A 144,179-nucleotide genomic window follows, 5' to 3' on the forward strand; every position below is an offset into this window, starting at 1 on the left:
TTAAAATGATTTATCACACAAAGGGTTACCTTTTAAAATATTTGTGTTACAACCCCCAAGAAGGGTTTTAATTCTATTTCTTATTAAAAGGTAAAGTAATTGACTGATATTGTATCCTGAAAGTTACAGCATACTATCTGGAACAGGTTTAAAGTTGTTGAGGGATTTCCATACTTTTGACTTGTGTACATATGGGCAATTCAAAATTGCACAGCAATCTCTCAGGAGATGATTCTTTAACCAAACATAAGAAAAAACATTCATATAAATGTAGATCAGAAAACAGCTTGTTAATGAGTTCGGCTTGCAAAACATTTAGCCTTTCTGCTTCCTGTGTGAAAGTAAACTTCCTGTAGTAAAGTAAAGCTTCCTGGGTTAAAATTCTTTGGGTACACATCAAGGGGTAAATTTGGTGCTTCCTTATGGTCTTTTATCTAAGAAATTTAAGTGTTCCCAGACCCCTCTACCTTGTTTAAGTTTTAAGAAAAACGAAATAAAACATGATACAATTTATTTTTGTCAGAATATACATATACTTTTTTAGGTTTGGAATAAAATAATTGTTAATTTACCATTAACCAAATAAAAATTTCTAGTTAACTTATAGAATTTAATACCAAGAAAATTGATATAAATAGCATCTATTAAAATTAAACACAAATTTGAGAAGTTCAACTTTAATTAGAAACAAAACACACAAACTGGATCAGAAAAGTGATACGATTTTGAACATATTGAAACATATACATAAATTATTTAGAAATATTCAATAATAAATTGCATTATATTAATTTAAAAATGAAATATTTTATGTTTATGAACTGATCTGAAAAATATTTATTTAAAGATAGCTAATACTTTTATGAAGTTAAAACTTGAATTAACAAATTTACAAGTCATATTTTTTGTAAACCGTATATGTGTATATACGAGGGTTATTTTTTTTTCAAGGTCCGATCGATCGGTCACGAAATTAAAACCACAGTGAAAATAAAAACTTTTTTATTTGTAACAGGTACTTACATAGTTACGCTATTTCTCTGCATAGTCGCCATTCCGATTTAGACATTTGGCATAGCGTGGTACAAACTTTCCAATACCCTAGTCATAGAACGGAGCCGCCTGTGTTTTCAGCCATGTTTATATGCTGATCTTCAGCTCGATGTCGGTGTCAAAATGTTGTCCTCCTAGCCAGCGTTTCATGTGAGCAAAGAGGTGAAAATCGGATGGAGCAAAGCCCGAGCTGTATGGTGGGTGATAAAACACTTCCCAACGAAAATGCCGCAGAAGCTTTTTGTTACAGCTGCAGTGTGCGGCCGAGCTTTGTCATGGAGAAAAACAATACCTGATGACAACATTCCTCTCCGCTTATTCCGAATTGCCCTGAAACGAATCACCCGATACAGAAATTGTGAACCGACGATTTTCTCGAATTGCCTCATCCACTCGTTCAACGAGATCATCGGTTGACACTCGCTTCCTTCCCTGACCGCCTGCATCATGAACATCTGCTTTAAAGTACATCTGCATGTACGTCCTGCTTTAAAGTTCCTGCACCATTATCGCACTTTGCTGTCATTTATTGAAGTTTCACCGTACACATTACTTATTCGTCGAAGAATTTCAGCTGCATTACACCCCTCAGCCTGAAAAATCGAATTCACTTCACACTTGGCGGGAGATGCTATTGTTGTAGACATGTTTACGTGCTAGCTGCGTGTTCAGAACTAAACGAAGTGACGTGGCGTGATTGAAGGCCATACTAGAGACGCTGCGCAAACCCACCGGGTTGGTCTAGTGATGAACGCGTCTTCCCAAATCAGCTGATTTGGAAGCCGAGTGTTCCAGCGTTCAAGTCCTAGTAAAGCCAGTTATTTTTACTCGGATTTGAATACTAGATCATGGATACCGGTGTTCTTTGGTGGTTGGGTTTCAATTAACCACACATCTCAGGAATGGTCGAACTGAGAATGTACAAGACTACACTCATACATATCATCCTCTGAAGTATTATCTATACGGTAGTTACCGGAGGCTTAACAGAAAAAAAGAGACGCTGCGCAAAGGTTCATACGATTTTTGCGCGGGTTTTTATTTCGCGACCGATCAGACCTTGAAAAAAAATAACCCTCCTGTATATATATATATATACACATTCAGCTGTATCACAAAGTTCTGCTGGGACTTTCATAACATAATCTACTTGTGAAAATAATGAAAAAGATTCATATAAACATATGTTCTTAAGTGCTTCGTTTGTAAGTTAAAGCTAGTGAAAGAATTCCCTTGAATTTGAGATGCCCCACTGAAATGAGGTCATACTGAAATTTTTTGGATGCTAATTAAGTGGCAGATTTAGTGACTATTCATGGGTTTTGGCCTGGAAAATTGAATAAAATACGTCCCAGAACTGTACCTGCACCCTTTTGCAAAATCTGGGGTAAAACCAATAAATAAAAAATCCTGCTTTTTATGTTTGATGTATAATAACTTTGTTAAATGAGTAATAAACTCATAAAACTTAAACAAAACTGTAGAGAATTTAATTCTGACAAAATGGTGTAAGATCAATTGAATAAAACTGAGAAAAGTTAGAATACTTAAAATTTTATTTGAATTTTTAATGCAAACAAAAACCAAATTATTTTTTGGTGATATGAAAAATTTGTAAAAATAATATTTTATGTTAAAATTAAAAAAATAAAAAATAAACTGGAAATTACTCAATAATTCTAAAATAAAAATTACTTAGATAATAATTCTTTTATTATTGATAGAAATACAGTAAATTATTTGTAATTTTGAAAAATTATTATTTTAAAGTGGGCAATAAAATAACAGCAGCTGATTGACAATGCGTAATACTGTTTAAATCATTCTGTAAGGTACATTAAGTATATTGGGTACTGTGAACTGTGCTTTCTTTAGTGAAGGTTTTCTGTGAATTTTAGTTTGAGTGTGATTGTTTGCCATTAAGGTAATTTTTTTCTTGTTTAACCTCCGAGACTACCGTTAGATATTGCTTCAGAGGATGAGATGAATGATTTTTAGCATGTGTGGCAAATGCCATGCCTGACCGGAATTTGAATCCGGGACCTCCGGATGAAAGGCAGAGACGCTACCACTTATGCCAAGGAGGCCGGCCATCCATTGAAGTAATTTCATATGTATTCACAACAGAGGAATACACTAATATGGTATTCATTTTGGGTGAGTGTAATGGCAATGCTGCTGCAGTAAAATATGAAATATGTTTTCTTCTGAATTGCAGGATTCCAGATTAAAAAATAAATTAGCATGACTTTTTGCAATCTGGGAAACAAGTTCACTCCTAGTATTTGTACCAGCTACAAATGATCTGTCCCAACAAGATGCTGTTATTGATGCAATTCAGTGCAGTCCAGGTGTCATTCATTACATGACATCCCTTTAATTTTAAGTAAATGTAAAAAAAAATTAGGATAAGACCCTAAACCATAATAGTTTTTGGTTTTGATCACACACATTGTGTGTGTGATCAAAAAATATTCAACCTAATTTTTTATTGCAGTAATCAGTTGTAACATGGGTGGGGATCGTCGTGGAATGTGACTTGTATTGATTGAGTAGGTTCTACTTTTTTTCCTACCTTTGCAGCCAGTCGATACTAAGCAGGTGTGAAAGTAAAATGTGTGATAAGTCCTTGTCATGTTTTCATAACCATTCAAAATGAAAACGGGTTGAGAAGAGAATTTGCATTAAATTTTGTCAGAAACTTGGTGACTCACAAGTATACTCAAGGATAAACTCTCAATAAAGAGTATTTTGTAAATGATCTTTGTCGGCTAAGAAATGCTCTGTTTGGCGCAAGAGATCACAGCTTTATCATGACAATGTTCCAGTCCATACATCATAACTTATCCAGAGATTCTCAGGAAAACACAAGATCAAACAAATTCAGCAAGCTTCTTACTTACTAGCATTTTTTTAGCTCTTTTCTAAGCTTAAAATTCTGCTTAAAGTGAAGAAATTTAAAAACAGAGAAGAGATCAAAAGAAATCCGACAAGGGGATTGATGGTGCTCACTAAAATGATTGAAAAATGCTTCCAACAATGGAAACATCGGTAGGATAAGTGTATTACATCAGAAGGGGGCCAACTTTGAAGGAAACAAGTCATTAAACTAAATAGGCTAAGAATTTTTGTTTTTATGAGCCAAGGTTGGATAAATTTTGATCACTTCTCATGTGTTTATATTAACGTAATATTTACGTTTTCTATACTTAGAAGTATACATTTATTATCCCCATTGTAGTCAGCATAATTAGATTTGAATTTATATTAATACATTCTTGAATGATTTTTATTTTTTTTAAATTTAAGCTTGTCATTCTTGTTCATTCTGTAGAATTTTTTACAATTTTGCTCTCCACAATTTATTTTATAAACTTCTACATTGTTATAAATATAATTGTATTTATTATTGTTTTAACTCATTTTTATTTTTAGTTTTAAAAGAAAGTTTATAATTAGTTAAACTTTGATTTACATATTTTTATTGTAGTTATAATTTAAAGGGATATAGAATTATTATTTTTTTACTGTTACATTTGTCATGACATTTGTCAATTAGTTTATTAATGTCTTTTATATTATAACAATTTTCATTGCTGATATTTCATTAAATTTAATAGTTTATTCAATTCAATATTATCTTTTATATAGTTTATTTCTTATTAATTGGTAATGTTGTTAATTTTGGTGGTATGAGTACATTTATTTATTATTATCTGTTATTACTGGTAATAATGGTTTTAAATACAAACCTAGCTGTGTCATTTCAATCTTTTTTTTCTAATGTTTAAAAAGAGGAAAGTTATTATTTATTTCTATTTCTAAAGTGTACAATATTTTAATATGAACTGTTTAGTTTTTTGAGTATTATATTATGTTTTAAATTAATTTGTTTATTGTATATGACCAAAATGCCATCAACATATTAAATTTATAGTTCTAATTTATAATATCGATAACTGTTATGTCTTTCATGTATTTAAGCCCTCCTCATGTAAAAAGTAGTTGCCTTCTATTTACTTTTGATTTGTACAGTAATTTTAATTTGTGCAGAATTTTAATAATAATATTCTTATGGGTACATTAATTTTAAAGACTATGCTCAAAGTATTTGTAATTGGATTTTTATGTATTTTTTTTTTTTTAATATCTTTAGAAATCAAAATACCACGTTCTCTTTTTCTTTCTAATTAATGAAATAATTTCTGAAATTTTGTTTTATCAAATTTTGTTCTTTTAGGGTAACACTATGTAAATTATCTGCAATGTCTAATTTTAGCCATTTTAAAACTCATGGATAGTTAATCATAAAATATACTGTTTTTATATGTCCTAAAATACTTTGTTTGCGAGTTATGGCTAGTGAAAAATTTTGCTTGGATTTCAGTTACTTCTGTGAAATTTGGTCATACTGAAATTTTTAGGATGTTAATTACAGGATAGAATTAGTGATTTATTATGGTTTTTGACCTGAAAATCGAATAAAGTAGGTTCCAAAACTGCATCTCAATAAATAACGGTGAAAACTAATAAATTGGGATAAAAAACCCATTTTTATGATTCACATACAATAACTTTGTTAAAGGGGTAATAAACACAAAACTTGTAGAGAATTTAATTCTGATCAAAACTGTGTAAGATAAGTTGAACGGTAACAATGTAAAGTTACATTGAACAATGTAACAATGAAAAGTTACAGAAATTTTTATTTTATTTAGGAATAGTATACCAGACCAAAGTGCATTATTATATTTTTACAATAAATTAATAAATAAACATATACATTTATAAATGTTCAAAAATGAACTGGCATTTTCAACACATTTTTTGTCATGCTTCTGTGCACTGTTTTTGTTGCTCTTTTTAGTTGTTCTTTGGGGCTGTTCTTAAGTTGCTCAGTCACATCTCTAATATGAACAATTATTTCAACATGAGAATGTATTTTGTATTTTTGTTTTGTATACAATATTTTTCATCTAACCCCAGATGCAAAAATCTAAAGGTATTATTTCAGGTGATGATGGTGGGTAGGAATGTGGACCTCCATGATTGATTGATTGCTCAGGGAAATGATGATTTAAGTGATTGTAAATGGAAGAAGAGAAGTGGGGAGGCACGCCATCGTGCTGGAATTATGCTTTGTGTCTCAGTGCTAGAGCAATATGTTCAAGCAGTTCCTGAAGAAAGTGCAAGTAGACCTCAGCATTTAAGCAGCCAGGTAATATAAATGGTTCAAATAGCTGATTGTGAAGTAGGCCGCATCATACATTAACAATAAATCAGTGTTGAAAATTGTTTTCCACTGTTTCATGTGGATTTACTTTTGCCCACATATGCTCATTGTGTAAGTTGTTGACACCATCTTGAGTAAAATTTGCCTAACAGTAAAACCACATTTGTAGAGTTGTCGATTTAGTCCATCAGTTGCAGAACTGCTACGGAAATGCATTGTCTCCTAGGTGTAGATGTTGTACTGATGTTTATGATAAGAATAAAACTTTTTTTATCCTCCAAACCACAACCTTACCCTTTTTATTTAAAATTTTTGAGTTGTCCTTCCTCTTCATCAGGACCTGGGATGTGGTGGTCCCAGTCAGAAAAATAGATACTTTTGAGGTAAGAACATTTACTAAATTTCATTTTTTTTGTCACACAAGTGTCTCAAATAACTTTTCATCTGTTAAACATAAAAAATCTGACAACAAAATTTTAATACCTTCCTGACATTGGTTATTTCTTATTATACAGTGGAAAAATGTTTATAAGATAAAAAGAGAAACGTTATCTAAGATTTCTTTTATGGGGTGTTCATCACAGGGTTCTTAACAAATCCACTCTTATCCTTATACCGAATATCTCAGCTAACTGGAGCTTGATGCCAAAATGCCTATCTTGGTGAAGTAGGCACTCAAGAGGACCTCTAGCTACCTGGGTTGCTATTCTATTTGTACATCCACAACAGCATCAGACCCCTTCAACCATCCTCCACAGTGCTAAGAATTTCAGGAAGTCAGCAACTATGTTCCATTACCTTGTGGTTTTCAAATTAACTTGCAGATCAAACCCAGAATTGATCCTCTCAAGCTCCAATTACTTTGATATGATAATGGCTCTACACTACGGACACAAACCTGAATTAATCAAACAAAATCTGGTCAATCTATCTCAAAAAGCACAATGTCTAGAAAAAACTGTGTTGTTTGCCAATTGGGAGAAATCCAGCTAACTACCTGCGTACTTCTCACATTGTAGCTGTCATCAAACGATTCAGTCCACCTGACCTGCCATAAGTGGAAACCTTGTTTGTCTATTTCTTTTATACGCCCAGAGGTAAGTTGGTCTTTTCTTTCTTTTTTTTTTCCTGTTTAGCCTCCGGTAACTACCGTTTAGATAATTCTTCAGAGGATGATATGTATGAATGTAAATGAAGTGCAGTCTTGTACATTCTCAGTTCAACCATTCCTGAGATGTGTGGTTAATTGAAACCCAACCACCAAAGAACACCGGTATCCACGATCTGGTATTCAAATCCGTGTAAAAATAACTGGCTTTACTAGGACTTGAACGCTGTAAATCTCGACTTCCAAATAAGCTGATTTGGGAAGACGCGTTAACCACTAGACCAACCCGGTGGGTTAGAGGTAAGTTGGTCTACCTTTCTGGTACCATAACTTAATTGGTGCTCAGTCACAAGGATATCAATTTGTTTAAAACAAGAAATATGTACTCTCATCACATCGTTTAAAAATAGTTAAAATCACAAATAGGATCGTCAGATGTAAAGGTGTACACAGCCCTTACATTTAAATAAAATACAAAGATAATAAAATAAAATGGGATCTGTGTGTAAATACTACTGGCCATATCTGGTAGTTTTGTAAGAATGAGCTTCACAATTAACGTATATAGAGCATCCAACGCCATGTTTTAGAACAATCAGTATTCATTTTCATATATCCTTCATACCTATTGAAGTTTGACGAGAAAATTCCTGTTGGATGATCATTGGTTTTTCTTTTATTTTCCATAAGAGATCTAATCTTGTACTTATAGTTGGCAAAATCCATGGTGTTATACTCATGATACTGTATTCCAGCTGATCTGGAATAGTTAGGATGGTGTCCATTCATATAAAATAAAGGTTATTATTGTTGAACTTTTTGTAATTTATGTGGATAAGAAACCCCAATATATTTATTGTATATCATATTAATAGAATCTCTCTTCTGTAATATATTGGCATTGCCAGCTTCAGACATTAGTCACTAGACTTGTACAGAAAGCGCTTGGGGGAACGTGTTTCTGTTGTAAATAACTTCTTAATTTTCTTAGAGACGACTTTCTAGCGGATGAATATGCAATACACCCGTAATCGAGCTTTGATTGAACCAGTGCTTTATATAATTGCAGTAATGTCTTTATGAGGCCCAATTGATATTTAATATTTTTGGTGACTTCCTTGTATCTAACACTGAAATCCTGTATATGTAATCTCTAAGTAAGGGATCTATCTAATAATATACCTAAAAAGCATATGTTATTTTTGTACTGAATTTGATGGTCAAAACAGGACTACAGTGAGTAATGTCATTGCTCATTGCAATTAATACGTCACATAATTATATTATTACTGGCATATACAATTGTCAGATCACTGACATAAATGCTTTTGCTAGTTTTTCCAGGAATGGCTAATATCAATTCATTAACGGCTAATGTGAACAAAGTACCACTTAGCTGCAAGCCTTGTGGTAAGCTGTTTTCTAATATTTTTTTCTGCCTACTACTCATTGTAAACCCGCACTTAAAGTCCATACAGTTGCCAAGTAATACTGATAAAATGCTGTGAATGCCTCATTCAAAGTATTATTCCATAACACCAAATCATCAAAACCCTTATTCAGATTGAAGACTGCAACCCAGTATTTCTTAATGAAACTATAATATTCTCTAATTTGAGTACTGTTGAAATCCTGCATAATGAGAGGATAAAGGACTTTCTCTATCTAAAATCAAATTAGTCTATTTATCGTTTATTCAAAGATTTTTCCAGTAGCACATTTAAAAGAATTATCACAGTAACTATTAGGATCGGTCAGATTTTTATCCTTTTGGAATTGGAAAAAGGTATGTTTTCTTGCATCGCAGGTACAATCCGCCCTGCCATATCTGATTATAAGTTTTGCAGTGGTGATTAGTTGTCTGAATATGATGTATTTCATCTGGGTCAGGTGCTTTAATGGCCATTTACTCCAGCGCTTTCACAATTTACATTTTGAAGGGTCAGTTTCAGAATTTAAGTGATCCTCAAGTAGTTCTGTTTTTTGATTCTTGAAACAATCATCATAATTGGCTGTTTACTGGCTCCTTCAAATTGATTGGATAATAATTCAGCAATTTTGTTTGGTGAATTTATTAGATCATTTTCAGATTGAAGACAAGCTATGGGAGTAAAGTTTGTATGCGCGAAATAGCCTTCACTTTCTTCCAAACGTCTGTCACAGTTGTATTTCTGCTCTTGGACCACACGTATTATTCCAGGATTGCCTTTTGAATCTGTTATCAGGTGTATACACCTGTAGTTTAATTAAAAGCAAATAGATTTTCTGATGTTCGATGGTTTTTTGAAATTGTTATTTGCAATCCATTGGTTAATATTTTATCGGCTTTTCTATTCAGATTATATTGTTACTCTAGTAACCTTCGAGAGCGTTAAATGATAACTGTAATCTGAGATACGGACGAGGACAAGTCTTGTTTATTGGTCTAATTTTTATCGGCTTTTTATTCAGACTATATTGTTACTGTAATAACCTTCAAGGACGTTAAATGATAATTGTAATCTGAGATAAGGAAGAGTACAAGTTTTGTTCAATGGTCTAATTTTTATCAGCTTTTAATTCAGATTATATTTTTACTGTAGTAACAGGCAAGGAACTTAAATCAGAAATTTAATCTGAGATAACTAAGACGACAACTCTTGTCAACTAGTCTAAATTTCATCGGGCTTTCTGTTCAGCTTATATTGTTACCATAGTAACTTGCGAGGGCGTTAAATCATAACTGTAATCTAAGATACGGAAAAGAACAAGTCTTCTTCATTGCTCTAATTTTTATCAGCTTCTTTATTCCGGTTATATTTTTAACATAATAACCGGTGAAGTCGTTAAATGATAAACATAATCTGAGATAGGGAAAAGAACAAGTCTTGTTCATTGGTCTAATTTTTATTGGCTTTTCTATTCAAAATATATTTTTACCGTAGCAACCGGCGAGGACGTTAAATGAGAACTGTAATCTAAGAAACGGAATAGGTCAAATCTTGTTTATTAGTATAATTTTTATAGTCTATTCTATTCAGATTATATTGCTACCGTAGTAACCAGTGAGAGCGTTAAATGATAACTGTAATTTAAGATACTGTTTTCCAGGATTGCTTTTTGAATATTTTATGAATTTTTGTATACACCTGTAGTTTTTTTAAAAGCAAATAGATTTTGTGAAATTGTTATATACAATCTTTTTCCTTTTCATCGCTTTACTAATTTCATCAGTCCACTACAGAACAGGTGGTTTCTTGAGTTTCCCGGGAATATATATTGAGTCAATTATACTATCGACAATAGTTACTTACAAGGTCTTGTAAAACTTTGAAACAGTATTACGATGCACTTATGATTAATGTTAAATCTATAGAGGATGTCTGTCCATCTTTGGCATTAAAATAGATTCCCAAGTCATTATTTAATATAACAAAATCAGAATTCAAAAGTAACTTTTCCAACTTTCTTTCTCAGGGAGTTATTTGATCCGACCTCAAAGCGCTGTGTGTTTTAAAGTCACTCATTAGTAGAATGGGTGGGAAGAAGCTGGGTAATTAATCATATATGTCGCCCTCCTTCCAATCGAAATTTGGCAAGTATATGCAGTACACAATAGCAGACACTTCATTCTTATTGTAACCGCTTGCAGATTTGTATTTATTTCAACCGCTTCGGTTGTAGCTAACATTTAGTAGTAAATGTTAGTATGGCTACACCACTTCTAACCTTTGTAGTTGAGGGTTGATCATTAAATATTAAACTCGTATCTTAAACTGAAATTTATATCTTGGTGGAAATGTGTTTCTTGCAGATATATACAATTAGCATCTACAACATGCATTGAGCATCCAGGCGTTGGAGCTCAAGGATGATTGTCAAATATCCATTGATGCTCCATTACAGAATCGATTCATTTATATATTAAGGAGATAATTTCTGCATTTGCCTTTAATCAAACGTTTTTCTTTTTCTCCATCCTATGAACTATCTCATGTTCTGAAGTTATGTCATTGCTCATTTAGCTTCTAACCTCTTGAGTCTGAGAGTAAAGAGGCAGATGAGGATGTGTATGGCTTGGCGCTTTGATAGATGCTAATTCAGAGGCGTGAATGGGCGGCGAGGGGTCTGCATAAGCCGCTGCCTCGGAAAGGGGGGAAACGGTCATCCCTTCCTTTTTTTTCATTGGAGGAGGGGAAATCTTTTACAGGCACGATGTGGTCTCGTACCTCATAGTAGTGGTGGGACTCTCTCTCCATAGGACTACCCACTAAAACCCCCTCCCCCTCTACAATATGGGGTGCCAGGCTCGCCTTAGGTATTATCATAGCAGTCTATATGTCTTGCTTCCATTCACACTTCCATTGCTAGCTCCACGTCTCAAACTCATTGGGATTCTGTGTTTTTTTTTTAACCTCAGGGATATTCACCTCTGGACATGTTTTCCCCCAACTTTGGTCTGATGATCTTAACCAACATCATGGACCACAATCGTTCGGTCTGTAGCATAGTCCCAATAATGTTCTCTGGGTAAGCACATCGAATTGTCTCCTGCATGTCTCTGTATGCATTAGGAACTGACCGCACACAAACATCATGTGTTCTGTGATATCCTCCTTCCTGCAGTAATTGCATTCTGGTTCTCAGCGTTTGCGCCCACAAGTTTTCTTTAAAACACTCAACTGATAATGAATGGCGTCAACTCATACCCCAATTCCCAGTGTTCTCCATCTCTGGAGATCAGAGATCAGTCTGTTGTAGGTTCAGCTGCCTTTCGAGACTGATCCCATCTCCTGCCACCTGCAGAAAAGTGATGGCTTTACCCACTTCCACAGCATACCCAAAAGGAGACAGTCCTGTGCCCTCGGCCAAGAATTTATTTCATGGATGCATTTCTCCCCCTCACCATCATGATGTATCAGATTGATGCTCCATACACCAGTAAATTTCTTTTAGGTCAAAATTTGTGATGTTACAAAAAGCATGTTTTATGTTTTGTTATAACTGGATGTGTAATTAAAATTTAATAGGCTCAAATTTATATAAATTGGATCAGTCCAGTTTCTTGATAATTATGTATGTTTAAGTGCTCCTTCAGTTTGATACACAAGCCTGAATCAAACCAAATCTGGCCAACCTATCTTGAAAAGAACCATGTCCAGAAAGAAACTGTGTAATATGCCAATTAGGGGAAATCCACCTAACTACCTGTATACTTCTCACATCAGGAAAAATACTATATGTGCAACGGTCATCGGATGATTCAGTCCACCTGTTCTACCATGCATGGAAACCTTGGTTGTCTATTTCTTTTAAAGTAAGTTGGGGCTTACCTTCTTACCATCATAACGTTATTCATGTTCAGTTGCCAGGATGTCAATGGCCTAAAATAACAAGAACCACCTCTAGAGAGACAGTCCTATTGGCACCAATTACTGACAACAATAGGAGACGCTGGGCTCTCTGCAAAATATTCCTATAACATTTGTACATCATTCAATGAGCCCAGACAGATGCAGCACATAGCATTACACCTTTGCATACATCCTTATATAAAACACACATGGTTCTGAAATGAAGCCCCCAATTGGGGTGAACTGCTCTCCATACACTAAAGAAAGTATTACAAGCCTTTTTGGCAACATATTGGAAGTGCTCCTTGAATTTCATCAAGGATAACACCTAGATACTTCTGCTGTTGGACATACCTAATTTGATGACCTGCCATTGATACACGGGATTGTGTAATTTATTTTATTTTTTTTCAGGACTGGTCCTGAAAGAAAAAAATAGTATTACTGTTGTCTAACAGTAATCGCATAGTACTAAAAAAAAAGATTTCTTGCATGTATGCCGAAGTAATTTGATCTAGTTTAACATATTCAACTCCTGCTGGCATGTATAACTAATAAAACTGAAAAATCATCACCAAAAACTTGAGTTAGCTGGACATTAGGGTGTTTGCTTGACTACGCCACCGGCTACTGTACCAAGACCATAACAGCAAACCTCAATTCACCATATGTTAATATTCTATTAACTAGGTTAGCAGATGACACCGGAAAGCATCCCTTGCCGTCACCAAGAAGTGCGCTAATCAACTGTTGCAACAGATCTAGAAGCCTGTGCTTAATTTTAAAGAGAGATTAAGAAACGAAAAGAACCAAATAGAGAAAATGAGTAGAAATTATATGTAAACAGAGGACTAAAACGGGGAAATAGTAAGGGTAGGTGAAGGATGCTAGACGACGGTCTAACAAAGAGAACGATGAAAGGGAGCATAACCTATAATCAGCTCTAGGCGAATTAATATTTTAAAACTGACAGTTAAGAAACTAGTGAAAAGTGTAAAATGGAAGCAAAATAAAAGGAAAGAATAAGTAAAAAAAAGAGATTAAATAGAAAAATAAAGAAGACAGAAAATTATGCCATGAGACCACCCACAGAAAACATAAAAACACTCATAAGACACGCTGAAAGTACAATTTTATAAACATTTTACATGTGAAAATGTCATGCCTGATCAGGATTCGAACCCGGGACTTCTGGATGAAAGGCTGAGAGACTACCATTCATGCCACGAGGACCAGCATGCATTTTTATTTAATCTATTTTTTTATAACTCCCTATTAATTTTTTTGTGTGCTGTCATATTTACAATATTTATGCTGATTTTTCTATCTACTTTGGTTACAAAAATTAAACAAAAAAGTTTATAAAAAAATGTTTACAATTTGTTTTGCATTATGGTATCCGCAAAAAACAACTGAAAGTTTTCCTTTTCAGAGGTAAATTTGTTACATCTAATATGCTTTACATTTTAAAACTATCCTGTGATTCCATCATTTTTTGATGAAAGTGACATCCTCCTCTAAGCACCAAATATAAAGTTATAAGGGTTAGAAAAGTATTCTTAATCGACCAATTCAGGCATATCTTGCATTATGTATTACTTTACAATAAAATAAAGGTATTAGATAACATGACATCAATTTAAACAGTCAATATGCATATATATTATAATATAACATTTTATTAGTATATGAATTTGTGATCACCTATCTCACTATTTTAATCCACTTGTAAAAACATTACATTTATTTCACAAAATCTATTTTATGATAAAATTCATAAGCGAGACAGATTTTAAGATAATTTAAATGCATGTTCTAGCTGATTTCATTCTAGAGATTGTCAGAGTATAACTGAAAAAACAAAAATATATTGGAGGTTGTAGACAAAATTGTGTGAATAAGAAACATTATTCCTTCAACTATTATTATTTCTACATATGTTAAAATGTACGCAACTACTAGTTGCGTACATTTTAACATATGTATCTTACAAACTTTTAACAACTACCATCTCAGAAACACAAGGCATAAATATATATATATAGTATATAATAGTATAAACCTTAACCAGGCAGTTGAAGATTCATCCTTTGGTAAGGACACATTAAAAACAGGTCTTCTATTCAAAAATATGGCATACCACAAGTGTCCTCATCAGTCTCTTGCTTTTCTTATTGTTTATTAATGATCTGTCAAAAAATCTTAATCATTTATGGTTAATCTTATCACAGATGACACACAACTGTATTCATATCTAAAGATGTACTTAAAAGGACTAGGAAATTCTGTATAAGGAGTTCAAAAACTTAATTTACTGAAAAGTTTGTAACCACTGTTTAAAAATTGATAAAACCATTGCATTGTACTTTATAAACAGATGTAATATTACTGATGATTGTATGGATGGAATTCCCAATTAATGGAAAAAATAGCATTTCTGTTGTCCATAAAGGGAGATTTCTGGATGTTTTATTAGATGAGAAGTTATCAAGAGATGAATGATAAATTGATTTCATTTGCAACCAGAATCCAGTTTTGCTTGAAATATTTTAATATAACACTAACCTTGTCATGAATGTTTATTATGGTTAAGTACTGGAATATTACTGTTTTATGTCTTGGGGTTCTTTAAAAAAATCACATTGAGTTTTCAAGAAGCAAAAAATTGATCATTGTTTGGCTCCCATAAATATGATTAATGTAGACTGATATTTAGAAAATTAGAAATTTTACCTTATCCTCGAGTTGAATATCCAATCTCTGCAAAAAAAAATTGTCACTTATACTTATACTACTAAAAAAGAAAAAATTCCACGTCAATTGAACAAGTCAACTGAACTGTTTTCATGTAACTCAACAAAATACTTCAGTTTATATGAAAGGGCTTTTATACTTTCATTGCTATTTTTAATAAATTATCAACATATTTAAAAGATCTTGCCATCAATTTATTTAAAACAGAAATGATTTTCTTTTACAGAAGCAATATTTACTCCATTGATAGATTTTTAAATAAGAATTAATAAAAAATCCTGACTTTTCTACATCTCCATCCCACATATACGTAAATGTGTGCTCAAATAATTTTAAATTAATGTCTGAAATATGAATTATTTTCTTATATTTAGTACTTCATTTATTTATGTTAATATTATTTCAAATTATTTAGATATTACACTACTAATATGGGTAAACATTTTATTTTATAATTGTTTTTCTACACTGATCTAATCAAGGTTTTAGCATAATTTCCTTTGATCCATCCAGGCAAACGCTGGGGAATTTCCTTTTTATTTAACCACGAATTAACTTATCTTCTCATTTCTTACACGATGTATTTTTATGGATAAATAAGAATAATAAATTTTATAATTTATTTTGTACAAAAACATTTAACACATTTTTGATATAATATAGATACTATTATATACAGAGTGTCCATTTCCATTATGACAAAAAACTATTACAGTTACAGCTGTGTGGTTGTGGAGACACCTTATATATTTAAGTATTTGTTATTTCTTTCTTAAATTCTACAAAAGTGTTTGTAAGTATATTTATGTATTATCTACTTTATATAATTCAAATTATTTGTAATCATATTATTTAGCTATAAGCAAGGACTTCCTATTATGAATATATAATAGACAGACTTGTGAATGCATTCAAGATAATGATTATAAAATTTAGTTTATTAATTTCAAAGCACATTTTATTATTTTAGGCATTTTTATGTAACAATTACCACTGAAATAATATACATAGATCGTTATTTATAAAATAATAAAAGGTTACAAAAGTTGTTTATAATAGATTTGAATTTCAGCCAAGTTCTTCCATTTTTTAAATCATTTCATCTTCATTAAAATGTCTCTAGCAAATCTGAAATTGTAATACTAAAATAACAAAATTTATTTCTAAAATCTATACTATTATATAAAGTGGAAGAAGGTTTTTCTTTGTTTGGGATAAACAAAAAAATACTCTATTAATTGCAACTAAATTTTTACCCATGTTTCTTGGAGTTAACTTAGAAGGTTTATAAAGATATATTTTATCTTGTAAAATGTCAAAAAAAAAAAAATGTATATGTAGTAATGTAGATTTGCCAGTTAAAGCACAAACTTTAATGAAATTTAATTAATAAACTGTGAACCGTCTCTATCACTGTGTGAACTTTGTTTGATTCAAATGACTAATATTATAAAAATAACAATTAAATTTACGTCAAATAAATTTCTATAATAATAATAATAGGCATCCCGTGGGGCCAGACCAATCATCAACTGGTAACAAATGGGGTGCCGGGGCACTGTTTGGTAGGTTGAAGGCTAACTTTGGCATGCATCAGGTACATTCTCCATCTAACAGAACATAATTATTCAGAAATGTTATCGAAAACAAAAAATGATGTATTAAAACTTGTAAATAGTAAATAATCTGTTGCAGTGTTGCACTTCTCATTTAGGCCACTAAAATTCTCATTTCTTTTCTTACAGAGAGCCGCTGCCAAGACATTTTTCATCAGATCTTATTGAAATTGAAGACAACATAGCATGAGTGATTCTTAAACATTGCCAAGCAATAACTACTGAAAATAAATTGATAAAAATTTATATACATGTTCTTACAGCATGACTAACTGCACACTAAGAAAGGATTTTTTGAAATTCTGAGTTTTAAGGGGGTAAAATGGAGTAACAATGAAATTTACTATTTTTTTAATTTCTTGGTAACAAATGAAGATATCAGCTTGCATTTTTGTGTGTGTAATCTTCAAACTAATTTCTAGATTTTTGAAATTACACGGGTTAAATGGATTTTTTAATTTCTCCGTAACAAATTAAGAAATCAACTTGATTTTTGGCGAGTGTAGTCTTCATGGGAATAAACCAATTTATAGATTTTTGAAATCTGACCTTGAACAGGAGTTAAGGTAAAAAAATTTTAAACAATGATTGTAAATTTTCCCAATCCTGACAATACTAAACGAGATATTCAGTAGATTTGGACTTGCAAATAGTCTTAAGATAAATATTTTAAAACAATTTTTTTTTTAATTCAGATTTTTTTAAAGGGTGTGAAGGTATACGGCACTGTGACTCAACCATCACAGCCACTTTTACTGTAGGTGTGACTACAACTGCGTTTGATTACTTGACCAAAAAATATAAAATAAAAAGACAAGATTACTACAGGAAATGCAAGTAACCATATAGCATGGGCGAATCTGCAGTGAGAGCTAGTATTAATATATAACAAATAGAAAAAGCTGATAAAATAAATAAAAAACAAACATGTATCTTAAAAAATATTACTTCATTTCTAAAATTGTTATTCAAATAATTTGAATAATATTATTTTGTAATTAAATGCGTAGTTTTCATTTTCAATTGCTTACTATTCAAGAATTAAAAAATGCGGGTTTTTCTAAACACATGAAGGTGTTAAGTCCAAGTCCAATTTTAATCATAATGGTGAATTTTCTAAGAAAAATTAATTTCTGTAGCAATCACAAAATACATTTAACAATTGGCAACTATTTTTTATCATGGCTTGCTCATGTGCAGTGAATATTTAATAATGTAGAAGGAATCTTTTTCACCAGCCAGTGCATGTATGCCAGAAATGTTTTTGCCCACTTTAATGCTATACATTTCTCTGTACCATTTTTTTTATTTCACTATAAAATGTACATGATAATATTACTTTTCATGAAAAGTGATGTACAACCAATCAGAAAATCTAATAAAAAATTTTTCAGTAATTTAAGTGAAAAATTAAATAATTGTAGCTACTATTTATGAAATTGAGACCTTTCTACTTTGACATTTGAATCTATAAAAACTTAGAGAACACAATTTTTTACCACAAAATGAGTTATGATGAAATTAATTCAACCAGTAAATTTTATGAAAAACTGTCTCTTTTTCCATCGTAATATTTGTAATAATAAACAAGGTATTCTGGCGATCACAATGATGTGATCTGGTTTACTCGCGTGTAAATTTCAAAACTATTTTATTGCAGACTTATAAAATTCAACAAATTATACATTTTTTAACATACTTTTAAATTGTCAATTGACACAATTTATGAAATCACATCTGTCTAATTTCTGAGCAATAAAAATGTTAAAACTTGCAAATTTGAGAAAATGATAAGCATAGCAAATTTTTTTTTCATCATAATTTTCCATTGCGGATGTTTCCACCATTACAACATCTTTACATTAAAGAAAAAAACTAATAATCACCTCATACAACAAAATTAAATATGTAAATTTTTTCCTGTGTAACCGACATAGTGATTTGTGCTGATTGCTTTAAATAGCAATTCGTTTTGATGAGCATTCTGGATGATCACTGTGTTTACGTACAGTATGTCTTACCAAATGAATCCATATCATTTTAATCCACAAAACATTATTTTACAAATTGTTGAATAGTATGTAATTTTTTTATGTACAATGATTCACCACTTTAATGATACTAACATGCTTGTCTGATTGTTAAAGAGTATCTGATGTATTCAATACTTATCCAATAATTCCAGATATTTATGCATCAGTTTCTGTTCTTTGCAACTTCAGTCATATATCACTGTACTTGGTTGCTAGCAACGTAGGAATCTTATACAATTAAAATCTTGCAATCAGCTGATTTTCATGAAGCATGTTATAATTTTTGTGAAAAAATTAAAATTGCACAATGAAGTTTTGTTACAATTTTGTAATGCATTTATTTTTGAACACATCACCTGAATAAACTTAAATAAAATTGCCATAATAATTGTTACTGTCATAGTGAAATAAAATAATCAAATTATGCTGTTCCTTCACCACATGTTGATTTTGCCTGCTTTGAAGTGTTTAGGAACCCCTTTAGTATAACTTAAAACCAAGAAAAAAATAAAATAGGTATGTTTTATAAAAAGAAAAACTTCAGATAACTATTTAAAAAAAAACCTTGTACAGCAAATCATTTCATTAAGCGTATATAAATATCAACAAAAACCACCATACACACACTAAATTAACAGCAAGCTTAAATTAAATTTAGCAACTTATGCAAGTACTTTTAAATAAATAATCATCAATTATTTAAATACTATCTCAAACAATGCATTCTTTTTTTACTACAGATTAAACAATGATAGGTCCGATCAGTCACAAAATAAAAACCTGTGTAAAAATCGGTTGAATCTTTGCGCATATGTATTGCGCAGCGTCTCTAGTATGGCGTTCAATCACGCTGTGTCACTTCGTTTAGTTCTGAACATGCAGCTAGCACGTAAACATGTCTACAACAATAGCATCTCCCGCCAAGTGTGAAGTGAGGGGTGTAATGCAGCTGAAATTCATCGACGAATGAGTAATGTGTATGATGAAACTTCAGTGAGTGACAGCAAATTTCGACAATGGTGCAGGAACTTTAAAGCAGGATGTACAGATGTAGGCAGTCAGGGAAGGAAGTGAGTGTCAACCGATGATCTCATTGGGCGAGAGGATGAGGCAATTCAAGAAATTCGTCAGTCCATTTCGAAACTGAAGTAACAAAAGAACAATCCAAACAGTGGATGCATTCTCATTCTCCCAATAAACCAAAGACGTTCAAGCGAATCTGCAACATCGAGCTGCAGACCAGCGTAGAAACATGGCTGAAAACACAGGCGGCTCCATTCTATGATGAGGGTATTGGAAAGTTGGTACCACGCTACGACAAATGTCTAAATCGGATTGGCGACTACGTAGAGAAATAGCATAACTATGTAAGTAGTTATAACAAATAAAAAATTTTTTATTTTGACGGTGGTTTTAATTTCGTGACCAATCGGACCTTGAAAAAAAAATAACCCTCGTATTTACCATTTTCCAAATTTACCTATTCATTTATGTGTCTATAAAAATGTAATTTCTGTCTAAATATCTCGGTCTAATATTATTATTTATTTCCCATATTTCTAAATATTTTCTATATTTGAGATATTGTTTACATATATATAATGAATTGATAAGGAAAATTTCTTCTATTATGTATATTCCCATGCTATATATATTATTTACAAATATGTAATTTTTTTAAAAATCTGTATTCCCTTATTACATCAGGCCTAAGGAAAGAAAAGGTGAGACTTGTATTAGAGGTGCATTCCTGCAGTAAAAAATGTCTTTGTCCACTATATAAGTTGCTTTTTCTCATTTGTTTTAATAGGTAAGAGCCTATTTTTTATAATGATAAATACCAAATACAACTAAAAATGTACTTGAAATTATTATACAGTTGAATAAAATAAGAGATTAGATATTAATTTGTTTATAAAACAGTATGTATTAACTGGAAAAATCAAAAATAAAAACAAATTAAACGATGTGAAAAGAAATTTATATATAATTAAATTACAGAAATTCAAGGTGGTACAGGTTCTTGAAATCTAAAACAATCGCTAACAATTTTCCATTTATCATCTTCTGCAGTAATCATAAAATTTTGTTGAAAGTGTCTTGGTGTCTTACCATTATATTTTACTGTTCCACCAGTTTGTATCAGATATGCAAGTTTATTTGATACAGCTGAATCTGAAAAACCAAAAGATACATAGATTTTATTTTATTACTCAAAACATGATTTCTGTCATGTAGGTTATTATCAGTTATGATTTTTGAATATTCTATCCATGTTAGTTCTAAAAACGTTTATAGTAATCATTCAACATTTGACATCATGAAAGAAATTTTGTTTATTAAGTCGAATATAATAACTGTGTATATAAGATTTCTTTAATTAAAGGCCTGTTAAGTATCTTTGAGAAGATAGATAGAACAAAACAAGAAAACCAACTCGCTATCTTCTCATTGTAAATCAAGGGATGCTAAAAACTACAGTTTCAATTGAATAGGCAATTATTTCAATGAATGGTAAAAATAAAATCATGTGTTTTCAATAAAAACACATGGCTTGAATGTAAACCAGTTGTGTATGTTGCCTTACTATAAAATACTATGACTAAACATAGTGTATTTTATGTCAAATTTAAGGACAAGGTTGTCCTTACAAGGTTGTTTATTGGTCATAAATTATAGAACACAGTTTTTAAATTAACATTATCAGTATTTTTACAAGCCAATAGAGCAGTATTTTTTATTACAAGTAGACTACATAGCTCTTAAGCTGAATATAATTTAATTGAATATGTAGTTTTTTTTTTTTGTAGCCTACCTAATACTTTCTGCGAATCTAACGTAATAATTATATGATCACATGTAGGTAAAGAAGATAAAAATTTTTGAATTTCTTCTTTACCACTAGTCCCATTTCCATTCCATACTAATATAGCAGAATCCATATACAAGCGAGACATCAACTGAAAAAAAAAAAAACGATTAAATAATTTAATATACAGTGTGGCAGAACCAATTAAGCAGTTTTGAGGAGTTATAAAAAAGTAGTGGGGGTATATGGAGAAAAAAGTTTTATTTTTTAAATTAGCACTATATACCACTTAATAATCAAAGTTTTGAAAATAATGTCCTTAACATGGTGGCTGTTAGCAGCAATACACTGTTTCAGGCTATCTCTGATGCTTTGTATAGCTTGATCACCATATTGCAAAGTATGGTATTATCCTCTTCAATAATCTGCTCCCTTAGCTCTGGAAGAGTGTGAGGATGACATTTAAGTACCATTTCCTTCAGATACCCCCAAAGAAAGAAATCGCAAATGGTTAAATCAAGTGACGCAGGCCACTCCGCATCACCCCTCATAGAGATCACACATACAGGAAAAATTTCTCTCAAAACTCTGAGTGAATTTTGGGCTATGTAAGTGAAATTCATCATTTCAGAATAGGCCGTCTTCCAACAGGATGACATAAGTCCCAACCAGCTGGAACCACAACTTCCCCAACTCCTCTTCAACAATCTTATCCATTCTGGGCTGCAGAAAATTTCACAACACTGAGGCATAACTTTCAGAATTCATGGTCATGCCACTCTCAAAGAAGTGTGGGACTATAACACCAAAATGTGATAAGGCACACCACACCGTTAGTTTAGGGGGGATATTTAGTGATCTTTCAAGAATAATTCAGAGGTTGTTTTATGTCCAGTAGTGAAAATTTTGCTTATTCACAGCCCACTGAGGTGAAAATGTGCCTTGTTGCTACTAAAGAAAGCTGTCTTGGTAATGATCTGTGCAAGCATTAGTTTACATAGATTTTGGCAGTTGAAGTAGTCTGCTGGGTTCAATTCTTGAAACATCATTATTTTGAAGGGTTGAAAATTCAAATTGAGATGCGGAATCCTCTTCAAACTGTGGTCTACATCCCAAAGGCAACAGCATGCCTCTTTGGTGACGGTGCTCTTAAAATCAGGAAAGGTTCTGAGTGAGGTCAGCAGTTATCGGCTCATCAGCCTCTTGTCAGTAATCAGTAAGTTGCTTGAAAGGCTGTTAGTGGAACGGCATTTTAAATGCTCTTGTCGAGGTGGAAAGCGCCGACTGTAAATATGTTTTGGGAATTTTTATTGACATTGAGGCAACATTTCCTTCCTTGTGTTGGAGTTCTATCCTCTATGAGTTGGAATGTCACAATGTTCCCATAGCCCTGCAGGCCATAGTACGTGAGTACTTGTCGGATCGCACGGCTGTTTAAGGATGCGCACCTAGTTGTGGAAAAATCTGTCACCAGGGGAAGCCCACAGAGCTCTGTTCTCGGTCCCTTGCTGTGGAACCTGGTATTAGACGGATTTTTTGGACTGACATTCCTGGAAGGGGTCACGACCCAGACTTTCATTGATGACTGTCTCCTGTTAGTTTGTGGTAATTCACCACCGCAGCTAGAAGACTGAGCACAGGCGGCTAAGTTAACCACAGAGGGCTGGATGGACATTCAAAATTTAAGGATTTCTGTACCCAAGACGAAGTTTATACTTCTCAAGGGTGCAGACAAATTATCATAGTTGTAACCTTGTATTAAGTATAACCTTGTAATCAGTCGAGTTTGAGTTCATAAGTACCTAGGTGTTTTGTTTGATGAAAAGTTGCTGTTTAGCACAACCACATTAGGCAAGTAGCAGCAGATGCCGTCTCTGTGATGCACAAGCTTAGGAGGATTACGTACTGTCAGGCCATCATTTATACATGGTGTACTGTACTGAAGTGTCTTCGACAGTATGACCTCTTACATGGCGTCCATTTGGGCGCATAGGTTGGAAAGAAATCGAGCACTTATTCAAAATTTAAGGAGTGCCCAGTGCAGAGCCTTAATTGTATGCATTGATGTTGTTAAAACAACCTCCTACGAGGCTACCACTGCATTGGGAAAGGCTCTCCCAATCGATTTAGTGGTGAAAGTTCGGGCAGCCATGTAGAAATTGCAAAGAGGCCAAGGTAGTTGGGATGCGGTTTCAAGCCAGGCCTGTACCGGAGCGGAACGGTGATCTCAATGCACCGGTTCTAAATTTCAAACAGGTGCCCATCTCCCGCTTGCAAAGGAGGCTTTACAATCTCGCGATGGATGCATGTCAGCAAGAATGGCACACCATGACTAAAGGGAAGATCCTTGTATAAATTTATACAGGATCTGGGGGGATGTTATGCCTCTCCTTCATTTTTAAGGGCAACAGGAGCCCAAGTGCCCTACAACCATGTAAATTTAAACCAATATTTGTTTCAGTTCCACCTGAAACAAATATGGACGTACAGCTGCGGGGAGGTCCCGCAGCTGTACGTCTGCGGGGAGGTCCAGTTGAACGAACACATGATGTTCAATTGCCCAGCTCTTAGGGGGCCAGAACTCAGGCCACCCTAGAACTTAGAGGTCAAGGGGAAAATTGACCACTCACAAGTGGCAAGAGCCGCATTGTCAGACCGTGTGAGAGTTCCTTGATGTGGTTCTTTGTTCAACCGACATCAGTAGTTTACCTAAGGGAAAAGACTCCTACCACGCTGCTGTAGGAAGCTAACTGAGAAATATGGCTGGCTACCAGCCATATTAAGGCTCCAAGCACTTTAATAGTGGACAGGAACTTGCTGGCATATTCAGTGGCCTAGACATGGCAGCAAATTGTTAGTTTTTGGGAAGATAAATTAATTATTGATAGTCATATATGTTTTGGTAGTTGATGGGATGCGCCTACCGATTTTAGTGATATATGACAAGTGGGCGGTGGGACACGCAAGCAAGTGGTGTATGGTACCACACTTATTCCGCTAACGCATTTAGGTTAGCTGTAGGAGCTTGTTAGGACACTGGTCGCTAAACTGTTTCATGGCTCAGTAGCTGTTTGTGGCACAGACATTTGGTCTTGTGCTTTAGGGCGACTGAATGGGATGGTGGCGGGAGAATTGCCAAGCAAACCAATCCCCAAGGCAACAGCATGCCTCTGAGCGGAACGTCTTTGAGATATTTCTGGTGTTTTTTGTAGACCTTCATTGACCATGTATATCTCTCTTCTTAGTGAGCTACTAAGCCCTACAACTGCCTAACCCAAGACAAATTGTCTTCGCATTAGAACAGCACTGTATCGCATTATGTTGCCATCGCCGAAAAGCTCTTTGATTGCAATCACAGATCAGTTGTTTTCAAAATATGTGCACACAGCAAAGCCACAATGTTCTTTGTCCAAACCATGTTGGCTAATAAAATAGGGTCACCAACAGAACAGGGGGAGACCATGTATATCTGCTTACTCCCCCCCTCTACTGAGCATTGACTCCTAACCACTTAGATAGTAACTCCTATGACCTAAATTTAGCTTTAAAATTAACTGATTAATGAAACATTAGTAATATAGATCAAATGTGAAAACTTCCTTTTCTCCGTTTTCGTTTTTATGTTTTTAAAATTTAAACTGTAAATGTTAAAAAAAAATAAAATGTGCCTATTAAAACAAAATTTGCAGCTTTTTTGGGCTGTCAATTAGAATTAATCCTAAAATGAGTAAACTTTGTTTTTAAATTAAGTTCAACCTTATTTAAAAATGTAATTTTTAAAAATTAACACGAAACATACACACGCACGTGCGCACAAACACACACATATTAAGTATACAACAATGAAAAGTGACTAATTACTTTAGTTCTATATATACGTAATTGAAATTTTAAATAAATTTCTATAACTCAAATAACAAATAATATTAATTGCTATTTAATGTTTAAGTCAAGCACATTTAAACAGTAATTAGTAATATGAATCAACTCATAAAAGTCACATCATATTTAATATGTATGTGCATGCTTAAACTCGTTTGTGTGTTGAATATTATCATGTTGTATTGGGTAATTACTGTACACAACTGTACAGGTGTTTGTCTGTTACTGCAAAAGCATAATGAATAAAGTGTTAATGAATCTTTGTTTGTTCTTTTTGTGTGTGTAAAAACGAAAATGTGTAGTATGTTCAATACAGAAGAAAATTCAAGTGTTTGAACAACTTGGAAAGGGAGAGTCTGTGCAAAAACTTTCTCTAAAATTGGGAATTGCCATTACCACAATTAAAGATTGAAGGGAAAACGGAAAGACCCTCGAAGTACATACTGAGCTTGAAAGAGACACGTTAAAAACCAAAAAAATGCTGAGAAAGCCTAAATTGGTTTTCATGGATAGTGGATTATGGCTATGGTTCTGCCAAGAATGCTGGAAAGGAACTCCTTTATCTGGACCTACTATTAAAGCAACAGCTCTGTATATGAAACTGGAGTGGGAAGATAAAAATTCAAGGCAAGTGACGAATGGCTTCACTGGTGGAAAACATATGATACCATAGAATTCACCAAGATGCCTTTGTTGGGGAAAAATTGTCAGCTAATGATGCTAGCTTATATAACACCCCTAATTTACTATCGTAACGAGGATTCTGCCTGAATGGACAGCAATCTTTTTAAGAACTGGTTTTATAATGAATTTGTACAGTTAGTTGAATATAATTTAAGATAAAAAGTCTTACACTAAAAGCTATTCTTCTTTTGGATATCAAATGAAAATGACTTACAAAAATGAGAAATTAAAACAATATTTTTACCAGCTCATCTACACCTTTCATCCAACCTATGGATCAGGGCTGAAAAAAAGACAGTTGAAAATATATTGGATTTCATTCTTGAAAGAACAGGGCTATAATCTTTTTAAGAAATGAACATTAAAGATGTGATTTGCATGGTTGCAGAAGACTGAAACATTAAAAAAATCATTGGGAAGTGTAGTCAAGTATGTAGTCAGAAAACAGTACTTCCACAAGAATTGAAGCCACAAATGACATATATAGTGATAATGACATAAAATTAGTAGTCTAATATCTACATACTATATAGTCTGATATTGAACATGGCAACGTAATAGAACACAGCTAGTGGAAGATGATGTTAATGAGGATAACTTTAATGAATAATTGAACAACAATCAAATAATTACTTAAATTGTGCAACAGAATTCGAACGTGAAGATGCCCTAATTACCAAGGTTTCTCACAATGACACCAAGCACGGGTTTGATATTGCTGTACAGTATTTAGAACAGCACCTGAATTCAACGCCTATGGATATTTTATGGGCAAAGAAATGGAAACATGTAGCAGCCGAGTCCAGGATGTTGACTTTAAACAAGAAAAAAAATTTAGACTATTTCTGTTGACAATAAATCTCTTTGATGTTCTTTTATTATGCTAACTGGCCATAATTGAGAAAAAAGTTTAATATGTACTGTTTTTTAAAACCCCTGTAGAGTAATACAGTACTACACAGTATAAATACTGTTAAGTTTCACTTTAAAATTAAATATTTCTTCCTTTATTTACAGTTATTTAGAATGTCATATTACATCCTGCTTTTACTTATATATGTTTTAAGATGATTACTTACTCTTTGCAATAACCAATCTTTTTTCATTGTGACCAGATAAACAGGATTCTACTGTATATGAATTATATTACACAGTAAAAAATCACTATACTATATATGGTATTATTATAATGTGATTATATTAGAGGCATTTTTCAAAATTAAACAAAAAATCTCATTGGAAGGTCTAAATCAAACAAAATCAAGTTGAAAAAATTGACATTAAGTACTAAAAATTGTAAGAGCATGAAAACTAGTACATTACAAATACAGAAAATCATCACAGGCCACTTAAACAACAGCAAATCAAAAATTATGATGTCACATGAGTTTTTTTTGTTGCCTTGAGCAGATTCTGTATGCATTTGGATGGGTAACAGTGAAGCAGTCATTGTGAGAAATGACTAATGTAGTCATTATAACATATTTGGTGTAACACTGCCATAAAATAAACAATTTAAAAAAAATTATAAAAGTTAAAATTTACAATAACATTTAAAATTTTGCAACAGATTTATTTATTTTTAACATTTTTTATAACATTAAATTTATTTTATTAAAATGATAAATCAGTAATCTATTGTTTACATTTAGCCTTATCCAATAAATTAAAAAAAATATAATAATATTATTACACATTAATAAGATATAAGAGAAACATAATGAACCTTACATGTCTTCTTCTATCTAAACTTTCATAATACCGTTTAGTAAAATCAGTAGCTGTCTGACACGCTAAATCTATCTGTGATTTTGTGTCCTGAAATTAAAAGAAAATGTGCAGATTTTTATTTCAGCATTATACATACACAAGAATACATTTAAACCTAAAATAATAGTTTACAAAGTGCGTGACTGTATAAGTAGCTCATCATCCACATGTAGTTGGCAATACAAAACACAATTTTCTTATTCTATATTAAGTTTTAAAAGTTGTTTTTACATCCATCAGATGTGGTGTACAATTAATCAAATAATAGGATACTGGTATCCAAATATTATGAGCAAGAACATGCACCTTTGTATAGTTTCATTCACAATCATTGTAACATTTATGGTCAAACAAAAGTAATCTATATATAATATTAAATACAGTTATGAATTTTATCTCACAAAAATATTTAAATATTAACAGGATTCTATTTTACGAATTAAAAAAAAAAAGTTAATACGCGGCTTAATATTATATAAAAGACGTGCGTTGTTACACGCGTTAACAGCAATTAAAGAATACAATATCATAATACTGAAAAAATATTTTAAACTTTACAAAGAAAGCACTCTACTAAATTAGTTTCAAAAACAAAATTTAAAAATTACAACGGGTCGAATTTACAGACTGAAGTAAAATAAAAGCACAAAATGGTTACGGGCTGTAACAAGTTAATCTAACCTATCAAATAAAACTACAATATTAATAAATTACTTTCACAAAATAATGAAAATTAAACATAGGTTACCTGAATCAAAACTGGATCCATTTCAAAATATTAGATGACTATTTCAGTTTCGTCATGTATAACGTATCACGTACGAACTAGTGTCTGCAATCAATCAAGACCACTTAATTTCATAGGTTTAATACAGGCACAAAAACAAGCACCTACAACATAATCACTCTTTTTAATATTCATTAAAAGACTGTACATATATAACAGCAAGCGTTTCCAGAAGAAGCGTTTTAGAATGACTGTACTACGGTGGCTGATTGATCAAATGGTACCAATAGTAAAGATAATGTCTTCCAGCGCCTAAGAAAAAACTAACTCGTTAAGATATATATTTTAACCATAACACAATCAACAACGTAATAATGGATCAACAAGCAATGTAAACTTTAAAGGTAGATGAATGTCAGTCATTACTACCAACGAATTATGAATGGAACAGCATAAAAAAACTCAAAACCAAACAAACGTTTAACGTGTGGGTGCATAGAGTTGGCAGCTCTGTTGGAATCTGGATCTCAAAAATGTCTCGCCGAAGACGAGATCTCGCGTTTTGGTCACGTGACATGAACTTCTACAGTTATTTTTTCAGGCATGATGGCGCCAAATGACAGTATCCCGTTTTATTTTAATATTTTATCGTGTTTGTGTATTAAAGAAACATGTGAATTATGTGATTAGATTCTAAAACATTTGAGCCATTGTGTACATCTACAGTTCTATTGATGTGGTAAGCGTACATGTTAAAATCAAAAGTGGAATTTGGAATGAGGACATGTTGGTTAGGCTGATGACAGGGATATGGCCTCCTCATCATATTTTTACGCGTTTGTTTTCCTCTTATATTCGTGTGAAATACAGTTTAATCCTTCAGTTTCATTAGATAAAAGAAGTAAATATGTGCTGGAATGTGTTTTTTTGTGATTTGTGTAATGTTTAAAAATATATAGTGTGAATAAGATAGCTGTGTTAAAGAAATATCTTATCGATAGTGCTGCCATCTGTGTTGTCAATGTTAATGGGCCTAAAATCTAGCCGTGGGATAGTCTTTAATTACCATCGTAATCAATGTTAAAAATACGAATTAACTTAATTTTACTCTAAAATGTGTTGTCTATGTTTAAGTTTTTCGAATACCACCCTGATAAATAGTTTTATGCAGTCGTAATTGATAGTAAAGGTTAGTCACAGCGTACAATGTTTACATCATTAATGGGCTAGCCTATTTCAGTGGCATCTTTTATTAGAAATTTAAAACACACACGTGAAATTCCATGCTTCATCTGTGCTAATATTATTTATGCCTGCGTTAGATTTTGTATTTATATTACACTTTTCACAAAATGATAGGTGATTATTTGCCAACATAATTGTCATATGAGATTAGTATCCTAACCTTTTCAGTAATGCTACATTTCATACTTTACATTTAAAGAGTATAAGGATGAATTAAGTATCCATATTAACATTTCTATAAGGTAGAATTATTACTAGTTATTGTGTTGTTATATAATCGACCCAGTTATTCTTTAAAGATTTACTTTTAAAACCATTTACTTATAAACAAGATGGTAGTAATGTAGAATTATCCCCAGTTATATTCATTATTATAATTATTTTATGTCATAATTTAAATGTTATACTTCGGTCTTTATCAATAGAAGAGTTTATTGTTTATCTTTATTAAAACCAATAATTAATTATTCTGTGATCTTAAAATGAACATTGAATTTTGTGTTTGTTTTTCATTAAAAATATTCTTATGCAGTTACAACATTTACTTGCTTTGCATATTTCATTTTGTTTCTGTTAAATTTGAAAATTATATAATCTTTTGTGTAAATTTATATCAGCACTGTGAAAAGAGTGAAAGAAATGTTAGTTAATGGGGGAAGTTTTATTTATGTGAAGAACCCTTTTCTCTTTAAATGAGAATTCAAATTTGTGAATTTTTATTTTGTTTGGTTTTTATTGTTTCTTAGGGTATTCGTAACTTAAATTTTTTGTGAAGTACAAACTTAACCTTCCTTTATTCTTAAGTACTGTTAGGTTGCTATGGTGTGAGAGGTAGCGTCTTGACATTTCATCGAGAGGTCCTGTGTTTGAATCCCAGTCAGGCATGGCATTTTCAAATGCTATAAAATTGTCATTTCATCTCATCTTTGTGAAGCGATATCTAATGGTGGTCCTAGAGGCCAAAAAAGTATTGTTAGGTTGATTCTGTTAGAATATATGACTGAATAGTTTTATTGTCATTATTTTATTCATATTAATATTAGATGATTACCAGTGTACAAAATAATTCTGTATCTTTTCTTAATTATGGACAAAACTGGAGGGTTGGGAAAATGCTTTACTTTTGTATGTTATGGCTAGATAAGTAATCATGTTGTTAATTGTTGATTCTGTATAATTAGTATAAATATTTGAGGGGTTTTGCTTTGTAACTTGTTAAATAGAGTTTCTAATGTAGGTCTATGTTGTTTTAGAATTACTATTACTGTTTTGGCAAGATGGACCAATTTGTTTTTAGTGATTATTAAAATTTTGTTGGCAGACAAGCTTAATTGAAATTTTCAGTTTGAAATCAGCTGACTGATGAATTCCTTCCAAGAGTGATTGTAAGGTTATGTCGTTTACATTCCAATACTTATATAATGAAAGTTTATGGAATTAGTGAAAACTAAAAAGTATCTTACCAATTTTTTCTATTATTTCTGTTTTGATTATTTATTGTTCTTTTAACTGTTTAAGTTAACTTTATTTTCATGTGTGGATTAGTTTCTGACAAATTTAACAACAGTTCTTTAAGATTGTCTTCATAGCAATTTTTCAGTTTTCATTACAGATTATCTGTAACAATTTTATTTCATTCACTATTTTTTTTTTTAACTAAATTTCTATTAAATCCTTTCAATGGTTTTGCCAAATTAACCAAACTAAAATATTAAATAGATTCCCATATTATTATTATATTTTGTAGTATTTAGTATATTTGTATGAGTTGCTTGTAGGTTAAGCATTGCAAGATATCAAGTGTATTCTAATGTATGTTTGACAAACTTTAACAGTAGTTTCCAATATTACTTCTTAATTCATTTGTGATTTGATGAAACTTATAGTCTATTGGAGGATATGTGTACTTAGTAATGTAAGTAGGTGTGTGTTATAAATATTTATTCCCAAATTCATTTAAAGTTTAATAAAAATTAGTTAACTGTTCTGGTATTTGATTGTAGGATTTTCTATATTGAAGGAATATAGAGAATTGTACATTGGAGAAAAAATCATTAACAAACTGACATTTTTATATTATTTTTTTCATGTTTTATCTCAATTTATATCATTAAAACAACAAAGTAATGAAGTTTCATTAAATAAACATTATAGTTGTTTAGGGACTTTAATATTCATGGAAAGGATTGTATTTTTTGGAATCAGAACTAGAATTTAGAGATGTTAGGCTGTATAAAATGATTTAAATGTTGTTAGCTTTCAAATTATTAATAATATAAATTATTCGTGTGTTATAATTAATTTTCAAATTCATTTAAATGTAATCAAAATCAGTTAACTGTTATGGTATTTGATTGTAGAATAACAATTATATGCAGTAATTGTAATAGCTATAATTATAATGTCTGGATTGTTTACCGCAATAAAATACCAGAACAGCTAACTGTGTTGCTGATTATGAAATTTTTCCTAATTTTTGTACATTTTTTATAAAATAAATTTGTAACATTGCTTGAACAATCTATCATCACAACCGGTTGAATTTTTACTTGCATTAAAGAAGATGTGTTGTATGAAAAATGTTTGCTTATTTTATTTATCATACTAACTGTCTTTAGGATACAGAAGTTATTGATTTAATTCTATAATTGCTTATTATTAACAGTATATAATAATATTTAAAAACACAAATATACTATTATATATTAATTTTTCTATCTATATTAGGTAAAATCAGTGTATATTCATGACTCCTAGCTATTCAGATTATAAAATGCGCCCCTTAAAAATCCATCATTCTTCCCAGTAGAAGTATTAATAATATCAATTTTTTATAGTTTTCAATTTAGTCTGGAAGGTTTAGTTTATGAATATAGTCTCAGCCTTACGTACGGTGGTTTTCCTCAAAAGTTCTGACATTATGACTAATAGGAAAGTTAGTACTTCTTTAAATTAGTCTTCCTTTGAGTTAAAGATTACTAGCTGTTCATGCATTCTCGTCTTAAAAGGTTTGTGTTGATAGAGTGTAAAATTTGTGGTTTAGGAAATTGCAGTTTGGTTATTTTTATTTCTAATTATATTGCATCTTAACAAAATGCTTGTGTAATAGATTGTTGTTAGATTTCAGTAGCAGTATCTCTAGTTTCCATAGGAGTTCTCAGTTCATTGCGCTATTACAGAAATATAAGTTTATACATCACTGATGATGTTATAATTGTTGGATTTACTTTTAAAATGTGTTAAATTAACTTAAAAGCTTAAGTTAAGTTTTTCTTAGTAGTTTTACTTTTAATTTCAAACATGAATTATTATTATCATTCTTTTTCATTATCAGAAATTATGTTTTGATTTATAGCTACTTTTAAAGAAGATGCCCCCAGAAGAAAGGCAATCTATAATTTTTTTTTATATGGCACCACTGAAAGGAGAAAATAATTAAAATTAAAATTTAACTTTCCTGCTAACCTTAATTTAGTGATCGAAACGAGCGTAGTTTAAATTTGGCTAGATTATATTTATACTTTCAGATTTATTATATATATTTTTTTTATTTATTATTTATTTTTTTAGTTACTTACATAAATTTATTTATTTTCTCCTTTCAGTGTCGCCATATAACAACTAACTACGATTGCCTGCAGGCATCTTCTTGAAAAGTACTGTGTTACATTTAATCATTTAAAAGAGTTTCAAAGAGTTTTTGCCTAATTTAGAATTTTTTTTAGAAGTAGGCAGTTATTCTTTCTGAACTTAAGTTTTTGTGATTGCAGCTCAATTGGTAGCGACACTGTCTTATTTAATATAGGTGTCAGGTTCATTAACTGTATACTTTAAAGCTTGTTACATTAATTTGTCATTTGCAGCTGATCTTTGTCATATAAAATGTATTTTGATGTTATGCCAATCTTAATGTGTTTTTGTTTTTGACTAAGTTGATCCATTTAACATATGTCTAGCAGAATATATATTTTTACTTTTGTAATATTTCAAATTGTGTATTTTTAAATTTTAATACATCAGAAGTTATTTAACTTAACTTTTATGTCTGTTTTTGCATCTTTATATTTTAAGAAACTTAAATTTTGGTATGAAACATTTTTGGTATGAAGCATTTTGGTATGAAACGACATTTTTTAATAATTTCTGATAATTTTATAAAAATATAAGGTTTTGTAATATATTTAGTTTCTGAAACCAGTGTTTAACGCAGAGGTGCAATTTTTTTATTATAATTCAGAAGTATTATTTTTTATAATTGTGAAGAAACCATTATTTATCTGTAGAAGTAAAAGTAATTCGGTATAGAATGTTCAGATTTTTCCAGATTGTCAGATACTTTTTACATATCATGAATGTATGTTTTAATTTACCAAAAGCAAGTTAAGTGAAATATTAGAGGGGATGTTTAAAAAATTCACTCATAGTTAGTAGACACTAAAGCTTTTTTGTTGCTTTTATTTATTGTTTGAGGAAATAAATAAATTATGTTATTGAATTGGTCAATTTTCCCTAACTAATTTCATTAAATATCTGAAGTTGTTTATAGTACCAGATAAAACTGAGAAAGTAACTGTTTTTAACCTGTGCCACAAAAATTATGAAAAGTAATTTATATTGAAGCATGATTTTGAATATGACTTAAAAGATTTGACTATTTTTGGTAGATTAAATAAATTAATTTAAAGTGTTTTAAAATCATGTTTATTAAACAGACTCAAGACAACTCTATATACCATTTAACATCATTGCAACACAGTTGACAGCTTATTGAAAGCCAAAGTCTTTTTGCATTTAGTAAATGCTATAACTATTATGTTCATAAAATTGATTGCAAACAGTTGATTATGTTTTCCTTTAGGGTATGACAAGTTCTTTAAACTTACACCATAATTGTTTTTGTTGTGAAAGATACAAAAGCCATTTATGTGGGTGTTGAGTAAATAGAAAAATGTACATAATAAGAATTACTTAGAGCAGTTCATGCCATGTGTTCCAAAATTATATTTATTTTTAATTTTTTATCTTATTAATGTTTTTTTGTTAGCGTGTTTAATGTTGCATAATTTTATTATGCAAATAGAAAGCAATTTATTATATATATATCATAGTAAATAGAAAGTAAAAATGTTAGATTAGTTAAATATAGTGACATAAATTTTATTTTATCAAACTTTGTGATTGACAGAAACCCTTTTTTTATCCTTATTGTGTTTCAGTTTTGGAATTTCTTTCAAATCTGTTATCATTTTATCCTTTTTCAGTTTTAGTACTTAATAGCATGTAAAAATTTATAACTGGATTTAGGAAGTGCAGCTTTTCTTCCCACGAGGTGTGAATTTTCAGATATTGTCAGTTTGCCTTTTTGCTATTTTTTTTTCTTACCAAACGTTTATCAACTTGCCAAATTCTAAAGTTACTTACGACTTAAAATATTTCATCCATTAAGGGGTTGAAGGTAATCACTTTAGTCGCTGTAGGATTTTTGTCTGTGGGAAGGAGGTATTCTTAAGTTTGATTTTCTAGCCAGTTGGAAAATATAGAAAAATTTAAGAAATTGTGGGCATACAAACATCTCTTGGATTTTACTTTAGATTACATTTAGTTTTTACATAATTTTTAATGGTTGTATTAACTTTACTTCGTTTGCTTTCAGATTTTATTCTTGTACACTGAAATGGGCCCGGTGGAAGAAGATAAAATCATTCCACCAGTTTTTTATATATAATAAGTGAGTAGTAAATAATTATTTAATTCATCTTATTGAATTTTAATTTTATTTGAAATACCACCATATATCAACAGTCATTTGTTCTGTATAAATAGCATATTGTATACTTAATTCATTGGGTTGGTCTAATGGTTAAACTAGTCATTGTAAATCAACTGATTTTGAAGTTGAAAGTCTTCAAGTTCAAATCCTAATAAAGTTAGTTGATTTTAATCAGATTTGTATACTAGTTCATGGATGCTGGTTTTCTTCAGTGGTTGGGTTCCAATTAAAACATGCCTCAGGTATGGTCGACCTGAATCTGTACAAGAATACACCTCACATACACTATCGTGAGGAAGGCCTGAAATCCAGAAAGTTCATCAGAAGACTTCATAAGAAAATAAAATAATAATTGTATACTTCAGCTACAGTTTTAAAATTATTTTTGATTTTTGCATGATATAAGTTTTAACATCTTATATGGTTAACTAACAATCCTTAAAATTTCTGGTTTAGGTCTGCAAGACCTAGGCACTTGAATACCATAAATCATCTGATTTTGATATCCCACTTAAGGCACTTGTTTTAAAAAAAAACTTCATCCTGTCTCTTTGTTTTAATAACCAAAAAATAACCTGCATCAAAACAAAAAATAATCACATTTTACTTATTGAATTAAATTTCATTAGTTTGTTAGTTTTGTCATTTTCATAAGGTAAAAAGAAATGCTAATATTAAGGTGGATAGGAACATTTTAGTGTGTAAAATATTAAATGTTTTTCTTATAATTTTTAGTGTTCCAGGAAATGTTTTTACAACTTAAGTGTACAATGTTATTAAAAAAAATATTAGAAATGGATCAGAAAAAATTGTATCTACCAGATTTGTAGATTTTATTTAATTTCATTCTCTTGGTTATTAATGTTGCCTACTCCTCCATAAATTGCTATCTTAGGGCTACTAGCAGTAATAATTATTACTGTATGGTGTAATTTGTGATGTATTTGCTTCCTAACTTCTTTAAGCTTAGTTGATTCAGTGTTTTTTTGAGAAACACTATTGTGAATTAGTGAAATGTGTATATCTAAGCAAGCCTAAATTTGGCTATTATATGATATGAGGAGCTGGTAGCCTGTCTATCTATAGCTAGTTTGATCTTTTGTATTGTGTCTGGATAGGAAACACCCTCAGATTACTTACCCACCAGACGTTTATGGCGTTTCATTTTGACACACTTGTCTGAAAAGTATAAACACAGAGACTAAAATTTACAACCTGCATCTTGTTGCATTATGGTACAATTGTAATTTGAGTAAATATAAATGGACTAATGTTTCATGTAACAGCACCAGATACTAGGTTGTTTATAAAAAAATCGTTTTACCTACTGTAAATCTAAGTTATTAATAAAATAACTCAGATTTTTATGAAGTATTTGAAGTCTTGAATTCCATTTTTGTGTGGCTTAGATATAATTAATGCCTTAATAATTTTTTTTTTAACTATGGAAAAAATAAAATATTAGAAAACTGTAGTTGCAGGGTCAGTTTTCAATAATTCATATAGTATTATTTAATGAAAGCCATTAATTGTAATATTGTTTTATCTGCATAGGTGACATTTCCCTTGAATAAGCTTTGGATAGAGTATAAAAATTTACAATATTCAAAAATCCCCAACAAAAATTTTGTTGCTTAAGAAACACGTAAAACATGTTCAAAGGTTCATGTTTCCCTTTGCTACCTATGTCAAAAATAATTCACTTGAAGGCAATATACATTTTATTTTTTTATCATTCTCAATAGGATGCATGGCTGAATTTTTTTTATATGGCAAAAATTGTTTTTATACCATGAAATCTTTATATAAGCCTCAGCTTATATATTGTCATCTCCCAATTGGTTTTAAAATATTTATTATTCCAGGACGTTTTGTTCTATATTGTTAATGTAATAATAATAATTTGTAAAAAACTATGAAATTTTTTATTGTAATATTAACATACCTAACACAAGTAATAATTATATTGAAACTGATATTAGTTGTAAATGTATTATCAGCAAAGTAATAATTCATTAAAGTTCATGTTATCCATGATCAAGTAAAATTAACAATTCTTAACATAAACGCAAGTAAAAAGATATGGTAGTAGTTAATAAAATAAATTGGAAGACAAGATAGTGCTTAAAAACTTTACAAAGTTTGTTATACTTAAAGTGTAAAATTCTATAGATTTAGAATCCTAAAATCTAGAATGTTGTCTACAAATAAATGTTAAGTAAAATTTTTATAAATAGTTTTTTGGAGTACTCCTTCTTTTCAATTTACTTATATAAATTAAGTATATGATTTACATGTGTTTACATTGTTTACTTATGTGTACATTAGAAATTATTAACAAGTAAACGAAATCTTTAAGAAACCAAAGTGGCTATGATAAAGAATTTATTAATATTTAATATTATTCACTGTGAAAACTAAACTTAAAATTATAGTCAAAAATAATAAATAGATAATTAAATAAATTATAAAATTTACATAAAATACGTAAATAATATAAATAATGACATTAATACATTTATTAGGGGGAGTGTATATCTGGGTAAAAATATTGTATAGGATATAAATCAAATAAAAAAGTAAACTAAAGAAAAGGAAATAAAATATTTCAGTTAAAAGGAAAATACAGATAATATAATCTAAGGGATTAAAAAATAAAGTAGATGGATTTTATAAAATAAAATGCCATAACTGTGATACAATAAATATTATTTCGAGCCCTTGGACATTTAGAGTATTAAAAAATAAATAAATGAATTATCAGAATTATCTACTTAAAAAAGAATATTATGTTAACAATAGGTTAAAGGCAAAAAAACTTGCCTTTAGCTTAAAATATAAATATAGAAAATAGTTTGATAATACTTTGATAATGGTGATTAAGTAATAATAGAGGTAGTGTGATAGTGGTAACAATGATAGTGAAGTAATAACTCTGAGAAAGTAAAGAAACATTCAATAATCCCTGTTTAATTTAATGCATCTTTTTTTCAAAGATGTGGAAAGATCTTTTGAATTTCTTTACAGGCTTAGCAGTGTCTTAGCAAGGCATGTTAAAAAAGCTTGCTGTTAGCAATACTCCTTAAATGTATGAAACTCTACTATAGAAAACCTAAATTTTGTGGTATTCTTTTTAGAATTTCTCTCAAGTGTATTCATTATTTATATATCCATTGTCATCATTTGTTAGGTTGCATTTTACATTTCTTTAAGGGCTAGCATCTTTCTTTAAATGTAATATTATTAATAATAGTCAAATTAATAAATTATAATTTAGATATCTCGAGTAGAAATGTTAGCATTTAACTTGCTATAAAAATTAGTTGGTATATCCATACTTTTCCACAATGTTTGGTTCTGTTTTTTGTAATTGGTTAAGGTTCCCTGATTTAGTACCTTCACAATATCCTTATTCTTTTTTATTCTTATCACATTTGTTTTTTTTCAGTTCAATTGGTCTACACACTTTCTGAATCCATGTACATTACCATAAATTGTTATTAATGTACATATCGCACTTGTTATAAATGTATATATCACACTTGTTATAAATGTATATATCACACTTAGTTGTAGTTCCTGTGCTGTTGGTCCGTATACTTATTCAGCATCTCATTATTCAGTTGCTGTTGGATATCCTCATTTCTCTCAGGCTCATATATTAATTACAGAAAACATTAGCAGAAATTACATCTCCATTGTCTAGATTCATCTTTATGCAGTCAGGGTTCAGGTTGCATAAATAATCCTTACCTGGGTTGGATAAAAGAATATAGTCCACCATATTCTTTTATAATTCTGCATAATTCTCCATTTTCTGATTTATAGTTGTTATATCCTCCTTAACTGTATCTAAAATTTTTTCCCCTAGTCTTCCTCTTATACTTTTTTCACTTGCCATCCAACAACTTTAGTCCTGTTTTCCCCTCTGTGTCCAACTCATTGTCTATTTGTAGAAATTTTTGCTTTTCAACATCCTTTATACAATTTGTTTTTATCATGCTTTCTAATAAATATATTTTCTGTACTTCTCTATATATATATATATATAATTTTTTTGAAAATTCAAAATATTGTCCACTGTGCTAATTAAATTCAAAAAATAACAACTCAACCACCAAAACACAGTAACACAAAAACTTAAAAAACTAATACCAATAATTGATTTTCGCAGGATCCTGCATCATCAATCGGTACACAGTTCTATAATTATATCAAACAAATATTAAAAAAATAATAATAAATACCTAATAATCTAGAAAACATAAACACATTAACAACCAGAGAATTTGTAATAATAACCCATCTCCACTGCCATTACTGGAATAATGCCATTATTGATTCCAGTAATGGTAGTGGAGTTGTGTTATAAATTTTATGGTTGTTAGTGTGTTTCTAAATTTTTAAGTTTTTATTTAATTTATTTGTTTGTTTCATGTAAATTATAGAATTATGTACTAACTGATGATCTGGGATCCTGCGAAATTTGAATATTGGCATTAGTTTTTTTAGGCTTCTCTGTTACTGTGTTTTGGTGATCGAGTTAATTTTTTTAATGTATATCTATGTATATGTTATTTCTTTACATCATTTCAGAAGTTGAGAAATGACATTTCTTTTTCTATTCCTGATAATAGTTATGTACATTAAATGAATTGGGCAAATATATAAATGGATGTTAATAAATAGAAATTGAATTAGAATTATTATTATTTTTTTTTTGTAGACCACTTTTCAAATTATGTATATTTTTTAGTTAAAATATTTTAACTAGATGTACTGTGGAGAAAAGTTAATAGTAGTAGTTGAAGAATTGTTTCTAATTTGTAAGCATTATAGGACTTTTTTATTACTTTTTCAATTTTTTTTAAGAGAATTTTTTAAATAATGCATGTGAAGAGTATCCTAAAGCAACAAGTGTCACTTCTATTATGAATCTGTTAAATTTAGTGTAGTCAATTATTTATTTGTATTTAATCATCGACAAAATCAGAGATTATGTAAACAAAATTACTTATAATTTTTTTGTTAAAATTCATTAAATCATTTTTGTATTAAATTTTAAGATCTGTGAGTAGTTATATGTACCTGGTACTGAAAATTAAGGCAGTACAAGTCATTTCTGACTCTTCTGATTTTTTTAATTATTAGGTATTATATATTTTTTTGAAGTTTTGATTTATGTATTCTATTTTTTTAAAAATACCTAGTAGGAGTCTACTAATATGTAGTGTTATTATAGTAGAAAGGGTGAAAAGTAGTGCAACTGTTAAATTTTTAACTTTTCATGTAATAAGTTGGAAAATCAAGGTTTAGAATGTGCTAGTAGAATTTCAATACTGTTCTTCCATTCTATCCCGAGGTAATCATTAATTAGTTGTATTCTAATTATCAATACATACTGGGTAGCTGACTTTTTGGTATTATAACAGTTTTTTATGTAGCTATATGTAGTTTGTTATGTATGCAGTGTGTACACTGCTGAACTTCATATAGGGATTTTGGTTATCTTTGATCCTTCCAAAATAACGCTGCACAATTTATTCCCGAGATTTGGAGATTACTGTATAACTTACTACTACTCAGTGTAGTTAATATAACTCTAATCACCAGAATTTTTTTATCTCATCATAAATCTATTATAAACAATTAGAATATTGCTAACAACGGTATTGTTTTAATTGTATCAGAGTGCTAAAAAATAATTATTAAAAAAATAACAGTTAACTCCCTGTACATTGTTTTATTACATTTGAAATCAATTTATGTTTTCAAACTGCAATTTAGATTTGCTGAAAATTAAATTTTGTTAAATTATATATTATTTATTTTTACTTTATTAGCCAAACTTTTATTTTCTCTTCATGTATTTTATTGTCTTTTTGACTGGGTTTTTTATATGTGTACTGATATTATTGTAGCTTTAATGTTATGTATCGTGGATTATAAATGTTAACTCTCTTGTTAGGTTGTGCCACTGCAATTCAAACAAATAGTTCCTTTTTATTTAACAGTGCTTCTATTTCTTAATGTCATGATTTAATTTTGGTTTCGATATGAATGTGCAATAGTCTTTTAATCAGAAATTGAAATATTTCTACACTATTAACAAACTGCAAAGAAAGTTACCAAAAAGTCATAGATTTAGATTTGTTAAATTCTGTATCTAATAAAATTTATCTTAACCGTGCTGATCTTATAAATTTGTTTCAATATTTCTTTGAGATAAAGCAAGTTTATAAATTAAATGAGTTTATAATGATAAATATATATTTCTGGAAGCATATTTCTGAATTGATATTGCTTACAGATATTCATTTTCATTTAATTATTATGCTGTTCCTTCATCAGTTGTGTTTCAATGTTGCAGCAGTAGTAACACCGTTATTAATTTGTCTGGCAATTTTTGTAACACTTACTTATTTATTTGTTAACTGTAGAATTGTGCTTATAGAATAATTGTAATTAGTTAAAATGTATTTGTAAATAAATACTAACTACTTAAATCTGTGGTATAAAAATCCTAAGTGTAATCCATGTAATAGAATCAGACATCTTTTCAAATGAATTTTTATTATCAAAGAATGGCTGAACATCTTTTTCCTTATGAAAGGAATATATTACAATGAAATTCAAACAGAGAAAAAGGAATATCATCTGTAAAAAATTGCCAAATTTTACTCCTTTTTGCCAGTTCCTGCTTGTGTCAGCTATTGGAAGCTGCCACCATATATTCATAACAATTACCTGTTTGTCCTTATTTTCAACATATATTAAGTACAAGGTAGAAAATAAAGTATTGTTATTTTTAGTTTTGTGTTTTAAATGAAGAGTTTTCTTTTGATAATGTTGGTTCTGTTTAAATTAACCTTTTTCAGTCAATGATTGATTATACTTGATGATTATACTATAATCATTTTTAATAAGTTTTCAATTATGCCTAAATTGTGTGTGTGTGGGCGCGAGCATGCATGTGTGCAAATTTGCAATGTAATCAGTTTCTTTCCAAAAAGAGACAAAGTCGTTTAATTATTACAAATTTTAAAAATTAAAGAACAGATCCAGATAGATAATGTAAACATACAGATTAATCTGTTAAATTAAATCTTTATTTACAGTTATGTGGTAAAAATTTGTGTTGCTTTATCCAGTTTTCTTTTTGTCTGCAGATATGTTTTTTAGAGTATTATTATTTTTCATTATTGTTGTTCGCAGTTATTGTGTACTGTTAGAAAATTTTCTGTTTTCTTTTTTTTTCTATTATAATTATTGTTAAAATTAAATAAATCCATGAGAAAACTGCACTTGTAATTGTAAATTTTAATTTCTTTTTGTTTCTTTCAGATATTGAATATTGTGGCATTTTCCGCCAGAAATTTATATCACCTCAGCTATGTAGTAAGTTATTTTTGTTTTAATATTTTTGTCCTAATTTACTTTAATTTGTTTTCCTAATGACATGAAAAAATTTCAAAATTGATGAATATTAGTATTATTTTACATCGATCCTCTTATCACTTAATTATTTTAATAGATTTTTTATGAAAATCTGTTGAATTGTACACTTCTCACATCAGAAAGGTAAAAATAGGACAGAGAATAATTGAAGATTTCTGTTTCTTAAAGCATGCAAAAAACGCATAGTGAAGTGAAGAAATACATGGAGGCTCCTTACCCTACCCTTTAAACTGGTAATTAATAAAATTATCAAAACGGTTAGAATTACTGAATAAGTCAATTATTGAAAAATGGCTTAAGAACCTTTTGGTATTGTTTCTTGCACAGTCAGACAAAAAATTTAAAAATCAAAAAATTCCTGCACAGTCTGATCCAAATTTATGTGATCAACACATAAAGTTATCTAGTGAGCATCATCTGCAATCCTTTAGTTATCCATAATCTATTATTTGACAACACTATGCTTCCATGCAAGTGCATTGGGAAAATTGTGCCATTTTGTGTTGATATTTAAGTCATTTTATTTATTATGTTAGTAATGTACAGAATATCAAATATCATTGTAAACTAAGGAATAATTGCAGTGCAATTATAAAATTAATAAATACTGTACAATAGTTGGGGATATAAGTTTAACTTGTGCACAGATTCATGTGGTTCACATATTGGTTCAAAAGCAATAAGGAAATTGTGAAGATATGAATGATCTTTCATGTATAGCAGACCTTTTCATGTACAGATTAAATTTTTCTTTAACAGTCAGTGAATATCATTCAGTATGTCTTACTACTAATTTTAAAGTATGACTGCTACGTGTAGGTAGTAGGAAAGCCTTGTAATCTTGGGATCGCCATTTCATTTTTGAAAAACAAACCTAAACTTGTTTTGGGTAAACTAGAATATCATAATAATTTTTTTTTTCATTTAGATAGCTTGGTCTTTATGAAAAGGAAAACCATTGTAAATTATTTGTAATTCTACTGCTAACCCGAAACCAAATAACTAACATTTTATTTTATAAAGAAGGGTTTTATATATTAAATTTATAATTTGTGAAAATACAAAGTTCAGAACTTTTTGAATGAAAGGTAGGCCATTTTACTGAGGAGATATTAATAATAAAACTTTTTGCTTTTCATTTAATTTTTGGATTAATAAATAAAATTATTTAGGTTATAAAATCAGTATTGTTGTGAAATTGTATACTACGATAAAATTTATGAGTAATTGAAAAAACAAATTATATATATTTCTTGAAATTTAGTTTTATGAGGTAGCTAATTAATAATTGTAATAATAATTGTATTTCTAAAAATCTAATTCTGATTTTATCAAAGAAAGTTTCTGGTATATATGTAATTCTGTATCACATCTTTGTGGGTAATTTAACTATAATCATATTATTTCTGGAATCTAGATTCACTAGAAGTAGTTTATGCTGGCCAGTGACAATTAAACTATATTTTTTATACCAAATTGTCAGTTCAATATCACCTTATGTTGCGCTATATCTCCTTATATCATTTTTTACTTTATGTATGATCTCAGATTTATGGCAGGAGTTTGTGATTTGTTAAGATCAGGACCCCATGCTATATTATTTCAGCCATATCTTCCTGAAATTAGATTCCATGCTGGTAGGTGCCAAAACTGCTAGATTTTGTTATCTGACTGTATTCTATCTCTTTTTCTATTATGCACTCACATTAAGATTATCATAAATCTCAGCCTGCAAGATGATATTTCTAAACAGCTAGTGCATTTAAAAATAATAATAGCCAGCTTATAATAGGAAACTTAAATTAAAACATCTAATTTTTTTTTAGATTATTAATTATAATATAAATTAATATTATTTGAAAAAGGGTAGGAAAACATCAAACATCAGTATAGGTGTATATATATTTTTATATATTAAAGAAATTAGGTAGTATTATTTTATTAATGAGGTACTGAGTATGCCTAAAAGTGAGTTAGATTTGATCTCATTGTTAAGAGATAAATTTATTTATTTCTATTTTTATTGTATATAGCCATTAATTAATGTTACTTTATCAGTATTTTTACCATCTGAAATTTCCTGTATCATTATAGCCACCTCTGCTAAAAAAATTGTATTCTAGATATAATTAGCCTATGAATTCTAGAATGAGCTAGCTCATCTTCCTCATTTACAAATTTATGGTTTTTAATACAATTTTTTAAAGTACTGTTTTTGATTCTTTTTTTTATGTTTCTTCTATATTATCAAATATCCGAAATAAGATCTTTTTTTATTAGTAAGAAAAGATGGCAAATAAAATCAAATCAATTTATAGTACAAAATTCTATTTTTTAACTAACATTTAAATAAATAATTTTGGTCTGGACAAATTGTGGTTAAGCTAGATTGCAAATACGTTGATTTTTGGTAATTGAAAGTTTGTTGTACTATGATACAACAAACTCAATTGTTGTATTACGATACATACCGTATGCATAAAAACCAATTGCTAACCTGGAGATGTTGTTATTTTCTCTATATTGTTTTTGGGTAGGAATCTGTGCTTTAATAGGATGAAAATATAATGATAAATGACACCTAATCTTCCCTAATAAAGTTTTCAGGGTGACTGTTTTCGAAGAAAAGAAAAATAGTTTTGTAAATGTGGTGGACTTTAAATTGTGATTCTGTAAATTTTTTAATACTTTTGGTAAAACATTTGGTCATTAACTGAGAAGTTGGCTACACTTGCTTCAGATTGATAGTTATTTACATAGATAAGATTATTTTATATCAGTCACCACTATAGTGAAGCCAGTTATCACATAAGTGACTGATTTCAAGTGTTTCATAGATTATTAAACAATTGTATGGTTTTTATCATGTTATAAAATATTAAATAATATTTGAATATTATGAACTAAATTTCAGAAATAAATTTACAATTAAAAAATGTTTATGAAGAAAAAGTCTTTCTGAAATCTTGTCTTTTCTATTGGTTTTATTTCACATTTTGATGGAAATGAGTATTTGCATCACTATTGGAATCACTGGCAGTTCATTTTTTATAAACTCTATTCCTCATATTTTTTCATGAGACACCAGTAGTTATAAAAAATAAATATATTTTTAGCTGCCATCTTTCATCTCCAAAGCTAAAATGAAAAGCAGTCTTTTTCTGGGGGAAACAAAACATTCAAATGTTTTTTATGTTTACACAAACATGATAGATTAAAAATGTCAGTTGTAGCTTGTGATGTTCTAATTTTTTATCATGTCATTTGTTCACAGCTACTAATATTTTGTTTTTGTAAATTAAGTTTAAAATTAAATTTATTCTATGAAAGGGTTTTTTATTAATTATGACTTCATTTAAATAATGTAAACATCCTTTTCTTAAAAAATTGATAAAATTTAAAAAAAATTATATTTCTATGTTTCTTATATTAAAAAAAATTGATAAAAACTAGAAATCTTCTGAATTTTTGCACTATTTTTTTTTCTTATTTACTTTCATCTGCAAATACTATCCCCTAAATGCATAAATTACCTTAACTGTTTCAGTTGAACAACATTTGTATTACTCTTTTCAATTCCAGTTATTCTTGCACATTTTCATGTTACATTGTTTTAATTCCTGTTGACCATTTCCTTCTTCTCTCTTTAAATGACAGTGTCATCAGCAAACATTATTTCTGTGGTCAAATTCTGAACTTTATTTAACTGAATACAATATTTACCTACTTAGACCACAAAATTGCTTCTAATAGTTGGTATTAATGAATACTCAATTACTGTAGGCATATCACTGAATGTTGAGTGCATAAAAAAATTACAAAACAAAATAAATAACATAAAAAGTAGGCAAAGTAGATTACAAAACCAAAATTATCAAAATAACATTTGACAATATAAATGGTTAACAATGCTAATAATATTATATTTGATTCAGCACGGTTCTGTAGCATTGATTGTCAAAAGACTGCAATAACTTTAAGCGTTAATTGATAAATCTACATTCTTGGAAATGTGTCATTTGATGTTTTTGATGCAGAAATAAATATCCACATCACTGTATTAATAAGAAAATAATTAGCTTTATAACATTTATTTATCTCAACATACCTAGATCATTGATTTCATGTGTGCCCTTGGACTATGTTATATAATTGATGATATGATATTTTTGTAGATATTAGTCAATTTGAAATACAGATATTTAAACAAAAAAAATATTAATCTAGGGCTGAAATGTGTAAAGAATAGATTCCAAATCAGTTTACTAGATTCCAGTTTTTGTCTCACAAATGAAAAGAACAACAGTTACGTGCGTTTAATGTTTTTAATTTTCCATAACTCCACAATGAAACTGAGGACAGAAATGGGTTTCCTCAGTATTAAGTAATATGATAAAATTCAGTTTTTGAATTTAAAATCTGCTAAGATCTTAGGTATAATTGATTTGAGGCAGTACCCATTTGTGTGTAGTTGATATCTGCTCTAGCAAACCTGCGAGGAGCCATTCCTACAAAAATTAGATAGATAGACTGTATGATACAGCTCCTTCTACTGATTCGATTTTGGAAAAAGAAAACAAAATTCCTACTATCATTATTGAGAACTTCACATCTTTATACTTTCCTTATTTAAGCCTTATATACTCTATGAGTTTACTTTTTTAATTCATTACATATTACTTTATAATTTTCAAGATGAATATAATGACTACATTTTATAATTACAGCAAAGCTTTTATTTCACTCTTAATTATTTTTATTATAGACTTACAAACAGGATAAAAATGTTTAAGTCAATCTTCTTTTCGAATGTACACTTATTTCTGAACAGGGTCATTCCATGCCAAATCAACAAGCCTCTCAACTTGACCATCACCAATTTCAACAAAATTCACAGGATTGACCATCTATAAAGTGATGCAAAAAAAGTATTTCAGATTTTTCAGTTGCTCAGTTTTTGTGTAGGCCCCATAAAAAATTGCAAAAAGCTAGGTTCAGGTAATTACAAATAATTAATTTTCTCAGCTCGTATAAAAGCTACAGAGAGAATTTGGTGTCATTTTAAAGCTCTTGGAATGGGCTTTCATGTGATATATAACTTGACAAGATTTTGTGACATTAATAGGTCAAGGTAACCAAAAGATTTATTTGACGTATTTATTTGATTTATTTGAATATATCCAGAAGTGTATTTTATTAAAATTTGAAAAAATATATTTTTTTGCTTCCTAATTTGTTATACATGTGGTAAACATCTCATAATAGGATTGGAATGTGATCATGGTGAAATAAAGTAATCAACTTGTATGTATTCACCACTTAACTGCAATTCATACAGCTTCCAAAGATATTTACAGAAGACTTACACAGTATACACTTCTTTTTACATCTTCTGGTTAGCATTGTCCACTTCCTGCTTTAAGAGGTTATAAACTCTTCCTGTTGGATTTACCCTTGGATCTACTTTTGAAATAACATCACTGCTATATACATTAAGAACATCCTCAAAGTCTGTGTAGTGGAAGGAAGTTGAAGGTTCATGTGGATGTATGAACTTCATCTTCACTATTTGATTTTCCTCATTTGAGTCTAGAGTACACCCCAACCACCAGAGTCCAACATTTTTTGAATCCAAAAACCACATGTTGGACAGGTGGCAGAAATCTGAAATGTTTAGATCTGAAGATATTTATGAAAATTAACAAATTACCTTTGCAAAGCTTTCATAATTTGCGTTGAGTATTTCATAATCAACTCTACCACAATTATTATTGATTGTATTCATTTTTTATCTGACTATACATATAATATAGAATAATGATCATTTGAGGCAAGTGTATTGAACTCTCTTACAGGTGCAATATTAAAAATAAATAAATAAAAAAGACACAATATTGTTCATACCAATATTATTGTTTATTTTTTACAACGTTCGTGTTGTTGTTACAAGAGATGAAATTACATAGATTAAGAAAAAATAAAACCCTTCCACATAGTATGTAGGTTCAGGTATCTTAGTAAGATACCTGAAACATTAAAAATTAACATATCTATTTTAGTAACACTCATTTTTTCATCAGCAGAATAGTTATAGAAACATTAAAAAAAAATTGTAATTTTGAAAACCAGATGGCTAAAATATATAAAAACAACTAAAACATCACTTTGTTTTTACTAGTGTGAAGGGTATTGTTCACAATGCCCTTTAATGAATGCCCATAGACGACCATAATAAATCAAACTATAATATATTATCATATAAAGCCATGTTTGAGTAAAATTAATATCATAACAGGTAATTAAATTAATTAAATAGCTGTTTTACTTTCTAATCCTCTCACATTCTGGTAATAAATTCATATTATCACATAATAACCTATTTTATACAACTAAAATAAAAGTAATACAAAGAATATTTTAAAAAATTGATGTAATAAACTGAACAGACCCAGTCATTTTGTTCAAATTTTCATTAACCATCCAAAATTATAACTGAAATAATATAATTATTATTAACCAGAATAAGATGAACTATATAATTTAGAGAATAAGATTTTCTTCTTACAGAAAATAAGATACTTTTAAAATTATATTCTTTACAATTATGCGTTTTCTTTAGGCTCTGGAGCTGCAGCAGAGGTGATTCAACTTTACAGCTCGAACCAGAATGTCACAGCGTGCTAAAAGACAACTGAGTAGAGCAGAAGATGGCCCAGGTAGATGGTCGATTTGCTGTTAAATTAGTATTACTCATATTTAGTTGATCAGTTTTTTGTAAATAAGCATGCCACTTATTACTTACTATTCATGTAGTCCTTTTAGTGTAAGGAAAACGTTGTAGCAGCCTGCTGTAAGCATAGTGTAGCACTACTGAATCAGTTTGGGTCCGTCAGAAAGAAATGCATTTGATAGTAGAAATGCAGTATAGTATAACTATTGATATCTTCAGTTGAAGAATATACAGCTGTTCTTGTATGGTGAATACTACTTTCTTTCACCATCACACTTCATGGAGTGTTCAAATATCACCTGTAAGTAAAAAAAATTTAAAGCTTTATATCGGTTAAGACAAATGACTATTCAGTTTCTTTTTTCAAGCAAGGATTAAATTAGTACAAAAATTATTATTTCATTACTAATTCCTAATTTTGATTAGGCCACTGCGTATTTTTCAGGTATGAGTGCAGTTGAGTCAAGCATTGAATGCACAAGTTCCACTTTTCATATTTTTTATGTATGTAACACCTTTTTAGTAAGCAAGTATAATACTGGTTACAAATTAGGGAAATAAAGTGGAATGTATAATATATTGATTAGTTTATTCAATAAAAATACAACTCCTGAGAATATTTTTGAGCAGCAATGTTCGTAAATTCTCTGTTTGATTATTCTACACTTTTTCTACAAGTTTCTTTATGCAAACATAAATATTTAATTAATAATTTTTTAGTTAGTTCAACAAGATATTTTAATGATTCTTATATGAGGAGTAAGAGTATGTAGGAGTTTATTCCTTATGAAGTAAATAAGTTCTTGTTTCACGTATTTTCTTTCATATTGTACTGTTTTTTTTTCTAAGAGAATTATAGTGTTAAATGAAGAATTCGTATAATGTTAGTTTATTTTTTTAATTTTTACTGTGAAGTGTCTAGTTAGCAGTGTCTTTATTAGTTTACTACACCAATTAATTTAGTGTTCCAGATATTTAAGCATTCTTTCTGCCTGCGTAAAGCTCATTCATTTCCAATTTTATCCTTAAAGTCAAAACCAAATGTTTGAGATGTATTAACAAAAGAAAAAAAAATGTAAGAGAAATATTAGAATGTAGTGTTATTTCTGTGCAGGATAAATTTGTGGCTTTACTTATCTTCAGTTTAATTATTACTTGACATTTAAAAAAAAGTGTTTTGTAATTTTTTTTTAAAAATTCTACAAAACAAAAAGACATTGAGATAAAAGTTTGAATTTTTATTTACTTAACCTGCATAGAAACATCCTTTATAACTTGGCAAAATTTCACTGGATAAGAGTGATTTTAAATTCTCAACATTTCGATAGCAAGTACATTAATAGCTTTTATCTATTTATTTATCAATCTCTGTTAGTGTTTGTTTGTAATCATAAAATACTAAAATTCTGGACATAATCTTTCTACATAGCAGTATTAATTTGTATTTTTTTCCAGAAGCTCAGACACGTGTCATCTTTAGTATATCATCAAAGTGTGTTAATAGTAACAAATGAACAGTACGAAGTAAACAGAACTCAGTGAATTTTATTTTATTAAAATTTTACATTCAAGTCATCAACAAATTTTTTTAATACTGGACAAAGTTAATATTTACTATAATAATTATAACAAAGTTTATAAAAGTCAATACTGAAGATCGATTAAAAGTGCTTCTCAACCGGTGCACTTACTATTGTATATTGACCTTTAATTATTGTTTCTGATATTAATGAACAATAAAATACAATGAATACATATTTGATTTAATAAAAATTAATATATTTAATGTGTGATTGAATTTAAGTACTAATATTATACTGTTTCAGTCCCAACGAAACGTCGAAAGGGGCGTCCCCCTGCGGTGGCGGAGGAGGAGGAAACGTCCTCCTTGGATCCTGGGTGGACTCCTCGCCCAATTAATGATCTTAAAATAAATACTATTTACAATCGAAGTGCAACAGAAGCTCCTGCTGAGGTAATTTTTTCTGTTATTTTTTAGAAAAATAAAGTGATGCACTGTAGACTGGTAAATGAAAGATTTCACGAGCATGAGCTGTTATAATAACAATCATATTAATGCATATTTATTTAATATTAAATAAAATATAAACCTCCAAAACACTGTGTGTGCATGTCCTGAGAGGATTCTGCTAAACCTCTTAGGCACATTTATCTGATTAAAATAATGAAAAATGTTCATATAAACATGGGTCTGAAAACACTTCTTTAGCGAGTTATGGCTAGTGAAAGATTTCACCCTGATCTCTGCTCCGCTGCAAAAATGAAGCCCTACTGAAATTCTGGGAAGGTGAATTTAATGGTTTCTTATGGTTTTGGGACCTGAAAAAAATAAAAAAATGGTTCCCAGAACTGCAGCATCACCTTTATTTTCTAGAAAATAGAGCTTGTAATAAACAAAAAAATTGAGTTGAAAAACACAGTTTTTTAACTTTGGTGTAAAATAGCTTTGTTTGTCAATAAACAAATAAAAATATTGATTAAATTGATAGAGAATCTAATTCTGAGAAAATTGATGTAAATTATCTACCAACATCTCACAGCAGCAGTTAATTGTACTTTCAAGTGAAACAATAACAGAAAAATTAGGTTAGTATATTTGTCTGCCTGTATATTATGGTGTTATTTCATAATTATTAGTGCATTAATTTCCCATTAGAGGTGCTGTAATGCTGTACAATATTAGTAGTCTGTGTTTAATTTCCCATAGAATAAAGCTCTACAAACAAAATTTTCAATCATTATTGTGGTTATGATTCAGAATCTTGCTTCAATGTGCTGTATTTGTTATTGAGAAGTTAATTTTCAGTATAAAATTTTTTCAATTTGTGAAGTGTATGTTTCTGATTTATGTGTATTTAAGTAGTTCGTTTGCACTGATTTTAAAAGCTATTATAACACTGTAAAACAATAAAGAATTTTTTCTCATAGTATTTTTTCTCATAGTATTTTTTCTCCTGAATTCAAATATTATATTGGTTTTTCCCCATCACGCAAGGTTTCCAAGAGATAGACATTTATAATTTCAAACATTATAATACTTTCTGCATTCTTAACTACACAATATTTAAACATTTGACTCGCCTAGAAAGTAAGGAATGATGATTTTCTGCTATATTTTGTCTGTAGAGCAGCCCTCTTGATGGTCCAACAACAATCGGCTTGCATATTAGGATGCCATTTGCCTTGATACCTCTTTTCCGTAGTTGAAATCTCCAGATGAAAGTGTTTCCTGTACTTATTGTGCCAAGATTTTCTGGGGAGAAATCTAGGTGCGAGCGCAGGAAATGTACTTTTAAGGACATATTACAACCCAAATTTTTATAAGATCCTGGACAATATCACAGTAATTTTCTGCTTTTCAATTTCCCAAAAAACTCTGAGTAACATTTTTGAATGCTTGCCAAACTGCTTTCTCCAGTAGATTCAATAGTTCCTCAAACTTTTCATCATACATTAGTGATCATATTTGTGGACCCACAAATATTCCTTCTTTAATTTTTGCATCACTAATTTTTAGGAAACTTCTGTTTTAAGTACATGAAACCTGGAGGATTGTCCATGGCCTTGACGAAATTCTTCATTAATCCTAGTTTGATATGTAACAGAGGTAGATAACACATTTTTAGGATTACACAATGGGGTCATGTTTTACATTTTTCTGTTCAGGAATTAGTGATTTGCATTTAGACCATTCTTTTCTAATGAAATGATTTTTTCTGTCCCTACTATCCCATTCACACAAAAAACAACAACAGTACTTTGTGTAACCAAGCTGCAAACCAAGAATAAGTGCAATTACTTTCAAATCACCACAAATATTCCATTCGTACATTGCATATTGTTGAAGGTTTTCCAGTATAAATTTGAAGTTTTCATGTTTCTTTCATATTGTATCTGATATCATATATCTGGTTCCATCATATTTACAATGATCTCGGAGCTTTTACTTGACAATGGATAAATGGACGAAAAAACATTAAAAAATATTTAAAAAAAATTAAAATAAAAAAAGCTGTGGGTGATGGAGAAGTTCCGAATACATATTTGAAAACAGGATAAAAACTGCATTGAGTACACCTGTTGTAACTCGTGAGACAAAAATTGTGTTGACAATGTAACCATTAATAAGTGATTTGTTCTGTAGTAAAAGGAAAATGCTGTATAAGTTTTGAAGTTAGGAATATGCAGATATTCATTTCACCTGTAGTTTTTGTAATGGCAATACTAAACAAGGCGTTGAAGAATATCATCAAAGATTCCCAATCACAACATTCCTAATCAGCAAGTATTTGCTGACTCACTGGTACGTAAAGGAAAGCAGAAAATTTAATATAACATCTGAACAGGAAAAATGTGAATGAGCATTGAATCGCGGTTAAGCATACTTGTTTCTTGACTCACCTCTCCAAAGCCTCAAATATTTTACAATCTGGTATGCTCTGATCTGGATAATTTTCCCGGTATTCACGCACATTAACCAATCCATTTTTATAACATTACCATAAATTAAAAACTTGTCTATCAACTCTCCAAATAAAAAATTTGTGATATCTTTCATAATGAATGACTGATCAAATAATAACAGCACAAACCGCTCAAATAAATATTCAAATGCTAGACACAAAACTTAGTTGTTGATCAGTTGTTATTGCCAGCCTATGAAAAAATAAAAATTTTTATTATGTTTTAGAAGGATATCTTTCAAATTCACTTTTATAAGTTTTAGTTCTTGTATTAAAATCGTACCACTTTCCCTATCCAATTTGTATGTTTTGTTTTTAATTAAAGTTGAACTTCTCAAATTTATATTTAATTCTAATTGACTTTATTGATATCAATTTTCTCAGATTTAAATCCTTTACAAAGTTAACTAGACATTTTTATTTGTTTATTGGTAATTTAACAAAATTATTTTACTCCAAACATAAAAAAGTGTATTTCCTGACAAAATTTTTTTTGTGTTTTTATCCTGTTTTTCTTAAAATCTAACTGAGATAGAGATCTGGGACCACTTTTATTCAATTTTTTAGATCAAAAACCGTAGGGAAGCACCAAATTTCCTCCTTGATTTGTATCCTCTGGTACAATTAAAATAATTTCACTGTGAAAATAATTTCACAGAGAGAGCAGAAAGCCGAGCTAAATGGTTCGTGAGCTGAAACTCTTTGACGAATTGTTTTCTGACCTATGTTTATATGAACTTCTTTCTTATTTTTGGCTATAGAATCTCAAGAGATTTCCTTGAGATTAACTTACTGTATTAATTTGCAATAACTGGTTTTGCAATATCCTGCATCTTCAGTTGGTATTATTAAATTCTACATTTATTACATTAAAATTTATCTTTTCAATGAAATTTTTTCAAATGTTTGTTATCTTTTTTAAATAGATGTTCACCTGTTTGTGATAATTTTTTGTTTTTATTTTCATTCTAAACCAACTAGATTGTTTTTGGAAGAATAAAAATGTTATATGTTTATTGATAATAAAGAGATTTCACAGAAAATAAAAAAATAAAAACATTTAATAAATCAGTTAATCACAAAAATAATAATATTTTACAATTAAAGTTAGATAAAACATAATTTTAAAGTATTACCTATTTTAAAGTAATGATATTTTTGGTAAATCAGGCAAAATGAAGACTCCTGATAATGTAAACATATTTATGTTTGTAAAGAATTACTTAGTAGAAAAATGAATAGCATGTTATGAAAAATAGCTGAAAATTATTAATTTAAAATAATTAACTAACATCATTCTAGTTTTCATTTACACCTCTTGCACCTAAACTTAAGGGATTGCCAAAAATTCATAAAAATGACATTCCCTGATGGTCTGATGATTACTGATTGATTTTAAAACTGCACTGTACATATCTTCTACTTGTTTGTGTTTAATTTCTGATGTGTTCTTCAAAAATATGTATCACAAAACTAAATAATTTCATCTTCCACAGTCTATATATGAAGTGGATTTTCTCTACATGCTTCATTTTCATGCAACTTTTTTTTAAAAATACTCATTGCATCCCTTGTATATTGTGCTCCTGAGTATCCAAAATGTTGATATTTTGAATGTCTCACTAGCAATAGATTAAATAATCTAGCAACTGGAGGATATGAGCTGGATTCCAGCTCAAACCAATGTTGGTTTGTATATATTTTAACATGATGAACAGAGCTTTCAAAGCTCTGGCGGGGATGAAAATAAAATAAAAAAAGAGATAAATTATTTGAATAAAATACTTAAAGAAAGTGGTTATGACTGAAAGTATATAAACAGTAATTAAAAAATAATAATAATAACGTAATTTACATGAAAGGATTTTATAACAATAAATGGTTAAGTAGGATAAAAAAAAGGAATATATCACATATAGTTATGTAATAAAATTGAAAAATTATCTGATGTATATGATGATAATATGTGTATAAGATAAATACAGAATTCTCTTAAATCAAAAATATTTCAAAATTGTTAAAAATTCAGAAGAGAAAGAAAAGTCAAATATAATTTATCTCGTGTGTATAAAATATAATCTGATAACTGTAATACAATGTCCATAGGAAAAATAACCATCATTTAAAAAAAGAAGATTTTTCAGAGCATTTAAGAATGGAAACGACTTTTCTGAAATTGTTTAATCAAAAACAAAAGTTATCAGCATTGAAGGTAGTGCAGAAGTTATAGAAATGAACTAAAATATTAGTAAATAAATTGTCTGCTATTACATTTAAATGTAAACTAATTGACCACCAAACAGAATTCGGTTAAGTATAAATTAGCAATACTATATAATATAGATTTTAACCTTATTCCACTTAGCTCCTTAATGGATGAATATTTTATTAAGAAATGTTATCTTGTAATTTTTAAGGATTATTCTTAGAATCTTTAAAGCACTTAAAAGGCTTTAATAAACTTTTTTTTTAAGCTGTTCTAAAAAAAAAAACTGAAATTGTATTAATAAAAACCCTTATAAATTAATGATAATAAATTAATAAAATAAGAGAATAACAAAAATGAGAATGGACAGAATAATACTAACAACAAAATGACTAATAATAAAATATAAACTTAACCAGAGCAATTATAACCAAAAATCAAAGAAACAAAACAGCAGTGGACTAGCAAGTCTGAGATGCTGTATGTGGGTGGTCATGTGTTGTGGAGAAGGAGAACGTTGTAAATCGGTTGCTGGCATAATTTGTTGTGATAAGCAGTACTGATGTCATCCAACAACTGGCAGTAGTATGCTGCACTTACCATCCTTCGTTTGCACAGGAAATCAACCAGCAACACACCTTTTGAGTTCCAAAAAACAGTTGCCAGAACGTTTCCATCTGAAAAGCATTTCTAGACCTCGGTCTGCAATCCTTCCCTTCTTTTCCTCCTTTCATACCTGTTCTCTTGCTTTGTAAGGTGTAGTGTGGACTCCTGTTTTTTCACAGGCCACAATACGGTTCAAAAATGCTCTCATTCCTCACAGTGAGTCAGAAGTTGCTAACAGATGTCTTTCCGGATATTTCTCTGTGTTTCAGTGAGAATACATGGAATCTACCTCACCGATACTTTGCTGCATCTAAAAGTGTCTGACATCATAGTATGCACAGTCCCAACATATATATCCACCTCTGATGCAATGCAATTTCAGTAACAGTTATACAGTGGTCACGTGAATGTTGTCATTACTGACACTGGTCTGAAGACAATGCTCGTGACTTGTTCTCCACTGCAACATGGCCATTTGGACATTTTTTGGCCTAACAAATACTTGAGATTTGACAGGGTAGTATCTCTGAACTGTGCCTGGAGTCGAGACAACATTTTAGAGGATTTAACTCCTTCCTTCGTGAAAAATCAATTTTTAATTTGTTGTGCAACAGACAGTGGTATCTCTTGCTTATCTTACAATGGTATCTTCTGTTACTGATGTAGGAAAATGACCTATGAATGTTGGCCAGTTGCCCCCCCCCCCCTTTACTCAAAGTGATTTCTACAGAGCATTTGACAAGTTTTACCGACACTGCAATGAGTGTATTAACTAGAGAAGGGTTCTATGTAGAGGGCTGATGTGAATAAATTTGTTTATCTTTAAATCTGAATTTTTATTTAATTGAGTTCAGGAACTTTTCAGATGTATGTGCACACATACATGTGTGCCATTGTATATAATGAAAAAATATAGTGCTGTTCTAAAAATAAATAAATAATAATTGATTATTTTAAAGGAATTAGAATTATTGTATGTGTTAAAACCATACAGTAAGGCTAGCATTCATAAAAAGCAGTTACTTATAACTATAATATTTAATTTGGCTCATACATTATATAAATTGTAAAAAAAATATAATAGCTTATATTCAAATATTTTTTGTTCATTAGCCTAAGTGTAATATTATAGACTTTTTAACTTTAGCTGGCTTCTGCATATAGTTGCTGGGACAAAAATCATAAACCGTGGATATAAAATTTTATTTTCCAGATTTAAAAAAAGGATATGTTTCATTGCATATCAATGGGAATTTAAAATCACTCTCAACATTTAGAATTAACTAATAATTATTTATAATTTCCAACAGGTTTGTTATTATTCACTGAATCAGATAGCCGAATATTTATATGTATATGGATTATTATTAAGGTGTAAGCAGTTTAAATTTGAATGTTATCAAGATGTCTTTTTTATAATTAGCTGTTCAGGAAAGATCTCATCAGTGCGATGAAACTGCCAGATTCAGAACCTCTTGCAGTCGATGAGTATTGGGTCATTACAGATCAGTGGAAACAAGAGTGGGAACGCGGTGTTCAAGTTCCAGTCAATCCTGATTCACTACCAGGACCGTCCGTCAATGTTATAACACATAATCATCAGCCAAACAATAGGCATCAAGAATTTAAACTGTGAGTTTATTTTAGATTATGATATTATAGAAAAACTAATTTTGATTTTAATTGTTAACCATTGTTCTTGTGCGATACTTCATTATTTGGAAGAGAAACAGTGGTCAAAATTCTAAAAATTGCTTAATATTAAAGTTATTTCATTCGTTATCTTCTTTCATTTTTTTTGTTTCTTGAAGTTTTTTTTTGCTGAAACACATCTTCACTAAGTAAATTGAGGAACCTTTTTTTTCTGGAAGAGAATGGAAGTCCCTTTACATATAAAAAATAAGAAAATTATTAAAGTTTTAGCATATTTTCTTTGATTTTAAAGTAGATCCAAAATCAGCAAATTTAAAAAGCTGTTTTCTTTTATCTCTTGGCAAATGTTTTCTCTTCGACATGGCTAAGATGTCAGCCAGATTTAAAATGTAGTTGATCCATCAAATTTTGTTAAAATCAGTTAGACACGGCTGTGCATGTAAATTTTCCAGACTTGTGCAGCAGTGGGTGCAAATTGAGATTTTGAGCACTTGCTTCAGTTATAAATGAAAGAAACATAAAATAAAATGCAAGAATTATTTATTATCTTAATCATTTACTCATGAGAAGTATAACATTTTTATCTCTTGATTTCTCCAGTGTTTATTACTCAAAATTGTTTTAGTAACAGTTTAATGAATGAAACACCAAAAGAAATTAAAAAAAAAAAAAAATTGTTGTCATTGGGACCTGGGTTAGAGAGTAAACAACCCTGATTAAGAGGTTGTAGTTTTTCCGTGGGTTGATGATCTTATATTTTCTCCTCTTTCTTGGATGAGTGGCATGGGAATCAGATCAGTCACCTTCCTAGTTTCATCTGTGGCATCATGCTGAGATCTTCTATAGTTGGTTGAGGAGCTGCTTCTTTATTGGACCTCAATGCCCTCTGTAAATACAGAACAATTCAAGTATACTGTTTCTGATTGGGAATTCATAAAAAGCTGATGTAGTAGGTGGCTAGTGGATAAAGCCAGATCTTTTACTTTTCATAAAATCTTATATTACTGATGCTACAAATCTTGTATCATACCAGCTGATTTAGAACATTATATTATTTCTATTTCGACAGTAAGACACTACCAAAGATGCTGTTTATTAATAAAATGTAATCAGATGTGCTTCAAGCTAAGACATTTAACCAAATGATATGACTTACATAATAAGAAAGATAAAGCTGTTGGTGTGAATTAAAAAATTTAATTAGTTTTTAAAAGTGATTATCTATGTAAGATAGTCTATTGTTTCCTGATTATGCTTGATAACCGACTAATTCTTCAGTATGTTGGTGTGTGATAACAATTTTATTTATGTTTATATAATTTTTTTCATGAGATAATTGTTATTTAATCATAAAAAATAGAAATTTTAGACTGTTGTTTCTAATTTTATGTATATTCTAACAAAAGAATTATTATCATTAATATGACATAACTTAGAATTTATGTCTGTTACGCATTCAATCTGCTTATAAACATGAGCTGAAATAATTTATTTAGTATTAATTACTTGTGAGAAATTTATAAATTATTATTAGAAATACATCAAAACATTTTCATCTGAATAATGACTCATCATGATAATGACTATCACTTGACATGACCAGAGATAAAGAAGGTACATGCATTTGTTTTTTTAATCTGTAAAAAACTATCCTGCTATAAGGACTGTGTCCATAAATAACACTATAAACTTATATAAAGTTTTCAGTTTTTTCTTCATGTTAACAAATTTCCTTAATTGGTATGCATGAATTAAAAAAATTATACATTTTTATTTACTTTAAAAACATGGTTGATAAATCAGATTTATCCAAATATAAGTAGACCTATTAATAGACTGCTTCCTGTGAGTCCTATCATGTTGTTACAGTTCCTCCACTGCAGTTCTGTATATGATGTTTACTTCAGTCAAGAAATGATTCACTATGAATTTAATCATTCAGATAAGTCATCAAAAAAGTTTTCACTTTGGGCCACTTGATTCATAATCCCAAAAATTACATAGCTCAAATTAATTTAATTTCAGTCAGTGTACAACAACATCATGATTAACTATTGTTAATTTAATGTATTGCATTTATTGTATTGTTTCAGTGTGTGATGTTTAAATTTATTAAAATGCCAAAAAAAAAAGGTTAGAAACAATCCATTTTAACTTCGGAAGCAGGTCCTCGAGAGAGTTTTTGTCTCTACTACAATAGGCTAATAAATATAATTGTAGTAAAAATCCCATTCAGCCAATTAAAAAAATAAATATAATGTCTTGTGAAGGTAGTTTCAAAGTATAAATATAAAATACAAACAGATTGCGAGAGGGAATGTGCTTAAACATCAAAGAAAAAGAGAAAAAAAGAAATCTTTGAGCACATCAACTTCAGCATCACTCAGTACATGGATTATAGGGGTTTGCTTGTCAATTGTGGTATAAATCCATTAAAACATTAAGACCCAATAAAGTATTTTAATAGGCTTAATCATTGGCCTGTTAATATTGTTTATTTTTGTAAAAATATTTATGTACCTTTGTGTGTGCTGTACTTTTAACTGTCATACTTAATATAATCTGGAAAATGATCTTTTTAGGAGGGAACTGTTGGTGGTGACCTTTTTTTTAAAATTAGTGTTATAAATGTATGTATTTTTATTTTGCAAATGTATGTTCCTTGCCTAATGTATGATTAATTTTTGTTTTAGACCTAAATCAAAGTATGTACGCATCACAAAAGATGATTCTTTTAAACCCGAAGAACATTATTTATCAAATATGCCAACAAAAGCGGAAAAAGCTTGTTCGTATGATTTAGATAATCTTGATATAGCATGGTTAAAAATACTCAATGGGGAGAGAGCTGCAATGGGTAAGTTGAAGTTTATTCTTTATTTTTTTAATGGGCTTTTCCATTGTAAAATTTCTTTTAATTTTTTTTATTATGTGTCAGATTAATTGTCTGATTACTCCAATTTTCAAATAAACATCTAAGAAACATTGATAAAAAGTGAAATCCCTGAATTTTAAGTATTGCTGACAATCAAAAGATACTATGAAGTCAGTCATCATCCTCAGCATGACTTTCTGTACATTTAATGTTTGTTTATGTGTTCACATTTTTTTACCATCTTGTAAGTTTCTTAATATGTCATGAGCTCATATTTTAAATTTGTCACCAACTCTTATTTTCTTGCTCTATTTTATTTGTTTATCTTTTATTGTTTTTAGCAATTTCACCTGCTTGTAATTTATTTATGTTGAAATCAGTTTCATTGATTTTTTACACTGTTTAAAGATTTCTGTAAGATAACTTTAGAGAAATACCCCTAAAGTATTATGTACCATTAATACATGCATTATTTCATGCAAAATCATTTGTGATGAAGATTCTGAAGAAGACCTTTTTTTTGTTGATTATTGAGATTCTAGTCATGATTTCTTCTGTTGATATCTGCTTGCCACTTTTTCTTCAGTTACTGTATCAAGTAGACACCTAATTTTGTAATCAGCCTTTTGGGGAGAACAAACATTTTTTCTAGTTGCAAATGTGCTTGTCAGTAGTAGCCACTTTATTCTAATGGTTTGATTATTTACATTCAGTTGAATCTGTGATGAGAGGTAGCTATAGAAGTACATGCAAAATTGGCATAAGAGAAAGACACTAAAGAAACACTTTGTCTGTCGTTTAATATTCAGGAAAGTATTCAAAAAGTAGCTACACCAGCAGATAGAAAAGTCATAGTAATCAATACATTTAAAAAAATAATAATTTTTTTCTAAATGTATGTCAAAATATGTTCATTTAGTTTTACATTACTGGAATTTTTAGATTTATTTTCAGGAAATTAAGTTACACAGTATTCATTTTTTATAAAATATTGCCTGTTTATTAAATTACTTTACATTATTTCTATCTTTTATTGTGTTGCTTCCATTATACTTTATTAGAATATTGATTAAAAATGATCAAATATACATCCTCAAATATACAGATGCTACAAGATATTTATTGTTTTGCTAAAAACAATAACAAGAAAACGAATAAGATACAAGAAAATAAGAGTTGGTGACATAGATTTAAAACATGAGAAGTTTTACTTTTTAAACTTTATATGTTATAAGTAAAATTATGTATAATTGTATAAAATACTGGATTGCCATTTACCTGTTTAGTTTTTGGCTTTTAAGTTGTTTATTAATAGTGTTTTTCTAATTAGTATTAGAAATTTTGCATACTTTCTCTGATATCCATGTATAGTTTTAGCGTTAATAGAAATGTGTTCATTTTTACCAGAGATAGTAGATTGTGGTTTAACAGAAGGAAAATAATTACTATCAAATGTATGGTGCACGTGATGTGTTCTTTTAACTGGCTGAAATATCTTTTTAATTACCTAAAAGTCATAATTATAATTTAATAATGCTATAGCAAGTGTGATTACCAGTTATTTGGCAATTTCCCACTAATGAATCTAGGTGCATGTTTCATTAATTTTAATTTGATTATAGGGTACCAGCCTGTCAGAGAAGAACAACTAGAGCGATTGATGGAAGAATTAGAAGTCAGATGCTGGGATAAAGTTCAGACAATCGTTAAAGCTGAAGAAGGTCTTGGAATCGAGTTTGATGAAAATGTTGTCTGTGATGTTTGCAGATCGGTATGAATTTTTAATTTTAATAATGATTAAATAAGTTTTGTATAATAATTGTTTTAAAGCTTCTTTCTAATGTATATACTGTATATCTTTTTCATGTCACTGTGTTGGTTTGATCGATGCATCAGCATTCTTTTCTGCTCCATGTTAATCTTAACATAGTTAGCTTTCCCTTTTTTTAAGCCTATTTTTTTTTCATTGTCATTTCATTCAATCTGTTCATAATTGTGATATTATTATAGTTATTTGCAATAATAATATTGATGTGCTTCAAAATGTTAAGTGTGTGGAATACCTTAAATATAATCAACAATCTATTTTTTTTTATTTGCCATTCCACTTTATTCTGAAATTCATTCTAAAGCGGTGTTTTGAATTTTTCATTCCTAAATCTAGCCTGAAGGTAGTTTTTTCTTTTTCTTAGAACCTAATTTATTTGATTCTTTAGCTAGGTCAACAGATCAACACATGTACTTTAAATTTTATATACCTAATTTTTGTACTCATCATTAGTCATTTTTCTTTGTCATCAACCAATTTATTTTTTTTTTACATTTAGGAGGTACTGCATGGCCCTCCCTCTAACCAACATGCACTTTGGCCGTCAGGCACTGATTAGTAAAACAGGAGTCTGGGTTGTTCCATTAGATTACAGTAGGGTGCAGTGACTACCGATCTTACTATCCTCAACATGATTTATTTATATAATTGCTTTCACTTACCAACAAGCCCCAATAGCATGTTCGAGTGCTTTTGGGTTAGTAATCCATCCTCGGGAACATTGATGTGTTATAATTATAATAATTTACTCCATAAATTTTTAATTATATTAACTTAAATTTAAAAAAAAAAAGATTAAAAACTAGAATTCTAAATATAACCATTGATTGTCAACAGGTAAAATAATGTCTACGTTATCCGTCATGTCAGTATGTAATGTCAACGGATAACACATTTTACCTTTTGACTATCAATTGTTATATCTATAATTTTTTTTTTTAAATTCAAGTTATAATTATAAATCTAAATTATTATAACACATCAATGTTCCTGAGTATGGATTACTAATCCAAAAGTGCTCGAACATACTATTGGGGATTGTTGGTAAGTGGAAGCTGTTATATAAATAAATTATATATCAATACCAACAGGCCATGATTAATAAAATTAATCCTTAACATGAACCTAGCTGGAGCAAACTTATACCCCTCTCCTTGCAGAACTTAAAATATCAAGAAGTAAGAGACGAGCAATCTCTCACAGAGGAAAGCTTAAAGCCTCCTCCGGAAAGCAAGTACACGTTCTGCCTTCAATTTCTGGGAGTTGAGTCCATTTTACCTAGATAAGAGGATCATATAACTGACTATCAATTTTGTATTGAGACACTTAAATAAATATTGCAGTAAAAATTGCTTCTCTCTGGAAATTAAAAGGCCATTACATTATAATCTACATCACAATCAGTTTGTAATACTGCATTCACATGAGTTATTCATGGAAGAAATTTTCATTCACTGGATTTCTTAATCCTGAATACAATTAGAAATCCAAGTAGTTTGCATTGCTGTGATAATAGTGAATGTAAATATCAATTTTCTCGGGGTAATTGGAAATAGTTTCATTTAAAATTTATAAAAGTTGACAGTGTCTGGAATTGTAATCATATGAACTTTAGAAATTTGTACTCTGTATCAGATTTTATATGTTATTATGATAACTGTGAAATATTAAATTAATTATATATTCACTTGTGTAATCTTTAGACAGTTATGTATAAAGTTAATAAGTTTAGACAAGTCATAATTTCTTATAAGTAAATAAAATTACACCGGATGAGATTTTTTCCAGTTTATAAAGGTAAAATCTTATTTCTTACCCTATTGTGTTTTGCTACAAAAAACAAAAACTAAATTCAAAAGGCAGATCAATTATTTTCTTTGTAGGCTTTAAAACAAGTACATCATGAGCTACTCAGTTTTTGAAACAAATCACTTTTCACTGAAAGATAAACAAACATCTTTTCAAGGATGACTGAGGGATTGCACGAACAAGTCTATAGTTCAGTGTTTTACAATTCAATGTGAACGAAATAAATTTTATCATTTATCATAAATTGGCAACACTAGCCAAACATCTAATCATTTTCTCCAAATTCAACAATTGATTAAAAAAGTACCTTATAGCCAAAAAGGATGAAAAAAGAATCTATCAAATGTGTTTGTTAGAACTGGAGATTTTACTTTTTTACTTCTACTTGTTCTAAAATAAAAAAAAAATTATTGATAATGGACTCTAAAAGTACTTTGATATTACCATTTAAGTTTATTAATGTTAAATGTTCTTTGTATGGTTGAATCACATATGCATGAAATGGAATTAATTTGAAAGTTTTGTTCACTTAACAGGATTTATTTGCTTTGCTGTGAATTAGACTAAAATTATATCTAAAATAATGATAATATTTATTATGAAAAAAGTGATTAATTTAAAAATATCATTTATCTCGGTTAAAACTCATTTTTACTTTCCTGGCATTATAGCTCTAGAACTATACTGCACGAAGAAAAAGTATGTAATCTATCAATAAATGGGATATGAGTTTTTTCATTTCTCAACATTTTTGACCCAGGAACCCATAAAAAACAAAGAAAAGGTGGGTTATATATTGTGGATTATATATTTGTACATACATATTTGTATTGGAAGATTAATAACTTTTGACTTTATAAACAGATTTTGATGAAATTTGGCAAGAAACTCATGTATACGGGGAAATTTGTTGATAAAAGTTTGGAGTGAGTGTCTCCAAAGGGATGTGGTAGATAGTTTCTTTGAGGTCAATTTTCTCAAAATGTTGCAAAATAACTCCACTCTATATTAAGCGCAGAACTTGCGCACATGCATTTCTTACTATTTAAAAAAAATTGCCCCAAATTCTCACCCTTCCTCAAGAAATAATTTTTTATATTATTGATTTTTTTGGATTTTTTAAACTTTTGTATCATTATTTTTCCACTATGTAAGAATAAATAACAATCTCAGGAAAGTATACAAACTTTTTTGTCTGCTTTTATGTGTATAAAAAGGTTTTTTTTTTAATTTGAAAAGTACAGTTATATTCTGTATAAAATAAGAAGGTAAAATATCTCTAGTATTTTATCTGCAGTGGAATTTTTTCTGTGACTGGTTAAAAAAAAATTATGTAAATTACATGACTAAATGTAATACTATTAATTTAAATTTTTTTAATTAAGTGAAGAATTTTTTGGTAGAAATAGATTAATTGTACAGTATAGGCAAATTATGTATTGCTATTATGTTCAATGAAGTCAACTTTCATTGAACTCTTTACAGTGTAAATTATTTATGTAATTATATAAGTAGTTATTAAAAATTGTATAATTTTGATTTGCTCCAATTTACTGTAAAAGTTTACCTATCACATTTGTAATAAATATATACGCAAAAATACCTGTATACCGATAATATTTACAATTGTCAATGCTACGTACTGCTGTTAACAGTTATCTAAATTTATTTCAAATTTATGTTTTATTTGCTTGTATAGAATTTAAATTAATAAGTTTTTTGATTCGATGTAAAGCCGGACTCAGAAGAAGGAAACGAGATGGTTTTCTGTGATTGCTGTAACATATGTGTACATCAAGCTTGTTATGGTATCACATCCATTCCTCCTGGTTCTTGGTTGTGTCGGACGTGTTTTCTTGGTCAACGCCCAGAATGTGTTCTCTGCCCGAATAAAGGCGGTGCCATGAAATGTACACGATCTGGTCAAAAATGGGCGCACGTATCCTGTGCTCTATGGATTCCAGAAGTTAGCATCGGCTGTGTAGAAAAGATGGAACCCATTACCAAGATATCTAATATACCTGTAAGTATCTTTTCTGTTGTTTAGTATGTAAATGAAGTTATGATATGTACATTGCAATGTACATTGTAATTGGACTTATAATCTACTTTGATTGATAGTAATTGCAACTAATTAAAGACCTAAATTACAGTAGAATCCTGAAAAGTCATGTTGAGTAGGACCAAGACTCTCAAAGATGTCTAAAAATCTTTGGCGGTAAAATAACAGGAAAATATTAAGTACAAGAAAAAAATAAATACGACAAAGAATTTATTAAAATGAATGTTTACATCTATATTTAGATTTAGTGCAAGGTTTGACCTAAAATTTTTTAAAGCTGCTCTCATCGAATAGAACTGTCTGATTTTATACTTTTAATATCTTGAATTAATACTTTAATTTATTTGAAATAATATTAACATTGCTTTAAAAAAAGTTAAAAGTCCTGTTTCCACTGATAACTACATTTCTTTGTAATACTATAAATTCATTTTAATAATAATCTATCATTTTATGTAATCTATTATCATCTTAATATAATCTTTATAGCAGTAATTTTCAAACTTTAGCTCTACAACCCCAAAAAGTTAAAAAAAAAAGGATAATGAATATTTCATGACCCCCAACCCCAACCCAATGAAACCTAGTTAAAATTATTTAGCTGCATTGATAGTGATGGGTATTGATAAGGATGTGATAAAAACATTTTATTAATGATAGGCAAAGTTCACGCTTTCATTGATATCTGGATTGTTCGCCTTCAAAAAAAAATTTTGATATGTTTTCACACTCGCTTTCTATTATGTTGAGAAAAAATTTTCATTGAAATGTCTACTGATAAAATGCTATGACTACAACTCACATCTGAAGATTTAGACACGTTTTCGCTTGCTCGTCAAAGCGAATATGGACATAAATTTTGAAAATATTAATCCTTTTCGCCATGTTTTACCTCTGTAAAAAGGATTTTTCATCTATGGTTGTGTTAAAAACTAAACGTAGAAATAGTCTTTTATCACTTAAAAACAATTTGCTTTTTTGTTTCTAATCTAGCTCCACATACGGAGAAACTTTTAAATGAAAACCAAACAGTCATTTCATTAATTTATTTTTTTTATATGTGTACTTATAAATGTTAGTAAAATGTTTATAGTAAATGATTTTTTTTCTCATAAAATGATTTCATTGTTTATGTGTAAAGTTGTAGGGTAATTTATGACCTCCTTTCATGACACTGTGACCCTGGTTGAGAAATGCTGCTCTATAGGGTCTAAAATATTTCTTAGTTTTATGTTAATAATTAAAGAGTTTATAAATTTCAGTTTAGATCCAATTCATTGAATAGATCAGTTTGATTCTATACTTTTAATGTCTTGAATAAAGTTTGAAATCTTTTTAATTTATTTCTCTAGTTAATATTAGACTTTGTGCAGACTTTTACTTCAGTATTTTAACTAGCTGAATAACTTAATCTCAATTGTAAATGTAGTATAATTCTGTTTACATTCAATCAGAATAAATAAAAATCATGTTACTATTGCAAGTGTCATAGTAGCAAGTGTAATACACTATTTGCAGTAGTATTATAATTTCATTGCATAGTGATAGTTGCCTGCTCCTTCACATACTAATGAGATTTGATATTTTTAATGAAATATGTACTGTAGAAGGTTCTTGATCTACATTAATCTTTTAAAGATTTAATCAGTAGCAAACAATACTATCATACTAATTAAATTAGCATTCTGACAAATTTGTTTTCTACGAGTTTTATTGTGGGGATGCCAGTACGTATAAGGCTCTGATAAGAATTTTCAGGTAAAATAGTTAGGCTTTATGTCCTAATGATTGAGAGGGTATTATAAGTTGGGTTTTGAGAGGTAGTTTTAATAGAGGATCAGTTCTTTAATAATGAACAAATATACTTTTAATTAATTGTGTAAAGTAATAATAATTTTTTTCCATAGATGTTACTGATGTTATTTTAAAAAGGAGTGTTAAAACTTTTTATTTCATGTATTGCAATTATACATTGTTACTCTTGTTATTTACAAGAAGTAGAATTACTTTAATCAATTAAGTGGACTAATGTTGTTGGTATTGTTATATGTTATTTCAAACAGTCTATTAATAATTTTATTTGTATAAAATATTGTGATTTCTTTCCATCATGTTTTGGAAATTCATATACTCTTCTCTTTATTAAAAAAAAAAAAAATTCTATTAACAGACATTAAAAAATACACTCAGTAATGAAACACGTTTACAAAATTCACCTTACAGTTAAATTTTTATATGACTTAAAATGGCTAACAGATTAAAGCTTAAAAAAATTTCTCTTTGCAGTGCTTCTAACAGTTCAAATATATAGAAAGTGTAATTCTTGTGTAAAAAATTATAAAACACGACGATTTTTATTTATAATATATTATTTATACCATTAAATATTTTTATCCCTTTAATTATTTTATTTCAGATTTTAATTATATGATAATTCTTTTGCGTGTGTTTTCTTTCTCTGATGTGTGTAATTTTTTGTTTTTGACAAATCTTTTCATTAAATTTCAGCAAAGTAGATGGGCACTTATTTGTGTATTATGTCGAGAACGTGTCGGTGCTTGTATTCAGTGTTCTGTAAAAACATGTAAAACAGCATACCATGTCACCTGTGCCTTCAAGCATGGACTTGAAATGCGTGCCATTATTGAAGATGAAAATGCTGATGATGGTGTTAAGTTAAGAGTAAGTAGTAAAATCTAAATGTATTTTTTATATCTTATCCTCTTTTTTTTTAATCATTTCATCTTGTAGTTGCACCCGTTTCATCCTTTAACTGGAAAATAAATATTCTCCAGCATTTTTATCACACTTTCCATTTTTAATGCCAGGTTAATAAATTTTAAACCAGTTAGTATTTTCTTCTATCCTAAATATGACTATTCACTATTTTCCTGAGGTTCCCTAATGATCTTTTTTTTAAGTAGTTACAAATAATAAAAACAAAACCACTTATTAAAAACATAAAATCCTTAGAGATAATTGGTCTTCTACCATAGCCAGTTATATTTACTGTTCAGTGGGATCTGGCAAAAGTTTATAGTTCATTTTATGCCACTTAACTTATAGAATAGCTGAGAATATTCCTTTTGGAGTCCTGAGCCAGTTGTAAGCTGAATCTTTAACATATTGCTTCGTATACAGTTATGAAAAAAATAATAATATATTCTATTTCATCTACAATCTATTATTGCTGATGTGCAGTGGCTGAGTCTGGAAAAAAATACTAAAAACTTGTAACTGATAGTTATAAACATGAGTGAAAACTATGCTATTCCATTTTTTGATACAAAAAGTATCATTCTTTATGGATTGGTGCTGAAAAATCAGACTGTATGGTAAATTTAATAAGGAAATGATGTGATTGGCTGCTTGAATTCACTGAACTCATTCGGAGTTTACAGAAAATGGATCTTTGTCATATGCTTGACAATGCATTAGCATATTCTTTAGTTATTATTTATGTATTTTTAAAAAAAAAGAAATCATTTAACCTGTTCGTCCTTTTTCACCAGATTTAGCACTGGTCACCTTTTTTTATTTCCTAATGTAAAAATTACAATGAAAAAATGAGTTTTGAGAATGTGACATGAATAGAAAAGACTGTGATTTTAAATAAAGTTTTTCTTGAGTGTTGAGTCATTGTATGAACGATGTAAACAAAGAACAGAAGCGAGGGTAGGTAAGATTGAATGATGATAATAATAAATATTGTTTTATTTGTAATCGCTTTGGTCTTGGAACTTGTCACATCTTATATTTACTAATGTTTATCTATATTTGATGTTTCAAATTTGATACTTATAAGTCAACTTTTTATCTGTGCTTGTTTCAGTCTTACTGTCAGAAGCATAGTGTAACTAGTAAAAAGGAGAAAAGTGGTTCAGCATCAGAAGATGAAGATTGCCGACGAAGAAAGAGAAAAGATATGACATCTGAAGAAAAGAATCAAGCTCGTGCTGCCAAGTAAGTGAAATATATAGTCATATTTCTATTGTAAAATGATTTGTGTATATCTTAACTCCTTCTGTTTTTTTCTTGAACATGTATTGTTTTTCTGTTAATCTACCCATCATTTTGTCATACTATGATATTTCTAGGTCTACATTTCTTTTAACATCATAAAATGCAGTTTAAAACATCTGATGTGGTAGTGAAAAAGATATGTTAATAATCTGCTACTGCTTAAGTTCTTTGGTGTCATTACCTTTTGGTAATAGTTAAATCCCTTTTAAATTAAATTTTCCTAAGTTATTACTCATCTAATTTTTTTTCTAAGATCACATGTCAGATGTTGAAGGATAACCTCAAATGTAGGTCTAAATCACAATTTTTGAAGTTTGACTTTTCAGTAACATATTGTTCTTTTTCATTTATGCAGTAATAATGTACTTATAACTTAATACAGAAAATATGACCAGTGTAATAGAGAAATAGTAAACAATTTTTAAATTCCATTAGTCTAATTTTTGAATATATCGGTTACCTCATGAATGAAACCTTCTTACACTCTATACAACTTCAATTTATTTTATTAATTAATATCTGAAACCAACTTTTTTGTTATGTAGCTATTCTTTAGACCTTTATTTGTATATATCACATCGTTCCAAATATAAAAGCTGCACATTTATCTAAGATAAATTTTCAGTATTTAAGGTCTTTCTAATTTGTACATCCTTTAAAGATGATCATAGACTGTAAAGAAAATAATATTTAAAATGATGTAATGAATATCATTGTACATTTCCACTCTTTTCTTAGTGCTTGCAGTTTTTATTAAGTGGCTGTCATATAAATGACCAGAGATACTTCTACGATCAGGAAAATTGAAACGCTATAAACAATGAAAGTTATAATAATGATGGTAATGTGTTTTCAATGGATTACCTTGATTCAGTTGGTCTTGTGTAATATTGTGCTTAATCTCATTGATTATAATGTATGCTGAATCTATCAGTTCAGTTTGGGTGAATCCAGACTATTTGCCCTATGGGTTTTGAGACCTAATTCGGGTTCTCCATAAAAAATTAGGGGGGGAGGAGTCTTTTGGGAAATTTTGATTGCGACATTGGGGGTCCCTCCAGAGGGGGTTGAAATTTAAAAATGGCGTATTTAATGCTGAAAATACATTTAAGAATAGGACATGCCCATACATGTTTGTAAAGGCTTGAGTTCTCTCAGTTCACTTAACTTGAGACAGAGAAGGGCGAGTGAAAGAGAAAAAAATATGCCCATCTGAATTGATAGGTTACTCAATCATTATATTACTCATTCATTCAAATGTAGAAGAAAAACTTACCCGCTGATCTGTATATTTTTATCTTAGATGAAATTAAAAGAGGAAGTATGAATCGAAACTATAATGAATTATAATCTGTTGGGTTATTTTTCATGAAACTCATCAGTTCTTATGTAGTTTTTTTTTTAGAATCATTTTTCAAATAGAATTTGCTGATTTCTGTGGCTGAATGGTAGCATTTCAGACTTTCATCTGGAGGTCCTGTGTTCGAATCCTGGTTAGGCTTGGTATTTTTCATGCACTACACATTTACATTTAATATTCCCATGCACAAGCTTTGAAGCTTAAATTATGAATTAATCACAAAAAAAACATATGTTATGCTTTCATAATTACATTTATAGCATTAAGTTCTGTATTTGTTTTATAAATTATAACCTATCTTGTACGCTACAATGATGATTTTAATTATTCAAAACGTAAATAAATTACTGAGATTTATTTAAAATAATGTAATTAATATTTCTCTACTCATTTTGAATTTCAGTAGCAACCTTCCAACATCGTTTCCGTTTCATCTACTATACATTATGCGACCAAAATGAAGACTGTATGTCTTTTTAGCTTTTATATATTTTCTATTAATATTTCAAAATTTTTGGAACTTGATCGATCACTATAGTCTGAACATATAGTTAATAATTAACTTACTTCAGGCAAGAAATATGAAGAATTCTTTTCCCTTGTAGAATTCTTTTGTTACTATAATAAACAATTGGAAATATAATTTTAATTAGGTGGTGGAGTTTAATGAAGCTATTATTTACAAATTGTGTTATGTTAAAAAAGTTGTCTCGTAATTATGTTAGTTTACATTTCATTATCTTTATTATTGTGTGACTAATTGTAGCAGTCGATCCTACATGTGCATTTACTTTCCCTGATGATTTATTATCTTTTTCTTTTTTTTGTAATCAATAATTGAAGTGTGCCACTTCAACTGAATAGTCAGTACTTAGAATATGCTCAAAAATTTAATCTAAATGAATTAATTTCACACATACTTAATGTTTTGGCATTCTTCTTTTCTTTTGCTTATTGTGATATTCATTTTATTGTTTTGAACATTGCAGACAAATATTAAAACTTATTTCTTTTTTTTGTTGTAAAGTTTGGGTTAAAAAATCAATAATTTTTCTGATGTAGAAGTTTCTGTACTTTATACCTCTTATGTGACTCGAACAACTTTTGTATCTTATATCATGCTAAGTGTTTCCACACTCAACTGAGATTTAGAAGTATTTTATTCAATATATGAAGGATTTTTATTAAATTAACTTTTAATATGTAAAATTTGATATAGACTAACATTGTTAAATAATAAATGACATCTGCCTTAAATTTTTATTAAAATTAAAGAAATACTTTTACATTAAAAAATATAAATGAAACAGTCAGAATTAAAAACGTAATTAAAATAATTATGTTATACTTAAAATATATGTTTTTAAAAAGAAAATAGAAATTAATAAAAATAAAAAATTATTTGTTTGATTTAGTTTTTTTTTTTACTGTTTAAGAGATTAATAATGTAATCACAATTGAATTTGTATTCCTAGTTGTTTTTTATCAACTTATATATATATATATATATATATATATAAATTTGAAAGTTCTGAGTTATAAAATTAACAAAAGGTAGTAATAAAACTAAGAAAAAATTATAAATCTGTGAATGTTTAAATGACTTAGAAAAACAATTACATACTAATCTGATTTAGAATTTGTAGAGTGCTACAGTGTGATGCTGGATCCAGGCTCCCATACCTTTTTTTAATATAACTCCTCATTATTTGATTATCATACATGCTGGAAAAATACAAAAAAAATTTAGTGCAAAATATTTAAGTTATATATTATGCTCAGCCACTGTGTGAAAAAATTAAAAATTAAATTAGTTTTCTAAAGAATATTAAAATAATTTTGTATAGAAATTTTTTAAATTATTATACTCTTGAATATAAAAATTTACAATTTATACTAATATTCTTGAGATGTTAGTCTAAATTGAATGTATTAACATTGTTATTAAGCTTAAATAATTTAGTTAATATTTGTTTATATCTATCTTACGATTATTGGTATAGATGTTAAAATAAAGCCTTTTTTTGGTTTATTTTTAATTATTATATAAATGTTTTCAGATGCTGATGTTTTATCCTATATTCTTTATTCCTGATTGTCATACCTGTTCTTCCTGTGTATTTTATTCATCATCCTTCTCAGCTTTGATTGTAAAGTGTAATTCTAATATTTATTTGATAGTGTTAATTATTTTATAAAGTTGGTTCAAGTTTTTTAAAATTTAATTATTAGCCAAACCATGGATTTGGCTGCTTAATGTCTGGCACTACAAAGTTTTTCTGCAACACTCAAAACATTTTTAATGTTAATCTAATTTCTATTTTACAATACTCTTTACATGTAAAGATATGAAAAAAATTTTAGTCATTATGTACTGAACATTGACATAATGTCAACAATGTATTAAAACTACCTTATATTTTTTTTATTTATAATTTATTTATTTTGTGTGTTTGTTTGTTTTTAATAAACAATATATCCTAATAAATAAGCAGTATGATTATAGAAATTAAAAATCTCAGATGTCATTGGTCTCTGTAGAAAAGACAGTTTACGGTCTGAATAGTTTTCTGTATTTTTTGATATTATTTGTCTGTTTTACTAAGTTTTGTTATTGCAAAAAAAAATTAAAAGTTATAAATGCTGCATTTAGTAAATGGCTGAGTCTTAACTTAACAGAATACAATGTATTTCTGTGCAAGTTCATGTTTATAGATATTAATGTATTGTATTATGTTTATAGATATTAAATGTATTACTTTAAAATTTATAATACTTATTACTTTTTGTTTATGCTTACTTAATTTTAATATTCTTCTTAAATTATTTATCAATTTTCATACAGATTGTATTTTTTGGTACATCCTTTTTGTTTATTTTAATAAAGAAAATTTCATGTCTCTTGTATTTTACTGCACCAAAGAGGAAATTTCATCCTCTTCAAAATTTGTACACCAGGTACAAATTTCAAAGTTTCTTTAATTGGAACTACACGTATCCCAGATTTCAGTCTTGGTATTATTTTATTTCTCATTTTTACTAATGAATGGGGAAACAGTTTAATACATAATGCTAACATATATAAAGATGGTGCATAAATAATCTGTTAATATAAAACTGCCCCTTTGTTCATGACAAACTGCTAGCTAAATTTATGAACCCCAAATTTATGAATATCTTATTAAAAATGGATTAATACTAAGTAAAGAAATGACAAATGTTATTGAATTTAATAAAAAAATCGCACAAATAAAATATGCAGATCAATTTAACTATAGTGTGCTTTATTTATAACAGAAGTAGAATTTTATGTTTACTTTTTATTGCATTTCTTCCAGTTCTGTTTACACAGTTAAATTTCATTTTGTTATTATGAATAAATCTTTTCATTCATTGATTCGTTTGAATATTTTAATTCAGTGATTTGTTACCGAGTTATTAAACTGCATTTAAAAATTTTACCAGTATTATTAAACTTTTATACGATATCCAGAATATACCTGATGATAATAAATTATCTTTTGTAAAGTTTATTTATTGATAATTACCTTTTTATCTTGAATTGTTACATATGCAAACCATCTTCAGTTTTTATTTACCTCCAGAAGTACTCTTTTAAAGACATGCTAAAAAATATGTTTGGAAAGAACCAGAAGTCACAGATAATTTTTTATATTTGCTTTTAATTTGTGAATGGATGATTACTTTTTAATGGAATTAACTTATATTGTTTCAAGAGATGGTTTCCTTCTTTGCTGATACAAATATACCAATTAAGAATATTTTCTTGTGAAGTGAAAATTTAGTGGAATAAAATATAATCTTTAATTTATTTCTATTTTAACCAGACTGCAAGAAATTGAGGCAGAGTTTGATAAGCATGTTGGTCCAAATGATTTAATGCGTCAACATGATGTCGACAGTGAAGGTATCAACAGCATTTATAATTTCTGGGTGTTAAAACGTAGAGCTGGACATAATAAACCTTTATTAGCACCAAGATCAGAAGACGTAGATATGCTAACAAAACAACAGGAACAAGCAGATGTTGAGAAGATGCGTATGTTTGTCCAGTTAAGACAGGATCTTGAAAGGGTAAGAAAACAAATCATCTTTTTTTTTTTAGTTTTGTTTAATTGTAAAATTCTTCGCAACCTTTATCTGTTATAACAGATCTGTTATCAGATATTTATTTAAAAAAAAGCTATTTTATCTATTTTTGTATGCAGTATTCTCTTCAACAGACACATGAGACTTCTGAATTTTTTAATATTTTTTCAAATTAATTAATTTTTTTCCCAGTCATTAATAAACAATATGTGAAGATAAACTCAATTTTAAGGTAGTTACAATTTTTAACACATATGTTATACTTTTTGTTTAATCTTCATGTAATTCGTGCTACCTTGTTTTACGCATACTTTTAGTGCATGAGGTCTGTTCAAAAAGCATTTGACCAAATGTTTAAACATGTGCACTTTGATCATGGAAAATCATCAGCTGATTACTGAGAAATTGCATATGAGATTGGAATTAAGCAAAAGCAAAACTCTCTGCACATGATGTAACAAATAAAGGCACGTGCTGAGTAGCTCCAAAATTTGTTTGTTAATCATGTTACTTGTTCAGAAAAAAATTTGTTTGTATGTTAGACAGAATATGCTGGATTATGCCAACAGTGATCCTAACCTCCCAAGGCCGTGATAACTAATGAATCTTGTTTGGGTGTGTGAGTATGACCCAGAAACCAAAGCTCAGATTGTCACAGTAAATGTCAGAGTTGTGCATCATGAATATGCATCAGAAGGCTAAACTGTCAACAAACTGAACTATCTAAAGATTCTGCATCAACTTTATGATAGAGTTTGGCATTACAACCTGTGGGAATCACATGAATGATAGTTGCGTATAACATACTCATTTTTTACATCCAATCAAGGGTTTTTATTCTAATCATCATCTAACCAAGCACAGAATACCTCAGGTCTACCAGGCTCTTGCTCATCAGACATGCTGATTGTGATAGTTCTTCAAGCTGAATGTGTCAATTAAGGTTCTATTTGATAGTCAGAAGGACAAGAAACACAGCTGATAGCCATTCCAAAAGAGGACTATGAAAAATGTTTTCATCAATGAAAGGATCATTGGTTTAAGTATGTGAAGTCTCAAGGGTTACCTTCCTTGAAGGAGACTGATTGGAGGCAACTTGGTAAGCTATTTTTTTTCACAGCTTATGGTTGGATACCTCTTGAACAGGCCTGTGTAAGAAAGTAAAATATTTTATTAAAATAACCATGTTAAAATAATCTGAATACAAAAATTATCTCTGCCAAGAAGAATTGTTCTTTCTTGATGTATTTATTATGTAAATATTATATTTTGAAAATATTTAATTATATTTGTTTATTGAAATAAAATTATATCTTGGGATGTATCATTATTTGTTAGGTGAAGTATACTATTATTTGGTGTATTCTATTAAAATATTATTTTTTATCTTTGGCTTTCTTTACAGACTGAAAGTTTCAGTGAGAAAATTTCCTGATAACACTTCAAAATACTTAAATTTTATTGTAAAAAAAATGCTCTTTGACCTTTTCTATTGGTTTATGATATATTTTATTTAGTGAAATTTCTAAAAGTCATCAAAATTAGGTATGTATGTAAGTGTGCTAGGAGGCCTAGCTCAGTTAATAAGGATCTCGGTCCTAGTTGAGCTTTTTGAACGGCCACCAAATAGGAAATAAAAATCTTTTAAATTGGTATGTAATAAAACGTTTTTAATTCTAACTGAAGGCAAGAAAAAATTCCATCAATTTATGTAGAGGCTTTGATTTATCAAGTGTAATAAAATTACATCAGTAAAAGGAATAAATTTTTAATTAAAGTGGCTGAAAGCATTTCTAATTTATTTTAAAAGGTGTAAAGACAATGTTGTAAATGTTGCATGCAGAAGTAATAATAAAAAAAGTGCAAAACACACGACAAAGTTTTAAAAAAAAGAAATGTAAAAAGTTTAGAAGTCAAAGTATGAAAAATATAATAATAATTATGATTAAATAGAACATCAACTATTTTAATTTATTTTTAATTTTGCAATTTTAGAGGTCAGTTACATTTTTAATGCTTGTAAGAGCAAAAGATTTGTATTCTCAAAGAATATTTATAGTTTACTTATTAACATATCTTTGGCTCTCTTTTCTTCCTGGATATCTTTTCCGATCTCCATTACCTGAAGTACTTTAATTAACTGAAATAGTTGAACCAATTATATCTTCATTGGTCTTCTATCCAGATACAGTAATCATATAAGACCAAATGAAGGAATCAGTGTTAGATGTGATACTCTGATTTTTGAAATTTTTTAAAACAACTTGCCACTCATTTATGACGTTGCTTTTTATCATTCAGAATGCACTGTTATTGCATATTTTATGAAACCCAGCCTCATGCTTATTTTGAAGAAACTTTTCAAGCCGACCATAACTTGCTTTAAACTATTGATGCCGTTACAATTTGGAAAATCTAGCTTCTTAACTCTTTATGATGAAGCTTTCTTAACTCTCATAATGCTTTTACGTTGAATGAACTGTGTATTAAATGTTCCTTTACGTACAGAAACTATTTCTGTAGTCAAATATTCCTGAAGATTCTTGTGGAAGAAAATGTTGGACAGAGTACTTCATGGAATTTTGAATTTTTCTGTGATATATTTTAACAATTTTTTTTTAACAAAATCAACTGCTTCATGTTTATTTTCTTGGTTGTCTGTTAATGGTTTTTTTTCTCTTTTATTTTGCATTAAAACACAGTACTATACAGTACCATTTACAAATGTTGTTGCTGTTATATTCATATTTTTATGTTGTAACAGCTAATGAGAACAAAATTAAGGAGAGGTAAATCATTATTGCAGTTACATACACTGAAGTATTCCTATTTCAATACAGTAGAATTGTACATTTATGAATTTTATTCATAAAGTAAAATACACAGACCGCATTTAAAATAAAAACTTCAAAATAATCATGTATTTTATTTCAGATTTTCTTTTCTCAAGGGGAATGACATTGACTTTGAATTGAAAGGTTTTTTAATAAAAGTGCTTTTAATTTGTGAGGTCTGGTTGTACCGAGCTGCTTGCACCCACACAAGTATAAGAGATACAGAAACTACCATTCCACACATCCCTAGCTGGATCCTTTCTAAAAAAAAGGAGCTCTACCCACTAAAGGAAAATTATGTAAAAGCAAACATGTCGACAGTAGAGTCCTTTAGGGCCTTCAAGTAATGGATGCTAATCTCACCTGCAATTCTTTTGTGTATATTTACTAAGGATGGGAGCAAACTGTTGCCAAATGATTTTCATTAAACAGATCAAAAATATGTTGCAACGATTTGCATTTCCTCCATATACTGAAAAGTCATTTGAGAGCAGACTTGGTGTTCCCTGAGAAAAATATTTTCCCGTCCACCAAATTATGTGGAAGTATCAAATCCAACTGAAGATTACAAAAACATATCTGATTAAGCTTTACTGTCATTATCTATACGGTAATGTGCCTGCTAGTAGAAGCTTTATATATAAAATGCATTTTTTCTTGGTGGAAGGTATATGTTAAATTATTGCTATACAGTGTATGTTCCAGTTTCTCTTGTGACTGATTCATTTAACGTACCCGAGGTAAAAGAGCCACCACTATTGTTAATTCTCTTGACAGTAATGATGTTCACTATACATCCTGCCGTGTTTGAGTGAACAGAGTGTAGGTGTTGCTTGGAGAGCTGAACATTGCATCTCAGTGTGCTTGGCATGTTGGTGTACAACAGTATGTGTGGTTAAGTGATTAAGGCATTAGGAAGCTATTCACTCATATCAAATATTTATTCTTGAGGATTTGCATTTCGTGTTGACTATTTTGACCAGAATCTACTTCATTTTAAGTATTGATAAGACATCTCTTCATGGCTTCAAACGTTTGACAATTTGGTATTGTTTGGTTTAGATATTCGTCATGGTATTCTTGAACACAACTTAATTCCTTATTTTAAGATTTTGATGAAGATTTTTTTTTTCTGTATAAAATTGTAACTTTCTTTTATGCCATATTTTTTAGTCTGTTTTATTTTGAATAAAAGTAAATTTTTAAAACTTGAACTTATTTTCTGACTCCAAACTAAATCCTCTGTAAATCATGTTAAAAATTTTTTATGGATAATGTAACAAAAGTTGGTTTACAGAAAATCTTAGTATTTTTTTGTTTGCTCCAATTTTTCTTGGACTGCAATTTTTTTCTTGGAAACTAATAGATACCAAACTGGGACCTATTTTATTTGATTTTTCAAGTCTAAAAACATAAAATTACAAAATTTGTTCCTTAGTTAGGTCTCAAGAGTTTCATTACGGTTTCATGTTATCCTTCGAGAATCAATCAGGATGAAATATTTCACTAGCAATAACCCAAGGTAGAACATTTCTGGAGACATTTATAGGAAAATTTTTGCTTATATTAATCTTACACATCAGCACTCAAAGTATTGCACACGATTTTGTATCATCTGTATTTAATATTTTATTTCTTCAGTCAGATAATAATATGTTTGATAAATTAATATAAAATATTTCTGTTTTTATGATTTGTTTGGAATATTTTTACTTTGCTGAATTAGTAGTAGTAATTATGCTTTTTTGCAGGATTCCTGGCTATGTTTTTAGCAGCATTTTTTTAACTATAGAATATTATTTATTTACTTTTTATAGAACCTATATAATATTAAACATCACTGGCGTTGATGCTAAGCCTCTTTATAACATGTTTTATTATTAAAAAGATGGCTATTTTTTTAATTTAGTGATAATGGCTTGTAGATAAGTTTTATGTTGGTAACAAGTTATATTTTAGTTAACAAAAAATTGTCAAGATTGCCAGCCAATTGTATTGAAATAAGCAGTAATGAATGTAATTACAAAAAATGATGTTACTCATACAACTAGAAAAATAAGTCAAATAATTTTCTTTAAAAAAATATTTTATTTCTTATATTGATTAATTTTTAAATTGCATGTCGATTACATTTTTAACAAAAAAAAAGTCTTCCCACATGAGAGATATTCTATAAAAAAATCTAGTAAGATGTCCTTAATAAAAAAAAAATCCTTTTATGAAATATGAAATATAATGTAAAATTTAGAGTAAAAAATATTTCTAAGCAATATTTATTTACCATTTTTATGAATATTTTACCACTTCATTTATTAATTAGTAGTCAGTTACTACTTAATCTTTTTTGGGAGGTAGTAAAAAAAAAAATTAAATTTTTCAGCACTGACTGTTTTGCTGCTATAAATTATAATCTCGTATCATTTTGTTTATTAGTAAGTAATATTATTTTATTGGTAGCTGTGATGTGTCATTGTTTACGGTTGTGATTAAAAATCAACTTAAAGTATGTGCCCATTATTTATTTAATTACACCAAGGAAAAGAATGCAGGTAGTAGGTTTTTATCAATTCAGAAGGGGTAAAAGCAGCATTATTTGTATAATGTGGCAGCAATATGGAGAGAGTTGCTTGATTGGAAGCAAGATTTATGAGTGGATTAATCACTTTAAAATGTTTAGGGTTTCTCTCTGTAATGAACACTGGAAAGGTAGGTCTTTCATTTGAAGAATAATGACAGTACTGAAGCTGTTAAACAAGTCATTTGCTATATTCAACAAATCAAATTTAATAAAGTTGCAATTGAGTTGAAACCACAGCTCAGCATTTTCAATCAGCCTCTGTTCGTTAAATGTTGAAAGTCTGTGCTCGCTGAAGACAAAAATCAAAGTTCAAAATATTGATTTTGCTCCAGGATAATGCTCGACCTTACATGACGTAACAAAACAATTCTTTGCTTTTTAGATGTTAGTTTTGAGCTGCTGGATACATTATTCATCTCTTACCTGGCTCGTTTAAACCAATGGTTCCCAAACGTTTCCGAGTCGTGGCACCCTTTTTCAATTAAAATTTTTCCACGGCACCCTACCCTAAGTAAATAAAAGTATGACTACTCGTTAGTAAGAGATAAAAATAAACAAAACTCGTGTATCTTCATTATTTTTTTACTTTATTAACATTAACTTAATAACTGTCTTGGTTCAATTAATTATGAAGCTTTTACAATATTTCACGGTGCACCTGTGAAGAGGTTGCGGCCATGGCACTGCTCTAACCAATTTTCATCTTATTGACCCACTGAAAAAAGAAGCACTGCAAAGGAATCATTTTTGTTCTGATGAGAAGGTCATGAAAGTAATGCAAAGTTATTATCTATGCACCTGCCCTGAAACGTTACTTCCAGGAAGGAATTTAACATTTTGTTAGAAGTTGGACTAAGTGCAAATAAGCATGGGTTTTAGGTTGAAAAATAAGCATATTCTATTTATGAAAGTTTAAATGAAAATAACATTTTCTTATTTTAATTTTTAAACCATTCTCATACTTCAGGATTCTTCATATTGGTTAAAAAGTAGATCTCAAGATTTGCTTTATGAAGCACATATAACACTTTGATGTAATTCTGAAGTTTATGCATTTATTTAATAAAAACCAATTAAGAGTTTATATTAGATAGTTTTAAAATGTTTTCATAATATTTTTAAACTATGCATATTGAAAAAAAGTAACATCTTTCAAAATATGCAGTAACATATTATTGCTAATTTTCATGAAGTTTTCAAATTACTACTGAAACCTGTACTTTTATCTCTTAGCTGCATCTTCATTTGGTAATGTTATCATCACATTCTGTACTTTCACTTTTTCTTCTAGTTGATTTCAAGTTAAGAAACAAGTGAAATCAGGTATTGTAGATCAGGATATTATAGTAGATGCCTCCAGAGATTGTTTAGCATGTTTCAGTATGCTGATGCATTTTTTTGTTAAAAATCTAATTATTTTTATCATTATCAGGACATTTCCTTCTAATTGCACCTTATAGACAACAAAGGATATTGATGTACATTTCATTGTTCACTGTTTGGAATAAATACTTGGTGGACTACAGCAAACGTAATTTTTCCTTTACTTTTGTTCAGATAAAACTTGAGTCATAGGATATTGACATCCCTCCTTGCAATTGACATTTCATTTTATTTTTCAGAGATTTTTTTTATTGGCAAGTTGATTCATCTTCTGTCAATATGATAGTTCAGACAACATTTTTGAAATTGTGTTTTAATAAAGTCGGTACACTTTTAAATTATTGTTAAAAATTTTGTGCCAATTTCTAACTGATATTCTAACTTTTTACCCTATTTTTTCAGCAGATTTCCTTCTGCCTTTTATAATTAACATTTCAGAACATCAAACAAACCAAAGAAGTGCTTTTGCTACTTACTTATTAACTTGTTTTCTTTAATATTTTCACCACACACTTATTCAAGCAACCTTAATGCCTCTTGACTGGTTTTTTTTTTAATAGAAAAAATTGCCATCCTTATGTGCTACCTAGTTGGCTACTTTTTGAACTGCAGCATTCATTTTGAATAACAGCTGTTATTGTTAGGGAGAAAACAAGAATACAATAATGGCTGTGCTGGCATTTCATGAAAAAAATCAGATCATCAAATTTGATAGAAAAGTACTTATAGAGAAGATTGCATGTTCATATTTATATTTATTCTTTGTACAATTGTAGCATATCCAAAAGATGCAGTTATTGGTTTAATATTGAATTTGTTAGTGAAACTTTATATGGTTTTTTGTAAATAATTCAGATAACGACTGACAAAATAAAGAATTGGCTGATCTTGTTGTACTATACCAATCAGATTTGTGTAAATAACATACTAATTTCCAGAAATTCCATTTACTTTAGATGTAAATAGAAGATATATTTTTATCAACAGTGTACTATTTATCAGTAGGAAATAATGAAAATAAATATTTTTAAATTGATAGTATAGTAGGAAAAGAAAATATGTGGGTATGTTTATTCTGTGTTAATTTTTATTATTTAAAAATATTATAAAGAAGTAAATATGTACTTGAAAGTCACTAAAGCCTGTAACTAAAATAAATCATTACTGATTGCATAGTTCTGGTTGTGTTGTCTTTTCATATATAATATTTTTGAGTTGATATATAATATTTTTTAGTTTGGATTTTGACTAAATTATTCTAAACAATTTTAATTGTGAAGATTTTGTTTTTATTCGCAAGTGAAAAACTTGAAACTACTTTATTTCTGAAAATAGATTATAATAAAATTTAAATGATTACTATGACTTTGTGGTTGGTTTTAAGAGACACCAGTTGTTAGTCTTGAGATAATTAAAGAATTATTATGTATTCAAAAGTTAGTAATTATTGTACACCTAGGATATCTGATACTAATTTTTTGTCTCCTATTTTATAGGTAAGGAACTTGTGTTACATGGTGAGCCGGCGTGAAAAGTTATCGCGCACATTCTTTAGAATGAGAGAGCAGACTTTCCACAAACAAGTGGCAGTTTTGAGTGATCCAAACTACACATTGAGCTCTACAGAAATTACAGCTGTTAAGGAAGCAAACCATGGGCCATCTATCTATGATAGGTTGTACTCACATCCAGCTGCTCCTGAATTAAGCACAGATTTTGAAACTGTGCTCACTAGAATAGCTGGAATTGGCTCACCAACTCCTGAAGAAAAAGGTAAGATGGATTTGAATGGTTTAGTGAGAACTTCAAAAACTGAAAATCCTTATAAACGTATGTATATAAATGGTGGTGTAGTGAGACGACGTAGTGTGTTTGGAAGCTTATCTAGCGGGAGTGAAACTGATATCAAACATTCAATAAAATTAGATGTCGATAGTGCGCTGTCAAGTACTGATGAAAAACTGTCTAAATCTTTAAATAAGAGTAAATCTCGTGTAAGTAGTACTGGCAAAGAGAAACGATTTAGTAAAAAGAGAGAAAAAATAGTTTCAAAATCAGCTGCAGATACATCAACTGAAGAAGAAGAAGAAGATTCTAAACCTGTTAAAAACAAGTGGCAGTCTCCAAGAAGTCGTTCCTTACGGCAGATGGAAAAAGAATTAGCTGATAAGTCTGGTGGAACCGATGATAGTGTTACTGATGAACTTTTATCATTTAAAGACGTTACTAAAAAAGAACCTCATAGAATTAATGCCATTTATTCAGACAGCGATTCAGAGACAACGATAAAAGAAGAAGATGAGGAAGAAGAAAATACTCATAGTGATTCTCAACAGTTAGTTATGCGTACGAAGGCTGCTATGAAAGAATTTTCTGCTGGAGTTCAAGGAAAAGGTAAAAAAATTCATAAAAGTGGTCCAAAATCTATTAAAAGTGAAAAAAGTAGTGATAAAGAGAAAATGGACAGCTCTCTTGAAGATGATTATCAACGAGACAAAGAAAATATTAAGAATATAAAAAAGAAGGATAAAAAAGAAGATCCATCTGTTCCATCTGAACTTATAGTACCTCAAAGACAAGCAGCAAAGAAAGCAACAGAAAGCATTCGCTGTTCACAAAGTAAACCAGGAAAGCCTGAGCTTGGACCAGAACAGGATATAAAAACTTCTCCTATTTCTGAAGATAAATTAAAGCAAAAATTAAAAAGTAAAGATGTGAAAGAAAATAAACAGTTACGAGATTGTAAATTACCGAATGACATTTATGAATTTGATAAAGAAGGTGATCCTGAAATATTGGCTTATGTTCCTCAAAGACAGGCTGCTAAAAAAGCACAAGAACATATTAAAAGTGGTATGACAAAGCCTTTAACTGCTGAAAATGAACAAGATGCTGCTAAAATTGCTAAACAGCTTCCACCTGATAGTGTAAAAGTCAAGAAAGATCCAGAAATTCCCATTAAAGTCAAGAAAGAACCAGAAAATGAAAAATCTCGTAAACCTGCAAAACCTTCTGAAATAAGGCCTCAGAGAACATCAAAATCTTCGGTTTCATCATCATCATCATCATCTTCATCAAGTGGTTCTTCCAGATCTACTTCATCTTCTTCCAGTTCTGATAGTGATGAACCTGATGAAAAGAAATCTTTTATAAAATTGCCTCTTGATAAAAAAAGTGTATTTGATCCTCCCACTCCTCGTTCTAGAGTTTCTAGCAGAGATTCACCAGAAAAGAAGATTAAACTTATTGAAAAGAAATATTCAAGAAAATCTGATGATTCTCTTTTATCAAGAAAGGATAAGATTAAATCTTCATCGTCATCATCTAGCAGCTCTGAATCAGAAAATGAGTCACCTAAACGAACAAGGCCTCAGTCTATTCAGAGAAAGTCATCAGATTCTATTCCTAGCAGAATAAAATCACCTGATCCCAAGTCAGTAGATAATAGCAGAAAAGAAAAGGATGGTTCTTACTCTAAAATGGTAGCTGCTAAGAAATTCAAGAAGTCGCCCGATAAGAAGCTTAAAACTTCCGATGGGCGGCCTGAACTTGAATTTCAGCAGCCGCCTATTGAAAGAGAGGAATCAATCCGATCTCGAGACAAAACCAAACGAGGAGGAAAGGTTGGAACAAGTTCAAGTGATAGACTCGGAACTTCTCAAGCCAAATATGGAGATATTCGTGACAAGGCAAAGTCTCCATCAGCAAGCCCTAAAAATAGTAGTAGATCAAGAACACCCGATGTTGAAGTCTCAGGAAACAGAAAACCATCTTCTTCTCCAAAGAAAGAACAAACAAAATATGAAGCAAGGAAGAGAAAATCAAATGACTTTGAGAAACTCAGCCCTATACCGAAGCCGCAAGATAAAACCCATTTGTCTAGAAGTCCAGAACCAAAAGGAACCGAAGAACGCCATAAAGAGAAAAGTAAGTCCCAACATTCTCCAGTTGCGAGCCGGAAAACTGATAAAAAGGTAGAAGTAAAACCTGCTGATTCAAGAAAGATCTCACCAAGTAAAAAACCTGAACCAGAATCTTTAGCTAGTAAACTTGAAAGAGAAATAGCTGAAAGAAAAGCCGAAAGGGAAGTTTCAAGCAAGCATACTTCAAGAAAATCGTTAGATAAATTTTTTGAAAAGAAAGGTAGACTTTTCCAAACAACCAAGAATTGTACTGAAAATACAAATGATAGGAAAAAGGTTGTTGAAAAGAAACTTGATGACAAACTTTCCACCAATGAAATAGTGACTAAAGTGGAAAAATACAAATCTCCGTCATCAGAGGAAAAGCTTAAAGAAGTAAAGACTACAAAATCAAATGAACCCATTTCAAGTACAAAAGAATTACATAAAGTTGCAGAATCAAAGAAACTAAGTGAGAAAACTTCAAACAATGTTACTTTAGTTGAGAAACACAATCTAGAAGTTTGTCAAAGGGATGAGAGTGTAGCTTCAAAACATTCACCAGATAAGCAAATTGTAGATGATGAAAATTACAAGAAGGCAAAATTAATGCCAAAGGCTAAGAAAAAAGAACATACAAACGATAATGAAGTAATTGATTGTATTAAAATAAGTGATGAAGAGACATCTTCCTCAAGCAATAAGTTACATGAATCTGATAAACATTTAGAAAATATTTTACCTCACCGTGAACAAGAAAATGTAAGTGATTCAGTTAATAAAAAAGATTCTGTGTTTATTGCCAATTCTAGTTTACCTGTTCTCTCTCCTTTGCATGTAACTCAGGACTCTGTTCACCCTTCAAAACAGAGTTTTTCAAATCTTCCAGATAATTTAGATAGAAAAGGAAATTTAGAGTTAACTTGTGAAATCCGTGCACCAGAGATATCTGAATGTGATACAAAGAAAATTACTCCAAAGCCCTCTTCAGCCTACCAACAGAGGTCAATATTTGATCCCCCTGCTTCATCAAAAGAACCTGGTGATACAGAATTTTTTGATTTTGAACGTGATATTTTAGATGTAGATTCTGTGAATGATGATGGCTTCCAGATTTCTCGTGATCCTGAAGAAATGAGAGCATCATCATTGACATTTTCATTTGGAAATGAATTTTTGTTTAAAGAGGATTCAAAGGAAGATAGTGCAAGAGAAACATTAAATCTTGTTGAGAAACTAAGATTAGAATATGCAAAGAAAAATACTAGTAAACCAGAATGTGGTGAGGTTTTGTCAGCTTCTGAAGTACCAGGTACACAACCAGAACCAGAAATATGTGCAATAAATGTGCCTGAAACTAAAGATCTTCATGGAAGATCACCAGAAAAAGATGATAAACATCATGAAGATGTTGAACATTTACCACCCTGTGAAGAAAATCAAGAAGTTGATCAACATAGTTCTGAACCTGTATCTGCTTCACCACCTAGACCTTCTTCTACACCTTCACCAACAACACCACCACCACCAGCACCACCTCCACCACCATCACCACCTTTGCCTGCAGCTCCTGAGCCTGAATCAGTTCAGTCTGAAATACCAGAAGCAGTTAAACTTCTAAGTACTAATGATGTAGAATGTCCTGCTGGAGTAATTAAGCCTATGAGTATTGAAGAACCGCCTGCTTTGAGCCTTCCAGAACACAGTATTATTCCATCTCATGATAATGAAATCAATGAAGAAAAGCATGAAGAATCTACACCTTATTCTTCTGAGTCATATATGTACCCAGCTTGTATGGGTATGGAAATTAGTAAAGTACCTGGTAGAGAAGACATTGATCGAAGCAATAGTGCTCAAGCTGATGAAAGATGGGTTCCACCTAGTGTTCATCATTATGATCCTGCGCCTTCACCATATACTGAAATGCATGAAAGAAATAAATGGGCAGATAGTGAGGTTCTTCCTTCCAGGAGAACTTCCTCTTCGTCATCTTCATCAACATCATCTTCTTGTCATAGAGAAGAAATTGAGCCAAAAAGAGATGATATTATTCTTCCTCCACCCAATACCCTCATGCCTGATCTTGCACCTTTTCAAGGTATACATCCTAATTTGCCCCCATATTCGACTTGTGCAATACCAGATGGTCCTCCTTACCATGCATATTCAGATACTACCCCTTTTGTTACTCCAGTTGCATTGTTTCCTCCTTGTACTCAAATGCCATTTCCTTCTCCAGGAGCTACTATTTTTCCAGCCCCTTATTCTACTCCGTTTTCTGGGCCACCACATTCTTTGCTGAAACCAACAGAAGAGCCAATCCATATGCCTCCTCCGTGCACAGCAGCATTTACTACATCATCAGTAAATATGGCTTTAACTGCAGCTATGGTATCTCCAAACTCTGTATTACAACAGGAGCAACCATTAACACCGTTGTCAGTGTCATGCACCCATGCACCTCCAACAGAATCTCCGATTGCTTCAGAGAGTTACAATCATCAGCCACCTCCTGCTACCCAACAGCCACCATTAACACCTACGCCCTCTGAAACACAACAACCTGAAGCATTACCAGCAACAGTTGATCAACCATTACCTAATCAAACTGTTGATGCTGAAGCTACACTTCCACAGACACCAGTTCCTAAACCTACTGCAAATAGTACTGTAGGAAAGAAATCGCCAGCAAAACCTACTCGCACATCAGCAAGATTCTTATCGCAGCAGAAATCTCCTGCAAAGTCACCTGGTAAATCTCCTAGACAGGTGGAACCTACGCAAAGACCAGCAAGAGTCAGAGACGCAGTTAGTAAGAGAGGACCAAAAGGAGGAAGAGGGTCTGGAAATTCCCGTGGTAGAGGCAGAGGAAGGGGTAGGGGAAGAGGACAGTCACATCATCATTACCATTATGATGACAGAGAAACCATTCAGAGCAAACTTGTTGGAACAGTTTATGACTTTGATTTTGATGATGAAGGTAATGACAGAGTTGAAAACCTTAGAGCAATGCGTGAACGTAGACGTTCTACTGATATTCATGAAAGGAAATCATCTGATAGTTCATTTCTATCTCGAGACTCATCACAGTCTCCCAAGTTTTCTAGTCCTACTCACCACAATTCAAAAATAAGATCAAGTTTTACAGCTGATGTTAGAGATCTTAGGCCACCAACTCCAGTTGCTGAAACTCAAAATGTGACAGATGATGATCATTTTGAATCACGTAGAGTTGAGAGTTTTACTGCAGATGTTGTTGGTCCGATGTTACCAGGGCCTGTTGACATGCGTACATACAGTTCATATGAGCCTACTTCCACCACAGGCACATCGGAACTGTTGCATAATGATGATCTCATCAGAAGCACTTTCCCATCAAGCACCGCTGCAGAACACCCAGTTTCAGATTTAGTAGAAGATTTAGAAAAAGAATTACAGTCATACACAGAAAATAAAACTGTAGAAGCAGATACAACTAAGCAGCCAGAAGAAACTGTTGGTAGTGAAGTTCTTAATGATAGTAGTTCTCATTCTGGTAATAAAGTCTCACTCAGTGATTCTCGAAACCAACTGAAGGTAAAGATCAAAGGACCATTTTTAGATGCAAACTACCCATCGACAACTGTTCCACAGCCTCAGCCACCGATACCAGATGCTAACATAGTTAGTGCCACTTCTGCTGTTTCTGGTGTTTCAGGTGGTACATCTAATCTGCGAAGGATGCGAAAGAAAGAATTATTACGGCAATATTGGAATCAGGATATGAACATGGATGAGCCGGTTAGCAGTGGTGTCGTACCGGGTCAACCAAATGTTCCAACATCGGCTCCCCCGGTTAATAGAACTATAATTACAATACCCAAAGCAGTTGCGTCTATGACCAGTATACCTACTCGAGAAGATTATAAAGCTGTTGTTGATGCAAATATGGAAAAGAAAAGACGGAAAGACAAAATGTTTAATAACTTGACAGAACCAGAAGTATGCGAGAGTGAAGAACCTGAAAGACGACGTTCTAGTTTATCTAGTGAGCTTAGTCAACCATTAAAAAGAAGAGGGCGCTTACCACGAGCTGCTGCTCAGCCACCGCAAGCACCAAAACTGAAAATTAAGATCGGTACTGGTACTGATATTCAAAGCAGTGTTACAGCTATACCTGATGAGAGAAAGAATTTAAGAATTCGACCTCCTAAAAAGCGTTTAAGTAGTGTACCCATGCCATCATTTGAAGAATTGAAAAGAGAAAGCATGAAGTTTAGGCGTTTAGTAATGGCCGACTTTGATGAAGAAGAAAAACAAAAGAGTCTAGAGGTACCCCCAACATCTAGTAGGCGTAAGAAAAGACAACAGACTGATGAAACGCCTCATGTGCAAGTGATAAGTGATGAATCAACACCAAAACTGATCATACGATTTGGTAAACGTAGTGATAATGTCCCGCCTCCACCACCGGCCCCTCCACCAGATAAATGTGTGTCAAAAGAAGCAAACCCTCCTCCTGCTAAAAGAACTAGTGAGTGTACAAAACCACCCGATGTACGGACGTCTAAAACAATCCCGATTAGACTAAAACTGTCCCGGTGTGAGGAGGGATATGTCATGAAAAAATCGTGTGACATCTTGCCTCCTCCAGCTCCTTCTCCCCCGCCAGCTGCTCCTCATCATCCTCCCCCTATTTCTATGGACCTTAATCCTTGTCCTTCTTCCTCGCCTCATCCTCCTTCACCACCACCCACACCTGTACCGCCTCCTAGCCCACCTCCACTTAGTAAAGACTGTGAAGTGAGGTGATGACAGTGGCATACTTAAGGTACCTCGGTAGTTATAACCAATTTTTTTATTATTGTTCAATAGATTGTTTATATGTTAAATTATGATCTGACATTTTTAAAAGTATAAGTGATGTTGATCTGTTTTTCTTCACTAAGTGATGAGTATAACGGTGCACTCAAAGTGGGCCACTTTGTGTACAAAGTTTATTATTATTATTATTATTAATATTAATTACTATTATTATTATTATTAACTACTGTATTTTACCAACTAAAAGTGATATGAATATTTTTTATTTGTTGACATATTTATAATGAACATTGGAAAGTAGTAAATTAATATTATTACCTAATTATAGTAAATTATGTTAAATACTTTATATATATATACACATATATATATATATAAATACCTTCCCTATTAATATATGATATATATTTTAATGTATTGTATATTTGCACAGTGTATTTAAGTTAATAACTGTTCTGGCAGCAGTGCAAGGGAAACAAATAATGTACAAAAGTCAATTATGATAATTCTTTAATGAAGTCATATTTTTGTACATAGTGTATGTGTTCGTTAAGGTTATGTGTTTTTTCGATGTATGTAATTAATTGATTAATTATTTATACTCTTGTACAGAAAATTGAGTAATATAAAAGATATGGATTTATTTATTTTGTAATCATTAATGATTTAATTTTTTAATATGTATAGCTGTTAAGTAATAAAACATCATTGGAATGTTATTTAATTTTTAGTGAGATTTATTATTATTTTTCTTTTTTATAAATAAGTTTAAATATTATAAAGATATATATTATTTGTTGTTAGGTGTTAGTGCTCGAAAAGCATAAAAGTATTGTTTGTTATGTACTCAAATAATTTTTTTTTGTAACAAAGAATTATTTATAAGTTTATATATATATATATATATATATATGTATATATATATAATAAATTAATTGTAGATATAAATTCATAATTTTTGGTCTCTGTCATTTAGTTCTTGAAATTTGTTGTTACTAACAGAATATATAAAATTTACTTCAGAAAAAGGTTCATATGCCTTAAACAAGTTGTGATTTTTGATTAAATTTTCCATATCTTTTCAAAAAATGTTAAATACCATAATTCCATGACGTATTATTTTATTTATTATGGAACCATACATTTCCCCTTGTTTTAATTGATAATATCTTGTTATATATATATATATATATATATATATATATATAAAAGAAACGGCAATCTGTGTTATTCGAAATAGTTTTGTTTCTATAGCTCATTTTATAATGATGCCATAATTTTTGTGTTTTTTTAATAAGCATATTTCATGTTTTAATGTTTGAGAAATGTAGATTTCTTTAATTTTATCCAATTTTTGTATTTAACCAACCTAAGATAAATTAACATCTTAAATTTGTTTAAAAAAATTATAATGATGATGGTAATGATTAGCTAATTTAAAATGTCATATTAAAAATAACTCACAGTTACCCTAGTGTTTTGTAAAATATTGTTATAGAAAATTTCATTACTATTATTAAATTATTTTGTATAAATACACTTTTTCCTCTGTTTCATTTAAACATCAGTATTTTTTATTGCTTTTGTACACTTTACTGATTATTCAAATTTTCATTTCAAATATTGAATTATAATTTTTATTTTTCCTGCAGCATTTTATTTATAAAAGTCAGCCAAATATTAAATGAAATTTTTTCTAAATTTATTTACTAATTTTTTTTAAAAATCTGGCTTTGTTTTTTTTCTTTGTAAAGCATCTGTTTATATCTCACTTTTTCTTTCAAATATTATATTAACAAATATGTAGTTATTTTATTTTAACTTCATAAAAAATGGCTATCAAAAGCCAGTTGTACTCTTTTTCCAACTGTTTATTGTGTGAAACTGTTATACCCTGATGCATATCACAGTGTTTGAAACAAATGACAATCATTTGAGGGTCAATAAGATTGTTCTACATTGGTTGAATGTATTTATACCAATTTCTCTTGATTATTTTCGAAAAATCAACAATACCTTCAGATCAGCTTGTCACATTTTTTGACTTTATAATCAATTTTAACTTGTATAACGGTTAGGAGTATTATTCTTTACTAAATTATACCCTTAATTGTACTTGGTTTTTGGAAAAAAACTCGTATAATTCTAAAAATTTGTAGCCAGAACCTTACACATATAATGAATTTTGGCCTTCATAAACAATTTTATTTTTGTATACCACCTTATACTCAGTTACTGAGTATTGGGGATATAATGTTGCACACACAACTCATCGCTGGTAAGAATAACTTAAAAAGGAGGTAGCAACCTTATCTTCATGTGTTGCCAAAATCTCTGAGAGACTTTAACTCATTCAACCTTTGGATCAGCATTCAGAATGCAGCAAACATATTGAATAAAATTTTTAAAACTTACTTCACGTACGTCATGGTTTTTTCAGGCCAGTTTTTGCTAATATGGATTAGTTAAGCGTGGGTGTCGCCACTATAGAATACTTTATAACATGTATGTATACAATGAACCGTGCATATATTTTAAGAAAATTTTGCCTAATTTAACTTTTTTGTTTGTTAAAAACTTAATATTTCATTGAGCAATGATATCCAGACACTGGTCCTTGTTCATCATGTTAGGGATTAACAAGATAATGGCTAACAATTCTGTGTTGTGAGTCTAAATATGCCCACTGACTTCTGTGCTTATTGTCATTTACATTCTGTGTCAAATAAATTTATAGTGCTACAAGAAAAATTTCAGTTTATATTTAATTTATCCTTATTTGTTTTGGAGTAACTTTTAATCATTTAACATTTAAGTTACAGTTTCATACTTTATTAGAATATAAAGTTATTCAAAATTTATAATGATATGTATTAAGAAGATTTTAATTTACTAATACAACCTTAAACTTATTTCAGTATATGTTAATTTTATTTCTATTTTTCTGTAAAACTTCTACATGTAAAAGGATGCTTTTTGAAATTTTTACTCAAGTTTCTTCTAGCTATAATTAATTGAGTTTAATCTAATAGAGTATAATATAAATTTAGTATATTATTAATTTCAATTTCATGTGTTGAAAGTCAAGTGAAATTGAGTTCTTATAGTTTAAAGTTCATAAATGAAGATCATTTATGTTTATCTTTTGGCAATCAATATAAATGAAGTATTTAAAATTAATATCTGCATAAGCCAATTAAGTATGTATCTAGGGTTTTTATTTATTATAAGAAGTTTAATAATACTTTTAGACAAAAAATTTATTATATAAATATGATGCAATTATAAAATCTTATTCACATCATAGATTTTATGCTATACTGTGACCTGGATATAAGAGAAATCTGGAAAATTTGATTTTCTATCATAATTATGAGAGATTTACAAACTATAGAATTTGGCTTTCTGATTGAACTGCAGATTAAGTTTTGACCTTGAACAGATTTTTTTTTACACTGGGTAATTCCTTAACATGCTTTAATTATTCACTGTGGTGTCCAGTTATTTATCCACATCACTTTCTTATGTACCTTTGACTAGTTTGTAGGCAAACTGTGTAATTTTCAGCCCCTCACATACTTATTGATTTATGTCCTTACGACTTTACATTAAGAGAATAAATTTAATTTAAACACTGACAGTTTTTTTTCATGCACATTTATTTCCGCCTTTAAGAAATTATTAAAGTGATTTTTCTTACATCAGGAGTGTTAAAGTAGTTTGCACATTTGCCGTGAAGATTTCAGCTTAATGACTTAAGTCATCTCTCTATATTTAATGCTTAAGATGTATAAAAAAAACTAGTCATGATTTATATTTTAGTGCTTAACTTTTTTAACATTATATAAATTTGCATTCTTTCTTACAATTTCAAATTTGGCTGAAGATTAAATAGTAAAATCATTTTATTTTTTAAGTAAACTAATAAATGGAATTCATAAAAAATGTATTTAAAATTAAGAAAAAAAGTATTTTAGACCCAATGTAAAAATCATTTATGTTTGACTTGCTTTGGGAGAATCTTTTGATTTAATATGTTTTAACGTTTTCTATAATGCACCTACTTTTTCTTTTTATTAAAGCCGATTGTAATAAAATTGATTTATAATTAAATAACAGTACGTATAATTTTAACGTCTAGGACAAAACATGTACTTTCCATATTATGGGCCTGTTCATTTAAAGTAAATTGCTTCAAAGCAGTTGACAGGATTAAGATTATGTATATTTGTATATAGGGTTTTTCATTTTCAGCACAAAAAGTATGTGTAATATCAACCAAAATTTATTTTTATTTTGAAACTTGTAACATTAATATGTTTGAAAAATAATATTATTTATATGGCCTTCATGACTTTGCTTGACATAGTCAAGACTATCAACAAAATTTTGCGTGACTTGCACAAATCAGCTTTAATTCCACTAATAATGTGTCAAATATTTGCTTTCAAGTCATTTATCATTCATGGTTTGTTGCTGTAGACTTGTGACTTAATATAACTCCAGAAAAAAAAATATAAGCAAGTCAAACCACATGATTTTGGCGGCCATTTAACATTACCTTTTCATGAAATTAGTGAATCGTCGAACTTTTGATGCAATAATTGAATTGTTTCAACAGCTGTGTGGCATGTGATACCATCCTGTTGAAATCACATCTCATTCAAATCAAAATTTTCTAAATTTGCAAACAAAAAAATCATGAATTGTAGCTCAGTAGTGTTCACCATTTTGCCACCAGCAAAAAAATGTTTTTTAAAAATTTAAGGTTACCACCACAATCTGACAGTTTTTGCACTAAATTTCAAAGACCCCTTATAATTTCAATGAGGTTAATTCAGATTTTGCAGTGAATACAAGTATATCAATAGTTAGGACCTTCCCAGTTATATTTAACTCATTCTATATCTATACTTTTTTATTTTTAGATACATATTAGGCTATAAATATAAATTACTAACCGTTTCTTTATAAGAAATTGCAGTAAAATGACCCAAAATGAATTAATTCATTATGCAGTTAACTTTTGAAATGTAAAATATAAAAAAATACCAACATTTTTTCCATCAGAAATCTTGCATACCGATTAAACCAATTAGAATATATATGTATTTTTTATCACTAAAGAAAAAAATAAAAATATCAAATTTTAAATTTATTAGAAAATTTTCCACTACATTTTAATAAAAATTGTGCAATACTTTTCATTATAAATTATCAGTTTATGACTTTTCATTGCTATTTCAGCAACGTTTCTTAATTTCAGATACTTATTCGTTTCTTAATTATAGATACTTATGCTTAAGTCAGTTATAAGAGAAGATAATTTCTTTTGATTGATTAGTTTTATTATCTGAACAGTTTAATTGTATTTATATGCACTCGCATGGTTATTCATTTTAATTGATGAACTTGATTATTTATAAAGTTTTTCATTATAATAAAAAAATTATCTTACTGCAGAAGGTACAGCAGATTGCTTATTAGTAGTGGCTATTTGCTTGTCTGTGTTTCCTATAATTTTCTATATTATTTATTTTGAAAGAAGAAAGCACTGGTCAACTTTAATTCAGTCAAATTATTAATAATTTTGCAGTGTTAGAAAATGAATTTTTAAATTATTGGTGGCATGCATTAATTAATTACTGTTTTTTAAGAATTCTTAAATTTTCTTTTTCTTTAATTTATAATTCAAAATTAAAAAATACTGTATTCTCTTACAGATCTTAAATTTAATTATGACCTTTTAATAACTGATAAGATCATTCAACAAAAAAAATTGTACAGGGATACAAGATTTTCTTGTTTTATTATTTATTATTAACCGGAAAGGAAAACATTTACTGGAAAGATTAATTTTGTAGATGATATATCAATTGCTTACAATTTTTTTTATATTTAAAATGAAATTCTTTGTTGTATATAGAGAATTACTACCCCTTAGGTAATTTGTCTATAACTCATCGTAGATCATATGATCTATAATGCTATATTATGAAGCTAAAATGCTTCATTTTAAAAGTTAATAAGTTCAAATTGTTGATGTGCAATGTATAAAAAAAAAACAAAACAATAAAACAAGTATGGATATTTTTCAACGCAGTCAGGTTTTTTTTTATGATAAATGTTGGTATTCTGTGCTGAGGGAATGCTAATAATATCGGCATGTTTGTACCATGATTTGATTATTTTTAAAATTAAGCTTATTTATTTATGTTGTATATGCAATCTAAGGATTTAAAAAAAATAGCTTGTTTATTAGTTTTTAAATTTTAAACTTTTTTTACATATTTGTGATCGGCTCCTTGAAATACAATTCATTATACATTGTAGTGTAGTAGGTGTGCTAATTATTTAAATTTTTTGTTTTACTTGAATTTTTTCTCAGATTTTTTTTGAGGTTTAACATCTGTGATGGTAGTGGATAATTGCATTAAGTAGATATTTATTTAACCAGTGTAAACTTTCATTTTATCTGTACTTTAATAAAGATATTTTTTTATTTTTTATTATAAATTTTATTTTTAGATCAAATTGATATGGCTCACAGTTTTTATTTTATTTCTTTTCTAATAAATGTTGTATATGGTGTTTCAGAAATATTATAAGATAAATATCTTTTATATTTATGCCAGAGATCAATTTCTCATTATTTTCTTCACATCATTAATTTAAAAATGATAAATCTCTTTTAATGTAATTTTTTTTGTAGTTCTCTGTTATTATTTTTTATTTGATATTTCTTCTACCAGTGTCATTTGTATACGAATAATAAATCTTAAAACATAGTTTTTTTTTATGTATTAATTTTTCCCATTTATTTTATTTTACATATAAATGATTTAAAAATTTTTAATGTGTATGTTTCATATAATTAGTATAGTTATTTATTACTGTATGAGATAAAAATTGTGATTCCGTCTGTTATAGTGCGTAAAAGTAGAAGAATAAAAAAGAACTAACATTTGAATTTTAAATAATTAATAAACACCATTCACATGAGCTTAATTTATTTTTAATTTTAGTTGAATGTATTTTTTAAAATCATTATTGCACCAATGAAAACTAAATAAGTTAGTAGTAATTCATTTTTCATCTGCACTTATAAGTTGGTAACATTTTATATGATAAATATTTTTTTTTTATATATATGTACGTATAGATTTCACTTCATTCATCGGTTTTATTGATTTTCATATATAATGCTGTGTTTTTTGCGTAACAGTTCTTTAATCATATATATTTTTAAAACATTAACAAAGTAAACTGATTGAGATTTCATGATCTCAAGTAGGTATTGCTTGTCTTATTTGCTGACTGGTTTTGTTTTACATGCGTGTATAGCAAGCATCTTTCATAAGGAAGGTAGACAAAGTCCAGATCCAGGTGCCTAAGTTGCCCGAAATCAACTAATATGATAATAGATTTAAAAAAAATTAAGATTATATAATATGTAATGAAAGCTCAATCAATATAAATTTCTTTTAAATATTCAAACATTTTTGAGTAAAAAAAGAAGTTTTATCTAGTAAAAACATTTCACATTTCTTTATTAAATTTTATTATCAAATATATAACAAATGCGATGAAGACAACCAACTTAATCTCCTATTTAAACATATTTTAATGTGATGGTATTGCAATTAAACATTATTTTTTTATTGTAATGAAGACAGAGTAATATATATATATATATATTTATAATTCTGTCTGGTACAGTTATGTTTTCCTGCCCTCACAATCAACACAAGGTGAAAGAACAGCAAAACATTTTTGTTCTTATTACGCAATTTTAAAACGCTTCTGTGTTAATAAGTTGTATTGATATGACATATTTATAATGATTTTATTTAGAAAAATTCAACTTTCTAAAAATTAAAAGCAACAATCATAAAGTAATGTTTAATGTTGTATTTCCAATTATAGGAGTACATAATGGAGTGGACAATTATCCTGTATCAAAACAGAAGTTGTTTTTTTATTTTATAGTGAAAAAAAAAATTAATTTACTAGTATTCTTTTATGATTGTTTTTATTGCTATTAAATGTGAGATATGTTTTACCCCTATTATTTTTGTAAGAGAATCAACAGACTACATTCTTGTATTATTCTGTTCCTATCTTCATTGTTTTTGTCGCTACTTGATTCCTGAAATACAGATTGCGAGTAAATTTTTTCTCCATGGATTTCACTCTGATTTATATTAAAAAATGTTAAAAATTTTGTTTGAGGTTAGTGTAGGTTTAAAATCTGCTACTTTTTCTATTATGTTGTTTCTTACCCTTTATTAGTTTTTGATGTTACATTAAATTGAAATGTAGATCTCGCATTACCATTTAAAATTTAGTTTTCAAGTATATACTACTTTGTAAAAAAATATTTTCATTGTTATTTCTCAATTTGACTGTAAATTCTTTCACATTCTGCTGAACTTTATTTTCTGCTTTTAAATTTTACTTTGATTTTAAACATGTTTGGTAGTTTTATTTTGTAGCAATAAATTTGTACTTTTGTTAAAAAGAAAATGAAAGAATCTTTTTTTAATACTGTTATAAAAGATTTTTGTTTTTTTTAAATGTAAATTTATATTTAATTAGTGGCTGGCTTCTCACTTAAATGATTTAAACATTTAATTCACTGTTAAAATGTTCTTATAATTCTTTTCTATCTTATAATAAAACTTATCAGTGTGTGAATGGTTTATTTTATTATTTAAATTTCAAATTTAGTTTGTTTTTAAAATTTTTTATGAAAAATTTAATAATCCCTCAGGGTTAAAATGATGGAATATTATATTTAATAAATTACTTAATAGTTGTAAAATAATAATAGTATTTCTAATAATACTACTTTGTGCTATAACATACATATTATGTATTATTTATGTATATAAATTTATTTATTATTAAAATTTATTTAAAAATTTTATGCATTAAATTTTTTTAAATTTATTAGATAATGTATAAATAATATAAATTTATATGTATTTTATGTAAATTTTTTTGTAAAATAATTGAATATAAATTTTGTTTTTAATTTTTTGTTAATTTTTAATAGTATAATATTTAATAATTTATGAAAATTTTAGAATGATTTTTCTAATTTTAGGTTATTTGATATATGTATCTACGTATTGTATATAATACATACATACATATAAAAGTGTTGTATAGTTTAAGTTTTTATAAGTTCAGAAAATAAATCGTTTAAAAATAATGTTTAAATATTTCTTTTTGTCATCATTAAAAATAACGGTACTTTTTGAATGATTAGATTGCGAGCGCCTTGACTTTTTTTGTTTGAAAGTAGAATTATTTTAAAAAATTTCTATAATGCTGCACTACTGCTTGTGTTGTCAAATTATCATTTATTAGATTATATAAAATATTAAATTTATGAATATTTTCATCTTGCTTTGGAATAAATTTCCTAATCTTGTTAGTTCAATTTTAATGAATTGTTTTTAGGGGTTTATCAGCCATTAAAATTAATAGTTTTATTTTCGTTATCTTCCTCATTATTTAAAGGTTGGCCTGAAATTGAAAAAAAGAGATGTTTAATTAGGCTTATCTTGTTATTGATCAGAAAACAAAAGTCCTTGCACAAGTCTACCAGTAGATCCCTCAGTGTATCGCATTAAGAATGCATTCCTCGTGTATTTCTTCATATTCTCATTATCGAATGAGTAGGAAATTTCACCCCTGAATCTAAAATGGAAAGGAATCAAAGATAAAGGAAAAGAGTAGATAGAAAAATAAAACGATATGTCTGACCAATGTCAAAAGTAAAATACTTCAATACCTTTGAAGGAGTTTGTGTCCATTCTGCCCACAGTCTGTGACAAATTACAGCATTTTTCCCCAATTTGGGAGCAGAGTATTACTGATAATTGATTTTGTACAGATCTGTTTAAATATATAGTGTAATAAAAAAGTATTTTCTTCCAGAAATTAAAGAGAAAAATCTGAGAAGAGCAGATTCAAGACTCAAAAGCTAGCTGAGGTTATACAAAAAACATGATTTTTGGTTATTCAACAAAATTGAAAAAAAAAAAAATGTTGTCTATACACAAAAATATGTACAATAGTCCCCTCATTATAACTGACAAACAGTGTTTAAAACAATTTAAATTGTTTATAGTGGCTTTCATATCTTACCTGACTATAGGGACAGCAGTAATCCAAGAACGATAAAGAATACTCTTGTCAGCCCTCAAAATTGTTTAATGTGGGAGTGTCAGACTAAACTGTTCAGTCTGACTGCACTGAAGAAGGAATGGTTCTCATATTTTGGTATTCAGTTATTAAATCTTCTACTTTACTTAAATATTAGGTAAAAGGATACTGTTCTACACTGCACTAAATATTTAGGTGAAAGATTACTATCTCAGAATTTTCTGTAATGTTACTTTTGAAGAAAATAATTTTAAGTGGTACTGTTTTTCTTGCTAATAATAGATTACTAAATGCTAATTAAAATGGTGCATGTATTTGCTGGTGCTGAAGTTACTACATCGATGCAACTGAAATCCCTGTTCCTGATTTACATACACTAATTTGAAGAATATATTTTAAGTCTAAAAGAATAAGTCAAGAAATGATAAGGAAGAAGTAATGCCCAATTGAAATTCATTTGTCTTTTTCTTGTTTCTCAAATTCAAAAATATTTTTTTAGTTTTCAGTATTGAATTTTTATCTTAATTACAAGTAATCAGTTTTATAATATTATTTTTCTCAGTAAAAACAGCACTGAATAAAAATGTATGTATATATAAATACTATTATTAATTTTACTCTTTTATAATTCATCTACAGGTTGTAGAATTTGTTATGATTTTAATTTGAACTAGGTTTAGGCTCATATATTTCCCAGAGTAGTTAATTCTAACACAGATTACCTATTATTTTAATACTCAGAAGTGTGTAATGTAAAAATAATACAATTACATAAAAATAAAAGTGGTATTCTTTTAATCAGTCAGAAAGTATCCTAATTTATTATAAAGATATTAATGTCTGTACATCTTACAATACTGTACTACCTTTTCCACACCTAATTTTAATCGCTATATTTTTCCATCATAGTTGTAGCATTTACCATATCTTTTTGTATTCCAAATTTAATTTGTTTAAAATTAGGAAGGATTGATTAAAATCTGACTGATGGTTTTAACCCATTAACTGCATCGATGTACTATGAGAAATATTCTGGATAAAAAGTACACATGATATGAAGTTGAAACTTCAACATTCTGTAATGATAACATTTTTGTCAAATCATTTTCAAGTATAAAATTCTGAAGATTAAAATTTTTCCCTTGTTTTTACACGTGGTATAAATAACACTATTGTTTTTAAACCTGAAACTAAAGTGAATGATGAACTCAGTTTATTGTACCATTGAAATTATATGTATGAATATTTTGCAAGTAGAAGTGCCTGTGATTTTTCAGATTTGTGAAAAATTACAAAGATTGCAAAACTAAAATTAAAGATTTTAGTGAAAAATAGAGAAATTATTTCTGAAACAATTTCTGTTCATCAAATAAAATTATAAATTTTACTTAAATTGTTTTATAAACCTGCAATTATATATATAAATTTGTTCTTTACTAAATATAAATTTATATTACAGTCACACAAATTAATAAACACTTAAGGTATTGTTTTTTTTACAGAGTAATAAGCTAGATTAGTAATTTTAACTAGATTTTTTATATTTTTTAAGTGGAATGTAATGAAACCACTTATTCATTGGCAGTGAATAAGTTAACATTATCATAGGTGATCATCATTTATTACATTTATTATTAACTCCTGTTGATTTACTTAGGCCATTTTATTTTTATGTAAGATTAGGATTTAATATAAAAACATTTTGACTTTTAAAAAAATAATTTTTATCAGTTTTAATGCGTGATATTGATCCCACTTAGTTAATTGATTGCCTAAATGAGGATCTCACTTGAAAATTAAATGAATACATCATGTAATAAATCATATGTCTGATACCAAATTAATATGATGTAGTAGATTTTGAAAGTAAAAATCATCCATTTTCCAGACCTGATTGATTTTTTGCACTATCATTTCCATGCAATGCTTAGGAAAACTACATAGACCATATTCATTAAATACCAATTTTATTGTTATATTAATTTTCATTGTCATTTGTCATAACATTTATGTATGATTAAAAAAAATTCTCTGCTGATGAGTAAAAGAATAAAAATTGATACATACAGTTTGAACTGGAGCGACCTCTAAATCCATTGCATTGTTAAACCATAAAATAATTTATTGACTTGTTAGTTCTATATTTTTAAGAAAAGTCTCTAGGGATGTAAAAAACTGCCTCATAATATCTGTCCAATTTCGATATCATTGTGAGCAAAGTTTTAATCACAATGAGTTTTAATCTCTTTTAATATAAAATCCTGTAAAGTGTTTTTTTCTCATTTATTTTTTAATGGGGTAATTGAAGAAATATAATTTTGCTAATTGTTTTATAGAAATTTACAAAAAAAGTATTATTTTTAAAACATTTTTTCATTAACTCGTAACATCTTTATAGTAAAAAAATGAAAATATCTTCATTTACTCATTCAATTATTATGAAAGATATCATGGGCAGGGTGAGGGTAACAGTTAAAAACTTTTTTTAGATTTATAATAATGATAATAATGAAAACCTGTATTTATATTTGTCATAAATATAATTTTGTTAATTATTTATATTCTTGATAATAACATAAATAATGACTGTATAATTCTCCTTGAAGGAGTTATGACAGCAATCATAAACTATATTAAAGCATTTTTTTTGTCAAATAGAATGTATAAAAATTTTAGTAATTTAAAATATTTTTTTCTTTTTTTAACTTATATGCAGGTTAACAGCAGTAAAAAAATTTTTTTTTTGATTTTCATGTATGAAAACATTTTCCCTTTTTCATATTTATAAAAAAGTAGTAAATTATTTATAATGAAAGTATGATCGTTTTATTGGTCTTGGGAAGGTATATTCTCAAGGTTTATTATATATTAATGTTGTAAAACAATCATGAAACAGTATCCAATTTTTCACAGGATATTTAATTAACGATAAATAGGTTTTAATATAAATATATATATTTAAATTCTATTAAATAAACCACCTAGTAAAGAATTTTTTTATTAATTTATTTAATATATATATATATATATTTATTTATTTAAGCAAACGTTTATTAAATATATTGTCCACTTATTGGAATTAATGAAATTAACAAAAATCTCCTGTAAACATTAAAATGGTAAGCTTAAGGTAAACTAAACATTCTCTATAAAAGGTTTTCTGAATCCATGAATTTATAATCACATAAAAATATAATGAATTACCATCGTTATATAAAAGCTGATAGTCATTAAATTCAGTTTATCATGACAACTATCAGTTTTTACATGTAATGACAGTAATTAATTACCAGATATAATATTTTGTTACTGATGATAAAGCCATGGATCCAAAAAGCTTTGTATGTAAGCAATAAGTTTATATTATGTTTACTGTATTGGTAAGTTCATAGGTGATTTTTGTTTTTTATATACATATAGTTATGCATAGATTTGTCTATACCTAGATGGAAAATTATTATGCATTTTGTATTTTATAATAATTTATGTGCAAAGTCTTTAGTAAAATGTTTTATTTTTCTGAAATATGAACCATTGTTAGATTTTATGCAGAGGTTTTTCTTTCTTTCTCACTCTCTCTCTCTCTCCCCCCTCCCTCCCTCCCTCCCTCACCCCCGCCCCCCTCTGTTTGTTAACCTGTTAATAACAACATCCTTTGTTGGACATAAGAATTTTTTGGCATTTCAGCTACACATTTCTTATAAAATTGGATATGACATAGTTTATGAAATTGTTTCTTATTTTTGACTGCTTTATTTAATCTTTTGTTGTAGATGATCACTGCATTAATGATAAACTCACGTTCAGCCTAACTCTTTTCAAATCTTTGTTTTCAATCATTTTCTACCTGTATACTTTATATTATATTTTCTAAAAATGTTTTAGAAAAATATGTGCGTCTCCCTGTGCTACTACTAATATATTAAACAGCTTCAATTATTATGGTCATTAACAATTTCAGATTTACATTTGCAACATTTTGCAATGAAACTCCATTTAACTTAGGTTATTTACTGGAATTGGCTTATTAAATTTTACTTCACCTGTTATTCTCAGTGTTCATTTAATCTTCAGCGTTCAACTGTTAGAAGAATCCTGCATGCACTGCTTTCTGTTTGACGTCAACATCAGGAGTTATTCAACATTGTATTTATCATAACTGAATTATGATAAAAGTTCCAAATGTGCTTTATATGTAATTTTTGCTACATCAGAAATATTTAACTTGATGCAAATTAATTTTGCAATAATTATTAGTAGTATGAATCATATCTTTTGAATTTGTATTTCTTTTAAAAATAATAGTTCTTAATACATTTTCATTTGTTGAGTTGTGTTTGCTTCACTATATCTCATTTTTTCAGTAAATTTGGGTTTTAATTGTTCTAAATTAGTAACATTGAAATTACTAATAATGTAGAATAGCTACAGTGAAGAATTATATTTTCATCCAGAGTACTGTTTTGCTATATTAAAAAGTTACAAATAAGTTGAGAAGCTACAAACATTTCATTTGAATTTAAGATAAAAATTGTTAGTAGTAGAAAGAAAAAGAACTCAAAAAAGAGTATATTACATGACTTGATCAATTGGCACTCATTCTTTGATTATTGTTTATTATCATTTTATTTTGAAGATGCTCCCTGAGATATTTCAGATTTTGTGAAACATAAGTTGTAAGAGATTCTATATACACATTTCATTTTTTTCTAGTTGCATTTCTTTTCATTACATTACTTCATAATTAAAATCCCGTTGATATTCAGCGAATACGAATGTAACATCTTTTCACTACTAATTAGTTAATCTCCTATTTAAATTTTTATTAATTTGATATATAAATTCTTAAACTTAAATAAAAGTTAATTTTAACTTACAGTTACTAAAGTAACAATTTTCTTTTTACTGATAAAACGTTTTTTAATAAATCCTTTTCTACTTTCTTGAATATTAACATTCAAAATTACCTAATACACTATAAAACATTAATGTTTTCACAGTTTTGGGAGTTCATAATTTTTTTTTATATATGTATTTATACAACATCCAATTTCCAATTTTATTGTGCTAATTCTTGAAATAATTATTTTTTCTTACCAGCTTTTTCACAATAGTGTATTATTGAATTGTTGTACTTAAGCCTTATATATGTATGTTTATGTCTATTTGTGATGGTTGTGAATAGAATTATTGATTATGTTCATGGATTTTACAAGGCTTTATAGTATTTTTAGTGCAGTAACCAAAATTTGTTGATAAGGAGTCCATTGATATGTGTCCCTGTATACAGATTAAAATATCCTATTGCTCTCTGAAGTTTTGAAGAGTTACTTTTTAGCAGAAAATTTTAACTGAATTGTGCAAAACGATTTTTTTTTTAAATTTAGTAATAAATTTCTTTTTTTTCTTTCACTTAATAAAAAATTGTTTGTTTTCTAAGAAGTATGTATGTAGTTTTTATTTGTTAACTGTTAGACAGTAGTCCATCAGCAACTCAAGAACTCTTGCTAAAATGGAAGTCTTTATACCAGATTACTAGTTTTTCAGCAATATTATATCCTGTTTATAGCAGTGGCTCTTCAGTGTGGTTGACTGTTGTCTATCTGTTAAATAGGATTGTGTGCACTGTTTAAATGTTAAAAATCATAAGTTTATAATATATTCTTAATTTTAATCAGCAGTTTTAATTTTTGTTTATAAAAGAAAATTACAAAGTTGTTATATTCCATTTCAAACGCATGTTAAAAATTATTTATGTATTTTTTTAAATTTATATTTACAAAAAATTACTGAAACACTTTCAGAAATACAAAAAACGAATGGTATTAAGTAAATGTATCTACCATTTAAATTTTAAAAATATTTTCATAATTAAATTGCAAGGAATTTATAAATGTACATTTAATTCTGTGTTAGGTTAACATTAATTTAATACAAATAGCATTTGAGTAATTTAAACTTAACAATTTTCACTCCCATTTGTTTAAATAATAAGAACCAATTACCTTCAAAATTATAAATTAGTCATTATAATTGTTTGCCTCCAGCCTAACCACTGCTTGATAGCTTTTTTTAAATTTGTTAACTCTCAAATTCATACCACCCAAAAATTCGTTCAACTTCTTGAAAACATGAATTTACTAAACACTGAATTCAGATTGTACAATGTGTCATGAAAACATCCCATTTACATTTTCATACAAATATATGTCAATTGCAGAATGAGAATGCATTTTGTCATTCAACAAAATACTTTCTTGCAAGTTCCTCCTGTCATTGGTTGTGGTTATTGCAGAATAACTTATGTAGTAACTATTTTTCCTTGTGCATCAAGTCTATCGATAGGACCACAAATTCAAAAGATCAATTTAATGCACAGACAGATTTTGCTTCCAGCTCTTTTGGTGCCATTAAAATAACTTATGTCTCATTTCCAACCTTCTGTGCAAGTTCCATATTTTATTGTTGGTAATAATTGAATTGAAAAGTTTATCATCTTTTGTATATTTTTGTCAAAGATTATTACATTGACAATAATCATGGGAAGTGCAGCAAGTCCATTAATAAAATAAACAAATTGGTTGACCTTGAGTCATGGAGTTATGTAAATTTCCTGATAAAAATTATTTAATATTATATAAAGAGACCACCCCTTTTATTACTACTAATAATTTTATATTTAAATAAATTTATTTGACAAGTGACTAGCTATTTCATAGAAATTGATTATATATTATTTGGCGTTTTACTTGTAGTAGCAAATTTAATAGATTAATTAATATGTTGTAATTCACAAGAACTTTAAGATATATATTTAAACAGTCTACAAGCTTCAAAGTACTGTCATTGCAATCATTTGTTACCTATTCATTTAACGATCCTGCGCACTTAAGAATTTCAACATTTTGAACAGATGGGGTATTATTTAATGGGGTATATTCTTTCCAATTGCACCATATTTTTTTTACCTTTCTTATATTAATATTGTGCCTGACAACCATTTGTCAGTGATATTGTCCATTTTATATTTTTTAATTTAAAAATTTATTGCTTGTTTTAATTTTATTACTATAATTACATTGTAGACTACTTTATTTTTTTAACTTAATGACCACAAGAGATTGTGTGGATTAAAATAAAGAAATTGGCATCAACAAACAAGGATAACCGATCGATCAATCTTATTTCATCAGATTACAGTTAGAATATCTCTAAAGTGTACCTGCACTGCATGAGAGATCTCATACTGTAATTACTTTAAAAATAATCTTTATAAATGATTCAAGTTGCTTTACCTCTTTATTACACTTTATAATTAGTAATCATTTCTGAGTTGCAGATAATTCAATTTAACACAAACTTTATTACTCATTTAAAAAATAATAATTCTAGTTATTTAATTTTAACCGTACTTGTTCATTTAGTTACAGAATATTTATTAAAATAGAATTCATAAAGCTTAACGATAACCTGTTTGGAGAAAGCGTAAAGGATAATGTGTTTTTGGTGAGCTTTGTAAATACCAAAATAATTATATTAATCAGTATTATTAGAAGATATTGATGGTGTGATTTATTATATCCATTGCATCATTACTGTTTATGTATGTAGTAATCCTCTTTCCTGATATTACAACTACAAAGAAGTAATGTGATTCTACCAAATAAATAATTGATTAAAAAAAAACACAATTAAAAAATTAATGCAATATATTAAATAATAATACATTACAATAGATGCAGTCTGTGTTTACAACATGATTCACAATACATGGAATATCTCAGATAAAAATGTCCTGGAACTAATGGTATAAAATATGGTAAAATAATTTCCTTGTAAATGGACTAGAGTACTAAAGGATATTCAGCCATAAAAACTGGCTAAAAACATCTTGTTTAAATATAATGATTTGTGAAGTTCATATAAATATGTGAATTAAAAAGTGCGTTTTTAAAAAAACTATATTGAAATAAATTGCAAAAATGTTCAATGATACATTTACATTAAAGTACCCAGCTGTTTGAAAGGTTAATTTTTAATTTTCTACTTATTATTTTTTTAATAGCAGAATTATGTATTTAATAATGTAGATGTAATTAACAAAATGTTACATTTATTATTTAAAAGAAACAATATTATTTATTTTAAAAGTAATTGAATAAATTAAATATATAATAAAAGAAATTCTGTGTGAATTAATTTAATCTTGACAAGTGATTTTTGTATGCTAAATGTGATTATTATAATCTACAATAAGTAAAAACTTTAATTTCATCCTGGAATTCAGAGTATTTAAGAATTTATATTAATTAACCCATAAATTTAAAATTATTGTTAGTATGATCTCAAGATTTTTTATTATTATAATTTTGTGGATATTATTAAATAATTTATAGTAATTTATTAGAAATTAATTTTTTTTTCTTGAAAAACACTTTTTTAATAGTAATTTAAAGTAGAATTAATTTTTTTTATGTTTTATAGAAGGTAGTTTATAAGTATTTTAGTCGAATAAAGTTTTAACCTGGACAAAATTAATAGTTCTGGTAATAAGAATTATGTCCTTTTCAGGATATGTTAAACAGGTAATTCTGAATCTAATTGAAATAAGAAAATTTGGGCTTAGTTTTAAAAAATAATGTAATGCAAAAAAAATGAAAAAAAGAAACATTAAAACATTTGTTCTTTAAGTACACTCGTTTGACATGAATCAGGTTTATTGTTCTTTAAATGTTAGGCTTGGATATGTTAACAGATTTTTTCAAGACTACCACTATTTTTTCTGTATAATAAACCTTTGATTACACCAGCTATTCTGTGATATAATTTTTTCTTTTAAATATTTTTTACTCTACAATCTATTTTTATTTATTTGACTACATATACATATAATAAAAAAATATATATAGAATATTAATTTCTGCAATACAGTTTTGTGTGAAGTTAACAACCATGCTGCTATAAAATATATTACTTATATAAAAAAATATATATATACTTTTTTAAGGAATACTTTTTTTTTTAATTATTAAAAAATTATTTCAGCAATATGATTCTAACCGGTGTTGCCTCTTTGTAGTCTACCATATGCCTTCTCTCAAGTTAAATGCCAAATCATTTCAGGGCAGCAGATTAGAATCTGGTGTATTTCTTTCGCAAAAGAAAACAATTTGGTTGCTATGTAAACTGAAACAGTATACTTAATTAAATGTTATAAAAAGTATGTGTTCGACTACCACCGTGGCGGAGTAGTAACATCCTTGCCTTTTATTTGGATGGTTCTGGGTTTGAATTTTGAATGCTGGTTATGCTTGAAATTTTTCATATGCTATAAAATTCATTTTTCATGGGTAACAATAATTATGTGGTTAGCCTGAAGTTGATAAATATAATTTATTTATTAAATAAATGATAAATTAAGTTCTTATTACTTGGGTAGTGTTGGTATATTCAATATAATTTCCAGTAATATAACATTTTGAAGGAATTCATTAAAATTTAAAAAATGATTAAAGAATTATCTAGTTGACTTGTGTCATTATGTAGTTAATAAATTTTAAGATTTAAAAATTGTGATTTTATTTTTTATTATAAAATATTGATATTTATCCTCCCCAATTATTTCGTTTCTAACTAAAATCTCTTAAGTTTTAAATTGAATTCATTGCTTGTCATACGTTTCCTTAGTTGTAATTATAATTTAAATAAAATGACGTTATATTTTACTAAGATAATTCTTTATATCTAAAATAAATAAAATATACTTCTCATAAGATTTCCATTTTATCTCGTATAAACTGTGAAATTTGTTAGGTAAATATTCTCAATAAAAACATAATAAATAATTAATGCATTATTTAAAAATTCAATAAGTATTTTAATAAATATTTCCTCTAATTAATATGCATTTTGTATATTTCACTTTAGATTAGTTAACAAATAGTAACCTGATTATATTTATAAATGAAAGGTCAATTTACTTGTATCATATAAATAATGGTTCATGGGATATCTCGTAAAATAATTTTAGAAGGACAAAATACAACAAAAAATTAACATTTCACAAATTATTTTTAAAATTTTTTCAAAGTATTTTTCAGAATATTTTCAAAGTGACATAATTTGATATCATTTGTACTTACAGTTAGTAATTTTTATGAATATATTTTTAATTAACTGTGTTTAGATTGGATTACTTCTAATTAACTAGAATAGATAAAATTATATTTTAGGGCTGAGATCAGTAAATTTTTTAGAGCGCTGTTGAAATAATTTTGAAAGCCACCTTATTTTGTTAACCTAATATTAGATGTAGAAGACCTTGAGAACATAAAAACATTTTGTCACTTTTACTCTTAACATTTAAATCTTGTGTTTTTTTAATCTATTAAGTTTTGAGCAAAACAATAAAACAGTTATATATATGCCCATGATATAAATCACATTAATTCAAAATTGTGTAGCAACCTATCTAAATTTTATCTATCATGAATACTAGACCAAAAAATGAATTTTAACAAACATTTTCAGAATTTCTAGGATATTTGGCGGCTCTTGTTTAAACATTAAAAAGTTAAAATTGTCCTTTTAAAATTGGATCCTATGATTTTTGTACCTAGATGATTATTATGATACATCATTCCCTGCTGTTCTTTTTTACCAAGCTTAATTGTTTTTGTGAATTCTTTTCCTCTACATCTTAATAGAGTTTTCTGTGTTGAAATTAACTATTTCCTTTTCAGTTACATTCAGTTGGGAACAATCCTCATTTTCCTATTTATTATAAGTTTAAGGTTTTTTTTAGCGAGTTTATTTTATTTTAAGCAATTATTTAATGTTTATGTTGTTTATAACTTCGTTTTTTCTTTTTTTTGTATTCTTTATATTACAGCTAACTCATTTACAAAAAGTTTGTAAACTTAAAAGCAATAAATTAAATCTGATGTAAGGGAAATCTATTTTTGTTTCAAATCATACATATGCCAAACCTGTATTATTATTAATTTTGTCTGTGTTCTAGCTAAATACTGCATACACTAAATGCATTAAATTATTTATTCTGCAGTGTTATTATTATAATTATACTACTTTTTTTTTTATATAATAAGAGTAGTAAAATTAAAGACAAAAATATTAAAAATCCAATACTGTTTTTTATTCTTTAATTTTATTTATAGTTAATTGTTAAAGCATAATACTATGTTATGTATGTTGTCTTATTTTTTTATAAGCTGATAGCAGAATTGCTGTAAATATTTGTAAAAAAAAAAAAAATAATTGAAAATGAATCAGGGTTGAATGTTAATCATTAATTATATATAATAATATTTAATTAAGGTTTATGAATGAAGTTATAAAATTAAAAAGAGACCTTAAGTTTTTGCAATAACCCTAGGATCTTAATGTAAATGTAACCTTCATTGATTAAAATTTGTATATAGGGTGCTTGCTCATGTTTTATCAATAGTTAATATACATTGTACATTGTTAATATATCTTAATCATTATAAATATGTTTATATAAATATTAAAACAAAAAAATTACTTGTTACAGAGTTCTTCCCTCGTGTAATATTTTATTATTTATTTATCCTTGTACATATTATACATAAACAAAAAGATAGGTTAAGTGAAAGAGCGATTCAAAAAATTGCACAATGAATACGCTCATTTTAATATAATCAAAGTCATTATTTATATATATTGTATTATATTATAAATAAAATCTTTTTTCTATATTGTATGTCTTGTATAATGTATTTTTTTACGTTAATTATTTAGCTTTAATTTAATATTTTTTGTTGATTTTTGTTTTTTAAAATTAATAAATTTTAATATAATTTTTAATATATATAAATATATATATTAATTAATTAATTGTATATGTATAAATATTGTTTATTGTTTTGTACAGTTATTATTCTTATTATTAATATTATTATTGATTTATTTTATTTTTTTAAGATTTCTTTTATTCATTATTCAATGTAGAATTTTTTCTTATGATCAGTATATTATTTTATTATAAAAAACAATACTTGTATATATTGTCAAGTTTATGCCGGTCTTGTAAGATAAAGGTGTTTTAATGTGCACATAGTATATAATATAAACTTTTTTTTAGTATAAAACTTGTGTTATTCCTTCTTATAAATGAATAATACTAAATCTGTTATTTTACAGGATCTGGCAGGGAAATAATTTTGAATTGTTATAGTATTTATGTACATAATTTTAAATGGAAAGCCCATTGCTTGTATTTACTTATTTCATTTTAAAATGTTTTGTTATTAATTTAACAGTTACAAGTCGCATCTCTGTAATTTTGTCTTGAACATTGTCTTTTATGGCAATATTCTTTTACTTTCCCGCCTAGCACTATAACTTTAGAAGGGAAAGCATTGTAGTTAATCCAATTTGGGCATATGCAATTTCACTGGATCTTTACAGTTTGATACCTAAGCAACCCCAAAAATCCAAAAACAGGATGGAAATGTTCACATGTACATGTGTGTATTCGGTGTTTCACACCTTATATCTCCAGAACTACTCGACCAATTTTGACCACAGTTGGTCAGGTTACTTCTATATGTGGGGCATTGATAGGCTTACCATATTTTTTTGGGTCCAACCCAGGACATATTTTTGAAATTACTTGAAAGTTTTAACAGTTTTCTGAAACATTAAACTTCATTTATTCAGTTGTATTTTTCACTAGACATGACTTTTTTCAGAAATGGTTTGTTCGTTTAAGTACATAATAAAATTCACAACAAGAAAGTTCTGAATTAATTTTAACATTTAGCAGATGTTTAACAGTAGATACTGAAAGTCTACCCCTTTCTGCAGACCAGATGTTCCCTGTAATTGAAAAAAACTCTCAACTGGAACAGATGTCCCAGGCAAAGACATCACAAACTCAAGATTTTAAAAATATTGCAACATGAAATATCAGTCTTTTGAAACAATTTAAAAAGTGCTTTCCACTTCTTTTCAATAGTATCTGGTACTTTTTCAGAACTTGAACCACAACCTACTCTTTGGTTTTGAATTATCTGGTTCAACAATGTACGTTTATCAAATAGGTCATCAATATTTATGGAATCTTTTATAATTTCATTAACAACTTGTGCACTCTCTTCTAAATCAGACCAGGCAATTTCAGTTAGTAAATTTATCCGCTGAAACTTACTAACTTTAGCAAAACTGGTATTGGATACCACAACTCTTAAGTATTGGATACAAGAATTAGTAAATTGTAAAATTACTAGAATTAAAAAATGATTGAGAAGAATTTTTGTTCCTGAACATCATCATTATTTTCTTTTAGAGTGTATAGCAATTCTGTGGAAGAAGGTGGTACATAAATTTGTGGGTTTTTCTTTCATGAAGTTGACAAATTAATTCAGAATATATTTGAAATGCTTCTGTTGGCTGTGATAGAATTAGCTTCTAATTAATTAATTTCAGAACTACATTATTAAGAAATTGTAGAGTATCATATAAAATGTTAAAAACTGTTCATTTTCTAGATTATCAAAAAATCAAATAATTTTGGGCACTTATCACAAAATAAGAAGTATGATTTTAGGACATCAAAAATGGAAAGGATTCATTTTATTGCAGGTAACAAACTAAGGAATCTTGTGCTGCTATGAGATCACTTTTTTGTAATCTGCTTTCACAAATTCACAGAACTTTAAAGTTTCATTATTCTTACTCTATGTATGTGATACTATTTATACATTTTTATTACAATAACTTCTATGTCCAGGAGTAGAGAAGAATCACGTGCTGTTTGTACTGAATTGTGTACAAAGTGACTGAACAACCAATTCCTAAAATAGGTCTATCTAAATCACTCTGAACTTTTCTGAATACATTTTCATTCCCTATCTGTTCACATCATCAAAATTACTGTTAGTGTTATCAACAGTATAACAAACCAGCTTTTCTTCAAGTTGTATTTTTTCACACACTGCAAAAGATAAGAGTCAAAATTTGAGCAGTTTCACCTGACACTTCATTAAAATCTAAAAGTTTAACTTGAATTCTCTTGAACAGTCGGAAAAAGTTTTACTTCACTTCTGTTTGAGCTGTCGATCATTATTGTTATATAATTAATGTTTTCCAAAGAACGCAATACGTTATCAAATATCATTATTGTTATATAATTAATGTTTTCCAAAGAACGCAATACGTTATCAAATATAAATGGCGAAATAACATTAACAATAATTGCCTCGGTTATTGTTCTAGCAGATGAAAATATTTTGGGTCATATTACTTTTTAACCAGACTAGATGTTTTGAAACTGCATTCATGTCCAGCAGTGTGATATGAAAATTAGCCTCTTTAGCAGCATACTCCAGACCACTGTTTTAGTTATTCCCATCTTTGGCTTTAAAAAAATCTCTTATTTTTGCTGAAGCAGTAGCATTAATAGCACTCCTATGTTTAGCTGTTTTCATGTGGTCTTTAATATCACCCTTTCCTTTATGTGCAAAAGAAAATTCTCCAGTACATAGTGTGCAATAAACACATTCATTGTTATTGTCATTAAACAGTTTCAAAAATTTGTGTTCCTGTTGCAGGTTACACACATTTTCTTCTACCCAATGCTGAATGATGAGAAAAAACGAACAGTGATAAAATGGTAAAAAATGTATAGACAAGTTACTTTATACACGAAAACAACATAAACATATTGCCCCTGCTGTGTTACCAAATGACACAGCAGGTAAAAAGTTGTGGCGAGACCGGCAGCCATGCCTCCGTCAAAATTAATGTCAGCACTTGTTCCAAGGTCAGCTGAGAAATGCATGGCTGAAGGAGAATATTTAAAAACGCTATGTCAAACATATAGGTCTAAAATTAAAAAAAATCCTCATCGGTCATAAAATTCTCAAACCCTACACATTTTTGCAACCCCAGACAGCAGTGAAAATCCAGGACATATGGTAAGCTTAGGCACTGATGCCATTAAATTTTCAATTAAAAAGGTCAAGAGGGTGAGGCTGTATAGCAAGGTAAGATTTCATATAATTAAGGTCCTATTTTTCTTAGGCATATTTTTTAACTATTGAACAATAATATTTCCAAGTTTTTTTTTGTAAAATCGCACCCCCATCTCAAATAATGCTATAAATATAGTAATGGCTAAGTGGATATAGTGTGTCATTAGTACCCCCTCTTCACTGCAAGAAGTGCTAGTGTAGCACTGACGTATAGCTGCTGTAGTCATCTGCTATGTTGTAATGTCATAAGTAAGCGGTAGAATTAAGTAGATGAATAATATTTAAAGTGTAAAAAAGTATTTAAAGTGGCCGCTAGTACCACCACATCCGTGCAAATGAAATATGGTATGTGCATGCGCTTTAGTTTGAATCATTGAATTAAATTTTTAAAAAAAATATTATATTTAAATAAAGTAATAAATATTTTAAATTAAGTTGTGTAAGCCATGTGATGGGAAAGTTCTACTACTGTGTTATCAGCTTTTTTCAATCGTGCTAATATTTTTTTATTATATTTTCTTATAAAATACTTATTTTTGACACTGAGGGAAATAATAATTGGCAGATTCATTGAGAAGGTCACAATATCACCACATTAACAGATGTCATGCCCCAAAAATATTTCCTTTATGACAATAAATTTCTTGCTGTGTGCATAGTTGTTACATCCATTTAAAACTGAACTAAACTACAGAAAAACTAAAAGCAAACAAATTCCAGAATGAAGGATGTTGCACAACACTTTGTAGTATTGCAAGGATTTGCAGGTTTTTTAAGATATAATACCCTATAACACTAAAGGTTTCTTGCCATCTAACACCAGATAGCTCCACAGTACAATGAAAAAGGTGTTTGTGAAGTAGATATGTATTTTCAATTGTACAGTATCAAATTATTCTTATTAACAGTGACAAGTGGAAGTGAATCTCAGCACTATCACTATCACTATTTTTAAAATAAATCTTGACCAAAAAACATTGTGCTAACTGCAGCTGATTATAGCAAAGGGCAGGCCACATTTTCTCACTCCTGTCATGTAAGTTCTACTGGAGTAATAGTCAATGTTTCAATTTCAAAAACCTTTATAAAATAAAGTAATATCTATTTTTATTTATATTTTCAACCTATTATTATAGAATGGTATATTTTTGTCAAAATAAGATACTGGGAAACAAAATTTCATAATGTAAAATGCATAGTATCTTAATATATTTTTAGGGATTAGCTGTCTGGTTAAATCAAATTTGGATATTTATGAGTGTTTTTATTTTTCAAGTTTAAAATATTATAAAATCAAAATGATTTTTATGTTTGATTGACTTGTCATTAGAGGTACGGTTATGGAAGAATTGGATAAAATTTTTATTTTCTTTATTGTGTAAAACTTATTTATTTTTGTCAGATTTTATATAGGGAATGTTTATGTTCTGTTTTAAATTTGCAGTAGTACTTGTTTTTTATTAAAATGTTTTCGGTTATATGACAAATTTGTTAATTTTGCAACTTGTAGTATTATGTCATTTCTTTCTGAAAATTTTTTCAGTAATAGCAGATGTTACTTGTTCTTCATAACTGACATTTCAAAAAGTTTACTTATAATGTACAAGACTTTCCATCAAAATAATGGTCTCATAATATTCATAGAAAATTATCCGGTTAAGTTTAGATCTTATTTGAACAACATTTAATTTTAATGTGCCACCCTACACCACAAGACGAAACTTATTGTGCTAAGTAAGTCTGATGAAGTTAGCAGTTACTGCCCTGTGAGGTTGGATTTAGAAGCTTTGTTGCTAGACGTATATCCAATAAACAAAACATTCTTCAAATTTGTTCATATTAAGTGCTCACTCTTTTTTTGACCATTGCTACTGAGTTAATGTTTCCTTCAGATGGTTGAATTCAGAAAAGACTTAAAATTTGTGACTCATTTGATCTGAATAATTATTAAATTCATTATTGGTCTCAAGATTTCAAAAATTTCTTTTTCAGCAAATAGTTATTAAGGAGCTTGTTTTCAGTTCTGCTTCTTCACCCACAGCAAATGCAACTTTTAATCGGCCAGTAAATTTTGGAAACAGAAAGTGGTTATCTCATTTTGTTTTTCATAGAAAATTTCGAGACATTAATCTTTTTTCCAATTTTACCAAAGAAGCTTGCAAGAGGGGCTCTGTTTCTTTATTCTCTTGATAACAATCATATTAATTAGGAATCCCGTAAACTTATTTACATATATAAATATCTAAGTGTACCAAAGCAAAAGTTGAATTAGACCACAAAGTAGGATTTTTTTATAATTGAACACTGCTCACATATTGGCTACATTTTCCCCAATAATAACCATAAAGTTTTTGTGGCTGTGCTCTTTTTCTATCTTATCAATCAAATAAGTTACATTACATTTATTTTCTCTTGACAGTACTACTAAGTCAAAGAGGGATTCTGATTTAGAAAAAAAAATTATTATTGATTTATTCTTAAAATTATGCCATAGTTGGTGTGTAAATTCTTTGATTCTTTTAATTGATTTTGTACTTTGCTCTGTGTTCCTACATGTTGAGAATACAAGTTACTTGAAGCAGGACAAAATCATGAAAGCAACTTATAAGCTGTCAATCAATGAAGGATATTCAGCAAGTGGTGAGGAAGTTCCACTTGTGAATATCACAACAATCGACAATTAATGTTTCTTAAAAAATTCTGGGAATTGATAAACTGTAATTTAATTTGTTATGGTAATAACTAGGCTCTAGTTGTTTGTCATAGACTCATACACTTTCTGAAGTTCCTAGAGCCCCATTTTTCTTGGAATTACCTTTTTTAAAGTGGAAGAATTTGTTGTAGACTTGTTCCATAACATATGGATGCTTATGTGTAGATTTTTATGTGTAACTTTTAAGAATGCTGAAATCAAGGAATGGAATGTTGGCTGGTTAGTAGTAAAAATTCTCATATTCTGTTCAAATCTACCACCTGACATTTACATTTAAACTATGAATTTAATGAAGTATTAAACTGATTCATTATAAATCATATGTTTCTAAGGTTTCTAATAGTGCATTTTACGTGCTCATTTATTTCTTTAGATGAATATTTTTAACATGTTTAAAATTTAACATAAATATTAAAAATACCTTAAAAAATATTTTTTAGTTTTTAAGGGCCATTCCTGACCATTTTTTTGGTCTGGAATTCATTATAGGAAGTAATTTCATATTTATGTATACATCTGAATGAAATATTATTTATATATTAATTTTTCCCTGTCTGATTTGAATAATTTCATAAATCTGTACTCAGCACCAAGCAAGATGTTTTCAGTTATGTAGTTCAAGATAACTGAATAAGATTAAATTATTATCTAATTTCCCATCTTAATTAAAACATATAATTCTTCAAACACTATTTTTGTTTCATATCCTTTTTTTATCTTGATTTTATTACTATTAAATGAGATCATAGGTTGAGAAAATGTATGTACTTCATAACATTACGTTATTTAATTTAATTTCAGCATATTGTTTTCCCCAAAAATTCAGTGATGCACATTTTTCAGTGAATTTAGCAAATTAGATACACAATAGAAGTCAGCTAGTTTGGCCATTTAATGTTAATTACAAATCTGTTAATCCTGTACTACTAAAAGTGAATTAGATATGAAGTAGAGTTTGTTGCTATTCATGGTTTAATAGTGGTGAGTGTCATGGAAGGAACGGAATGGAACACATGAATAGTGGGGATACATGTCCCACTATTAATCACAGATCTGGACAGCAATCCCTTGCTGCTGGGTCTTTATTAATATTAAGTGGATATTTGTTTTGTTTATGGATGGAATTGTGGATTCTATTCTGATTCTTATAGATCAATTTGAAATTATTACTTAAACTAACATTGGGAGACCAATAATGTATTTGCAGCTTTCTTATGACATGATTCCCATTCAGTCTCAGTCTCTCTACTGAAGGCCTGTTGGTGCTAGTGCCTTTTGGTTTAGCAGCAATGCGTCTGATGGAACTCTAATTATTGGAGGATGTAACGCACTCCCTTCTTCACAGGGAAGTAAGTGAGATTACAATGTTTGCAGCTTTGTCAAGAGAAGTTTAAAATGTCAACATTCCCTTATATTATCATACTTGCTTAATATTCTATTTAAGATATAAAATATAAACGTTAGATATATATCTAACGTTTAGTTAGATATATATTTTTAATTTTTTTTAATGAAAACAAATTACATCCAAATGGTCCAAAAATATTGTTAATAGGGAAGATGATGTTTGCTGTTGATGTTCATCAACGTAAGTACTGAGCCAAGCCTAACCTGCAGTATCAGGTACACTAAACACTAACGGTTTTTGAATCCTATTTTTCTTGGTATAAGCAACATAATAGTAGTAGTAGTAGGAGGTTTGAAGTTTATAGTATTTTAATCCAGAGTTGTTTTATAACTATAGACAATGACACCACTTTTTATGTGGTGGTGAGTAATTTTGTTAAAATTAGCACAAATACAATCGCTAATGCACAATGAAAGGTCTGAGAGGTACTATTGAATCCACTGGAGAAAGCAGCTTGGCAAGCATTCAAAAATTTTACTCAGAGTTTTTTGGGAAATTGAAAGGCGGAAAATTATTGTGATATTGTCAACGATCTTATAAAAATTTGGGTTGTAATATATCCTTAAAGTACACTTCCTGCACTTGCACCTAGATTTCTTCCTAGAAAATCTTGGCGCAGTTAGTGATGACCATGGGGAACACTTTCATCAGGAGATTTCAGCTATGGAAAAGAGGTATCAAGGCAAATGGAATCGTAATATGCTGGCTGATTATGAGAGTGATGCTCCACAGATGAAATATTGCAGAAAATCATCATTCCTTACTTTCTAGGTGAGTCAAATGTTTGAATTTTGTGTGGTTAAAAATGCAGAAAGTATTAAAATATTTGAAATTATAAACGCCTGTCTCTCGGAAACCTTGCGTGATGGGGAAAACCAATCTCATATTTTAATTCAGGAGAAAAATACTATCAGAATCACATATGTTTCTTCCTGAGATAAAAAAATTCTTTTTTGTTCCCCAGTGTTATTACTGGCTTTATATTATTAAATTAGAGGTAGTTGGAAATTTTATCATAAGAGTTAAGAATGAGAAGATTTTAAGAGAGGATTAGTTTTAAAGACAAAAATTATCCTCTTGTCATTTATAAACTGATATTTTATAAAATATTCTTTATAGATTGTTTTTGCAACAACAGGAAACATTTTGATGCATAAAGGAACATAAACATATACGTATGAATACATCTCTTTATGCAGTTGCTTACTTTCCTTCAGGTTGCTTAAAAGACCAAAGTTTGAATCTGAAAGATGTTACTGTAATGTAACCAACCTGATCCTTGTGTGGTCCAACTTCCTGATCTTTTCTACAACACCAGGGACCTGCGCTAGCAGCTCATCATTGGCACTTAAACCACTAATGACAACATGTTGGCCATCAACAGTAAGATGCTTAGTTAGAAGCTCTACTTCATGAAGTGCTGAAGGTAAGATTGATCCTCAGTCTCACCTGATTGATCTGGCCCAAAGCAATCCTACATAAGACAGATGCAGCTAACACTCTTGCATGTCTGTCGCCAAGTAAAAAGAATTTCTTCAAGCTTTTAGCAGCCCTCATAATCTTTTTTTCCTGATTTATTGACAGTGAAGATGTCACCATTAACAGATTACTTTTTCAATTCGGAATTAAAATTGATTTGAGATTTAATTACAACCAAATCATGATAACTTGAATCAATAGACAACCAATAGAAACTATCTACCAAAACTGGGCCATGCTTGTTGACGTTCTCAAGCAAATTGAAGAACTATGATGTAGAGTCTATGGTCTAAAGGCAACATCTCCACAACACTTGAATGAATCAATCTCCTACATCTAGGTCATTGACAGCTTGTAGTTGTGCAACCAAAAGTTTCCTTTTACTCCTACATGAGGGAAAAAATCAGAACATCTTTCCTAGTCGGAAACCTTCAAGTTTCCATTTTAAAATGTACTCAGAAATAGATAATTACTCAGGATTAACAAGAAAATATTAAACAAAATAAAACTCTTTGGTTGAAATAAAAGTACAAACCAGTAAAAGAAAATGCCAACTGAAAACAAAATGTTTAAAAGTAATAAAATTTAAATGATAGAAAAAAATTTAAATTAAAAAAGATGTAAATTACTTAATAAATTCAAATTTTAACTTGCAGATTTGATTATTAGGCTTTATCAAGTAGGATGTATGAGAGCCAATTGAATGAAAACCAGTCCTCTGGTAGTCACATTTGCCTGGTGCAAAATGCAAATCTCAACTAATATAGTCAATGGTAATGAAAATTTCAACTTAATTAAAAATAATGCTGTTGTATTAGCCAGTACTTCTGATGACCCACCACATGTGAACTAAATGAAATAAGTTCTAAGGTTCAATTGACTCGTAACTAAATTGGAATAATCACACCTAGGGGATCAAAAAGATATTAAATCCTTTGCAAGCTTCTATGAGTGTTGCAATTACACTGGTATACAAAATTTGATTTATTTTTTGTCCCGGAAGTGAAACTGGGTGAATTCAATAGCAACTTTCACACTGAATTCAAATATAGTTCCAAAATTAGTTTTATCACGAAAGGATTTTTAGAGACTACTATTTTAATTTTACAACATTACGTATTTAAAATGCATTCTTAGTATAATATATAATCTTTCCTAAAAAGTAGTAATGATTGATTTTCTACGATATTTTGCATCATGAAAGTCTCTCTTTAGGGTCCAACAATTGCTAGCTTGCTTGGACCTCACTTGCCCTAGCACCGCTTTTCAATTTCTGAAATATGCTGATCATCACCATTTTCATTGCTGACTGCTCCTAGATTGATTGAAGATTTCCTTGGTGGGAATAAATCCTAATTTGAGTCCAAAAAGCGAATCTCCAGTGACATGTTGCATCCCATGATTTTATAAGGTTTTAAAAGATCATCCACTATTTCTTTGTAATTTTCAGATTTATGGTTTCCTAAGACGTTCTGGCAAATGCTCTTAAAAGACTTTCTCCATCTCATTTAAAGTACTATTGAAGTTGTCATCTTTTAATAAATCTCTAATTTTAGGTTATACAAAAATTCCTTCTTTGAGTTTTGCTTCATTGATCTTTGGAAGATAATTTTTTTAGTGAGTGAAACCAAGCCCACTTTGATTCATTGCTTTTACAAAGTTTTTCATAAACCCTAGCCTTATGTGTAGTAGAGGTAAATAAACCTTTTGAATCAACAAGTGGTGCATTAACAATATTATTCCTTCCTGTAGTTAATACTGTTTAGTTTAGCCACTCTTTCTGTACGTAATGTTTTTTTCGGTCTGCTGTCCCAATCGCAGAGAAAACAACAGTAGTTGGTGAAACCAAGTTGAAGACCTAGCAACAGAGCAATTATTTTCATGTTGCCACAGATATTACACTGAAATTCTTCATACTTTATTTTATCTAGCAGAAGTTTCATACTCATTTAAGTTTCTTTCAGATCTGAGGCATAAGCTAGGCAATGATGGAAACGCATTCCCAGTGTGCAAAAGCATGGCTTCCAGACTAGCTTTAGATGAATCAATAAATAAATGCCACTCTGCTGTTTTGTACTCATGACCAAATGATTCCATTACAGACAAAACATTATTACAATAAACAAGTCCATCTTCAAATACAAAGAAATTCTTAAAGTCGTCCCACTTCTAAAAAAAAAAAAAAACATACTTTTGTTTCATGGTGAAGGAAATTCAAACCTTTTAATCGTGAGCCTAAAATTTTTGCCTCCTTTTTTGATAAATTCAGATCTGGTAGATCATTGAGATCCCCTTGTGTTACTAATTGTAATTGACCGGATGAGCACAAAGCTCCATAGTTTGGAAAACCTTACATCAACATTATCTTCTGCCAAATCCTTGGGTTGCTGATCATCGCTAAGTATTGATATTTTCAGGTGGTTTAGGCACAGGAAGTTCTTCACTGTGAGCCATAGGTCTCATGGCAGATGGTAAATTAGGTTATGAAATATTGTACTTTGATTTTGAACTAATGCTGCAATATTAGTCAGACAAAAATAATAATCAGTGGCATGATATTTTGGTTCCTGCCAAATCATTGGAACACCAAAGTAATTGTGCTGAAAACTGTTTGACCAGCATGTAAGGAGTCTGACACAATTAGCACAAAAATGTGAGGGACTCAATGTTTGTCTTTATCACCAACTTTGAAGCCTGAAGAAAGTTCATAAAACTACGTTTCTGAAATTTAAATGTTACTTCACCACAAATGTAGCAAAAACTGTCTGGAGGGGTTTACACAATTTCTAGGCATTTTGAAAAATCACACAATATACAAACAATACAAAAAATATTCACTTCATGTCTTGAATTCAAATGATGAAATGTAAATTTAGAATACTTCATAACTGAGAGGTGTTTACACTGAAATACATATATCAGCACAAGCACACGAAAGATGTATTGATGTCAACAGAGTGAACCCTGAACATAGACTGGCTATGGCTTAGAACCAGTAACTCAGACATTATAATCAAAACAGATGTTGCTTGTGACATCACTTTGACAAATAATGATGACTAAGTCTGTAAAAAAGCCATCTTCTGACTCATTTTACAATTGCGTCATCCAGCAGTTATGACTAATTGCATTGTTCTCTGGTTTTGTAGACCTTTCATAACAAACTAATCATTTTTAAATTTATTTATATATTATAAATCTGTAATACCATAATAACTCCAAACGTTCACCGTTGTGCGGGTCGCAAGAGGTACTTTCGATGTTGTACTGGTGTCGGGATACTTCCAGCTTGGATGTAGTATCGATGACTTGTTGGCAAAGTTGCGGCGGATTCTGGACGGTCTCCCGGGTAACAGGGCGCTTGGTAGCTCTGGACGCTAACGCAAAGTCTTCCGCCTGGGGTTCACCACTCACTGACCACAGAGGCGCTGGTCTCGCACAGCTCGTTGAAGCCAGGGACCTCTACTTGCTTAACGAGGCAGAACAATCGTCGACTTTCTCTTCCGAACTGAGGGAAAGTTACATCGACGTCACCTTTGTGACGGACGATCTGCTTAGGTGTACAAGTAGTTGGACTGTCTGACCCGAGGCCGGTGTGAGTGATCATAGGCTTATAGCTTACGGTGGCAGCCCAAGAGAGTGATCTTAAAATCAGGAAAGGATACGAGTGAGGTCGATAGTTATCAGCCTCTTACCGGCAATCGGCAAGTTGCTTGAAAGGCTGGTTGTGGAACGGCTCTGGGAAAACATTGATATGAACTCTCTTCTAAATCGAGGCCAGTATGGCTTCATTAAAGGGGTTGGTACTGAGGATTGCATCTTAAATGCTTTTGCCGAGATGGAAAGCGCCGACTGTAAATATGTTTTGGCAATTTTTATTGCCATAGAGGCACCTTCCTTGTGTTGGAGTTCTGTCCTCTATGAGTTGAAACGCCGCAATATTCCTGTAGCTCTGCAGGCCATATTACGTGACTACTTGTCTGATCGCATGGCTCTGTTTAAGGATGCGCACCTAGTTGTGAAAAACTCCGTCACCAAGGGAAGCTCGCAGGGCTCCTTTCTCGGTCCCTTGCTGTGAAACCTGGTATTCGAGGGATTTTTGGGACGACATTCCCAGAAGGGGTCACGGCCCAGGCTTTCGCCGATGACTGTTTCCTGTTAGCTCGTGCTAACTCACGACCTAGAAGACTAACACAGCTAGAAGACCGAGCGCAGGCGGCTTTGTCAACAGCAGAGGGCTGGAGGACGTCCAGAATTTAAAGATTTCTGTGCCCAAGTCGAAGTTTATGCTTCTCAAGGGTCCAGACAAATTATCATACAGTCGTAACCCCCATATTAAGTATAAAGACTGTGTAATCAGCCGAGTTCGAGTTCATAAATACCTACGTGTTTTGTTTGATGAGAAGTTGCTGTTCAGCAACCATATTAGGCATGTAGCGGCGGACGCCGTTTCCATGATGCACAAGCTTAGGAGGATTGCCCGAAAGAATTACGGCTATCATTTGTACATGGTGTACCGAGGTGTCTTCGAAATTATGACCTCTTACTCGGCGTTCGTTTGGGTGCATGGGTTGGAAAGAAATCGAACACTTATTCAAAATTTAAGGAGTACCCAGCGCAGAGCCTTAATTGTGTGCACCGTGTTTTTAAAACAACCTCCTACGAGGCTACCACTGTATTGGCAAAGACTCACAATCGATTTAATGGTGAAAGTTCGGGCGGCAGTGTGGAGATTGCGAAGAGACAGGGAGGCCGAGGTTTTTGAGATGCGATTTCAAGCTGGGCCAGTACCGAAGTGTAATGGTGATCTCAATGCACTGGTTCTAAATTTCAAATAGTTGTTCCGCCTGCGGAGGAGGCTTTCCAGCCTTGCGATGGATGCATGGTAGCAAGAATGGCACGTCACGACTAACGGAAGGTCATTGTGTAGATTTATACAGGATCTGGAGGGATGGTATTCCACTCCTTCGTTTTTAAGAGCAACGGGAGCCCGAGCGCGCTCCAACCATGTAAATTTAAACCAATATTTGTTTCGGTTCCACCTAGCAGCTGATGGCTGTGCGTCTGCGGGAAGGTCTAGTCGAGCGAACACATAATGTTTGACTGTCCAACTCTTGGGGGGGCCAGAACTCAGGCCACCCTGGAACTTAGAGGTCAAGGGGAAAATTGGCCACTCACAAGCGGCGAGTTAATGTGGCTAGAGCCGCATTGTCGGACCATGTGGGAGTTCCTTGATACGGTTGCTTTGTTCAGTCGATATCAGTAATTTACCTAAGAGAAAAGATTCCTATCAAGCTGCTGTAGGAAGCTAACGGAGAGATATGGCTGGCTAGCAGCCAGATTAAGACTCCAAGCGCTGTAATGGTGGACAGGTACTTGCTGGCATTCAGCAGCCTAGGCGTGGCGGCGAATTGCTGTCTTTGACGAGATAAATTTAATTATTTGATAATCATATATACGTTTTAGTCGTTGACGGAGTGCGCCTAGCCATTTTAGTGATATATGACAAATGGGCGGTGAGACACGCAAGCGAGTGGTGTATGGTACCACGCTTTAGGTTAGCTCTAGGAGCTAGTTAGGACACTGATCGCTGAACTGTTTCGAGGTTCAGGAGCCGTTTACGGTACAGAAATTCTGTCGAATGGGGTGGTGGCGGAAGAAATGCCAAGCAAACCAATAACATGATTGCATAATTTTCATAACGTACATTGAACAGGGTGAAATTTTAAAACTATGGAATGCAAAGTTGGCGGGAGTTTATTTCTCCCTACTTATCGCAGAACCCGGATAGAGTCCCTTGCTGCTGGATGATTCTAATCGGGCGTGTTTTTAAAAGGGTTATTTTTAAATGGCGGGTCTAATTTTTTAAGTTTTGTTTATTATTTAGTGATTTTAAGACGGATTTAGTTGCATTCCAATCCGTTGTTGAACCAGCGTTATCGAACCCATTTTATGGGTCGACCGCGGAAGGCTAGGCTTATGAAGCCTGTCCTCCCGACGTAATTCCCCTTCAGACCGTCTACTGAAGTCCTTTCGGTGCTAACGCTTCATAGGCTAGCAGGAATACGCCACAACGGGGCACTAACTATAAGGAGGGAGCAATGCGACCCCTACTCCGGAGGAGTCGCAATTGCTGGTTTATTTTACTTAACTTGTACGTTTTAAAAAGGAGAGGTTGTGTAGAAGTTCTTCATCCACTTCTGTTATGGCTGCCTTCCAGGACGCATCTCTGCTGGGCTCTGTTCCGGACTCCAGTCCGTGATGTTGGGGCGAGTAGAGGGTCTTCCTTCGTCTTCATCTTCTTCTTTTATTTCTGCGGTAAAGAATTACTATTAAGGTTCCTCTATACTTAAAGTAAAAAGAAAAGGTGTTTAAGAATAATGTGAAGAGGGCTAAACAGGAATTAAAACGAATTGTAAATAAAAAGACAAGTTATACTATCAATACTGTTTGGAACCTGCCTGAGAACAGATCTTATGATTATTTTATTTATTACACATCAAATTATTTTGTCAAAGTAAGCGATGACAAATCATTTTTTTATTTCTAATTAACTACTTGATTATTAAATTTAACTAAATGTTAATCACCAAACGGTTTTTACTTGTCTTTGAAGTGGTGATAAAATCTTTAATTTTCTTTGTTTTGACTTTTTTACATTCCAAATATTAAAAACTATTCGTATGCTGAGAAAGTATATCAGTTCAAATAGACTAAGGAAGCTGAATCCGAGGAATAAACTCATTATTCCACCCACATTTCCTGAAAAAAAAAAAAATAATAATATCTGTTAGATTGAGATAATAGTTATGTGTCTGCTAGATTGTAAATTTGCACGCATTTGTGAGTTGTAACACTACATTGTGGACATTAATGAGCACAAATTGCCTTGATAAGACAAGTTAGTTGTGATTAACAAGTCTCGTTCATCTCAGTACTTGTCACCAAGTAATAGTTACATAGTCGCTGAAAAAACAATCCTGGTAATTTTGCCAAAAAATATTTTTTGGTTGTTACATGTTCATACTCCGATTAGATTCGTACACTTGTTTACTACATAATGTTGATGGAATTCTTAAAATAAAGTTGATAAAGGTTTGGAAATGTTACGCTTGTCTGATTCTAGCAGATAATGCCGCCGATCAACTTCTGTTCTTCTTGTTTTTTAAGGAAATTGTAGTTACGAGGGAAGTGTTTTGTTATTTCATCGTTGCTTATTTACTTTTAAGTTTCAAGTCTTGAAGTTTATGAACCAAGTCATGAACTATAATTTTAAAATAAAAGTTACCCTAATGTAGGTATATTAATTAACATAATTTGTTTGTAATTATTCAGTCACATCCCACCAAAGGACTGATGATATAGTGTTCAGCTGCAATAGTATTTCGTATACCGAAGTTTATATTTTGTTACGTTTTTATTACTCTGTATTAATACGAGGATGGTCCAAAAAGAAATGAGACTGAATTTCACAGGGTAATTTAAAGCACACAATTGGCCAACTGCAGCAGTTGTAATGCTATACATTTCATATAGTTGTCTACACAATATTTTAGGCGAGCGGATGCATATTTAACTCGTTGGGTTGTGCAATTCTTAACGCCTGACCAAATGGAGTACCGCGTATTTAAATGCGAAGAATTTTCGGCTCGGTACATGAAGGAAGGATAATGTTTTTTGCTTAATGTGGTTGATGAGTATTGGATGTTTCATTATGACCCTGTGATGAAACAACAAAGCTCCCGATGAAATTCAACTTCTTCACCACCTCCGAAAAAACCGAAAACTGCACGAAGCGTGTAAAGTCATGATGATCATCTTTTTTGATCATGATTTATGATTTATAAATATCAGGCATGTACAGGGACGACAATAAATCCTTTCTGGTACACTAGTATGCTGAGGATAGTACTGATTTACTTCAGAAAAAACGTCATGGAAAAATGAAAGAACCTCTGTTCTGTCATGATAATGCGTGTCCCCATGTCGCTTAGATAGTCTGAAAACTTTTGAATGGAAAAAATTAAAATTGTTCCTTGACCACCATACAGCGCAGATCTAGCTCCTTGCGATTTTTGGCTATTCCCAGAAGTGAAGAAGGACCTGAAGGGGCAAACGTTTGTGATGAATATAAAGGTCATAAAAATGTGGAGGCCAAATGTAAAAGATGACGTTTTGAAGGCATTTGAAAGATGGGCGGGATTTCATGTTTGAAAAGTAGATCAAACGCTGGAAGCAGTAGGTTGCACTTAAGAGAGAATATTTTGAAAAGACACGTGCAAATGTAGGTTCAGAATAAAGTCTCTTTTTGAAATACAGCTGTTTTCATTACTTTTGGATCGCCCTTTAGTTTTTATTGATCCATAATGAAAGAGTTGTCTGAGAATGATAGTTTATGATATCGACTGGCGTTTAGCTGAGGATATCTCTCATTAGAGAGCAGAAAACCCAGTTGGACGAGGCTACATTTAAGTCTGAGTGTTGGTTTTTATTTAAAACAGGTTGGCACGATACAGAGCACTACCACGGGATGTTTGAGGTGCGTCCTTCATTACTGAAGACCTTCCCCTTCCTCAAAGGGAGGCTGTTCATCGATTTTGCTTCTTGCTGAGTTAAGAAGTACGTCGATTTTCAGTGGCGTTTTAGGTGTTGTGGGTATGGTCACAGACTAAGTTCTGTGTTCTGCCTGTTATCTGTGCCCACTGCTGTGAGGAGGGACATAAGCGCGAGGACTCCCAAAAAGGCTGATCCTCTGTCGTGCATAAATTGTAAAAGGTTGAGGAAAGATCATAAGCACTCTGATGACAGCAAGGAATGCGGATAATATTTGAGAGCTGTCGAGATGTATTTTAATTCTCTTGGTGGTTAGTTTCAGTCAGTTGAATGCAAAGGGTACTTATATTGTTGAAATTGAGTTAGGTGAAGTGACCTTACATAGTAAGATGTTGTTTTGTTGCAGCATTCGTATATTACATTGGTGACCTGCTGAGTTTTACAGGATGGAAGCGATTTTATTATGGTTCTGATAGCATGTACGCTGTTTTGTGCAGAAGAGAAATAAGTTTTGTCTTCTTATGGCAGCTCTCTAACAATCATCATGTTGTTATTAGGATTGATATTCAAAACTTACATCTATGTGTTGTAAGTTCTTATTTTCATTATCAGGAGACCCTGCTGAGAGTCATCTTGAGGTCTGGAAGAAAATTATTCAGTTTTCAGAGCATAGTTCTATTGTTATTGGTGTCGATGTTAATGCTAAGTCTCTTATGTAGCATAGTAATTATACCGATGAGAGTGGTGAAGCATTTGAAGGTATTGTCATCCAACATGGGTTAGAGGTTTTTAATGTTTCTGGTGAGCTGCCAACATATGCTAGTGTGATGGATGGTAGGAGGCAATTTGCTGGTACCAGTATTGATGTCACAATTGGAAGGTACATTCCCGCATGTGTCTGTGGTTGGAAGACTATCGATTGCTTTAGCGACCATCGACTTACTGTCTTCGAGATTGTTATAGGTGTAATTTCCCACTCCAGCAGGGGTGTTTTCTCCACAGGAAATCCAATTGGCAGAGGTTTGTCACAATTCTTTCAGCCAGGCTCAGGTCTTGGACAGGGATGGTCTTGATCTTGAGGACCTGGCAGGTTGGTTATTGGCAGCTTTCATAGCTGCCGCTAAGTGTTCCACTCCCCACAGTTCAGGTTGGAAGAGGGTGGCTCCTTGGTGGACGATAGAACTTACTGAAGTGAAGTCATCTGCTCTTCGTGTAGAGAGATCCTCTCAAATTGGAAGTGACCCCAAGCGGCGAGCATATTTGGCTTTGAGGTATAGGGAGCTCAGATGTTGTTATTATCACAAGGTAAGGCAGGACAAACATGATTTTTGGCGTCCTTTGTTCAGAAGAAGTAACAAAAGACTTGTGGGATGTTGTTTACTGAGTGCTAGGGCATAAACGAAGAAGGACATTCTTCTGTCTGCTCTCTCGACCAGGCAAAGAGTGATCTTGGAGAAAACTGAAATCCTATGTTCTTTGTTAGATGATCTTTTGTCAGAGATGATTTAGCTGTACAAACTGCTTATCATTGTTGTGTTTGAAATGATGTTGCTTCTCATTGCATGGATGTTTTGTCTTCAGAAGTTACTGAGGCGGAAGTGCATGAGATAATCTGTAGCTTTGGCAGAGGTAAAGCTCTTGGCTGTGATGGAATAAAGGGTGAAGCTCCTTGTTCATCCAATGAATGTTAGTGTATGAATATTCACTGAAGTATTTAACAAATGCTATTTTTCAATCTGTTGGAAAAAGGATATAGTTAAATTGTTGTTTAAGGGGGGCAACAAGGATCCTATTTTTAATTCCTAATATCGGCCTCTAATGTTATTGCCGGTTATTGGTAAGGTCTTTGAGAAGATACTATATCTGCATATTAATGAGAGGTTGACAATGCAACGGTTATTGATGAAGTATCAGTATGGCTTTCGTCCTGGTAAGGAGATAGAAGATGCTATTTTATGAGTTTTAAGGATTGTCAAGTATAGTAGTTTTGGGTGTCTTGAGGATTTTCCTTCACATATCCAGGGCATTTAACAATTTGTGATGGCCTGCTGTACCACTTAATATGAAGAATTAGAGTTTCCTCATAGGAATCTCTTCTCATTCTTTTAAATGGCATTAATTGCAATGATATTTTCATTAATAAATAATGGTAATCCCACTCATTGAAACTACTTCCAGTGTTGTTTAATTTGAATAATTTATGAGAATTTTTTTACAGTATACCTTTATATCTTTAATTTCTAGGCTGCTTCTCCCTTTAACATTCCAGATTTTGTGAAACTATAAGGTTGTTAGGAATGCAGTTTACTGAATTACCCAGTCTCTAGTTCTTTTTGTAATTATTATTTTTTTTAATTTGTTTTTTCATTGATATTAGTAATCTGTGGTAGAATGATTTCCTTTTTTTTAATGTGCCAAGTTATTTTAATCTGGCCACTGATTGATATTAGGTGGTTTAACGTTCTGATTTACTATTTCTTTAATATTAAGAGTGCATAAGGAAATGATTACACAGAAATTATACTTACCTATAAAATCTGAAAATGATATAAATGGTATTAGATTTGCTTGTTGAAACTGTCTTGATACAAATGAGATACTTATTACAGAATATTCATAGCTGCAATCAAATGGAATTTAATAAATATTTAGTATTTAAATAAATAAAATATTGATCACTAGAACAGTAATATATGGAAACAAGGTAATTTTACCTTGTTTTAAAAAAAATAACAAATATAATTACACAATAAACCATCCAGAACCTTAGAGTTTTCAAACACCACACATGATAAAAAACCGTAAAGGAAGCAAATACTAGCATAGATGAAATAGACAGTTGGGGATGTCGATGTAAGAATTATGTTGAAGCTGTGAAAATGAAAGAGAATAGAAAGAAATGTAAATAATAAAAGAAAATTAAGTTGATCTTAAAAAACTTAATTTTTTTGATGCAATAAATATTTCCAATCTGTTTCCTCAGAACAATGAATAGATGTGTCAAATGTCTGTAATTGAATTGAAAGAAAGAAGACCACATAATTTAACTCCTGTATATTCTGTTTTATTCATGCTGGCATCCTGTCACAGCTGCTGATGGATGATAATGAAATGAATTTTTTGTAGCGTGTGAAAAAAGTCCCATGCTTGATTGGTAGTTGAGCCCAGAACTTCTAGAAGAAAGGAAGAGATACCTAAGGTTAACTATTGTGTGGTGTCTTTTTTTTACTATTCCACCACAGAGATTGGCAAAAGGGTAAATACAAAAACAGTAGAGTTTTAAATACAAAAACAATGCAAGAGTTGAGTTGGTAAATAGCCTGACATAATAGTTCCTAAATTATTTGTTTTTCTTCTAGGTTATTATGACACAAAAAACCTACTGTTCATGGTGTTTAGTTTCAAGTCCTTATTAATGATAAACAAACTATGTAACACTTTTCTTGTTACTTACGTAAGGCATATAAATATGTTAATCTAATTGAGTTCAACAGCTGTTTTATAATATATATGTTGTCTATAATACTATTGTTAATTAATTCTATTCAGTTAAAGATGCATTAATAGTCAATTCAGTCCAGTTAAAGATTTAGTTAAGTTAAATCAGTTCAATAACAGATTTATTTAAAGTTAATTCAGTTCTGTTAAAGATGTAACTTAAATGTTAATCTAAATAAAATACTTTAATGTAATACTTCGTAAAATATAAATAATGTACATGTACATCATAATTAACCTCAACAATGTGAAATAAGTTACTAATACAATATTAAAATAAATGAAATTTATCTAAATCTGTTATAAATTGTATATAATAAAAATATATTTTATCACATTAACAAGGTATTTGTTGAAAGACATTAGTGATCCAGTGGCATAAGTTCTGAATATTGGAAGGTGCGTTTAGGCATAGTTATTCTAACACATAGTGTGGAAGAAGTGGTGATCACAGACTCTGTGAAACACTAACACTTAAATATTAATTGTTTCCCCCTATAATAGGTGTAGGGGAGGCAGGTACATGTACTTATTTTCAAAGTCAGTGATACACTAGGATATGATACAGCTTGCATTAGGCTGTGTTTACTTTCACCATCAGTTAACATGAGATGCCCATTACAGCTTCCAAGCTGTACATTAAAATACATATTTTAATTGGGGTCTGAGTCGTATTTCAACCAGCATCCTTGGATTAGAAAAATAGTGATGTTTACCAAGGTATCCTCTCTCTGCAAAGGTCTGGTATATTAGAAATTTATTTTCAGTGATTTGTGATTTACCAGGCATTTCTTAAAAATAACTTTAAGATGAATCCCTCATTAATGACTTATTGATGATGCTTCTTTCTTTATAACTTTTCTTATTTTACCTTTTGCTACTCATTTGATATTGTGATTAATTTGTGATGGTGTAATTTGCATTGTAAATTAGATTGAGAAAAATATACATGAAAAATCTATGTAAATTTTATTTTTATTAAAACTACATTCAGCTTTCTTTTCAAGAAGCATATTAAGTAAATTTATGAAGGTAATTCATCAAGAGGAAACCATGAGTTTATTTGACAAAAAAATGTTTGCCAATTATCTTTAATTTTTATTGGAATAAAGTGGTTGACCAATTATTCCCTAATATGATCTTGTTAATCAATAAATTTTTGTGGACCATATTTGCTACTCATTAAGAAAATTAAAATAAGGGAATTAATTAATTAAGAAAAGTAATAGAAGAATAAGTCACAGTAAATATGCCTTTTTATGATAAAAGTAAAGGATATTTACAGTTTTTCATAATAATAATCTATTAGGGTGACTAGTTTTTTCTTCCCTATTGATTCAAGTCAGTCAGTCAATGGGGAGAGAACTTTACCGGGTCATCCAGAGAATGAATATTATTAAGATAGAATATTTTCCATTAATTGATTCAACTTGTTACTTCTAGTAATGTAAATAAATGGTTTACTTGGTTTAGTAAAATAAATGGAAAATAAAGTATTTGTTGATGTTTCTTTGCTTGAACCACATTAGTTAGTCAAAACAAAAATTGATAAGATTTTTATATGAATCCAACTTACTCATTTGAGAGATTTTTTGTAAGGTTCTTATAAAAAGATCTGCTGGTTATATTGAATGGTGAAGTTTTATGTTGAGTACTGTAATCTATATAATTACAAGATGGTATACAATTACATAGAGTATGAACTTTGTTCTTAGATTTCTTTAGAGCCAAAGATTTTCCTATAACAAAAAAAAAGAATATGTTACGTATACAGTGTAACCCTTAGGTAAATATTTGTAGGCAGATTTTAGTTACTACTAATAAAGTCAATTTTAAATTTATTAAGTATAATAAAGATTGCATGAATATATTTTATTATTAGTCAATGTATAAATGAATTAGTAAGGTGTTTAAATTTAGATTTACACTCGTTCACTGTAACAAAGAGTATTTGCTTGAATAAGTACAATTGCATGAATTGTATTGGATTTGCTTGAACAATTAGCTATGACTGCACCTTTTATAGCTATTTTAAGATGGAAGTATAGGGAAAGGTGTGTGTGTATATATTACACACATACCATACATGTATATATTACATACATTATATATTATATATATATATATATATATATATATATATATATATATATATATAATGTTTTAATGTATGTTCCAACATTTTGTACTGTTTTTGTAGGTTTTCCTTTCACCTAAATTTTTTTTTTCACAATAAAAAATTTATTTTGAAATAAAATGATTCTATAGGTATAACTCACACTTCCTTTGTTTTCATTAGAGATAAATTCTCCTTTTCTATTTTTGGTTCCCAGGCAATAATGACCCATGTTTTGCTGCTTGCAAAATAAAAGAAAAAACTACATTCCTCTGAATGGATTGCATTTTACTCATTTTTCATTACCTCTTTCTCTTACACTTTATTGTTTCTTCTATGAAATGTTCTGTTAGTTCATCTTACATCTACTGTACCTATGTTAAGGATTGGAAACCTGCAGAATGGCAAATTCCGTAGGATTGGTATAGTTTCTGGGGAGCAGCCTACCTATGGAGCTGTCCAGGATCTCTGTTTTCTATCCAGTAACTATGCTATAAGCTATTCAGGGATTACGAAGATTAATCAAATGTAGAACCTTTAAATCAATTCAAAAATTGAGTATAAAATTTATTATTATTGGGTGATAGCAGTGATAAGAAATGTCATTCGCTATTTAATAATTAATAATCATATGGGTCTACATATTTAGTGCTGGCTTAAATCTTTGAACTCTAGTTAGTTTTAAATTTTTTCATGTCCTGTTGGAGCTCTTAAGGTTAAAAGATGTGCATGAAACTTAAAGACTCAATTGGTGATAAATGTGAACTTTATAATCATCAGTTGGGAAAATGGACCAAATGTACTGTTAACTACACTTGTAAAGGTAAAATTTATCATCACAAGTAAGGCCAGATTTTGACAGAATGCATTTATTCATTTGGTCTGAATGTATTAATATTTGTTTCATTGTTATCTAGAAAATTTAAGCATCCACCTATTTCTTAACAAAATGAAAACATGAAGAAGGTGACATGAAGAAATATGATAACATACTTAGCGATTGTCAGAGGACTTAATGGGTTTTCTTTGACAAATATCTCAGAAGCTATCTTTTGTTTTATTAGAATTTTGGAATCTTCCAATAATCAAAATGTGCATCATGGAAGAATTATGTTGAATCATCTGCATAATTACTCCTGCGTCCATTGTGTGGGGAAAACAGAAGTTTATATCTGTGTGTCCTTCCTTTGACTGTTAGATTAAGATATTCTCATATTCTCCAGATAATATTGCAAATATTTTGACTATACTCATTATGATTTATATTGGCAGTTTTTGCCACCACCATAGCATCTACTTGCTTTGTCGTCCCCCCCTTGCCACTATGACCCAACTCTCCTGCTCTCCACATGACTGCATATAAGTTGCCGCGAAAACAGTGCCGTGCTTTCGCAGTGCAGTGTACATATCTTTATAACTGTGATTGTAGGAATATTTCCTTGTGGGTGTGGTTTATTGTAAAAAATGTCTGTAATTTCACTTGATTTACGAAGTCAGAGTAAGAACATTGTGTATTATGTTTATTCTTATTTTAAACATTTAAAAACTTCCAGTGATATTTTTCTAGAGTATTTTTCCAATGCTCAACAAGCTACAGCAGATGCTTCTTGTGTTTCTCTCAGAACTGTTGAGCAAATTACTGCAGAATAAGAGGGCTATCAAAAGGAAAGCCAATACAAAACAAAGGTAAATTCTTTTTCTTCTCCAAAGAAAAAATGACCTCATAATAGACCCGTGACAGATTTGAATGATTTTGATATAGACGATTCGTAGAACCGTCCTAGAGTTCTATGACTATGGAAAATATCCTGCTATATGCAAAATAAAACACATGTTAAAAGAGAAGATTAATTACAATGGTAGCGTGATTTCTTTATGGCGGATTATTAGAAATCTTTGATTTCACTCCAAAATTGCAACAATGGTAGAAAGTTTTTAATGGAAGGCAAGATTTTTTTTTATTATGGGAGGTACTACTTCAAAAAATGGATAATATTTGAAATGAAGAAAATCCACCCTATTACTTACTTAGATGAAACTTGGATAAATCAAAACCACTTGAAAAATTATATTTCGCAAAATTTGTCAAGTACAAGCGGTTTGAATGTTTCTGTTGGTAAAGCTGCCGTTTAAGTTTGTGTCAGCTGGATCAGCCAGGTATGGTTTTATTAATAATGTCAAACTATTGTTTCAATCGAAGAAATATGGTAACTTCCATGACAAAATGAATGCAGAGATTTTTACCATTTGGTTTGGATTTATTTTGTGGATTAGAAAAAGTATGTGTCATTGTGATGGATAACGCAAGTTACCACTCCGGATATAAAGAAAAGGTGCAACTAGCAATACAAGGAAATCTGACATACGGAAATGGTTAAAAGAGTAAGAACACTGACCCTTGTTCTTCAGTTACTAAGCTTGATCTTCTAAATATTTTTAATAACATAGTACAAAATACAAAATTTACAGGTTGATGAGTTGGCAGCAAGTATGGGTCACGAGGGGCTCAGAGAGCTGTTATAGCAGCCCTCTGCGGAGCCATTGTTTGTCTGCACCTGTGCAGATAGGCAATGGTGATGAAGCACGGGACTCTCTACTCCCTGAGCTCAAAGGCAGCCCCAGGGTCGTGTGGTGCTTAATTGCTAAAACGACCTCAGGTGGGGAGAAACTGTGAACTAGGAGTTTTAGTCGGTAGGGTGCGAGCATACATAGGCTCTTAATAACATATAGCCGAACCTATATGAGTCCAACACTCCCCCACTTATGGGGGGTACGTAACTGGCATTTCTTCGCAACATCGATAACAAAAAAAAAAATGTGGCAGAAGACAACGGAGAAGATAATTATGGCGATATCAATGTGGTTCTGAAGAAAGGATGGAGGTGGTAGAAGCAAGGCCCCAAGAGAAAAATAGAAGTTACTGACGATAGTAGTGATGGGAACCTTACTGATGGTACAGATATGGAGAATTTAATGCATGAAATAGAAGAAGTAGAAAAGCTGATTTCTTATATTGTACAAAATACGAATACGAAATGGGAAATCCAAGATTGTCCATATCGAATATAAGATATTGTTAGAGATGTAGAAGTTACGGTGCACACACTTTATGAATTATCATATAATATGTTTAAGCTGAGTACTGACTCACATACACAGACGAATAACTGCCTAAGCCTCAATGACAGAATAGATCAGAGTACCGCGATAAGATAGAGAACGTTTTGGAATCAGGAAGCATTGGAGAGGAAATTATAAGAAACCGTTGGCCGAAGGATATATTGAGGTGTAATGCAGCTGAAATTCATCAACGAATAAGTAATGTGTACAGTGAAACTTCAATGAGTGACAGCAAAGTGCGACAATGGTGCAGGAACTTTAAAGCAGGTTGTACAGATGTTCATGATGCAGGCGATCAGGGAAGGAAGCGAGTGTCAACCGATGATCTCGTTGAGCGAGTGGATGAGGCAATTCGAGAAAATCATAGGTTCACAATTATCGTATTGAGTGATTCGTTTCCTGAAATTTCAAGGTCAGCTCTCTACACCATTGTGAGTGAAAGGCTTCAGTACCACAAACTGTGTGCGAGATAGGTTCCCAAGATGCTGTCCGACCATCACAAAACAATGAGAATGGACGCCTCCCTAATTTTTCTCCAGCGCTACCACAATGAAGGAGAAGATTTTTTTAACAAAATTGTCACAGGGGACGAGACATGGGTCCATTTCGAAACTGAAGAAATAAAAGAACAATCCAAACAGTGGATGCATTCTCATTATCCCAGTAAACTAAAGAAGTTCAAGCGAACTTTCTCCAACAGAAAGTGGTTACTGTGTTCTGGAACCGGAATGGGTGAAATTTGGGTTCTCTTGGTGAAATTCATGGAACGTGGCACGACCATCATTGCAGCCTCATACTGCGTGACTCTTCAACATCTATGAAGGGCAATTCAGAATAAGTGGAGAGGAATGTTGTCATCAGGCATTGTCTTTCTCCATGATAATGCTCGGCCGCACACTGCAGCTGTAACAAAGAAACTCCTGCAGCGTTTTCATTGGGAAGTGTTTGATCACCCACCATACAGCCCGGACTTGGCTCCATCCGATTTTCACCTCTTTGCTCACATGAAACGCTGGCTAAGAGGACAACATTTTGGAGACAGTTTAAAAATTTAATCTGAAAATACTTGTGGCTACAATATTGAGGTGTGTAACACTCCAAATATCAATAAGTTAAAAAAATATTGAAACAAGTGAGCAGAAAATAATTCAGAACTGTCTGAACAAGCATATTTTGAAGATACATTTATTGTTGTGAAACTGCAAGATTTTAATTATTTATCTTCTCTTAATTTGACTATTTGAGTTCTATAATAATAATAATAATAATAATATTAATAATAATAATTTTAATTTAATTGAAATGATGACCATTTTGTTAAATTTTAATTATTTAAAATTTTTTAATTATATTGCATACTCACTGAAACTTTGCCATAAGCATATCCACTTATTAGGACCACAAACAGGTATAGATTTATTACCTGAAAACAAAAAATTATTTTTGTGCTATTATATTTTAATACAAACATTAATTGAATATTTTTTTAAGTATAAATCTTCATTAATTTAAATTTATAGTCAACCAGATGAAGAAGTGTGGTGTGTTGGTTTGTGTATTGTCTGTGCTCACATTTTTAGTTTGAATGAAGCAAAGTTTCCAAATTGTACAGAATGAAGTGTCGAGATGCAAGTTACTCAAAAACGACTCATACATCTAATCAAATCTTTGTTTGTTATATGAGCTCACATTTTTATTTTGAATGAAGTGTTTCTTGGCAAACTACAAGAAGTAGCAAACTGTATTTGCTTGCTTTATTTTTTTTGGAAAATTTTCTTTTGTATGTTGAAAAAATAAAGTAAATTTATTGCAATTCTTTTTATTATTTTTTTCATTCTGCGGCAAAATTAAAAAAAATTATTGAAGTTTTTTTTTAAGCGTTTTTGTTGTTAGTATGCTAAATTCATGAATGTTATTTAGTTAGAATTGGCAAAAACATTTAACAAAATCATGTGTAATGAAACATAAACCATATAATTTTCGCCGTAGGCCTGCCTTTTTTATTTGTTATAATTAAAACATAACTAAATTTTTTTGTAAAAGTTTGCTAATTTTAGAACTCACAATTATTTTGTGTGTAGATAGTAATTCATTTTCTTACTATGAGAACACCTGGATACATTTAACACATTAAAGTATAATGTGCTGATATTATTAAATAATAAAATTTTATGTTGATTTCATGTGTAGTTTTTTTTTAAATTGACGAGATCTGTTATTAATAGTATTCCTTATTTTTAACAACATCTTTTTAACCAATTCAAAAAATTAAACATATCTTGAAATTAAAATTTATCATTAATACATTATTAATGTTTCCTGTACTCTGAACTGGATTGCAGTAATGTGTTCATAAAATTTACTATTTCTTATAGAAAGGGATACATTACTTTTTGTTTTATACTATCTATTCCAGACTCTATGTGGCTATAAATACATGTAAATCACTAAATGAGTTTTATTGATTTATCAAAACAAATGACAGAGTAAATTTTTTTTGTTAACTGTGCAACTCTATGAAATTTGGAGAAAAGGCATAACACGTGTAGCTAGTAATTGGTTTTGGGATTCAAACTAAAACCTTTTAGATAAAATTCTGAGATGCTACCACTCTGACATAGAAGTTGATTTAGCGATACATTTACAGAAATACTCAAAATTCTTTTTCTTGATAATTAATTGATAATAAAACCATATGAAATATTCGATTTTGGGGATCATAAACATAATCTTCAGAGATTTTAACATAAAAAAAAAAAAAAAAAAACATTAGATTCCATGGTAGGAATAAAGAAGTATGAAACATGTCAGTCTTTCAGTCTTTTAAACATGAAGAATTGATAACGGTTCTTTCATTATTTATCAACAAATGAATAAATTTTTATTCTCACTAAAACATAAAAATACATTACATAGATCACATCAATATAAGATAAATTGAATAAATGCATTTGAAGTCTATATTAAATACTTTTTTTATAAATACAAGAAATAATGTTAAGGTAAATGAATAAAAAATTAAACATAAAAATAATTCACGATTGAGAAGCCACTATTGAAAATTATTTTGAGTATCTATTTTTATATATATAGAACAGGATGAGATAAATTGTGTTTTTTTTTTATTTTTAATTAGTACTTTTTAAAAATTCATTGACATAGTAATTGCTTCCATAAAATAAAATAAAATATTTTTAATATTGACAGGAAAATTGTTTAAATGGTTTTGAAAGAGATTAAAATAGCAAAGAAAGAATATAAGCTCCTTTCTCATTAGCTGAAGTATTGTGTTGAATTATATGAAAACACAATATTGTCTGGTTTCTTAAGGGTGGGTATAGTAATTTTTTAAGAATAAATGACCATTTGTTTTAA

The 144,179-nt window shown here is 29.7% G+C and overlaps 3 protein-coding genes across 5 annotated transcripts in view; 1 reads left to right on the forward strand and 2 right to left on the reverse strand.

Moving 5' to 3' along the window:
- Positions 1–21,089: 21,089 nt before the first annotated feature.
- On the reverse strand, positions 21,090–29,500 carry Nxt1 (NTF2-related export protein 1). Its single transcript, XM_075372485.1, has 4 exons — positions 29,024–29,500; positions 28,237–28,323; positions 21,946–22,090; positions 21,090–21,305 (listed from the first exon to the last, which is right to left on the reverse strand). Exons 1-4 carry the CDS (start codon positions 29,042–29,044, stop codon positions 21,136–21,138), a joined length of 423 nt encoding a protein of 140 aa, XP_075228600.1. The 5' UTR covers positions 29,045–29,500; the 3' UTR covers positions 21,090–21,135.
- Positions 29,501–29,607: 107 nt separating this feature from the next.
- rno (PHD finger protein rhinoceros) lies at positions 29,608–93,406 on the forward strand. 3 transcript variants are annotated; one of them, XM_075372483.1, is made up of 13 exons: positions 29,608–29,741; positions 35,901–35,975; positions 43,362–43,415; positions 50,095–50,506; positions 52,032–52,180; positions 58,925–59,133; positions 61,848–62,011; positions 63,652–63,800; positions 67,402–67,689; positions 70,237–70,410; positions 71,561–71,691; positions 76,960–77,206; positions 85,513–93,406. In XM_075372483.1, the coding sequence occupies exons 4-13, from the start codon at positions 50,485–50,487 to the stop codon at positions 92,710–92,712; spliced, it is 8,733 nt and encodes a 2,910-aa protein (XP_075228598.1). In that variant the 5' UTR covers positions 29,608–29,741; positions 35,901–35,975; positions 43,362–43,415; positions 50,095–50,484; the 3' UTR covers positions 92,713–93,406. The 3 variants fall into 3 exon arrangements, with proteins under 3 accessions (XP_075228598.1, XP_075228596.1, XP_075228597.1); XM_075372481.1 differs by having other exon boundaries at positions 50,095–50,191; XM_075372482.1 differs by having other exon boundaries at positions 29,653–29,903; positions 50,095–50,191.
- Positions 93,407–125,440: 32,034 nt separating this feature from the next.
- The window catches only part of LOC142329507 (pickpocket protein 28-like), a 25,354-nt gene continuing 6,615 nt past the window's right edge, over positions 125,441–144,179 (reverse strand). Inside the window, exons 4-8 of the mRNA XM_075374182.1 lie at positions 142,168–142,227; positions 137,145–137,307; positions 134,599–134,690; positions 130,122–130,279; positions 125,441–125,686 (exon numbers count right to left, since the gene is read on the reverse strand). Coding sequence (XP_075230297.1) covers positions 125,441–125,686; positions 130,122–130,279; positions 134,599–134,690; positions 137,145–137,307; positions 142,168–142,227 — 719 coding nt within the window. The remainder of the gene's footprint in view (positions 125,687–130,121; positions 130,280–134,598; positions 134,691–137,144; positions 137,308–142,167; positions 142,228–144,179) is intronic.

Source organism: Lycorma delicatula, chromosome 8 (assembly GCF_047948215.1).
Source record: "Lycorma delicatula isolate Av1 chromosome 8, ASM4794821v1, whole genome shotgun sequence".
NCBI classification, from domain to species: Eukaryota; Metazoa; Arthropoda; class Insecta; order Hemiptera; family Fulgoridae; genus Lycorma; species Lycorma delicatula.

Bases quoted from the DNA above. Each gene is read 5' to 3' on its own strand.
- rno (XM_075372481.1), top strand. From the start codon at position 50,143: ATGTCACAGCGTGCTAAAAGACAACTGAGTAGAGCAGAAGATGGCCCA. The intron at 63,801-67,401 runs GTATGAATTTTT...TTCGATGTAAAG, and splicing joins TCTGTGATGTTTGCAGATCG to CCGGACTCAGAAGAAGGAAA. The intron at 67,690-70,236 runs GTAAGTATCTTT...ATTAAATTTCAG, and splicing joins CCAAGATATCTAATATACCT to CAAAGTAGATGGGCACTTAT.
- Nxt1 (XM_075372485.1), bottom strand. From the start codon at position 29,044: ATGGATCCAGTTTTGATTCAG. The intron at 28,324-29,023 runs GTAACCTATGTT...TTTTAATTTCAG, and splicing joins TGGATCCAGTTTTGATTCAG to GACACAAAATCACAGATAGA. The intron at 21,306-21,945 runs GTAGGCTACAAA...TTGGTTTTTCAG, and splicing joins AGATTCGCAGAAAGTATTAG to ATTCAGCTGTATCAAATAAA.